The sequence below is a fragment of the Podarcis muralis genome, chromosome 4, assembly GCF_964188315.1.
Source record: "Podarcis muralis chromosome 4, rPodMur119.hap1.1, whole genome shotgun sequence".
NCBI lineage: Eukaryota > Metazoa > Chordata > Lepidosauria > Squamata > Lacertidae > Podarcis > Podarcis muralis.
This window is the reverse complement of record NC_135658.1, coordinates 34,462,002-34,584,696: the sequence shown is the minus strand read 5'-3', so window position 1 is coordinate 34,584,696 and position 122,695 is coordinate 34,462,002. Positions and strand designations below refer to the sequence as shown.

Sequence of the window (122,695 nt, the reverse complement as noted above, 5' to 3'; positions counted from 1 at the left end):
AATAGTGCTTCAGGTTAAGAACTTTGCTTCAGGATGAGAACAGAAATCGTGCTCTGGCGGTGCGGCGGCAGCAGGAGGCCTCATTAGCTAAAGTGGTACCTCAGGTTAAGAACAGTTTCAGGTTAAGAACAGAACTCCGGAACAAATTAAGTACTTAACCTGAGGTACGACTGTATCATTTATTTTAAAGGAAGAATCTCAATGCAGAAAAATACATACTGTATATAACACATGTTCAAAAACTACAGTACACAAGAACTTCCAAAGAGGTTGGAGGAAGAAATGATTGCATGACTTTCACAGTCAATGCTTTTTGCTACGCCACAGTACAAAATGCCATGAATGAAGTAGTCCTGACTTGTCATGTCCCATTGTTGATAATACATGTTTCACACCTACATGTGTTAGTCCAATCACATATTGGAACAACCCCACGATGGCAACGAAGTCCTGAGCTTCGCTAGTCAAGGCTTGCTTATTAATCACAGTTATAATCCACCCTTCACTGCATGATGCCGAAGTGGGGAACATAAGTAAAATGCATTAACAGGATAAAACATAAAAATAGCGGAAACCACAGAACAGACCAGTTACCGGTAAACATTCTGCAGGAGGTAGCTACCTTTTATTTTATTTGTTCCGATCTCCTGTGAAGGCCTGGGCAAAGATGTGTGTCTTTACTTGCCCATATATATATATATGTGTGTGTGTGTGTGTGTGTGTGTGTGTGTGTGTGTATACACACACACACACACGCAGTGGTACCTCGGGTTACATACGCTTCAGGTTACAGACTCCACTAACCCAGAAATATTACCTCAGGTTAAGAACTTTGCTTCAGGATGAGAACAGAAATCATGCTCCGGCAGCGGCGCAGCAGCGGGAGGCCCCATTAGCTAGAGTGGTGCTTCAGGTTAAGAACAGTTTCAGGTTAAGAACAAACCTCCAGAACGAATTAAGTTCTTAACCTGAGGTACCACTGTATGGCATTCCACAGTCTAGGGGTCCCCCAGAGAAAGCTCCCTCACATGCTACCACCCCCCAAAAATTCACTAGGTGGGAAGTAGGGTATTGCAAGTAGGGCCTTCCCTGCCAATTTAAATACCTTGACAGGTTGGCAAGAGAGAAGGCGCATCTTCAGATAATTGGGGTATCTTAAACTCCACAGGGATCACCATTCTCAGGGTTTTCAATGTCTGATACTAGCTGAGGCAGGGAAGCTGGAAGGCAGCAGAGTGTGGTGTCTGATCTCTTGGGGGTTGTTAATGCTAATGCTAATTCACATAATGCAAAACCATCATTTAGCACTGTGCCCAAATGCAGCCATTCTGTTTGCAGAACTGTGGGCTATTTCCTCCAACAGGTTATAATTAACTTACCTGACTCACTGCCACATAATGTGGTGATGACCATCAATTTTGAAGGTGATAAGGTGGCCTTAGAGAAGAATATGGAGATAAGCCTGTCGGTGGGTATTAACTTTCTGGTTCCAAGGTAGTGTTGTTCTTTGCTAGCTGAAAAGCAGGGGATGGCTCTTGCTATTTTCATCTGCTTGTGGGCTTTCTGGAAGCACTTGGTTAACCCCTGTGAAAAACAGGATGGTGGAGCAGATGGACCTTTGCTTCTTTTTATGAGGGATAGTCATGGTTGTCTGCCATAAACCAAGTGTTTATGTAAGTCCATGTGTTTATAGTGTTACATGTACATGCAGATAAGAGAGTGATAAAGATAAATGTCTGTCTTGTACCTATTTAGCTTGTAAACTTTAAGGTTACACCTTGAGGGCCTTCTCTGTAGTGGCGCTCTCCCTGTGTAGCACCCTCCCTTAAAGAAGTCAAGGAAATAAAAAACTATCTGACTTTTAGAAGACATCTGAAGGCAGCTCTGTATCAGGAAGTTTGTAAATGTATGATGTTTCAGTATGTTCTGATATATGCTGTGAGCCGCCCAGAGTGGCTGGGGAAACTCAGCCAGATGGGCAGGGTATAAATAAAAAATTTTGTGAATCACAATCATACTCTGCCCCTTGCTTATGTGTTTGGGTTCATATTCTGTGACCATCAAACACTGTATTCTGAAATGTCAGGGGACTCCCCCAAAGCTGGACACACTGTGATTCTTAAACCCGTGTTAATCATTATGTCTCCTTTCAAATGAGTTGATGCATTGTTTAATTTCCCCGAGCCTCGTTTTTCCCGTTCAGCTACAACACAAATATTACGTTATTAATTGGTTGTAGCTATGATGGTTATAATCCACCTCCAGAATCCAAGGCCTCATGCATGTGAGGATCTGTTGCTGGGGAACAGCAAGAGAGAGCTATTGTTCTCCAGCTTTGCATATGGGGTTCCCATAGATAACTGGCTGGTTACTATGTGAATACAGGGCACTGGATTAGTTGGACCTTTGGACTGACCCTGGGAGGGGTCTTCTTACCATCATGAATTCACATATTATTTGTGGGAAAATTGACCTACACATTAAGAACCATGAAGAAACGAGAACACTTGACACCACCTCAAACACAAGAAATCTTTGGAAAAGTGACTTTCGATAACAAAAGTCTATCCCCATGACTGATGACATATATATCTCTGGAGAATAATAATATCCAATATTTCAACATTCCTACATTCTGAAAGGCATAAGTGTTATTGTGCTACTGTTCTGTTCTGTTTAGTTGTTCACCTGTAAGATAGATAGAAGATAGATAAGTGTTTTAAAAAGGTTTTCATGGATTATTTCATTTATTCCTGCTACTGCTACATATTATTTGTTCTCTGACTGAAAGATCTGGACTTCTTTATACTTGATGTGGTTAATGTTTGCAGTGCTGGAGGGTTAGACTTTAAGCCATCACAGCAGGTTTGCAAGAACTATAGTGTCCCTACTCCTTTTTTCTGTGTAGTCTCTGGACTGGAGTGTTTTATATCCAGTTCCCTGCTTTTGTGAGAATATAGCTGTAGGCCATACAGCAAACAGTAATAGTAAAGCATATTAAAGTAGAAGTTGGCAGGTACAAGATATCCAGAGCACATTCTGTTGCTGCAACGGCACTGACAATCTTATCGTTGATTTCTTGCAACATTATTTCAGGTGAGAAAGAGAAACTTAGCCATATACTGCTCCTGTCATTCTCCCCCCTCCCCCATTTGTCACCAGCCATACCCCACACTACTAGACGCCATCAGCTCTGTTAATGGAAATTATATTTGCATGCACTATGTTTAGTGTGCATGCTAACTGAACTCACTCTTCAAAGCTACTATTAAAATGTTTATTTAATATATTGCTAAGGGGCGGGGGCAGGCCGCAAAAGGGGATACCAGTGTACATAAAATTTTCATATTGGAACTTTGCATTAGATTCCCTGTTTTATATGTATAGATGCAAACTTAAGGTAAAAAGGTAAAGGTACCCCTGCCTGTACGGGCCAGTCTTGACAGACTCTAGGGTTGTGCACTCATCTCACTCTAGAGGCCGGGAGCCAGCACTGTCCGCAGACACTTCCGGGTAACGTGGCCAGCGTGACGAAGCTGCTCTGGCGAGCCAGCACCAGCGCAGCACACGGAAACGCCGTTTACCTTCCCGCTATAAAGCGGTACCTATTTATCTACTTGCAGTCGGGGGTGCTTTCGAACTGCTAGGTTGGCAGGCGCTGGGACCGAACGACAGGAGCGCACCCCGCCGTGGGGATTCGAACCGCCAACTATGTGATCGGCAAGTCCTAGGCACTGAGGTTTTACCCACAGCGCCACCCGCATCCCAGATGCAAACTTAGATAAGTGCTATTATTTAAATAGACATACATTGCCAGAGTGAGGAAGACTATAACCAGGTGATCCATTTGTCTGCTATGCAGGTGTTATCTGTTGATGGGCAGCAGCAAAGCCCCCTCCTGCTCTCCCTCCTGATGCTTCTTTATCCACAAACTGGACTTGAACCAGACAGCACTTCAAAAAGGACACTGTCATCTAGAAAGCAGGGCACACAATCACCCTGTGTTGATCCTGTTCTTATTCTGAGTACATTTAGGGAACATCTGTATGGTACTCCCCCATCCTCCAATAATTTATTTTTCATTTTTGTATCCTCCTAAGCTGTTGTTGTTGTTGTTTAGTCGTTTAGTCGTGTCCGACTCTTCGTGACCCCATGGACCAGAGCACGCCAGGCACCTCTGTCCTCCACTACCTCCCGCAGTTTGGTCAAACTCATGTTGGTAACCTCAAAAACACTATCCAACCATCTCGTCCTCTGTCGCCCCCTTCTCCTTGTGCCCTCCATCTTTCCCAGCATCAGTGTCTTCTCCAGGGAGTCTTCTCTTCTCATGAGGTGGCCAAAGTACTGGAGCCTCAGCTTCACGATCTGTCCTTCCAGTGAGCACTCAGGGCTGATTTCCTTAAGAATGGATGCATTTGATCTTCTTGCAGTCCTAAGCTACTTCCTCCAAAAGCTACTTCCCCCAAAATGCTTCAGGTGGTATATGCAGTTTGTTTGTTTGTTTGCTTCGTAAAATGTATACACCGCTTGATTGTAAAAAAACATCTCAACGTGGTTTACAAAGAGAATAGAGTTCTCAACAGAGTTCTCAGTAAAAGCTATAAAACAACTCTTGAAACATTCAATCAGCAGTAAGCTAAAAACAGATTAAAACATCTCCATTCAACCAAAAAGTTTTTTTAACAGAAAAATTCGGTTTTTACAAATATCTTTTCCTTTCGAAAAAAACAATCAATTTTATACATATAAGGATTCCCTGAATCCTCAGATCTCCCCCCGCCCCCTCCTGGTTCCCATTATAAATCTTTTTATACTGCATCTTATAACATTTATCTGTGTTTTGTATGTGTCCAAATTTTAACCTTCAAATTCTTCCATTACAAGTGTTAAGTCAATCCTGCTAACGAGTTTAAATGTTTACAGTGTTCTTCAAGATAGTCTATGTATTTTTTCCATTCCTTATTAAATTTCTTATCTTCTTGATTTCTGATTTCCCTGGTCATTTGTGCCATTTTAGCATATTCCATCATTTTAATTGTCCGGTCCTCCCTGGTTGGAACACTGTCTTCCTTCTGTCTCTGGGCGTAGAGAAGCATTCCATCTCTGGGAGTAGAGAAGCATTCTCGCAGCTGCCGTTGCATACATAAAAAGTCTTTTCTGCTCCTTTGGTATTTCTTCACCTATAATTCCTAGTAAGAAAGATTCTGGTTAAAACAAAAAATGTTTTTAGCCTCTTGCCAATAAGACAGGGAGCTTCAGAGTGTAGATGCTGCCACACTAAAAGATTGATTTCTTACAAATGCAGAAGGGGTATTCTGCAGGGCCAGTTGCACAGATCAAAGGGGTCTAGTGGGCATATATGGAATAAGGCAACCTTGCAGGTAATCTGGTCCCAAGTTGCTAAGGTCTTGACATATGAATAGTAACACTTTGAACTTGCCTCCCTAGAAAATTGGCAACCAGTGCAGATATCTGAGCACAGGTAATTCTATTCCATTTGAATTACCTCTCTGGTGTCTCACCGTCTGACAGCCAAAAACTGTGCCCATATGAAAGTGGCAGATAAGATGCTGGAAGGACCACGAGTGAGACTTGGCTCAAGTTGAAAGGGAGAAGAGACAGAAGAGTCACACACAAGGACAGCAAAACATTCCACGCTATCATTGCAAACATTCTGTCTTTTGATCAAGGCGGGGCCAGTCTTGGCCACCTTCATAGTACCAGAGCACTGTTCCTTTGACTTCCTGCACAAACAGGAAGTTCAATAATATACACTGACACATTGAGGAAGTTTTCCAACTCCCACGGCTCCAAAGAAATAGAACAAGTATGAAAGGAATTTAATGAATGAGATGAAAGCCAAACCCTCCTCCTTCCCAAGAAACTACGCATAATTTGATATTTCGACTACAACTTCCTGAATCTTTTTATATGATTCGGCATTCTTTTATGAAATATACAGTGGAACCATCATTTTCAAGATAACCCTCATCGCTAGCCTGGCAAATCTGGAACTAGATCTGATAACATGAATAGTCTTTACTTGGACTTTGTTATTTTAACCCATGCACAACTGCACTCATTCCGCATGCCTGTTTTATCGTTTTGTTTTTCATCTGTTGTTATAGTTGTTCTCCATTTTACATATATTATAAAGTGAAATAGAAAATCTTTACAAGCAAGAAAAGAAAAATCAGTTAACTAGTCGACACTACAATTCTGGAAGGCACCATATACCAGAAAAGATTATGAGTAGCAACACTCTTTGGTTTTGCTTCAGAGATTTCAGAATGTTTGCAAAAGAATGGGACTTTGTTTATGCTGCGTCAGATCTATGGTTTTCTCAGCCCAATGCATGGCTGAACAGTAAACAGGCCAGCAATCTACCCAACCTTGCCATTCCTCCGGAGCCATTCCCACTCCCCTGAGGTGGCAACAGCAAACCTTAACAACTTATGGGTTGTCTTGTACATTTCACCTTTCTCCCAATGCATCACAGACAGCGCCTTTGGGAAAGGCCCCAGACTGAGCAAGGAGTCAAAGAAGCAGCCAGATCAAGCGATGGGACTCCAGGGTGCATCATGCCTGCCCATGCCCATGCTGGCATTGCAGCATTTGTCTCAGTGGGTGGTGAGCAGCAGGTAAGAAAACCCGTGAGCAAGTGGGAGAAAGGTATTGGAGGAGAGAGCTGCATCTGGTCCATGGGCTACTGCGGTGTCACCCCCAAGCTAGCCTGCTTCCCCCAGTTGCAGTGAAGCATGCTGTCCAATTGCAGGGTTGAAGGAAGATCCAGCGACTAGCTGTATCTGGAATTAGAAAACAAAATAGAAAGGGAAGGAAAAGAGTATCAACCTACTCAAGTCCCTAGCAGGTCACAGAAGGCATCCCGGAGGGAGATTATAGTTATGTGTGCATATGTGGAAGTTACAAAGTAAAAAAACGTCCCCAACCACACGATAAAATTAGCTTTCCAAAAAAGGATTTCAACAAGCCTTTTAGGCAGACATCTTGCCCAGTCTGTCTCTGTATCGGAATTGTTTTTAGATGTTTTCATTGTTTTATCGCTTCTGTATTTGCTGCCCTGGGCTCCTTTGGGAGGAAGAGCATGATATCAAGTTAATAAATGATAATGATGATGATACAGTACAGGGATGTTTTGGGAAAAAAGAAACTGAAATGGGCTTTCCCCCTTCACACTCTCCAACACACACGCACACCTATCAATACCTAAATATTATATATACATATATTTGTTTTATTTATTCATTGCATTTATAACCAACCTGTTTTCCCAAGGAGCTCAAGGTAGCTTAACATGGTACTCCCTCTCCTCAATCACCCCCCCCCAAAAAAAACCCCACAACCCTGTGAGGTAGGTTAGGCTGAGCAGCCCAAGGTCTCCCAGAGAGCTTCATGGTCAAGTGGGCATTTGAACCCTGGTCTCCCAGGCACTCTGACCACTGTCACACACTGGCTTTCAATCTATCTATGTCAATTTGGGGCTGACTGAGCCACTAGGTCTATATAGAACAGCAGGGGAGATGTGGAAAGTGTCCTCTTTAGGAACTGGCTGGGGAAACCCAGCCAGATGGGCGGGGTATAAATAATAAATTATTACTTTTATCTTTACACTTCTTCCAGCTCATCCTCTCCAGGGCCCTGAACATGAAAATTCTATTCCCAGCTGTCTGGGGCCTTGGCCAAGGGGACTTATTGTACTGGATGATGTGATATACTGTAACATTTTCTTCCAGATCCACTTATTTATGTATCTTTTGCAGTAACTACCCCATGTGAACTTGCTCTGTGTAGATCTTCCAAACAAAGACGTCTGGGGCTGCCTCCATCTTTAGAAGTAAGGCCACCCATGGTAGCGTCTTTTCAGTCAAGTTTTTATTCCATTACCCCTTTAATTAGGGAAGGAGATGCAAAAAATAATACAACAGCTGGGGCTTTTTTTGGTTAACTTATGTGAGCAACACTTGAACAAATACATTGGTGTGTTACTTAATTTTCCACCTTTCTTTCCATGAGACCTGCTCCAGTTTATGATTCAAGCTCAATACACACTTTATTCCTAAGGATTATGACTGTGATTATATATATATACACACACACACACACACACACACACACACACACACACACTTAAATGTGATGTGCCAAGCCGTGACATACATTTGCAAACTTTTGAAAAAATTGAGGCCATTGTATTTATGGACTATTAACGTAAGACTATGTGAAAAGCTTTCCCCTATGGTGGATTTCAGGGCAAAGTATTAGAAAAGGCTATGTTGCCTTCTGAAAGTTTAATTGAAAAATATATCTTGAATGCCTAAATGTAGCTGAGAGAACAAAAAGGAAGCATAGGCCCTGAAGCTTATCATGATGTTCATGTAGGTCATAAATTGCAACATCTAGACACAACTGCAATGTGCTAACAACAAACCGTATTCATGGAAAACCCTATCTCCTTTAGGCAGCTGTTCAAACAACCCCATCTGTCTTGGAGTGACATTGTACTATTTGTGACAGCGTTTTTTTTCTAAATCTACATAATACCATCACTTTCTATTTAAAAGCCACATTCTGTGGTGTCGAACAGACTGTTATTAAAACTGAAGAGAGTGTAGATATCATGCCCAACCCCCTTTGCCCACTGGAAAATTCCTTCTCCAGAAACTAGTGACTTCCAGGAGCAGCCCATACCAATGATCTAGCTTGGGCTCAAGGGAGAGACTACCAGAATTGCCACCTGATAGCTCCATCTTGGAGTAACAGGTGCCCAGAAATAGTTCTCTGCCTCAAGAGGCAACCCAGGCCCCTCATACTCAGGTGGAGCGCCTATTTATTAATTTTCATTAGTAAAGGGCTGTATCTGAGTATGGCCTTTCTCCTGAGGAGGACTTCTTCTGGGAGCCTCTGAGGAACTACAGCCAAGCCCTGAGTGGGGTTCTGGCAGTTCCTGCTTAAAAGCCCCACGCTGAGAGACCTGTAGGTTTAACAGCATTATTGTTGCTTTTATTTACAGACTTCATCCTGCACATTCTCTTGTAGTATCTCTGATACCTTTCCACAGGGGAAAAAGTCACAATCTGCTTACATTCCATCATATATGGATGAAAGTTCTTTTTCCTTTCTGGTATTTCCAGAAAAGTTTTACCTGGATTGAGCTTCAGTTTGTTGGCTCTCATTACTGAGGTGAGACATCGGTCCAGAACATCCAATTTTCTAAATTCTTCAGAGCCAGATCTCTCATCTCATATTTTCTTGAATATAGCATTACATTATATAGCCATGCATGCCAAATATATAATTTAGCTAAATGATGACATCTGGCCTAGTCTGCATTGGACTATAATCCTTAGCAGCAAATTTAAGCCATGGGTGGAAAGTTTTGCTATGCAAAAGAATGAGCAGAGATTCTATCCAAAGCAATTTACATAAAGTTACGTTGCCCATTATAACGTGACAGAAGCTTCCAGAAATTTGGTTCATTTAATATTTGTATAAGAGAGTTGATGGATGGCTACAAAAACATAGCAACTGAATGAATGACAGTCTTCCAAAGCAATATAGGGACTCCAAACTCTTGTGTTCGGAGCTGGGCTCTTTGCCAACTGCCCTCCGTAACAGCCTGTTTCAGCCTGAGCACAAGTGTCACTGGGAGGAGGAGGAGTTTGGAGGAGTTTGGATTTGATATCCCGCTTTATCGCTACCCGAAGGAGTCTCAAAGCGGCTAGCATTCTCCTTTCTCTTCCTCCCCCACAACAAACACTCTGTGAGGTGAGTGAGGCTGAGAGACTTCAGAGAAGTGTGACTGGCCCAAGGTCACCCAGCAGCTGCAGGTGGAGGAGCGGGGAAGCGAACCTGGTTCACCAGATTACAAGTCCACTGCTCTTAACCACTACACCACACTGGAGCACAGGGGGCAACTCTGGACAAGAAAGGAGAAGAAGGCAGCAATCTAAAACCCTGCTGGGAAGCACTGGGACTTACTGGATGGGCAGGGTTGCAGATGCCACTCGCCTTGGCCCTGCCACTTGCACCAGCCAGGATGTGCCGTGCCAGCCTGGAGGTGGTGCAGCGATCAGGCCCAATGCCATCATGTCACAGCGATGAGACTAGCTTGGGATCCACTGGATTCTTGGCTGGCTCAACTGCTCCCTGCACCTGGAACACCCTGGTTCAGCATGTTCTGTAAGCTACTACCAACAGGGATCCTGCTAGTGGCACCTCAGCCTGCCTGAACATTTGATGGGTATAGAAGGAAACCAACAAAGGTTCGTATAGTTAAAGCCATGATTTCCACAGTAGTGATGTATGGAAGTGAGAGCAGGACCATAAAGAAGGCTGATTGCCGAAGAATTGATGCTTTTGAATTGTGGTGCTGGAGGAGACTCTTGAGAGTCCCATGGACTGCAAGAAGATCAAACCTATCCATTCTGAAGGAAATCAGCCCTGAGTGCTCACTGGAAGGACAGATCCTGAAGCTGAGGCTCCAATACTTTGGCCACCTCATGAGAAGAGAAGACTCCCTGGAAAAGACCCTGATGTTGGGAAAGATGGAGGGCACAAGGAGAAGGGGGCGACAGAGGACGAGATGGTTGGACAGTGTTCTCGAAGCTACCAGCATGAGTCTGACCAAACTGCGGGAGGCAGTGGAAGACGGGAGTGCCTGGCGTGCTCTTGTCCACGGGGTCACGAAGAGTCAGACACGACTAAACGACTAAACAACAACAACAACAGAAGGAGACCTGGTGGTCTTGTTGCCACTAGATCTAAGAGTTGAACTACAGTTGTGCTTAATCCTGAAGGAGAGATTTGCTAACCTTATAGGGAAAATCCTAGGCTGCAATTCCTGTTGGTTGAAACCGCCAATAAGTGGGGTCATCCTTCTGGAATCCCTACTAGGGCTATAAGTATATGAGCCATTCTAGGAGCTGGGATTATGCTTCCCTTGGGATTGGCTGATGCTTCAGAAATAGTCTAGACATAGACATGTAGACGCTCCTGAAACTGGTTTCAAGGGAAGAGCAGATTATGTCTATGTCTTCCCTTGCAATATAATGGAATCTGACCTTTTCAAATTTTTTGTCACAGAAATGTTTTTGGAGTAGAAAGAAAGAAAGAAAGAAAGAAAGAAAGAAAGAAAGAAAGAAAGAAAGAAAGAAAGAGTCTAGACATCGAAAGCAGCTACAGGACCTTCTCTGCTGATACCTGCCGGTTGAAATACAAATTTCCTCCTGCCTTCCAGATGGCAGAAGCATTTGCAGCGTACACCCAAGTTAATTGCTGCCACCTACTGGAGAATTTGACAATGACAAACCTAGACAGCATCTTAAAAGTAGAGACATCACCTTGCCAACAAAGGTCCGTATAGTAAAAGCTATAGTGATGTATGGAAGTGAGAGCTGGACCATAAAGAAGGCTGATTGCCGAAGAATTGATGCTTTTGAATTATGGTGCTGGAGGAGACTCTTGAGAGTCCCATGGACAGCAAGAAGATCAAACGCATCCATTCTTAAGGAAATCAGACCTGAGTGCTCACTGGAAGGACAGATCGTGAAGTTGAGGCTCCAATACTTTGGCCACCTCATGAGAAGAGAAGACTCCCTGGAAAAGACCCTGATGTTGGGAAAGATGGAGGGCACTAGGAGAAGGGGACGACAGAGGATGAGATGGTTGGATAGTGTTCTCGAAGCTACAAACGTGAGCCTGACCAAACTGCGGGAGGCAGTGGAAGACAGGAGTGCCTGGCGTGCTCTGGTCCATGGGGTCACGAAGAGTCGGACACGACTAAACGACTAAACAACAACAAAATGGTTTTCCCAGTAGTGATGTATGGAAGTGAGAGCTGGACCATAAAGAAGGCTGATCGCCGAAGAATTGATGCTTTTGAATTATGGTGCTGGAGGAGACTCTTGAGAGTCCCATGGACTGCAAGAAGATCAAACCTATCCATTCTGAAGGAAATCAGCCCTGAGTGCTCACTGGAAGGACAGATACTGAACCTGAGACTCCAATACTTTGGCCACCTCATGAGAAGAGAAGACTCCCTGGAAAAGACCCTGATGTTGGGAGAGATGGAGGGCACAAGGAGAAGGGGACGACAGAGGATGAGATGGTTGGATGGTGTTCTTGAAGCTTCCAGCATGAGTTTGATCAAACTGCGGGAGGCAGTGGAGGACAGAAGTGCCTGGTGTGCTCTGGTCCATGGGGTCACGAAGAGTCAGACACGACTAAACAACTAAACAACAACAACTGGAGAATTTATGTTGCAGCACTCTCAAGTTTTTGCATTTTTGTAGAGTGCACAAGGCACCCCACCTCACTGACTGCATCCTTGAATTAGCTATGAGTTGCTTCAAAAGACATAGACTTACTCTAGCAAATCTAGACAATGGGAGGAAAAGGGCAGCTGTGGATTTACAGAAACTTCTGATTTTCCAGTCTCTTGTTTGTTTATAAAATGTATACTTTACCCTTTGTCAAGCTTGCAGGTACCCCTGGATATGTCACTGGAGGACTAAGCTTTTTCTGTGACTAGGAAAGCTTATAACCACTCTGTGTGGGGTTGCCCTTGGGGCTGGTTCAGAAGCTCCAGCTGGTGTGGAACACAGAAGCCAGCCTGCTGTTGTCAGAGTACATGTGACAGCATTGTTTAAACATCTGCACTGGCTGCCCATCTACTACTGGGCCAGGTTCAAGGTCCTTGTATTAGTTTACAAAGCCCTAAACAACTTCAGTCCAGCATACCTCAGGGACCACTTGAACCCTCATATGCCACCTCAGTCACTAAGATTAACTGCAGGAGTTTTTATTGGTTGTTCCCCGAGTTAGAGCTCATCCACCCTTAGTTTTTGCACCTTGCTTTCTAGGCACAGGTCTGCACTTTCCCAATCTGTGTCTTTCCCCAGGAAAACCCACTCTTTAACACTGAATCAGAACAAATGACTGTGGTGATCACACAGCGTCTCCGGATGTTTCACCGTCTATTGATCCCTGTGCCACTACTTTATTTCTCGCTGCCACCACCCAGGCCCTACCTGGGACAATACTGAGTCCAGTCAGGGTTAAATTGAAACATAAACTCCTGTTTATTTATTGCAGTTTAACAAGCGTGTGGTTTCATAAACAGTATCGGTCAGTTACATTCATGGGTTGCCTATCCAGACCTATAACTTCCGCTACCTGCTCTCACTCACTAAACCAGTGTTTCCCAACCGGTGTTCCGCGGCACACTAGTGTGCCGCGAGATGTTGCCTGGTGTGCCGCGAGATGTTGCCTGGAGGGAGGCGGGCGAGTCCAAAAAAGGTTGGGAAACACTGACTTAAGTTTCTCTTTCAAAAAGGAAACGTGGGTTAAAGCGGCGACGCCGCCCCCCACTCACTTTCCTGCTCTGGCTTCCCTAACAGTTTTCCGAGTTGCGTCACTGGATCCACCCCCCTTTTCCACAGGTGACACGGGGCTGGAGGGAGGGAAAGAGGGCTTAACGTCGCGCACAAAGGCAGCCTCTTAGAAGCGCTCTGGGCCGGCGCCGTTTCGCCGGAGGACCCCCACTCTCAGCTCCTTCAGAAAGGAAGCCCCGCCCCTCGGCTCCCTACGAGGCCAGCCGCTGCACGCACGCGCCGGCTCGTCATCGGCTCCGTCTGTTTCCAACCCCCCTGCTCACCTTCGCGCGAGCTCAGTCGGGTCCCTCAGCCGAAGAAGCGGAGCCTCTCGGCATGTCCAGGCAGCAGCAGCAACAGCAGCAGCAGCAGCAACTCCCGGCGACGGCTCCTCAAGCCCCGGGCAACCCTACTACCTCACCGGCCTCGGCCGCCCTCCTGCTCCACCCGCCGCCGCCTCCCCCGCCGCCACCGGCCACCTCGGCCCCGCCGCCGCCCCCTCCTCCGCCCGCTATCGCCGCCACCACCACAACAGCCGCCGCTGCCTCAGCTGGGCCCATGCCTGCCGGGAGCGGCGGCGGCAGCAGCAGCAGCAGCGCCCCGGCGCCCTTCCCTCACGGCGGCGACCCGGCCCTGAACGAGCAGGAGAAGGAGCTCAAGCGGCTCTACCCGGCCGTGGACGAGCAGGAGACGCCGCTGCCGCGCTCCTGGAGCCTGAAGGACAAATTCAGCTACATCGGCCTCTCGCAGAACAACCTGCGTGTCCACTACAAAGGTAGAGGGACGGAGGGAGGGCGAGGCCGAGGCCACTGCCATCCCCAGGCCCCCTCCGCCTCTTCCTCCGAAAGGCAGGCTGAGAAACTCCCAGGGAAGCTCTGAACGTCTCCCCCGAAACCGTCGGGAGGCTTCGGTTGTTGCCTTTCTCCGCCGAGGTCGGTGGACCCCGAGCCTAGGCTTCCTTCCCGCACCCCGCTTTCCGAAGACCGCACACCAGTTGGGCCAGTACATATTCCCCTCCCGTGACTGGAGCGGAATAGCCCTTTCTCTTCTTCCCCAACCCTTGTCGTTGGAGGAGTCCCTCAGTCCCTCGCTTTGCTGCCTCCTCCCCCCCCCACCCCCAAAGCTTGGAGGTTCCCCGGCAAGGGGGAGGGGAAAAAATTGAAAGTTACACTTTCGTGCGTCCCTCCCGGCGTGACGCTGCGCGCTGACGTCACGGGGCTGTAATGGTGGTGTGCCTCGAGATTTTTTTCATCAAACAAGTGTGCCTTTGCCCAAAAAAGGTTGGGAAACACTGCACTAAACCATCTCTCAGATATTTACTTGGCTTCCTAGCTCCTAACTGTTCCTGACTCAGCTTATTTTGCTACACTAACTCAACCTACCCACAGACTCTATCCCAATTCACGCCCACTGCAACCAACCACTCAACTCCCAACAAACTCCCCCTTTGCCCCTCCCAGAGCTGGTTTTATATACCCTCTGACTCCACCCCCCTGGGTTCTGATTGGATACCCTGTTTCACCTCCAGCACTCTCATATGTTAACATCACAATGACAAATCAGGTTTCCCACAGAATTGTTTCAAACTTATTTTTCAGAACTGTCTTTGCTGGGGTAGGAATTACTTGGACATGCAGCTTTAAACTGTGGACCTGTGCCTAGAAACAAAGGGAAGTCTGTTTGAGCTTTTAGTGCAGCTCAGCAACAGCAACAAGAAACCAAGTCTTTAGTGTTGTTGGCCTAGTTCTATGAAATCCACTGGCAACAGAGATTCATCAGGTGCCTTCTGCTTCAGTCTTTAAATGGACACACACACCCCTCACAAAAGGACAGATTGCTAATGCTGCTATTGTCTGTTAACTCGAATAAATACTGTGCTTAGCCATATTTCATGAGCTTGGGGATTGTTACCCAGACATCCAAACTAGGGTCCTAGGTTTTCCTGGACAGGGGCTTGAGCCACAATTGAATACAAAAGGTCCCTAGATCAGGGTGGATAAACTTTTTGTCCTGGTGGGCCAGATGGTTATCTTGCCCTACCCTGCAAACCAACTTTGAAGCTGCCCACCTGTCAATCATCTGATGTCATAATGACATCAAGTATCTCTTTGGAGGCCTTGGCGAACTTCTCCTTCAGGTGGATAGCAGCAGCAGAAGGTGGAAATCAATATCTGTGTGATCACAAAAAACTGTGTATTTCAGAAACGCAACATCTGCACGGGAGCAAATAGCTTTCTTCTGTACCATTTTTTTAGTGCAGGATGTTGTAAACAAAAATCTGCCCTTTTTCCCTTATGGGGCATCCAAGAGCCCATATAGAGTCCTTACATAGGTTCCCTATGGTAGGAGAAAATAACAGAGGCCAACCAGAGAATATTGAGAAGCAAAGCAGCTAGTAAGCCTGATCTTTATTGAACTGTTGCAACAGGGTCCTCACTCAGTACACACAGGAGGGAGGAGGAACCCAGAACAATGGCGCGCAAGGCCTTATACAGACTTTTGAAATTGCCACCCTGTAGATCAAGACCACCCCCAGATACATCATACCAACATCACAGAAAAGGCGGTCTAAAACAGAAATTTGAATGTTGTTTTTGTCCTGCCGTTGTTTACCTCCTGTCTGGCAGATTACTTGAATGGATACCCTGCTTACTAGATTGGATTGCCTGAGGAGCCTGGCCAGCCTTTTGTAATGATAAATACTTACCATAGTTCCTGGGACAGGTCACACCCTATTCAAACACAGACATACCCTTAAGACAGGATTTGTGAAGGAAAAGACAACGGGGAGGCTTTTCCATTTTCCTTTAACCTTGCAGAGAAAACATTTGGTCAGTTTGGGAATCAAAAATGGTTCCAGGTCGGTCTTCCTGTGCTGATCTATGTACGTACTTCGTTGATACACTTATGAACATTTAACATATATCTAAGACCTCAAAGGACGCGGGTGGCGCTGTGGGTAAAAGCCTCAGCGCCTAGGGCTTGCCGATCGAAAGGTCAGCGGTTCGAATCCCCGCGGCGGGGTGCGCTCCCGTTGTTCGGTCCCAGCGCCTGCCAACCTAGCAGTTCGAAAGCACTCCCGGGTGCAAGTAGATAAATAGGGACCGCTTACTAGCGGGAAGGTAAACGGTGTTCCGTGTGCAGCTCTGGCTCGCCAGAGCAGCGATGTCACGCTGGCCACGTGACCCGGAAGTGTCTCCAGACAGCACTGGCCCCCGGCCTATAGAGTGAGATGGGCGCACAACCCTAGAGTCTGGCAAGACTGGCCCGTATGGGCAGGGGTACCTTTACCTTTAAGACCTCAAAATTCCTATCACAAGGAAAGTAAGAGAGGCCAGTGAAGGCAACACCACAAAGCACCACCTCTTCTCCAAGACTGAGTTGGCCATTTATAATCAGTTCTGCCACCTACCGCAGCCAGTCCACCCACCAGGTGGGGTGATGAAACACCCGCTTCAGGCAGCGCTAGTGCAAGACGCCCCACTGCCGAGGTGGTGCCAACCTGATAAACACATATACCAGGACTAAGAATTCCTTCGTCTGGGTTTACTCCACGAGTGCTTAGGACTGAGCCTCTTGATGCATCGTGATCCGACGCTCTCACGTTAAGAGAAACGGGACCCAGGGCTGCGGGCGCGTTTTACTATTGTTATGTACTGAACTTCTATGCCGCGCTTCCTCCGACGATCACAGGGCGGCTTAGTTCAGTTTGCTCAGCGCCCGCGTTTACAGCGCACGCCACCGACTCCCTCTCGCGCTACGTGCTGCCCTGCCCGCCGCCTTGCGCAAAGCAGGCGCTTCCCCGCTCGGACGCCCATTCCGGAGCTTGCTTGGGAGTTGTAGTCTGGCTGCCTCCCGGCGGCGACGCACACGACGGAGCGCCGAACTACGTTTCCCAGGAGCCTTTGCTCCGGATTGTTTGCTTGCTTCCCCCGCCCCTTTCCCGAGGCGAGGGGGCGTGTGCGCCGCTTCCTTGTAGTCCGGGCCGTGAGAAGCAGTCGGTGGCCGAGCTCCGCGCGTGCTCGCCATGTCGCTGCTGGTGCGCGGGGTTTGCGCCGCGGGCGCCCGGGGCATGTCGCTGGGCGCCGGGCCGCGCTGGTGCTGCAGGAGGAGCTTCTGGGCAGGAGGCTGCGGGGCGCCGCCGGGAGCTTCCCGCTGGGCTGGGAGACTCGGCTGGGGCGCGGCGGCGACGGCGGCGGTGTTGGCCGGGCTGGGGCTGGCCCGGCGGGCCGAGATGGAGCAGCAGCGGCGGGGGCAGCTGGCCGGTGGCGGCGGCCGGGAGGCGGAGGGCGCCGACGAGCTGGCGCTGCGCTGCGAGCGCTTCATGGCGCCGCCGGTGAGCGGGCTGGGCGAGCTGCGCGACCGCCGCGGGGCCATGCGGAGCCGCATGGAGCTGCTCATCATGGAGACGCAGAGCCAGGTGTGCAGCGCCCTGGCCCAGGTCGACCGCGGCGCCCAGTTCACCGTGGACCGCTGGGAGAGGAAGGAAGGTGACCCAAATTCTGGAGGGGGGTGCCGAGCACACGCACGGAAGTGCACGTCCTACACGTGCACTTCGGGCTCCCGGGATTATTGTTGTCATTGACTCCCCCCCCCCCCGGCAAGGGATCTCAAGGTGGCTTGAACCAAAAAAGCGTAGAACATAATAACAATTATAAAAAATCGATAGAATTTATACGATCTGTTAAAGCAAACGGATCGCTGAAATCGTAGTGTTGGAAGCATAGCTGTCAACTTTCAGATTTGAAAATAAGGGATCAGCAGCCTACGGGATATCTAACAATCCGGGATAGCAGCGGGAAACGGCGCTGGAATAAGGGAATTTCCTGCAAAAAAGGGGGAAGGTTGACAGCTATGGTTGGAAGGGATCCCGATGATCATCCAGTTCAACCCCCTGCCATGCAGGGATCTCAGTGAGATCATCTAGGATAAAAGCATCACAGCAAAGCACCCTCTCCTTAAAGGCAGTCCGTTCTGACCACCTCTAAGCCCTGCTGAATTCAGTGGGAGTTTCTTCCTTAAGTAAGCAGGGTTAGGTTTGCAGCCTCATTGATGCAGAATAGCCGCCGCCACTGTACTCAAGGGACATGGTTCTGCTGTAAGTAAGCTCAACCACAAGGTTATTCGTGGGGAAATAACCACAAGGTTACTTTCTCATAAGTGTGTACAGGATTGCAAGCACTGCTTGAGCAACACCTTTCAAAACAAAGCCAGAATAGCTAGTTTGGATTTGACTCCCTTCTTCACCCAAAGAGCTGGTGACTTGGAATGTGATTGCAATAAACTAGTGCAAGGGTAAAGGATATGTAACCTGTGTTACCTGCACTTGAGTATGGGCCATGTGAGTTTTAGGGGGGCCTGTATAAATGTGTGTAATTGGGGGTGCTGCTACAATGTCACGTTTGGCTGTGTGTTTTGACACAGCTATAGTAAGTGTGAGCTGTAGCAGGAAGTTTTCAAAGTGAGACACACATACTCCTATCACTGTGTTTAACGGTGAATTTGAATCCATTCGTGTTTATAGCTATCAAACTAGTACATAGTAGCTTATTTTGGAGCATAAGAGAGTGTGGTCTTTGTGTACGTACAGTGAAAATGCCTAACATAAGGCAGTTGCAGATTGGAAGGGGCGGGAAGCTTAGAGTATTTTATATTTGGCACTTTTTTAGTCCATCTTTTGTGTATAGGATCTGGGCTGTATGTTCATACAAGTCTCTTTATGAGAGGGACATCCTTTAGGGAAGACAGGTAGACATCTGGGAAGTGTGTGCCTTAGATTGATAATTGGAGTTTTAAAAAATGTAATCTTAGAATTTTTAATATGAGAGTACCTAACCTTTGAACAGTTTCTGTTTGTGACTTTGTGCCCAGGGCTTCAGGGGCTGTTAATAAATGCCTCTCAGTTTTCTCCTGTTAATCATATTTGCTTCTTTTTTTTAATTATATTTATTAAAGTTTAACAATTACAGAAAAAAGAAAAGCAGCCAATAAAAAGTTACAATACTTCAAAAATAAAAGAAAATACAATAAAAAACAACAATACGACAAAACAAGAAAAAAGAAAAACATTTAGAAACAAAAACATTTTTAAAAAAACAACCCATCCAGTATTTTCATATCTTTATCTTTCATTTACTTATTTCCTTGACTTCCTCACACCCCCTGTTTTGTATTCTAATTCAATTAGTTGTTTCAGCAAGTCCTTTCCCTCTATTTCTCAAATTTTGTTCCATAATTTATCTAACGCAATTTAACCTTAAATTTTACACTTAATCATATTTGCTTCTGGAGTGAATTGCTAGATCAGGAACAAAATGTTATCTAACAGAAGCAGAAGAGTTGTAAAAGTCAAAGTTTCAAAGTTAATTGAACTAGACCATTTTTAGAGGCAAAATTCCCTTAAATGATTTGTGTTTAATGGGCAACTGACTTTTGAAGATGAGCGCGACTGATTGCAAGGGAGGGTTTTGTACGACTGAGACCAGTGTGGCGTGCAGGGTGCGTGGAGTGAAGCAGATAAGAAAGGAGGGTCCCACTGAGGTCCTATCTTCTCTTTACAAATATCAGAGAACACTGCATCTTTAAAACCAGGAAAAAAACTATCACATCTACTTTTTGTCCTAACGCACATAGTTTTTGAGAGGAAGCTTTATAAAAATATCACTTTATTTTTATTTTTTTAAACTTAATTGGTTGATTTTCTTTCTGCTTAATAAGGTGGAAGGTAGTTCTGATTATAGTTCTGCTTAGTAACAGATTGTAGTTTTGTTCACACATCACAATAAGCCAAGGTTGCTGGCTTACATTGGGAACCAGCAGCATACTGGAAGCCACTGCCCAATTACTCCTGCTTCACTCTTCCTTTGTGCAAGCCAGGAAGCTGCAATTAAGCTTGACTTCCTGTGGTGCCCAAACCCAGGTTTGTTGCTCTTTAGCAAACCAGACTTAACCCATAGTTTGTTGTTGGCTTTTAAATGCTGGTTTGTTAGGAGGCAGCGGACCAGGATTCTCCTTTTTTAGGGCAGTATAGAAAGCCACCCTTCATGATGACTTCCTGGGTTGTTTTTCCTTCTTTTGCCTGGGGCAGGATGAAAAAGGAATAATCTGACTGGGTACACGCATGCTGCTTATTTCTGAAACCGTAATATGCTGGCTATCTTGCGTATTGTGACCTGCGAACATGGTCGGTGAATGTTCCTTACAAGCTTCAGGTCATTAGTAGCTGTCTCTCCATGAAGTGGTAATGCATCCCAACTTGATTGAAGTTTAATTGAAATAATACTTCTGTGAATTTTTCATGACTCAAGATAATTATTGAAAGTTTTATCATTGCACAGTTTATCCCACTGCTCAAATTATTGAGGGGCATGGATGGAAGGAAGACTTTAACATCAATTTAATTCAACATCCTTCTGAATGCACCAGATTTAGCAAAATCATCAACAAAGTGTAAAAGTGTCAAGTCCCACCTGGCCCCTCCTCTGTAGCTTGAGTGCTGCCTTTTCCTGTTCTGAAGAGCCAAGCTACCAAATTGCCTAGGTTTGGATAACTGTATGAACAGGTGTCTTTACAAATGGCATACACTAATTTCGAACTGGTTGGTAGTGAAATGAACTCCTGCTTCTTGTCTTAACAGGTGGGGGAGGCATCAGCTGCGTACTACAGAATGGAGAAGTCTTTGAGAAGGCCGGAGTTAATGTATCTGTTGTTTTTGGACACCTTTCTGAAGAAGCAGCTCAACAGATGAGAAGCAGAGGGAAAACCCTGAAGGGCAAAAGTGGTAAGGCGTGTTGCTCTGGAAATCTGGATCTGCCCAAGGCCAGGCTCTGAATGGGAGCAAAGCAAGGCAGGCTTCAGGCTGCATACAGGGCAAGCTGAGGCAGGGCTCAGGCACGATGCAAAGCTCAGGCTCTGCTATAGGTGCATAAGAGCTCCAGTGTCACCTCAGCAAAAAACAAACTGAGACTAAAAAGTTGTGGGTCCGTGCACATTGCTTCTGGGATGCACGATGCAGAATTGGAAGCACGGTTAGAAAAAAATGTTTTGTTTTCAGAGCTGGATGGTGTTTTCATTGTTGGCACAGACTTCCTTTATTTTGCCTTATAGGAAAACTGCCTTTTTGTGCTATGGGTGTCAGCTCCGTTATTCATCCAAAGAACCCTCACGTCCCCACCATACACTTCAACTACAGATACTTTGAAATTGAGGAGGCCGATGGTAAGAACAGTAATGAACCAGGAGTGTCGGAATTATATGTGAGCGAAAAAATAATGGAGCCCACCTTTAGAAGGGAGAATTCTTATGCTGCAGTAAGAGATTGAGAATTGCCCTCCTCAACCTCTGCTTGCCATAATAATAATAATAATAATAATAATAATAATAATAATAATAATAAAATTTATTTATATCCCGCCCTCCCCAGCCGAAGCCGGGCTCAGGGCGGCTAACAACAATAAAACAATACAACAGTACAACACAACACTCTAAAATCATTCATTATAAAATTAATAGTTTATTAATTAATAAACAAGATGATCTGTGGCATGTATAACAGATCTCTACAGCCATGACCTATTAGAGAAGTCAGCAGGAGGGAGAAAAGAAGATTGAGAAGATGTAGGTAGCAAATTTATCTCCTTTATTCCCAGTGGGAAGACTTTCTCAAGGAACATGAATTTTACCCATTAACCTAGGCAGTGTGGAATCTGCTTGTCTTAACATCCTAAAAATATCTGAGCATTTTTCTTTACAATGTTCTCTTCAGTTTTCCACAACTATTTTATGAAGCATTTCAGATGCTTTAATCCCTGGTTTTGCAGGATGCATTCTGTGACCAAGGGACAGTAGTGTCAACCTGCCTTTTATATATGAACTTGGTTTTTATTACTTTTTAAAAGAATTTCTCTCATCCATAAGCCTGGGAGAGTGCAGAAGTTAAAATAAGTGCCTTATATGTAATCAGTTTTCTCAACTACCCTTCAAAATTTTCCTCAGATGTATTGGCAAGTATAATGCAGGCAGTTGCCTTAAGTTCACTATATGTGTGTGTGTGTTACAGATGAGTCAGTAAGTAAATGCATATTCATATATTACAAGAGTAAATGTAAAAAAGTGATGAGTTAGAGACTTCTGCTTGCAGAACATTCCTGTCTGCTACAGCCTCCTGTACACCCTCAAAATCAGCTCTAAGGGGTTGCAGGACCCTCCAGAGCAGATTTTGTGGGCATGGCGGTGAGGGGAGGAAGGGGAACTCCCATTGAATAAGTGGAGTTCAGTTCGTGGAGCGTTGGAAACAGCTCAAATATATCTAATAACTTTCTTATGGGTAAAATAATTATGTAGTTGTTGTTGGGGTTTTTTGCCCTTAGGTACGACACAGTGGTGGTTTGGTGGTGGAACAGACCTCACTCCAACTTACTTGGACAAAGATGACGCCGTTCATTTCCACAAAACTCTGAAGGAAGCCTGTGATCGGCATAATCCAGAGCTGTACCCCAAGTTTAAGAAATGGTATGCAGAAAGGCCTAATCAAATTTTACTTGAGGAAGGAAGAGATTATCATAAAACATCTTGGAGCTTTTGCCCTATAGTTTTAAAGATGTCCTCTATCTGATGATGATGATAATAAAATTTATTTATACCTCACCCATCTGGTTGGGCGGCTCCCAACAGAATATTAAAAACACAATTAAACATGAGACATTAAAAACGTCCCTAAACAGAGCTGCTCAGCCAATGCCTGTACTGTTGATGTCATTAAGAACTGAATGGGACCAGAGAGAGTCAACTCTCTTCCCTCCCTCCCCTCCCCCTACTCTTCTGCTAAAGGTGGAGGTTATGCAGCTGTGCCCCCGCCTACAAGGCTGTATATAGTGATGTATTTCAAAATCTGCCAATATAACCATTTTTTGTGTGCCTAACGTTCATGGTTGTAGGTGTGATGATTATTTTTATATCAAGCACCGAGGAGAACGACGAGGGATTGGAGGCATATTTTTTGATGACCTGGACTCACCTTCAAAAGAAGAGGTCTTTCAGTTTGTGCAGAGTTGTGCCAAAGCCATTGTGCCTTGCTATGTTCCCATTGTGAAGAAGCACTGCCATGACACCTTCTCACCAGAGGAAAAATTGTGGCAGCAGATCCGCAGAGGGAGGTGAGCTTTGGAAGGCTTCAAACCACGGGGAAGGGGTGCTGTTTTGCTCGTCGGTTGATCAGCAAGGTGGCTAATCCAAAACCATTTTGCCCCCTTTTCATAAAATGTCAGTTTAATACATTTGAAGTAACCATGAACCTTCTTCATGTCTTTGTCCTACGTCAGTGGTATTCTAATTTCTTCATCATCCGAAGGCTTCTAATTGCCAGCCTGTTGAGTTGTGCCCAGAACTTAATTGGAAGATACTGAATTTGTTTCCCTGTTGGCAAGATAAATATATTCCCACCAACTGAACTATATCAGCATACTTGTATCCACAAACTAATGACAGTTTCTGAACAATCTTGTTGTAGCATTTGAAATTCGAAGTGCTGACTATGTCTGATTATCTTTCGATTCTAAAGACAGCCTTGGAGCATGGTTCTGGTTTTGTGAGATCAGGGCGTTGCTTGAAGGGAAAAAACACAGGGGCTGCTTCGTGTCTTCTGATAAACCATGTAGAGTCTGGGATTAGGGTAGTTGGGTTCCGTTTTTCCTTGCACTAAGATAAGGAGCGACAAGCTAACCATTATAACCCCTCTTTTCCCCATTCATTGTGACTGGTCTTTAAGATAGAGAGTTCTCTGCTGTGCACATTTTGAAATTGCAGTCGACGTGGCTCTGGCTGTATCCTATAACAGAGCCTTCCAAACTGTGTGTCGTGACACATTAGTGTGTCGGCTGCAGTGTGTAGGTGTGTCGTGCAAACACTCCCCACACTCCTGCCGGCACTAGAAAGGGGTTAGTTTAACCTCCGGTTTGCTAGTAAAACTCAATTATTGTGTTGCAAAATGATGTGTCACCAACACAGAGGCTTCAGGTTACAGACTCCGCTAACCCAGAAATAGCACCTCAGGTTAAGAACTTTGCTTCAGGATGAGAACAGAAATCGCACAGCGGCAGCGGGAGGTCCCATTAGCTAAAGTGGTGCTTCAGGTTAAGAACAGTTTCAGGTTAAGATCAGACCTCCAGAACGAATTAAGTTCTTAACCCAAGGTACCACTGTATTTTTGTTTGGCTTTCAACCTCTCTCTCCTTTAATTTGAGACACACCAAAAACTTGTCGTTTCCAACTTTTAAAATGTTACTAAGCATTCATTTTCTGTTCTGCTTCAAAGACAATGGCTTATACTCTAAGGTAGCAACTAGAGAAGGTGGAAGGAGACCTGTGACCAGTTGAGATTGTGGCCCTGGGAGGGGATTAGTGTATTGGATAAGGATGCTGCTATAGACCTGAGAAGGCTTCTGTGGTTGGTTCATGTGTTGGAATGCAAAATTATGCCTAGGACTCGAATGTAATTTTCAGTCTACTGTGACTGGACTTGAAGGTGGATGTTCATTTGACAGTCCATTCAGACAGCTTATTTGGAAGCCCGTCTTCCTCTTTCTTGCAAAAATAAAAGTTTTTCTGTGTTTCCTGTTTTGTTCAGGGAGACAATACTGAGCATTGATTGTTGCACAAGTGCTGAAGTAGGTCTCACACTGATGCTCTTTTGTTTCTGAGCCAAGCAATTGAGCAGTTCTTTTACCAGCAATGTTGCTAACCTATGTGCATGGCTGGATTTATTCCAAGTTTCTCTGCAAGCATCGACTTTCAGAATTCAGCTTAAGATCCTTGGACTCTGGGTTACTTTTTTTTTTTAGCATCTAATGAAGTTCGACCTGAAAATATGTGGAAAGTGCTTAGTAAAATCATGAAGGCTAGGGCTTTTATGCAGGATTTGCCTGGCCAGGTACTGGGGTAGAATTTCCTGCAGAACTTCTTTCCTTTACTTGTAATTAGCAAAGCCAGAATTAGTAACACAGTTTAAGGAAACAGACAAAAGTCTCTCTTTCTCCCCTGTGTTCTCCCACAGGTATGTGGAATTCAATCTTGTTTATGACAGAGGTACTAAGTTTGGACTTGCAACACCAGGATCTAGGATTGAAAGCATCCTTATGTCTTTGCCACTCACTGCCAGGTAAGAGCATAATCTCAACTTCTAAACAGAACTTTTCAGGTGTTGCTTGATAGGAAACTAACAAGTTTTGTTGCTTTTTAATTGCAAACAAGATTTCATTGCCGTGAGTTTAAAGAGAGTCCAGCTCCAAATGTGTGCTATAGCTAGCTTTGTGCAATAAGTAGCAATAACTAGCTTTCTCAGAATCCATATTTCCATGCGCACTAAGCCACTAGGTGAAGAATGTCCTTGCCACTGTGAGAAGAACACTTCCCTCTGGAGAGACCCGAGAGAGGTGGGGATAGATTGATATTTGCTGCTGCTGGGTGCTTAGTGAATGGGCAACTGTGAGGGAGTGCCATCAGCTGGGTCTTTTTCCATGTTGTGAACCTGAACTCAGTAGTTCCTCATAATTTTGGAGGACTCAGCTGGCTGGCTGGGGATATTGCTACCAATAAGAAACAACTTGCCTTTCCATCGGAAAGTATCCAGCTACTGTTTTGTTCTGCTCCTCTGGATTTGATGCTTAAATGAAGAACACGCCGAGTGTCTGGCCAGTACAAGAAGCTCTGCTTCCCCTAGACTACCTCAGGGTCTGATGAGTGCTCACCTGGGTTTGTGGCCAACAGCCCCCCCCCCAAGTCCCTCCATCTGCATATTTTCCTGTTTTGGAGAGAGATGCTGCTACCAACTACATGGGGGGGGGGCGTTGTTTGGATGCTTATCTAGTATGAGGAAGAGATGAAGGATATTCAAAAGTCCTGCTTTACATACAGGTAGACCTTTTCTCAGGGAGTTCTTAACTGCTTTACTTACGTGTCTTCCTGGCTATTCTAGAGGGTTCCCCAACTCTTGGGAGCTGAATTGGGGGTGGGCTGGAGTGCCACAGGCTGCAGGGAGAGGGGGAAATTGGTGGACACCCCCCTCCCCTCCTCTCTAGTGAATCAAAATCACATAGACATTTATTGGGTCCCACTCTTGAGATATCAAAAGAAGTATGAAACTGTACTGTCTAGAGAGCATGCATCCTGCTCTCCAGGTGAAAGTAATTCTATGTTTGTAATTTTAAAATTGTCTGCAGGTGGGAATACATGCATTCTCCTCCAGAGAATTCCAGGGAAGCTGAAATCCTAGAAGTTTTGCGCCATCCAAAAGACTGGGTGCCCTGACAAGCTGTGTCGGCTGCCCTCAGCCGGCCATGAAGAAAGGACACAAACTCCTGCCTGCTTGCTCATCAAACTGCCCTTGTGCGGCAGTTAGTTTTTTATCTACTTATTCTCTTTATCATGTGCCTTAGAAATAGTGTTTCAATTTTGTTATGTGTAAATATCCATTTTAAAAGCCACAAGCTGCTCCATTAGCAGTTTCTTGGCGGGAGGATCACTTGACCATTTGTACCGGTATGATGCACTGCTGAAAATGCAACAGGCTTGGTGCAGAGGCAGCCCAACAAGGTGAAATGCGCTCAAAATGTGGTCGGCACACACTGCCCTAAAACTCTGCACCAGCTCCTAAGGTTTAGAACCAATGCAGTTTTTCCAGGAACCTCCTTTGATTTACTCTCCTGATTGGCATGATTCTTTTATAGGCTATCTTAGCCCATTTCAGCAGATAAGAGTTGCTTTCTCTTTAAATCCACTTTGTGTCCTATGGGGTCATGTATTTTAAAGCTTGTCCTTTTTGATCTGCAATAATTTCTCAAATGAGTAATATGATGGGGAATATTTTGCAATGAGAACAACGTAAAAGAAATTTGGACAGTGGTTTCCTGTCCCTAGGTCACCAGTTGAGGTTCCTGTAATATGTGTTCACAAACAGTACTGCATAAATTACCTTATATAAAGTACAGTGCATTATGTTTGGGAAAGGGCCGTAGCTCACTAGTGAAGCGGATCCTTTGCATCCAGAAGTTCAATCCCTGGTTTCTCATGTAGGGAAGAGGGAATCCTTTTGTGTGTGAAACTCTGGAGACTAGCCTCTGTCAGTCATTGTCATACAATACTGAGTTAGATCGACCAAGGGTCTGATACTGTATTGGGCAGCTTCCGATGTTCCTACATATTTGAACATGTGCAAGTTTTTTGAACATTTGCCCAGCAGATGCACAGAGTAAGTAACATTTCTCACTTGCTGGATGAAATTTTTTTTCAGCCCTCAAGAAGCCTTAACCTAGTCCAAGGGAGGAGTTTCTACAGGCCCAGAAACATGGCTAAGAGCATCCGAATAGGGTTGGGCAGTGACAGCTTGGACCAATTTTAGAAGTTGTGCCCTCTTTGTATTCCCCACATTTGTAAATAAATTGAAAAAGCTGCATGGAATAGAATGCATACCTTTCGATTTTCAGTTCTGTCTCGTATTAACATTTGCAAGTGATTCATTCCAAACCTAAAAGTGAGCCTAGTGACACTTGGAAAACGACCGTAAACATGTAGACCGTAGAAAGCTTATTTTTATACCCCTTCTCAGCCCAAAAGACCCCCAAAGCCTCAATTAATTCAAATTGATCCTGTCTGGGTTGGCAGAGTGTACTGTAGGGATGTGTGGTGATAAAAGAATGTCAGCTCAGAATGTCTTCAAAAGAGCAAAAGATACTTCTGTCACATCAGATTTATGAAGAAAGGATTCTCCCATCTCAGGTTTACTGCACCTGCACCTTGTCATGAAAGGCTTTTCTTAAACACCAAGGCTTAGATTTTACATGTGGAAATGGCTCTATGCCTATGGTATGATTTTCTTCTACTTGTAGCGAAGGTCACAATACGTTTTTAATAACTGAGCCGGAGTGTGCTTCCTTAGAATTTTAAGTGGTTGGTTTGTTTTTGGCAACACCTTCAGTTGTCTCCCTTACTAGAAACCTAGCAGCAGGGGTGTAACATTCATGATCTGTTAGCCATGCTGGCTAGGGCTGATGAGAGTTGGTGTCCAACAACATACAGAAAGCCACAAATAAACTCCCCTCTGGATTTAAAATTTTCAGTAGTGTATTCTGCACTACACTATGCACTAGTATATTATACCATGCACACACTTGGGAGTAAACCCGCTAGAACTCATTAGGGCACTTCTGAGTAAACATACATGGGATATTTGCCTTGAGCTTTATGGGTTTCAGAAAATGGATCAGCTCTTTTGTGCAAAAGTTAGTTTTGTGTTTCTGTGTGAATGTGTGTCTTCAATTGTTCCTCAGTTTTTCACCCAGCGCAGAAAATGGAGGAATCTGCGGCAACGGAGAAGCTGGAAGAGTCAGAGAAATTCCAAAGGCTGCCATGTTTTGTAGATTTGACCAAATCCTTGATGATATTCTGCCTCCAACAACATTTGAAAGTTCCCAGTATCATGTGCTAAGCGTGTTGCTTAATAAGTGCTCCAATGCAGTAGCAATGCTATGATTGTTTACATTGCTACCTTTTGAATCTTGAATCAGAAAAAAATGCACTAGTGTTCGTTGGCTGTAACTATTTGAAAATATTGCTCAAGTTTTGCACAACAGTGTTTCCAATTTCTTCCAAGATTTCTCCCCACCCCAATCATTTAAAACCCCTGGTTTAAAAGGGGAATTTCCCCCCTTGAATTTTTCCATGTCTTCCATTCTCCCTCCTGCACAGCCTTCAAATCTACAAAACCTAATAACTTATTTCGTGCTCTTACAAAATGCTGTTGACTTTAATGTTCTGTTTGCCAGCAGAACTTCACATCCTTTACTGTGAAACTGAATAAAGCGGCTGAGGCTACAAACCTGTCTGCTGGTCATTTTTCTTTCAGGCTTTAGGGAGCTATGTTTTCTAGTAATCATCACAGGTGAGGAAAAGTCATGAGTAGGTAGTTAGTAATTTAAGTGGTTTATTCTATAGAAAATACAAAGGCAATGTGAACATGGGACCATTCCCAGGATTGGATTCCTCATCGGTGGTCTTGCATGCACATTGATGTGATGGTCTTGGGCCCCTGATGTGGCTCGTGCCAGCCTGGTGGGTTCCTCCCTGGGCTTGTGAGCAGGTAATTCATCCCAACCCTCATCCTGATCCAACCAGCTCCTCTAGGACATCTCAGAACTCAAGACACTTAAGAACCACCTCATGCATCCTTCATGGGACACCTTTTCTATATAACTTTGTTGTTTATATAAATTCGTGTATATATCATTTTTTATATTTTTTGAAAGTTCTCAATCAGGCTGCCCACTATTGTACCTCGTATTCAAAAGCAAAATTTAAATTTCACTCTTCTAACAGTTCAGTTTTTGTGGCATTTTGAACCAGACCAGTGTTTTGAAAACACACTGCTTTAAGTTTTGACTCTTGCTTCTGGCACATGGATGACCCTAAGCAATATTCAAAATTATGCATTTAATATATTCATATCCTGCCTTTCTCCCAAGTTGGGATTTGACTACCTTCTCAAACAGCAGCGGTAACTTCAATAGGCATTTATTGCTGAAGGCGCAGACACACCAAAACAAATAGTGCTTTTATTTGCCATAAGATCTCTGATCTGTGAGGGTGGGTGCAGATGTACCCACTCATCCAAAATGCATCATAAGTGGTGGTTCTATATTAACTTTTAGGTTCTGTGAAAGTTGGAAAAATCACTGCCGTACACAGCTATAGGTAATCTGAGAACAACTTTTAAGAAAGCAAGCTGAGTGTGTTTTGCAGCATTTTGGAGTATGCTCCCTAAGGGGAATTCTGCTTTTCTTCATATCCGTTGCTTTCAATGAATGATGTAAAAAAAAAAAATGTGTTCAATGGCCTTAAATGTTATGCCCTACATTAAGTTGTTAATATTTAAGATTCTTTTTTTGCTTCCCTGATTTTACTCAGTTTCCTGAGTGTCACCAAAAAGATTCTACTTACAGAAAGCCCCCAGCAAAGATGCCTTCTATTTTAAGATACCTGTTAAATTTTCTATATAAACTAGACTAGGTCCATTGAAAAGTGTTTTTAAATAAGAAAAAGCAAAAGTTTCAATAAATACCATGCAACTAGGTGTTGTATTACGGTAGTTATGGATTAAGAAAGCTACCCTGTGACACCAGGGGCTTAATTCAACTGCAGGAAGGATGGAGAGGAAACTAAAATATTCCCCACCATTAACATGCAACATATTTATTAAATCTTACGATCTAGTTTCTTTCTTTACGTTTTCTGAATAAGGAAGAGGCAGGAGAGATGTCAGAGCAATGGGTGGTCTTCTATCTAGGCTAAAAAGGCAACATATGTGTGAGAAACCATCCGATACCTTTATACTTCTACAGAAGTACAACTAGATAGGCTGTCATCAGAAGAAAAATATTTCCAAATACTATAAATGCATGCAGAACACAAAGGTTAACAGGACCAAGACCAAAAAAAAAACCACAGAAGGAATGCGGGTAGTTAATGAATCAGAAGGAGGCTTTTGCTTTGCTTAATGAACAGTATTAAACAATTTAATTACAACCTCCAGCGAAATGTTAAAGACTTGCATCTCTCGCTGCTAATCGTTTTCAAGTACGCTTTTTCATGAGAAATTTTCCAGCTCAGCGGTGGCGCGCCGTGATCGTATAGTGGTTAGTACTCTGCGTTGTGGCCGCAGCAACCTCGGTTCGAATCCGAGTCACGGCAAAAGTTTTCACCTTGTTTTCTGGGCAAAGTGGAATAGAAACCTGATACAGTAACCACCTTTTGTTTCCAGTTGTTGCTTATTTTTTCCCCTTTTAGAAATGTTTCCCGTTTTTCTAGAGGAAAAGGATGCAAAGGAGTCCTCTTTTCTCCAGCCTCTCTAACGCAATTTATCAGGGGCGCACAAAGCAAACCATTAAAAAAGAAACCATTTTAGTGCATTGGAGACATGATGCAGAAGAAAGAGATTTTATTTATACATACTGTATAGAAGCCAACTGCAGGGCAGACACCGTCCTGGAGAACAAAGTAAAGTCTATGGGGAAATTTCCATGAATAAATATAAAAATAAAGCAACTGTATCTGTAAAACTTACGTTTGCCCGTAGGGGAGAAAAGTAGCAAAGAAAAATTAGCTGGCCCGTACGGGGATCGAACCCGCGACCTTGGCGTTATTAGCACCACGCTCTAACCAACTGAGCTAACCGGCCATAGCTGAAATAAGCGCTTAGATTTTGCCCCTTCCAGAAATTCAATGCTAGTGTGAAGTTTCGTTTTTTTTCGAGATTAGACTACTTCGCTGTATATGCAGCACTTTGAATTTCCCCTGATGCCCGCACTCTGAAAACACGCATATTTTCCCCATTGCCAAGGGAAATTGGGGCGGTTGCCTGCCCGATCTCATGCACAGGCAGCGGCGGAGAAAAGCAGAAACCCGGGGGAATGATCGGTGCTTGTTTTTCTGCAAAGAATGAATGGTGAGCTCACTGCCGCTTCTTGCAAGCGAGAGGACCTTCAGCTGGAAGGATCCGAGGTGACAAGCAGAATGCACACGAAGAGGGATACAATTTTATCGTATCCTCTTAGGTACATTATTCCTTCTGCAAGACCTGAAGCAAACAAAATTAGGAGCTTATTCGGAAGGATCCCGGGTTGGATTCTGGGGTGCATTTTCCTTGAAATCTTCTAAATCTCATATCGTGGAAGGAGAAAATTGGGTTGCAATTCATCGAGCCTTACCTGCACTGACTCCTATTATGTTCCCCACAAAGGGGAGGGTGGGTCTAGTATATATCATGCTCATAGCTGTCAACTTTTCCCTTTTCTTGCGAGGAATCCTATTCGGAATAAGGGGGGAAAGTTGACAGCTATGAATTCATGATATGATGTTGTTGTTATTGATTTGGCTTGTTGTGGGGTATTTGTAAAATAAAAATAAAACAAAAAACCACATTTATGAAGCACATTTTGTTTTTTTTACTAAGGTCTGCTAAGTGACAAGATAAGGCAGTCTCTGCCCACACACGCATAATCTAATAGTCATACAAAATGAAAGGGAAGGGAAGAGGAACATCAGAATATAAGAAGAGCTTTGCTGGATCGGTTCAGCGACCACCCAGTATCCCCATAGTGGCCAAACAGGTGCCTTTTGGAAACCAGCAAACAGGACTTGAGCACAACAGCACTTCCCCATCCTGGCATTTAAGACATTCCTACATTGTGAAATGCAGTAGTTGAATTATTCTTTAGGGGAGGCCTCAATAAAGGTATGATGTAACAATAGGCGCCGTGGCTTAGCTGGTTAAAGCGCCTGTCTAGTAAACAGGAGATCCTGGGTTCGAATCCCAGCGGTGCCTTGAGAGTTCCTTTCATTCTTCTAGTTTGAGCTTTTCCCCCACCTAAAGAGGTACAGGGGCTGCATCATCATATGATTATTCTAACTATGGTTTTTGCTCTGTGGCATCTCAGCTTGAGCAAAGCGTTCCTGTCCCAAGAAAAGGAAGCGCTCAAAGTGAAAGCACAAAGCTCAAGCCGGCCGTTGATGTGCAACAGAGAAATCAATCAATCAATCAAACAAACAAGCGGGCTGCCCCGTCCAGCCTAAGTCGGTTCGTCCTTTCAGGGGTCGTTCCCAGCCCAGGTGCAGAAAGTGATGGTGCAGCCCATCAACCTCATCTTCAGACAGCTACAGAATAGGTCCAGAATTCAGGTGTGGCTGTATGAGCAGGTGAACATGAGGATAGAAGGCTGTATTATTGGATTTGATGAATATATGAACTTGGTTCTGGATGATGCTGAGGAGATTCACTCCAAGACAAAATCAAGTAAACAGCTGGGTCGAATCATGTTAAAAGGAGACAATATTACTCTTCTACAGAGTGTTTCTAATTAGAAATAGCTATTGAGTCTGTTTTGCTTATTATTTTAATTTTTAAACCTATAGAAGAAAACATGCAGTGGTTTAATGGTATCACTCCCAATTCTACCATTGGTGTCTGAAGAGTGAAGAATGAAGCCAGTTACTTAATTTGAGCTTGCATAATTTTCAATAACTTTTCTACATTGGTGTTGAATGGTAGTTCTTTATAAATAAAACTTTTTATTAGTAAACAAACAAACAAACAAACAAGCTACTCCTCTCAACTGCCTCACTGAATGCTCGCTTACTCACACCTAAGTGGCAGGGCTCAACACCAAGGGGGCGCTGCGAAGATTGTGCATCTGAGCATGTGCAAAGTGCCTGCATTTCTCCGGGGCCATCAAACATGCCTCCACCTCGTCCTCATTTCAAACATGAGAGGGCATGGAAGCCTTGGTTTCCATGCAATGGGGGATGATCTGAAAGGGCTCGTGTTCCTTTAAGAAGAATCCCAGGCTCGTTTCGACTGCAGACCGTCTCTCCAGATCGCTTTCCTTCTCGCCTCTGCAGCAATTAGGCATTGCTCCCGCAATGTCTTACTGAAATGGGGTGGGGGCACCTCTTTGGTCCCCGCTCTGTGCTTCTGACCCTCTGCCCGCCGCCTTGGCAATATATCGTTCAGAAAAGTTTAATAAAAATATTTCTTTCCTCCAGCCTCTGAACACTACCTTAAATGGCAATAATAATACAGGAGGGAAATATTGTTTCGAATACGTAATATTTCTTTATTCGCAAAACACATCGCAGATTTAAAAAGAAACCACGTCGGAAACTACTGGCTGTTTTAGCACTGAAACAAAGAAAATGTGTTTGTCAGAAGTGGGATTCGAACCCACGCCTCCAGGGGAGACTGCGACCTGAACGCAGCGCCTTAGACCGCTCGGCCATCCTGACAGCTACAAGATGCAGCTCTCAAACAGGTCCTAGTAATCCAATATTATAGCGAGAACATTTTTCTATCCACAAATTTTAAATATGTATGGCATATAAAACAAAGGATTTGCTAACACTCAGTTTACTCTTTGACAAGCTATTCACGTGTCCTGGGTTTTCTTCTTACACATCTTCTTAGAATACACCCATCAGTCTGGAGAGAATCTCTATGCAGAGGTTCCAAGATCATTGCAGGCTACAAAACTTGCTCTATATACACAAGGTTACTGAATAGTCTTTTTGCAGTATAAAGCAAGTCCTATTTTCAATTATTGCAAGCTTGCAATTTATGTAGTGCAAGCTTAAAGGTCTGATCACCATATGAAACAAAAATTGCCCCAAGACAGCACTCTTTTGAGGATCAAATTAATAATTCTTTCATAGCTAATATACTTCCTTTTCCAGAGGAAGCATGGTTTAGTGAAATACATTTACAGAGACACAACCTGAAGGAAGCTTTGGTATGTAATTATGAAACAGATTGAGATAACAAAATGCAGCAGCAAATTTAGGAATTCATTCTAATCTGAGGCTCCAGTATCCCTTTTGGAACCATTTAACATGAAAGCTGCTGGCCAGAGGTTTAAAGACTGTCTCAAGGCAAATTTTTAAAAATGTAGCATAAACACCAACAATTGGGAAACACTGGCCTGCGAGCGCTCCAGCTGGAGAACAGCCTTTACCAAAGGTGTCATGGGTTTTGAAGACACTCGAACTCAGAACGCGAGCGCTCCAGCTGGAGAACAGCCTTTACCAAAGGTGTCATGGGTTTTGAAGACACTCGAACTCAGAACGCAAGGGAGAAACGTGCTAGGAGGAAGGCACACTTGGCAAATCCACACCGTGATCAGCTCCTGCCCGGAAACCAATGTCCCCACTGTGGAAGGACATGTGTATCCAGAACTGGCCTCCACAGTCACTTACGGACTCATTGTTAAAACCATGTTTATGGAAGACAATCTTACTCAGCTACGAGTGATCGCCAAAGAAAGAAGCAGCAGCTCTGCCTCCAGTCAGAGACAGTGTCTTCCTGAATACCAGTTGGCAGAAACCATAGGAGTGGGGTGGTGGAAGAGTGCTTTTGTGCTTGAATCCTGCTCACTGCTTTCCCACAGATATCTGGCTGGCCACTGTGAGAACAGGATGCTGGACTAGAAGGATTTAGCTATCCCTGGGGATTTCCAGTTAGTGCTCCCAGTTGTACCATCCAACTCCTAACATGCTTGCCCATCCTTCTGCAGTATATGGAATGATCTGAACCGATCCAAACTGCAGTATTTGCTTGTTGTTTTAGATCTTGTTGGCACAACACACCTAAGTTGCGACCTTCAATCTTTCAGCTGCTGTTTGAACCACTTTGTCTCTAAAGTTCTTGCAGATGAGCAGGGATGGCTTTGCACACCAGGTTTCTAAGTAGCCTCAGTTGGTGTTCACTGGGACAGCAATTCAAAGGAAAGGATCCATTTCTGGCCATGTGATATGGAGAGAAGTATTTATCTTGCAATGGAGCATACTAGGTCAGTGGAAAAACACAAGACAATAGTCTGGCTAGCTAGCAATGATTCAATATCAAACATAGGCGGATCATTCTTCCCAAATTTCAAAGAATCACAAGTAGGGTACGTCCTCCTATAGAAAGGTTTAATTATGAAGAATGGGATAAGGCAACACTTAACCACTTTTATTCATTAATATAGTGAATTTCAAAAGGCGTGCACACACGTGGCAACCACATATTTAAAACAGAAACAGAAACAGTGTTTAAATGCCAAAAAGGAGCTTGAGATCTGCCAGGGTGAGCTTTGTCGAAGAATCTACTCTTCCTGACAACACTTTCTGGGCCAGCTCTTTTTTCTTGCTTTGTAGCTCCGAGATCTTTTCTTCTACTGTCCCTTCACAGACAAACCTAAAATCAAGCACATAGCATTATGAATACAGGTTTTGTGCATCCTCATTGGTCAAGCTTTCAAAATACATAAAGCACAGTGCAAGGAACTGAATCAGGACAGAGGGTTGGATCCTTACATCCTCCACCTTGTTGGCCAACTTTGACAGGCGATGGGACAGTTACAATCACTGTGTGTCAATATGATGTAAGGCGGTGATTTCAAAGGGACTCCCTGCAGCACCCATCAGCTGATCGGTGCTGAAAGCAGCCTCTTCAAAGGAGCAGGCTGTTGATGCCAATCAGATGATAAATTACTTTCTGAGCAGATTTTCTCAGCACCAATAATCTGTGGAGCACTGAACATGAGCCCCTTTGAAGAAGCACCATCAACTGATTGGCATCGAGAGGAGCTCCTTTGATGACAGTGAAGCTTCAACAAGGAATGTCAGGTGTTGGCCAAGTGGGTGTGGTTTGGGGAAATGGGCTTCAAGGCCCTAATCAAGCTTGTAAGCTACAGGCTCCCCACCGATGCTTTAGAAGAACTGAGCTGTGATCACTTAAAAACCTCATGAAAAGAGGTCAGGAGGGCGGATCAGAATACCCCCCCAACTTCCATATAGCACCTGAAGAAATCTCACGACCTCTAGAAATTATGCAAACAGAGATGGTGCAAAAAGCAAAGCCGGACCTGTGGATCGTGACATCGTTTTGCTGTCCTACACGGTAAATGCGGTCACAGGCTTGGTCCTCCAGTGCTGGATTCCTGAAATTTAAGAAACTGTTCTGTCATTTTCCTCTTTATAACTATAGGTTAATCTAGCTGAAAGATATTGTAGCTCATACAATTACATCTAGTACACAAGATTGCCAAAATGCAAGTCAGAGATATCCCCTAACACTTTAAATCTATCTCAGCCTTGGAAGAAGTAGTGACAACATCTCCCTCAATTTCCTCCCAGCTTCTTGTCGTCCTCCTCCCCCTGTTCTGTGGCACACCTGGACTCCTGTTCCTTGAACTGAAGGTGCTTGTGGATACAATGAGTCCCTGCTTCCTCATCTTCTCAAAGACCAACTAAGAACTAATCTAGAAGGCGATTCGCTAACACAAGGTGATTTACTGACAACAGATGTAACAGTGAATATTTCTTATTTATTTAACAAAATTTATATGCCGCTTCATTTTAGCAAAACCTCTTAGTAGTTCACAAGAAAACAAAACCCTCTTATGCAGATTATAGAAATATGTGCTATATTTTCCAGTTGCAACGATTTGTAAGAACCAAATACATAATTTGGAGTCCTTCATGAATGATTCTATCCTTTTGGTCAACTCAGATCTGATTCTTGCAGCTGCAAACACACACACAGAAGAAACACCACGAGAAGGTTTCTGTTAAGTGGCAAAAGCTGCCGCATCTTTACCAATGCATGTCAAGGAGAAAGAGATGGTTTCCTCCAACCAGATTGAGGCCAACACCTCCAGCCAGGAGAGAGATCATCATCACCTGTAACAAGAGAAAGCACAACACATTTATACACCGTTTCTCCTCGGCACAACCTGCATACATTTTGCCAGTTACACTGCTTCTTGGTTTGTTTCCAGAATCAATTAGAGTGCTGGTTTTAGCCTATAAAACCCTAGACAGCTTGGACCCAGGTTATCTGAAATATCACCTCCTCCCACAGACCCCTACCTAGACCTTTGCTGTTTTGGTATAGTTTCAAAATAAACCTTACACTCTTTCTCTTGCAGCGCAATCCTAACCATGCCTACTTATAAGTAAGTCCTACTGAATTCACTGGGGCTTGTTCCCAGGGAAGTGCGGCTAGGGTTGTAGTCAAGAGTGTGGTTTTACAAGTGTTATTTTGTCTCTACTAGGAAAAGGTTTATGTTGTTGTTTTTACTGACTTTTTGTTTCAATTGTATTTTTTATATATATATATATATATATATATATATATATATATATATATAATCTGATCTATCTACTATATTACTATATCTATCTATCTATCATCTATCTATCTATCTATCTATCTATCTATCTATCTATCTATCTATCTATCTATTATCTTTCTTTCTTTCTTTCTTTCTTTCTTTCTTTCTTTCTTTCTTTCTTTCTTATATATATAAAATTTGTAAGCTACCTAGAAAATGTTATGGGCCGGTGACTATATAATTATCAACAACATGAGCTAGAAGCCTAGACTGGTGTTTTATAAAGCAGAAATTCTTAAATGCAGAATTGTGTGCCCCGCAATGCTTGTTTTTACAGTATATGGTATGTTAAACCTAGAATGTTTACTCAGAAGTAAATCCCACTGAGTGCAATAGGGCTTACTCCTAGGCAAGTGGGTATAGGACTGTCAGATCTTTGGCTAAAATGGCTACTGGTTAACCCTGCCTAGCAATTAAGGATCAGGCCTTGCACCGCTAGTCACAGTGACAACAAGCTAAAAAACTCAGCAGCTTCTCTGATCTTTTCCCCTACCTCAGGTCCTTCAGGATTATTGTTGAATTCCTCAACCACATCCATCCTCTGCTTAGGATTCACAGAGCCATCCACTGTAGCATATTTCATGCTCAGCTTCTCAAGGTGTACTGCCACAATCTTCAGCATACTAGTCCACTGAGAAACAATGACACTAGGAGGAGGGGAGAGAAACAAATCAATCAATCAATCAATCAATCAATCAATCAAGTCCCTGGTGCAAAACTCACATTAACTACAAACCCGCTAAAATTGGCTTTAGACAAGTTATAGCTTCTCAGCCTTCACCTCACCCCTACTTTCTGTTATATGCAGGTTTATGGAGAAATGTTAAACATTTTTTTATGATCTTATGCCACGCTGGGAAAGCTTTGTGTTTTGAAAAGGAGGCCTTGAAACTGTAAAAATACAATTAAACACCAGCCCGTCTTTTCTGGCTGGTGTAAAGTGTACTGAGATATATGTATACGAAGTACTTCAAAACATTTGAGGTGGTACTATATAAAGTGATAAGTATTAATATTCTAAAATGGCTGGAATGCGATACATAAGCATACAAACACCAAGCAAGTATCATTGTGAATGTTAAAATTACTGGAAACTATTCTTCTTGAACTGGATCTTGTACCTTTTAATCTCTTTCCACCATTCATTTAATCAATCAATCTACCAAGTCATTAGCGATGGCTTTCTTTTTGTGGTTAAATATTGAAAACAGAAAGGCAAGCTACAAGCTTTATTCCATGAATGAAGACATGAAGCCCTCCAGATGTTGTTGGACGACAACTCCCATTACCCTGATTAGTAACTGGGCTGGTTGAGGCTGGTGTGAATCGGGAGCCCCACGACGTGTCAACAGCAGAGTCCTCCCCATTCCTGCTTTACCAGTTCACATGGGGATCTACATTTCTCTTTCGCCCTCTTTGAATATTCCCAGATTTCAATGCATTTGGAATCCTGAGGTTGGCACTGCAAGAGCGTTCAGAAACTGCACCGTGAAATGGAAGCCCCTTCTTAATTGTTCTATTTGCGTGCAGTGGACCCTCCGGATACAAACTTAATTCATTCCGGGGGTCTGTTCGCACACCAAAAATTACGTAAATAGAGGTGCTCTTCTGCACTTCCTGGTTTGCCATGACCGTAACCCGAAGATCCAGAGGGATATGTAAGTAGAGGTACGACTGTATTGTTCTTCCTCTAAGGTATTTACACTGTTATACATCGTATGAACTAAGATTTATGGAATAAACCTATTGAAACCAGCAGGCCTAACTTCACCATGTTCTTTACTTCCAGTTGGTTTACTCTGAGTAAAACTTAGCTGAATAAAACCCCGTGTTTCTGAGTGATCACCTATCCAGATACACAACTCTACCTGCCTTTGCTTCTGGAGAGGCGATTGCAGGTCCTTCTCACCATTCCCTGCACACCTACATTAAATAGCATCCAAACCCACCCTTTGATGTTCCTCGAGAGACATATGAGGATGCCCGTACTTACGCTTTCTGGGAACGCCCTTTGATAGCCTTCAGCTCTTCCAAGAGATGCGACAGCTAGAAGGAGGGGGAGGGAAATGCACTTAGAGCCCTAAGCAGGTTTACTCAGAAGTCCCACTGGGGTTGACTTTCAAGTAACTCTGCTTGAGATTGCAGCCTCATTTATTTAAATCATTTTTATTCCACTCCAGCTGAAAAGGCTCTCAGAGTTGTTTGCACAAGAGATCAATAACAAGGGAGTCATGCCTTTGGGCTTGCAATCTAAAATAGTGGTGGGCAAATACAAGGCTTGCTCTTCACTCGAACTCTAAGAGCTGCCAGCCAGAGCCAGGTGCAAAGGGCACAAAGCCAGAGTTAAAGAATTAGAAGCCTATGAGCTCATTCTAAGCCTAGGATTTTGTTTTCAGTACTAGAAATGACCTAAGCCCACGTTCCTTTCACACGAAAGTCCACACTTGGGTAGCTTTCTTTATTCCAGCCATCTAATTTAGATGGAAAATACATTTTGTTGTTATCATTGTTCAACAATGGGAATCAGAAACCCTTGCTGATCTACTGCAAATAACCCTGAGATCTGTCAACTGACCCTGATCAAACTACTAGTAAGCCCTGATAAGACACAACACAAAAGGAAAAGTGGATGGGGAGGGAAGAGGGAAAAATAACCAACTCAGATGCCACTTCTTAAAGCTACAGAACTGATCTCAGTTGAGGAGGGGCCAAATGGAGATGATCCCCATTTCTCTCTACACAACATGATAGGTTGACTCCAGATGTACTAATGGTAACGTTAGCTGTACAAATTTTAGGAACCCATATCTAAGATGGGATTTCCCATCTTGCTATATGAAATCACTACAATGTTGAAACAGGTGGGCAGCCCACTTGGTATTGTGTAGGTACACAAATAAATCCCACAACAGAAGACTTGGTTCTTTGTCACTGTGTGTTTCGACTGCACACTGTTAAGAAGGAAATACATTTTGTACTGAGTTATAGCTTTTGTTTGTTAAAATGGTTACTTAGGCTGCGATCCTACCCCTTACCTGGGAGTAAGCTCCACTGAATTCAACAGGACTTTCTTTAGAGTAGACATAGTTAGGACTGCATTGTTAAATCAGGGATGGGAAATGTATGCCCTTCCAAAAGTTGTTCATGCCGGACTACTGACCATGCTGGTTGAGGAGAGTCGTCCTGGATGGTCTAAGTTTCCCCATTCCTGAGCTAAATAAATTAACTGAATTGGGGTTCTTAAAAAAATAAAAGTGGTGGGAAGGAAAACCCTGATCCTTAGAGCTTACTAGAAAAGATTGTCATAGCTCTGTTACCTTAAAGAGTGCCACACCTAATAGACATCAGATGCCATTTTAAATGTGTTGTGGAATGGGGGATTATTGGGTTGTTTCTGTTTCTGTTTTTATTAAGTACAGTGGTGCCTCGCAAGACGAAATTAATTCGTTCCGCAAGTTTTTTCTTCTTGCGAGTTTTTCGTCTTGCGAAGCACGGTTTTCCATAGGAATGCATTGAAAATCAATTAATGCGTTCCTATGGAAACCGCCTTCAGACCAGGTCCGGGGACAGTCTGTCCCCCAACCTCTTCTGAAGGCTGGGGGGGGGGGGGACAAGGGCTTTTCTTCCCACCCCCAGCATTTTAAAAAACCCCGGGACAGCGGAGGACTTCTCCGCTGTCCGGGGCGATCTTAAAATGCTGGCGGGCATTTTAAAATCGCCCCGGGACAGCGGAGGACGATTTAAAAGCCCCTGGGAAGGCAGGCAGGGGGGACAAAGACTTTTGCCCCCCGCCAGCCTTCAGAAGAGGTCCTGGACCTCTTCTGAAGGCGGGCGGGGGGCGAAAGTCTTTGCTCCCCCCCCGCCTGCCTTCAAAAGCCGTCCGCGCTGCGTTTCTCCGCTCTCCCGGGAAGGGAGGCAGGGGGGAGCAAAGACTTTTGCCCCCCGCCGGCCTTCAGAAGAGGTCCAGGACCTCTTCTGAAGGCGGGCGGGGGGCAAAAGTCTTTGTCCCCCCCCCCCCCGCCTGCCTTCAAAAGCTGTCCGGGACAGGCTTCGCGGACCTCTCCGCAAGCAGCGGGAGTGCTCCCGTTGCTTGCGGGGAGTTGCCAGCATGCCGAAGCCTGCGCGCGCTGAGATCAGGGGGGAGCAAAGACTTTTGCCCCCCCGCCGGCCTTCAGAAGAGGTCCAGGACCTCTTCTGAAGGCCGGCGGGGGGGCAAAAGTCTTTGCTCCCCCCCGCCTGCCTTCAAAAGCCGTCCGGGATAGCGGGAAGCGCTTCCCTGCTATCCCGGACTGCTTCTAAAATGCTGGCGGTGGGGAGCAAAGCCTTTCGGCCCCCGCTGGCCTTCCTGGACCTCTTCTGAAGGCCGGAGGGGGGGGGGAAAGGCTTTGCTCCCCACCGCTAGCATTTAAAAGAGCAAGCCCATAGGGAAAATCGTCTTGCGAAGCAACTCGCAAACGGAAAACCCTTTCGTCTTGCGGGGCACCACTGTATTTTGTGTTTGGGTTGTATTTTGTGTTTGGGTTTTTTATGTACCACCCTGGGATCTACGGGTATATAGGGCAGTATACAAATTCAAATAAATAATAATAAAATAATAGATGGGCTCACCAAAATTGTCAGGAGCTGAGCTTTTTGGTGGTGCTTCACGCCCTAGAAATTAGTTCTCGCTATACTCAGAAGAGAAAATTCAGCACAGTAGCCTCAGTGTTACAGAAAACCCTCCCAGGGGAGACGCAGATGTCAACACTGTACAGATTGGGACATGCAGTGAAGACATATTTATTTCAGCAAGCACTTTAGGAATGTTAATGTTGTTCTTTGTGTTCTGTTTTATCTACAGATGTTTGATTTCTGCTTTTCTTTCTGATGCAGATCTGTCACGAGATGTAGGATTCTAGGTGATTCATATGCATGCTAAATAAGTAATAATAACGATACCTTGGTGCTCTGTTTGGTTGCTTCGAAGAGATCCACACTAAAAGCTGTACCAAAGAGGTACACCATAGGGTCACTGGTATCTTTGGGTTCAGACAAGGTCAAAGCACTGAGCTGCTCCTCCAAGGAGAGGGAGATGCCTTCACTATTCAGGTTAGTCGGGTCCAGAGCCTTCAATGTAAAGAATACATATGGGGCATGGCAACTTTCTTATTGCAATTACATTTATATCCCACCTTTCCTCCAAGCATCTCAAGGTGGCCCACACGGTTCCTCCCCCTCTCCATTTTACCCTCACAACAGCCTGGTGAGGTAGGCTAGGCTGAGAGATTGTGACTGGCCACCCAGGGAGCTTCAGGGCCAAATGGGGATTTGAACCCTGGTCTCCCAAACTCCAAACACTCTCTAACCACTACACACCACAGTTCTGAACCGGGTGCCTCCAAGCCTGTTCACATAGTTACCACTTTCAGCAAGGACAAGTGGCAGCAGCACTGGCGGAGCCTCAACAGAAGGGACAAGATGTGAATGGTGGTGGAGACGGGAGGAGCATCCTGGCTCTGCTTTTCCAGGGTGCCTTGTGGGTGGCATCTAAACTGCTGCGCTCCTGTCAGAAGATGAAATGGCACAGGTGTCAGAGCAACGGATTCCTGGAGCTACCATTCAGTTTCTTTAAGAAGAATCTGAAAACCAACCAGTGAATATTTTGAACAATTATTATTTTTTGTATATAACTGACAGATAGAAATGGGAAGTCCTTTTTATCTAGTTTTCTTTTTTTCTCTTCTGTTCCTCTCCTTCCTTCCTTCCTCTTTTGTTTTCCTTGGTGTCCTCTGCTGTTGGGTCTTTACTGGGATTATTCACACAAGGAGGTCAGGAAGGACCCTGACTGAGAGGCAGGGAAGGGAAGGTTTCCCAAGGTGAGAGGATAGGAGCAGAAAGGACATCTCCCAGGTGAGAGCTGGGACAACCCGCCACTTCGTACGAGTCGAGGTTTAAGAGCTACCTTTGAGACAGGACTCTGCATTTTCTTTTCTTTTCCTGTTTTTATTGAGATTAGTTTGTTTTCAATCATATTGTATTATGAAAAAAACCTTAATATTATTATTCTTTTGGGGGGAGCAAACCAACCAGGAAATGTAGGGAATGCAGATCTTTTGCAAATTTTTCAAGATGAAGTATAGCAGGTAGCACTAAAACAGGGATGGGGAACCGTTTTCAGACTGAGGGCCACACCCCAATCTGGGCAATCTTCCAGGGACCACAGGCTGGTAGTGGATAGGGCAACAAATGCAATTTTTCCTCATAGTGGGCTCGATTTTTACACACACACACACACACACACACACACACACACATCTCGACCCTCCATCTAGGAAAACAAGAGGCATTATCAGAGTTCAAGGATACCTTTTAGTCAGACAAAAACACTTGAGGAGGGTGCCAAGAAGAGCTTGCGAGGGGCCCAGCTGGAAGAGGGGGATTTGTAGCTGTGGAGGAAGCGCAGCTTGGAAAAAGCCTTGAGGGCCAGATCGAGGGGGCTGGAGGGCCTCATCTGGCCCCTGGAGTTCCCCACCCCTGCACTGTATTCTGGAGACTGCTGAAATACAGACTATAGAATAGCTACAGAACAGGGCAAAATTAGCTGTGAGGGTGAGGCCACCCTCATCACATCCCTCTCAACACTTTTTCTGCAGTTGCTAGGGTTAGGGGCAAAGAGTTTAAATTCCAACCTTTGTCAAATGGGTTCTCCCCAGGGTGCTGTCCTGTACACTGCATCTCCTGCCGTTTGATGTAGGACTGCAGGGTTGACCTGGTTGAAGAAACCACAGTTAAATTTAAGCAGCTTTGCAACCCCATTTCCACGGTATAAGCACAATAGATGGATGTGGACAACGTTGAACATAAAAGGAGAGAAAACCTGGGGGGAAAGAGGCAGCATATTTGACTCCTGCCCCCCAAATAACAGTTCTGCTCTCTTTTCAAAAACGACTCTCTGCTGAGACAGAACACATTCTGTTCCTAGTATCATCTTGCTAACAACATGATAATGGCAGCGGCATCAACACGCCAGAAAATAAAGTCCTCATTTAAACTATCAGGAGACTAACAAGAATCTAGGTCAATGAGGAACAAAATGCTTAGCATGTGAAAGCACTAAAGGGGGCGGCGGAGTACTATTCTCCCTTATTTGGCAGGAGGTGAGGACACTGAAATACTTTGCAGAGATATTATTATTACTAGGACTGCTTCTAAATTAATTAAGATACCACACTAGTGATATTACTTTCATTAATAAATTCATTTATTGTGCTCTGCCTTTTTATAAACCACTTTGAAGTTTCTTCTAACATCAAAGTGGTATATAAAATGAATAACTAGTATGCCACCCTACTACTAAATGAATTAATACACCGCGCTACCACCACTAATGAACTAATCAATGTACCACTTCAAGTCCAGATTGGCTTCTAAGTGGTATGTGACCAAGATGGTGATTCCTATTGCATAGAGCACTGAATTATCAGGACATCTAGGAAAGGGATGTGAGCAGAGAAGGTTTGCATCAGGAGGGCTACAGAAAGTGAGGTCATTGTGTGCACTGTCCTTTACAGGCTGAAATGAACTCATTCTTAATGCCTTCACAGGTCTCTACCATACCTTGATCTTCTGAAAAGCACATCATACACCGATTGCTCATCTTCAGAGAGCTTTAGTCTGTGCAGTCGAGTGCAACGTTGAGGCAGCAATACCTAGAGAGAGAGAGAGAGGAAAGAAACAGGCTGAAAAGTGTGTCAGTATAATTTGCACTAATGTGGCTTTTCAAGGAGACATTTCTCCTATGAAAGGTCCAGATGGCACATTTTGCTTTCTGCCCACCAGCAGGTCTAAGGATTCTATGCAGATTGAGCACTGGCTCCTTTTACACTTCTGTATTTTAATGAAATGAACTTCTGTGATAATACCTAAACTAATCATAAAATGAGCTTTTCAGGCAGCCAAAATACAGCCTCAGTAAGTCCAAAGAGGCAAATTTTGACAGATGCTTAAAATCCCACTGCTTAGAGTCCCTTTGTTATGAAAAAATTAAGCAATGTACAGAACAGGAGTGGGTGAGTGGAAAACCAGTAGCTCACCAAGCCATTTTCAGTGGCTTGCCAGCCCCTGACCCAATTTACTGATGGCATCAGGACTGAATGAAGTGCCTGTCATCTAGCAGCTGCCGATGATAGCAAATCAAGAGCCAGAAAGGGGAAGGAGCTCTCTAGTCCAATGTTTCCAGAGTGCTGATGATGGTGATGAGCTCAGGAAACAACGGAGTAGATCAGGGCACTCCTTCCTGTTTCTGGTGTGCTCTGACCCCTTTTCAGCATCAAGAGCCAGAACACTTCATTTGCTGGTAAATGAAACCTGCAGATGGAAGGAAAATGGCACATTTGGCTGCATGTGAGGAACAGCCCTAACTGGCCATCAGTGAAGACAACACAAATCCAAGAGACAGACAAAAGGCCATCAATTACCAAAGGCTTGCCGGATGAGTCCAGCTGGTCCTTAGTCCTTCGCAATAAGAGGCTCCTGGTTAAGAGCGTCAACCTCTCTCCTCCTTTTCTTGTATTGTTATCCACCTGATTCTTCCACACCTTGAATTCATCGAAGGGAGAGCAGCGAAGGAATCTAGGAGGGCAAACAGCAGCAAGAGGAAGACAAGAGTGACAGGGGAAGTACAACCACGAGGTTCCATGGAATTGGGGTGGGCAGGAAATATTTTCCATCTAAAGGTGTTGGGACAAAAGTTAACCCCCCCCTTTTAAGGTGTGCACTTTTCCTAAGGTGTTTAAGTGTGCACGTATTTTCTGAAGGTGTGCGTCTTAGGAAAACAGGAATTTGCTTTCTTTGCAGGCATGTGTGGCAGACAGTGAGAGAAAAACTTGCAAGTTGAAAGCCGATTAAAGAAGAGACTTGCAAATCAGAGTTAATCTACAAGGCATAATCATGGGTGTGTTCAACTCACCTCAGCAGGGAGTACATGTCCAAGAGGTTGTTCTGAATGGGGGTCCCAGTGACGGCCCACCTGGCAGTAGCTCGCAATTTACAGGCTGCTATTGAGGCCTGGACTTTGGGGTTTTTGATGTTATGGGCCTCATCCAGTATAATTCGAGTCCAGTGTATCCAGAGCAGGGGAGAGAAGGGAACGGACTTATCCTAGAGCAGAAAGTAGACCTGGTTTTAAAATGCAAGACTTGGAAGGAAAGGGGGCAGAGGTTAGCTGAAAAATAGTTAAATTTGGTCAGGGTCCGAGTCTATGACATTAGATTACAATTACCGTAATTTTCGCTCCAAAACACGCACTTTTTTGCTCCTAGAAAGTAAGGTAAAATGCCTGTGCGTGTTAAGGAGCGAATGCACTCGACTGGATCCATGGCTGCCGTCAGTCAAGCAAAGCAAGCTTTGCTTGCTTTACAGCCAGGAGGAGGGGGAGGAGCCGAGGAGGGAGGGAGGGAAGGAGAGCCATGGCAGCAAAGCGGGCAGCAGCCGCTTACACGCGAGGAGGGACAGACGGGAGCCATAGGGAGCCAGAAAAGCGCCGCGTAGCCAGCAACAGCTGCTGCAGCCTCAGCTAGCAACGCTCTCTAAACGGAGCAATGAGGCTGCAGAGGGACGGCAGGGCACAGGAGGGCTCTGAGCCACGAGCGCAGTGAAAACCAGTAAAAAAGTTTTTAAAAAGGCTGCTGGGGACAGGAGGGCACGGGATGAGGGAGAGAGGGAAATTACAATTCTCCCAGCGTCTCAGCTGATCCGCTGAGCAGGACTTGGGTTGCAGGGGATTCGCCATTAGCTGCGTAAAGCAGCAAAGAGGGAGAGAAGGAGCAAAGTGGGAGAGGAAAGGAGCTGCTTACACTGCTGTAAGTGGCTGCTGTCTGGTTGGCTCCTTTAAAGCAACAGTGCTCTTTCCCTCCCCCCTCCCCTCTCAGCTCGCCGAAAAGCTCCTTTTCCACCCACCCCACTCGAGCTCCTTCTCCCCTTAAATCCCTCTCCTGCATCATTAGCCACATCCTTCTCCACCCACCCCACGCGTGTTCCTTCTCCCCTTTAACCGCTCGCCTGCATCATTAGCCACATCCTTCTCTACACACCCCACGCGTGTTCCTTCTCCCCTTAAATCCCTCTCCTGCATCATTAGCCACATCCTTCTCTACACACCCCACGCATGCTCCTTGTCCCTTGAATGCTTTTCCTTCCCTCCCTACTTAAAACGTGGTTACAAAGCACGGATCCACATGGATCCTCAGGATTTTTGCACTGGGTCACCCCAGGTTCACCATCAGATCACATAAAATGTCCATGGCTACAGCCTGCACCAAAAAAATCATGCACCCACTGTTTCATGGGGCTGCAATGGCGCAAAAACGTGGTTACAAAGCATGGATCCACATGGATCCACAGGATTTTTGCATTGGGCTACCCCAAACTCACCGTCAGATCACGTTTGTGGCCACAGCATGAACCACAAAAATCATACATCCACTGTTTTGTTTAGAATATTTTTTTCTTGCTTTCCTCCTCTAAAAACTACGTGCGTGTTATGGTCAGGTGCGTGTTATAGAGCGAAAAATACGGTACTCCTTCTGTAATAAGGATTTAATATTTCAAACAAATAAAATTTGAAAAAACATATTTCAACTTGAGACTTAATTATTATTATTTTTGGCTAAATTCTCCTCTTCTCTGCAATTACACAACTCAGATGCGATGCATGATATCCTTATTACTAACTTGGCACAAACCAATCTGATGGCAAGGCTACCCACCATACGCATTTTAAGACTAAAATGAAGCTTTTATCTCAGCACCTCCTAAAAGCAAGTCTGGCACGTTTTCAGTCACCTGCACAACGTGGTCGTCAGCAACAACTTCTGCTTCTTCCTTCTGTGTAGGGATTTCCTTGGCAAGAATACTGTAAGTAGTGACAACAATGTCATATTCAGAAAGCCTGTGAAGAAGAGGAGAGGGAGAGCTGGTAAGCAATACGACCACTTTAGGATTTTAATCTTGATGCAGAATCAGTGTAGCTGCTTCCAAAAGCTCACAAGCACCAATCATACGTGTGCTTGTTCAGAAATAAAGTCCATTGTGTCCAATGGGCTTACTCTCCAATAAGGGTGCTTGGAGCCACAGCCTGTGAATAACTCAGCACAGAGTCTTCTTAAAAACAGAAAAGAAGGAACCAATGGCAAACTTGTCACCCGAGGTCTTTCTCTATGTCCCCACCCATTCCCCAAGAGGTTTGGAGGGTGGCAACTCAAGAGCGGGGTCTTTTCTGTGGTGGCTCCCTGTCTATGGAATGCTCTCCCCAGAGAGGCTTGCCTGGCACCATTATTACAAGACATTCCTCTTTACCCAGGCTTTTGGCCATTAAGTGTTCTATGGCCTGTTAATACTGGGGGGCGGGCTCTTATTACTAGTTTATTATTATGCTGCCTCTTATTATGCTTTTATTATAGTGCTCTGTAAAATGTGTTCTTAACGTTGTACACTGCCCAGGGATCTTTTGAAAAAGGGAGGTATATAAATTGAATATTGTAATAATAAACTTGACTTCTATCAACTGTGTGTATATTTTCTTGGCAGAGATGGGGAAAGGAAGAGACAAAGTAGAACATGTGGTGCCACAGAACTTGTATGTCGACACCAGATGAGACAACACGCCCAATAACTGATGAAGTACTTCCCATTCGCTTTGTAAGGACGTGTAGCAATGGCCTCCAGCAACAAGATACACAAAGCAGGACACAGCTGCAGTATGTCCATTGCCCACATCTTATGCGCATTTAGCTTGCAGTTTCAAGTATACACATGGAAGGTGGGGGTGCTCTTGCGAGATCTCACAGGTCAGATTGTCCCGCGAGGTCTCACGAGAGAATATCTACCTGTTCCAGAGCTAGCAAGGCTGAGAGCTTAAAAGCAGTCTTTGCGCCAGGGTCGCTTTTTCCATAAGTGTCAGAAAGATGGGAGGGATGGTTCTTGCTGAACTTCTACTGGTAGGGAGTTCCAAAGGGCAGTACCTGCCACACTAAAGTCTCAGTGTCTACTGAAGGCCAGCTGAAGTGTGGGAAACCATCAAAAGTGTCCCAAGAGAGGATCTCAGAGGTGGAGCATAAGGAATCGTATGGTCCTTAAGGCACTTTGGGAGCAAATTGGCTCAAACAACAAAAAAATGGTGTTCTTTAGCTTAACTCAAGTGACTATGTTGCATCAGCTCTCTATGCCTGTGCTTCTGCAATTCAGTATACCTAAGCTTTGGACCAGGCTAAGGCTCTTTAACTTCCAATGAGCTGGAAGCTGTGCACTTACACAGTCGTGTTCTTAATTCGGTTGGATCCATGGTACAGGCAGACTCTCAGCCTGCCACTTCTGACGTGTCTTTCTACCTCTTTTTTCCAGTGATGGATCAAAGATGCGGGGCAGACAATCAGCGTGCCGTGGGAAGCGATTACAGAGGTATCTTGAAATGCAAACATTAACAGGTAAAGATGTTTCACGGTAACGTCTCAGTGACGCAGAAAAGATCATAATACTGCAGGCAGTCTTTGCCACATTTGCTTTCCAACCAGTAAGAGAATCTCATTTTATTAAATGGTGAAAAACAAGTGCAGACGGTGCTGCTAAAATTGGCGGTATCTTGTTATTTCTGTACCTTGCCTTGACACTGAAAGCTCCAGTTTCTTCTCTTTCCCTTTGTCTTTCTGTAAACACTTCTGAACCAGAACAAGAGCAATCATGGTCAGAGTCTTCCCTAAGCCCATATCATCCGCTGGGAAGAAAAAGCAGCATAGAACAAAACAGAAATCAGGGAGTGATAGGCATGTTTGGTGCTGGATATCTTAACTTGCTGACTCAACTGCCTGGCAGGTAAAACTATTTGCTAAGTGTCCCGCTGTGGTGCCCCATCCTTCAGGGAACAGAAGGAATTGGATCTGACATGTAGAAAATGTTCCTTCATCCAAGCATGGGCAACTTGTGGTCATCCAAATGTTCTTGGACACCACCTCCCATCAAGTCTAAGGCAGCATGACCAATTGCCAGGGATTATGGGAGTTGTAGTCCAACAATATCTGGAGGTCCACAAGCTAGTCAACAGGTTTATCCAAGAGAAGCTCTAGTTGAACATTAAGATGAAGTAACCTGCATTGTAAGGACCTGTCCATTCTCACTAACAGCCTTCCATCATCCAAGACGGGATGTTTGTAAATCCTTCAAGGGCCAGTGGACAGATCTGTGATAAGCCTAAGGCCCTTTCCCAGAGCTCAGATTAATATTTTAGGGTGGAAGGGCCACACAACCTTCCTATTCACCCCTTGTTCAACACAAAACCTAAAAGCAAAGCTACTTTCATTACCATCTATCTGAAAGCAAACACCAGAATCACATCATGTCTAATAGTTCCTTACCCAAAATTCCTCCACATGGTTTCTGACTCTCCCTCCAGAGAAGCCAAGCAAGTGCCTGCTTCTGATGCAGGAGCAAGGAGACCTGAGAAAGCCAGCCAAAAGGTGCAGAATTAATGGCTTTTTCATGTATTTATGGTATAGATCAATTGCGCAGAGTTTAGAGCTAGGATGGGGAACCTGAAGCCTTCTAGATGTTGCAAGACTCGAACTTCCATCATCCCGAACCATTGGTCATGCTGGCTGGCACTGACGGGTACCACAGGCTCCCTATCCCTGATTTCCAAGGTAACCAGAATGGTATACATGTCAGGTAATGAATTGCTTTTTGGAGAAAGGTACACTCAGACCTCTGTCTCAATAAAGTATAAAGTTTAGCTTAAAACAAGACACATCATTTATTTATAGAAATAATTTTATCCCATGCTTCCTCGAGCAGCTTACGTGGGATTCTTCATAGTCAGCCAGCTACCATCCAGATCCACAACCACTTTGTTTTAGCAATAATACAGCACTGGGCACTCCCAGGCCATTAAAACTGGGGTTATGCAATCAGCCTACAACTCTATGATTCCACAAACTAAGATGGTTGGGTGGGACTAGTCTGCCATTTATTAATCTTTGTCACATTCTTCTTAAGCAGATGAGCAACACGGCACCTGTACAATTTAGTAAGATTCATTGCTCCCTATTGCTAGGCGGCAGCAAACATTTGTAGCTATTTGTTTCAAATGGAAGATGAGCCTCAAAGGGTTTTACTGAAAGCAGAAGATCACAGATGAAACTATTTCAACCCCTTCCCATGCTCTTTTTCTTGCCTGCACAAAAATCGCTCAACATTTGTAGGTGCACTGCTAACGCACTTCTTAACTTGGCGACATATTGGGGAGAAAAGATTAGAGGAAAAGCAAACTGCGCAACGCTTTTAATTTGTCCCAGCTCACCTTTAACCCAGGTGGATCCTCAGCCACTGTCTCCTCCTTCGGGCAGGACTTAAGGGAACTGTGAAGCTGGTTGATTGCATCACTGGTGGCATCATACACGGCTCGGAGGCGGTCTTCAGTCATTCGGCCTCCATAAAGGGCCTGCATATGGGAATCCTCTAAAATACAGTAGCAGGAAAATTAGAACAATGAGGAATCACAGTGCTGATTCTGAAGGAGGTGTGATGTAGCGGTTAAGGCAGAACTTAGTTAAGCGGTTATGTGTCATCAAGCAAGATAGGTTAAGCATTTGCATGGGGAAGTGTCTTCACTTAACAGCACAACTAAATATGCATTTATTTATTATTATTTATTATTATTATTATTATTACTATTATTATTATTATTATTATTATTTGAATTTATATACCGCCCTACACCCAGGGGTCTCAGGGCAGTTCACAGAATAAAATCAAGATATAAAACCACAAAATACATAATCAAAATAAAACTACATTTTAAAAGGGCACAGGATGTAAATTGGATCAACCAAAGGCCTGGTTAAAAAGAAACGTTTTTGCCTGGCGCCTAAAGGTGTATAATGAAGGCGCCAGGTGAACTTCCCTGGAGAGAGTATTCCACAGATGTGGAGTCACTGCTGAGAAGGCCCGTTTATGGAAGGCCCGTTTATGGAATCCTTCCCACTCGTAAATGAATGTGCTGGGGGCGGGGGGAGCCCAATCTTCATATGATACAGTGGTACCTCGGGTTAAGAACTTAATTCGTTCTGAAGGTCTGTTCTTAACCTGAAACTGTTCTTAACCTGAGGTACCACTTTAGCTAATGGAGCCTCCCGCTGCCGCCGCACGATTTCTGTTCTCATCCTGAAGCAAAGTTCTTAACCTGAGATACTATTTCTGGGTTAGCAGAGTCTGTAAGCTGAAGCATCTGTAATCCGAGGTACCACTGTACTTGTAACAAAACCATGTTGGATTTCATCATGGCTGCCCCCTCTCCCACTTACCTCTATAAGTGCTACTGGAACACTGACTAGATCCCAAAGGAGGGTGGAGCTCTAAGGAGCTGGCTACCTGAGGCTCCTGGAATGGCTTTGGTCCTCGCCCTGTATTTGGCTGTTCTACGGTGGTCTTGGAGAACGGATTGTGCAGTTTCTCTTCACGCTTACTGCTGTTCGCGTCTACTGCTGTGTAAAAACCGATTGAAATATGCAGAAAATTGTAAGTGGTACAGTCTTTCCTGGACAGTACCAATTCAGGCTGCAAACGCTCCTTCACATTTCATTTTGATAAACCAGGGGTGGAGAACCTGCGGCCTTCCACTGACGGGAGAGGTCTTGGCGCTGACCTGCTCTAGGACACAGGCAGCTTATCTGACTTCCCTGCCTGTCAGGGCTGACTTCAGGTTTTGGAGGACACTTCTGGACCTCCTCTGTGAATCTATCTCCTTGCCACCATTCATCATCAGCTGCTCCTTTGTCCTTGCCACTTCTTGCTTGCCAGACAGAGAGCCAATGAGCAAGCAGGCAGTGGCATCTACTGCCCCTCCTCTTCCTCACCACCATTGTCTGGGCCAGAGAGAGACAAGAGAGGGAAATGAGTAGGTTGCAATGGTGAAAAGGAGGAGCAAGTTGGGATGGGGGGGGGTTATTATCAGTGAGCCCTTTGCTGGGGCTCTTGGCAGAGGCATGATGATACCAGTACTGCTGCTTCTGGAAGATAAAGAATGCAACTATGTACTCAATGATAAAGGAAAATGTTTCTTCCTTAGGCATATGAAACGTGATGTTCATAATTCTGAATGAATAAGCTTACCTTCCTTTACACTTTCTTCTGCCTCCAGGTTCAGAGAACTCAGTGCTGCTTCCAGGTCTTGCACCTGCTTTAGTAACCGCTCGCCTTTATCGGGTAGAACCTGAACATTCACGGTTTTCAAAGTTTTCTAGAGAGAAGAGGGGAGAAAACAAGGGAGAGAAATGTGTTACTGACTACCTGAATGCTCAACTTCCCCACCTTTACCTTACGTTTTCTCCACAACAGCTTTGAAATATTTAAGAGTTACATAGAAATCAACCAGCAAGCAGGAATTTGGATGACTCTCATATAATAAATGCTGCATGTACTCCATTGCATGCACAAGTCTACATATCCCCACTGACTTCCCTTTGCTATGAACAGGTCAGTCACTGAGAGAACAGTGCTTGGTCCAACCAAGCAGACTACTTATGTTCTTATCAGTGGAACACCAGATTAGGGAATTGTTTCCTGTGAACTTCCAAGAAGGAGGAGTGCCACATGGCAACGAACATGAAGGAAGCACACAAACTGGAACCAGCAAATAACTGAGTATTGGGGAAGTTGAAGAGGAGCTACTGCTCTGTTCCACTTTGCTGCTGCCCCTATTCATCCTTCCTTTCTCTTTGACCCACCTGGTGCAATATTGCTGCCATCAGTCAGCCCCAGATATTTGGGTGCCTAAAGCAGAAGAGCAAATGATGCCCCAAATACACTTAAATCAAGGTGTTTAGTACACAGGGTGGCCATGTTATTGTGGCAGCTCAGGCAGAGAAGCCCGTAAGCTCCTCTCCCACACTGGCAGTAAAAGCATGATAAATCAAATAGCTAACAATTTGCTGCCCGTTAACATCACTCAAGCTTCACTGTGTCTAATGGGAGGGTTGGCTTCAGGTGGCATTTTATTTTATAGTCTTCAGAATAGTTTAAAGGGTTAAAATTGTCCAAAAAGTAAATTTACCATAGTAACATTTTCACACAGGGATCTGTGATGTGGGGTAGAAAATTTTCAAGTGCTTTAGGTTTCCCTTTTCCATTTAATAAGTGCATTAGTAACAATGAATGGATGCCAATTGCAGATACAGTATTAGGCAAGATTTTTTATCTTTGATAAATATGAGTAAAATAATTGATAAAGTACATCACTGTAGCATCAGAAAATTTTCCAATGCAACTGACAATTTCTGGATGCAAATTAACCTAATTAGCAATTCAAAAAATTCCAGAACACCCACATCACTGATTTGGATATATGTCTTTAAATGCTTTATTGTTAACTGCTTCTTTCAAATATTTCCCGGGGGGGAGGGATGACGACTATGTGTTGGCTAAACTGCATATTCATTACAAGCTTGTGGGCTTCAGACAAAATGTGTGCAACACACTTCGTGTGACACTGGCCTAAGGCAAAGTCTGAGCGCCTTCATCTACGGCTGCAATACCTTAATGGTTTATAATTTTAGTAGAACTAGCCCAGTTTTACCAAGGCTCAGGGACTTGCTATTTTGACATGGGAAGCCTTTGGTGATCAGGTACAGAAAGAATAAACAAGGAAGTATATGATCGAAAGAGAGACCTTTTTCTGCTTCAGCTGAGCTGAAAGTTGGCTATGAAGAGCTTTGGAATCCAGACTTTCTGCCATTTGCAAAGAGGCCTTTTCGTGTGATGTGGAAGACAAATTATTTTGACTGCGATCCTTCTGCTGCTGGGAATCCAATTCCTGCCCAACAGGCAATTTGGAAGATACAAATCTGTCACGTTCATCACTGCTGGCATTTTTACCAGAACTGCTTTTATCTTCTGGAGCAGTTTTCAATTGTAATAGTTTCTCTGGGTTTTCTTTAGGGGGCACCGTTGGCAAGCCTGTTGATTCCTGAACAGTCACAACTTGCCTGGGCATCAGGGTTGTCTCTTCAGTTCCCCAGTTGTTACTTGTCTTCATTTTTACTGCTTTGTCCCTGCAGGTTTCTGATCCTCTCCTTCCAAGTTGCGCCTCATTAATAGGCTTTACACCTAATATTTGGCCACTGAACCTGGGCCATGACTGCTTTGGACCTTCCTCTTTTTGCAATCCATATTCAGCAGATCTCAGAGCTGAATCCTGCCTTGTGTGTCCAGAAGTTGTCTCAAACTTTTTGCTTGAACTACATTTGTGTGTATCCAAAAATACTGGCTTTTTAATTTCAGTTGTGGACTCGCTTGCTTTTGTTTCTGTTTCTATTCCTTCCTTGGGTGATCCTTCACATTTTTCTCCCAACTTTTTGTTCTTGATCTTCTCTGGTGCTGGATGTTCTTTCTTAACAGATTCAGATGGCAACTTCAGCTGATCCTTTTTATCCAGAAGCTGTATTTTCTCCTCATTTCTTGATAAGTTTTTGTCCTCACTGTAGTTTGTTTGTTTGAAAGATTCGTGATTCTTGCTTGATACTTTGAATGGATTTCTTTTATCTTTATGATTATAGAGCATTTCTGAGACATGCTGAGATTGTGGCTTATTTGGCAATATGGTGGCTTTAGAATCCTATAAAACACACAGGTGGAATGTTAAGTTAACCATATAAATCAGACATCTGGAAAGCTAGAGCTAAGTGCTCTCTATGCTTCTGCAGAATAGTTGCACAGAAACTCATACATAGGATAAAAAAATGACATTCAGGGGATCTTTATTTTCATGTCTTTTTAAAAGTTATGATAATATTTTTTTTGAAGATTCAGAAACTACACAGGTATTGAGTTTAAAACTCTGCCTGTACAGTTCCCCATTCTTCATAACAAATGGTATGACTGTTAATGTTCATTACATCCAAACCCAATACACTTCCTCCAATCTCTGTTCTTTCTACCTGCCATGGGATACTTCCACACCATCTCTTCCCTTCCAGTTTAGCTTTACTGCAGCGATAGAACAGCCTGGTAAAGGAAACAAAACATGGAGAATGAAACTAGTTTTCAATACTAATACCCCATATCCCTGCCATTAGAAATATCAAGGGTTCTTCAGAAAATATACCTGTATGAGTCTGTCTCCTGTTGCTGCATCAAAAATTGGAGGTCCACCACATGTTTCTCATGCACCAAGCAGTGAGAAGGGCAAAGCCTGTGGAAAGGAACAAGGGATATTCATATAAGCAGGAAAATTTAAGGAATCATAAAACATCTTCAGCACAGGAGAATCTTCTGTTAAATTTTGCCCAAGATGACCATCCAATCTAACACTCTAGCCACACGCCAGGGCCACATTCCCACCACCTCAACAGGCATATACAGTGGTACCTCGGGTTAAGTACTTAATTCGTTCCATAGGTCCGTTCTTAACCTGAAACTGTTCTTAACCTGAAGCACCACTTTAGCTAATGGGGCCTCCCGCTGCCTCCCGCATGATTTCTGTTCTCATCCTGAAGCAAAGTTCTTAACCCGAGGTACTATTTCTGGGTTAGCGGAGTCTGTAACCTGAAGTGTATGTAACCTGAAGCGTATGCAACCTGAGGTACCACTGTACACAATTAGCACCATAGCAGGTAAATTTAATAATAATAATATCTTTATTGTCATTAATAATAATAATAATAATTTGCATCACATAATGGGGCCACACTCAGTACTGATGCAATAAATAAGCCAAGCCATTTACTACAAAGGCAAGCAATCCCTTCCAAGGCTCCTCACTCGCCAATCAATACATTATCACCTGATCCCAAATTTGAAACCTATTCTAATCCCCCAAGTATATTACTACAGCACAAATCTATTTTCCAATGACACCAAACTGCTCTCCTTTAAAGAGTAACTTGGACTAAATGTAAACCATCTTCCATGGTTTGTTTTGTGTGGTTTTTTTAAAAAAAATCCTGTGCAATTAAAAGTGGCAGAAACAGGAAGGTATTTAACCTACTTTGTGAGCAGCACAAATTCACATGGCTGCTGGCCTTGGACACCACACACATAAAAGCTTCTGCCTTTGTTTGGGCCATCCCGGATACCAGTCTTCAAAAGGCAGGGATGACCTAGACAGGAACAAAGTGAAAGATAAATATGAAGAAAATAGAAGCATGACAGAGGCTCTGTGTCATCAGTCAAAATTTCATCTCACTTCAAGAAGCTGTATGTCTTTATTACATTTTCATCTCACTCTTTGCCTGCCCTCCCCAAGAAGCTTACAAGGTTCTTTATCTCTCTCAGCCATATTTTATCCTCAAAACAGGCCTGTGAGGTAGGTTAGGTTGAGACATATTGACTTGCTAAAGACTAGCCTTCCTAGTGCTGTAGTTAGCCACTTCTGTACCCTGTACAGACATTCACACCTGTGATTCCCTCACTCACGCTGCATTTGGGTTCTACTGCTTAAGAAAAAGTTAAAATCCATATTTCAACCAGTAAGAATTCCTTTTGTCAGTATTGCAAACAATCTCATCAGGATTAGCTACTGAGCCTCTAGTCATTCCAAGAGGTCTGCAGCCTTGTGAGGAAAGGGACAGAGTGTGCAACACTAGCCTATATATGTGTACTCAAATGACCCACTGAGCTCAAGTGTGTATAGTCAACCCATGCCATTATTATATGAATCCAGTTCTTCCCCGGTCCTGCGTTTTAGCATAGGCCCATCAGTCAGAGCAACTGCCCGTTTTGGGTGGTAGGCAAAGGAAGCAAATTGTTTATGTATTATTGCTGCTGCTGTATTTTTACTGCCACGGAGGGAGAGAGAAGCTTATGGCCCTTTTTTGCTTAAAGCCATAACTACTGAACTGGCTATGTACCTCGGCAGTAGCAGCCGACAGTCTACCCTGCAGAAGTTGCAGGATTCCAACTCCCACCAGCCAGTATGGCTAATGGTTAGAGATGGGAACTGTAGTCTCGCAGCAGCTGAAGGGCCAGAGACTGCTGTTCAGCCTCAGGCAGCAGAAGCTGTCGATCTGGCCCTGATTTGCAGCCAGGCACAGAAACCTGACATGCACCTGAGCGCAAAGCACTGCCAGGCTCTTTGCCAAAGTAAAGGTAAAGGGACCCCTGACCATTATGTCCAGTCGTGGCCGACTCTGGAGTTGCGGTGCTCATCTAGCTTTATTGGCCGAGGGAGCCAGCATACAGCTTCCAGGTCATGTGGCCAGCACGACTAAGCTGCTTCTGGCGAACCAGAGCAGCACACGGAAACGCCGTTTACCTTCCCACCAGAGTGGTACCTATTTATCTACTTGCACTTTGACATGCTTTCAAACTGCTAGGTTGGCAGGAGCAGGGACTGAGCAACGGGAGCTCACCCCGCCGCGGGGATCCGAACTGCCGACCTTCTGATCGGCAAGCCCTAGGCTCTGTGGTTTAACCCACAGTGCCATCCGCATCCCTACTTTGCCAAAGTAGTTCTGGTTATTTTGCTGGTGTTGCTATTTCCCCTTCCTTAGCAAAGCAAAGGAGGCAGCCTGGTGCCTAGCAAGTAAAGAGATGCCCGATCGCCCCAGCAAACTTCATTTTTTTACTATTTTTTACTACTTTTTAGTGTTGAGAAATTACAATCAAAACAAAAAAGGAGACGAAAACGCCAAAGATGATGATGATGATGATGATGATGATAATAATGATAATAATAATAATAATAATAATAATAATAATAATAATAAAAGCATCGACTGGTAACAAGGAATCCATTTGCCAATAATAAAGAGAGGTGCAAAAGTGAAAGCATGCTCGAGCGGCGAGCTCGGCCCGTATTGAAAGTTGCACAAAACCTCAAAAAGAGCCAGACATCTCCTCACCGTGCCCGCTGCACAGCACTTTCTCCATAGCCCAGCCGCTAAGCAGACGCCTCGCCTTCCTGTCGCCTCAACCCGGCAAAATTCCGTACAGGGTGGGCGGGAGCGGAGAGAAAAGACCTGAGGTAACGCCCTCCCGCCCCCGTCAATCCCCCAAACTGCCAATCGCGTCGTCCTCCTTCGCCGGCGGAGCCAATCACGACGAAAAGTAGGCGGGCCGGAGGGAAATACGGAGCCTCCACAGAGCGCAGACGGCGTTTCCTCTGCCCGTACGGCTGCCCAATCACAGCAAGCGGAGGGAAAAGAAAGGGGCGCTGGTTGGTGGGGGAAGCAGCCAATGGATTCATACTTCGGAATTCCCCGGGTTGTTGCCAGCTGGGCGACTGGTTTCATGCTCTTTGCAGACACACAGCGCCCTGTGATGAACTGCAGTTGGACGAGCTCGCGCTCGCTTTCCCCCGTGTCATTTGCACCCCCCGAGATCCCGCCCTCTCCCAGTCCCTTTGGAGAACCACTGGTCTAAATTCTGGCTTCTGTAAGACGCTTTGAGAGCCATTTCCCGACTAAAGGGGCCAGCTAGAGGTGTGCCAAGTATACATACTTCAACACCGCTCAACATATTATTGAAATATTAACCAGTGTGGAAATGCTTTGAAACAGTGGCGTAGCGTGGGGGGTGCAGGGGGGGCCGGCCACACCGGGCGCAACATCTGGGGTTAGGGCAAATCCACAGGTTAGGGGGCGCAAATCCACGGGTTAGGGGGGGCAAATTACTTGCCTTGCCCCGGGTGCCACTGCTTTGAAATAAACACAGAGAGGTAAATAGGTGATCACTTGGGAAAGGAAAGGCCCATTGGTGCTTGACCCGTGGCCTTTGGCTTGATGATAAGCACTAGCTGGACACCTACAAAGAAAAAGGAGCCAAATGAAGATTACAATACCTATCTGATGGCCACTAGTCCACCCCAGCTTCTTCAATCAACAAATATTCTTATATTTAAAGTGCCACAGGGTGTTTTTGTTATGTACTGAAGTTCTCACCCTGAGCCAGCAGGGGGATACTGTAGATAGTTTTCACTCAGGTCCACATATGCAAATAAGGGATTGAAAGTGACATTCAGTGATTGGATAGAGAAAGTTGCTACTGTTGCGTTGTAGTGGAGCTCTATATAAGCAGGCTGGCTGTGTTGCTGAAACCCGACCCTGGACTTGGTCCCCATCACCGGGTTTTGAACCCTGATTCTGGACCTGATCCCCATCACCGGGTTCAGCAACAGCCTCCCTTCTCCCTTGACTGGGAACCTTAGCACAGGCTGAACCCTTCAGTTCAGTTCAGGTCTGTGAATAAACAAGAGCTGTTTCAAGAATTGCTGTGTCGTCTGATATGTTCACCCACAACTTAACAGTTTTGCTGCAAGAGATTAACACTAGCATACACCTACTTCTCTGGAAATTGTTTTAGGCAGAAAACAGGTTGTGTGGTTGAAAACAGGTATATATTGAGGTTAATGTCACAAACGTAAGTAAAGTTATGGAACCTTAAGACTTGGTATACTTCTAGACAACAGTGCAATACTTTGCATGTCAACTCAGAAGTGAGACCCTGTGAATGCAATGGCTCTTACTCCCATGTTTAGCATTGCAACTTTAACTATATCTATAGGCACTGCTTAATATTCTGTTTTGATTAAAGAACTGTGTGGTGTAATGGTTATGATGCCAGACTAGGACTAAGGAAGCCTAGGTTCAAATCATTGCTCAGCCATGTTCAGTTGGTGACCTTTGGCCAGTCAGTTTCTTAGCCTAACATGCATCACAGGGTTGTGAGGATAAAGTGAGGAGAAGGAACCACGTACACGACCCTTGAGCTACTGTGAGGAAAGATGGGATATGCATGTAATTAATAATAGTAATAATAATAATAATAATAATAATCCAGAGAAAATATGTGCTGATAGGCTAAAGATAAAATTACCAGTTAATTGTGTTGTATAAGGCATAAAGGTTCTATAACATACAGGCATTACATAATCCTACTTATAACTTCTGTTATAATATTTTGAAACAAAAGCTTTGTAGAAAATTGTTAAATTTACTGTGGGTTTTTTTGTGCCACCTAATCAGACCTTGTTGAAAGAGTTGATCCTTGCAAATGTCTAATAAATCCCTTATTTTCCTGACAGTTTTCCTTGGGATAGAAAATCACTATCTTCATACATTTTTTTTAATTTTTCAAAGCATTCATATAGAAAACCATATATCTTTTTTAACAATTGGGGGAGGGAATACAAAATGAGAATGCAACAATGACAAAAATCTGCATGACAATATTATTTCATTAACTTACTTTTCTTCTCAGTAAGAGTACCATAAGGAAATAGAGAGACCTGCTGTACCAAAGCAAAGGCCCATCTAATCCGGCATCCTGTTCTCACAGTGACCAACCAGATAGAGGCCTACAGGAAGCTCACAAGTAGGACATAAGTGCAACAACACTCTCCCTGTCGTGAACCCCAGCAACAGGCACCAAGAGGCATGCTACCTCTGATGTGAGAAATAACATAGGCATCATGGATTAGTAAACATTTATAGTCTTATCCTCCATAAATTTATCTATTCACCCTTTCAAAGTTCTTTGCAATGAAACAGCAAATACTGACCATAGCTATCTGACTCCTCCATCTGTTCCTCCACTACGGAAACAAGGCTGGTTTAATAGGCCCAATTACTTCCAATAGGTTTTTTCTTTGAAATACAGGCAAGAGAAACCATATCAGTCTCTTGAAAATACTTTTGGCTTCTTGATTTGGGGCACAAGCTTCCATTGCCACTATGTGACTTGAGAATTACCTGGGGTCTGAAGGAGCTGGTACCAGTGTCCTGAAGGCACATCAGATGTGACAATGACCTGAAGAAATTGCAAGATGCCAGGGCTGGCCCAAGATATGCTACTGCCTGAGGTGAAAGGCAGGATGGTTCCCTGCTCCAGCTCCACCCCAGTTCAAATACAGAGGCTGACTAGACCACCCAATCTCCAGGCAGCTTAGAGGGCACAGATTGGTTTGTATGAAGCAGAGTCCCTACAACATCTTTGCTCTCCCTTATCCCAGCATCTGCCACCTTGCTTAAAATTAGGGCCAGCCCTGCAAGATGCCAGTTCTTCAGAAGGGAAAGTTAGGATAATCTCCCCCCCCAAAAAAAAATTCACATTGTGTTTATGTTGTTATTGCAGTATATCTACTTAGAAGTAAAGACTCTTAAGTTCAATGAGACTCCCAGGTGTTTAGGACTGCAGCCTTAGATGTTAGCCACAGTAGCCTCCACCTGGGATTCATCTGAGGGAATTCCTTAATATTTGAACTATATAATTATTTTCCATTTGCATTTAAGGAAGGGGAAAAGCAAGTATAAAAATGCCGCTGTTCTGTAGAAAGGTTATTAGCAGCAGGAGTGCTTGAACACATTTACCAAAGTTGTTAAGAGCTGCTCAGTATTGCAGGACAGGTGTTACAAACAGAATATTAAAACATTTCAAAGCTCTTGGCACAGTTGTAACTGCTGTAAACATCATTTGGGTAGATGGTTTGAGAAAAGGTCTGTGCAAAATCTTGGACTCCTACCATCAAAATAATTGTTACTCTAAAGATTCATTTGTTTAACCAAAGATTGGCAAGTGCTTTTTGTCACACAGTGATTTACATTACTGAGCGGAGTAATACAAATGGAAACATATCCTTATGAAATTTAAAAGCGCATCCAGAGGTTTTACAAGCCTCACCTTATGGCATCCTCCACACCCCCTGTAAAGGAAAGGGAGTATTTCAGGGCAGCATTTTGCTGTGGTGCTAGGAGGAATACTTAGGGGAAATTCAGCAACTCTTCCATGCACATAAAAGCATTGTTAGCATATTCACTAGGCTATTAGCAGGGATGGGGAACCAGTGGCCCTCCAGATATTGTTGGACTCCAGCACTTATCAGCCCCAGCCCGCATGGCTGTGATCCCAACCATATTTACTTGGAAGCTGTTCCCACAGATTTAAGCAGAACTGAAGAGGAAATTAAAAGTGGTCTTCAGAAGACAGCACCACCACTAAAGAGAGTCTCATTTCTCCCTCCTAACCTTAAAGAATTAGTAGCTATGGACATACTGTATGTCTGGAGGTTTATTCATGGCACTTGAAATATGTTTTGACCACTGTATGATAATTATTTAAGTAACCCTATATGGCACAAGTAGGTAAATAGCACCTACTATTTCTGTATGTTATAGATGGGATAAAAGGAGAATTTAAAGGCAAGGTGCCTCGCAGCATGCGGTGTTGAATTCAAAGCTGCCACTGCAAACCCAGAATTCTGAGCTAACCATTTGCTCATTTTGGTCAAAGCCTGATTAGTGATAACTATGCTCTGGCATAGCAAAACTCCCAATTGTTTCAGCAGACTCAAGATTCCAGCCTTTCTGTGAAACCCAAAAAAGAAGTACTGGGGGGGGGGAGAAGAAAAGAGGGACAGAGGCTCTTCAAGCAGGTGTCTGAAAAGGTTTCTGTTTGACTGAGTTTGAGTTGCACTGTGTTGTGGATGACTTGATGAATTCCAGTTTTCAAACACTCACTTTATGCTGGTTTCACATCAGGAAAACCTGATTCACAGCTTACACCACCAATGGGATGTAAACTGGTGTGCATTAATTAAAACCACATACATGGCACTTCTCAAGTCATTAAAGTAAGACTAGACATACATTTCTGCATGTGTCCAACCATAAAACACCTCCTGCATTACAGTGCCGTCCTAACTTATGTCTACTCAGAAGTACTGAATTCAGTGGGGCTCATTCCCAGACAAATGGAGTTAGGATTGCAGCCTATTCATCTCCTTTCCAATCTGGTAAGGAACCAATCCTTGATGCCTGAAAGTTTTCCTTTTCAGTTTCCTTGTCTTCCCACATCTTGCCATCTCTCAGCCATTGCCGAACACTAGACACGACAAACTCCACTTGACCTATTAAGGCAACTGTTGTGTTTCTTTGTACTGTTCTCCAGGAGCATGTGAAGGAAACTGTAGCATTTATGATAGCATAGGGTGGGTGGAGGAAAGGAGCTGTCTCAAATGGATAGTGTCAGTGGGTGGAATTAAAGAAAAAACAAGTAGGAAGAGGATCCTGTAAGGAATCCTGTATCACTTCAAGAAGCAGAGCTTATAATTCATGTTGTGAGTAGCCTCCCTTGTCTACTTCTAATTTCCTTTTCGTTTTGACCTGTTTCCTAACTGAGCAGTGAGACAGGCACAAGGTGGCCTTAACCCTACCCTGAAGGGCAAAACACATATATTTGACATATGCACACAAATTCTAATACTGTTAAGACAAGACTTCAGGTTTTTTCTTTTTAGATGTCCTTGGACTAAAACGCTGAAGGCCATTTTGCTTTCTTTTCAAAAGGCCCTGTATCGTCCCTAGTGGTTCCGTCTGTCCCTTGTTGGGAGAAATTTCAAGTGTTCCCTTCCTCAATGCTCTGTAGCTGCAGTCTTTGGCCAACGTGGGTCCTGCCCCCACGCCGGGCACCAGCGTTGCCGCCTGTCACAGTTCGCACTGGAAACAGAGAGCCAGGTAAAGCGTCTCCACCAAACAAGGTGATCCTCACGTCTGCCTCAATAGCTTTGGCCAGGCTGGATGCGTAACTGTCCAGAGACTTATGAACGTCAGCTTTTACCTGGAGAACAGAGTTCTTTGCCGCTTCTGAACAGAGAAAACAGACAGTTTAGAAGAATGTATGGAAGCCTTGCCCACAAGGAACTATTTGTAGACTTCATACACAAAGTAGTTTTTCAGTGGATCTATTAATATAGATAATTTCAGGATTCTACCATGGAATCACATAATAATTCTAAAGCTAACCAAATGGGGAGTCAAAGCAAAGCAAATGCCTGATATTTTAATAAAGACATCTATCCGTAAACTTAAACTACAGTGTATTGGCAGCAGATATTGAGGCTGCTCGCAAGAGTCATCTAAATGGAGAAAAAAATGGTTCTGAATTAAACACTGACTTCAGTAATAATAACAACAGGACGAATACTTGTATCATTGTTTTTTGCACCAAGCTCCATGAGCTAACAAAACACCTGCCCATGCCTGGTCTTACCGGTAGCACAGAAATTACAGGTTATTATTTTATTCAATACCTGCAGCACCAGTTCTGTAAGTTGCCCTTGAACAATTTCCTTAACTCAGGTCCCACTTTATTTTATTGTCTTCTGTGTCTTATCCACTTACAATCTATAGCTCCCCTATATGGGTCCCTTGTTTTTAAAGTAGTTTTCATTCTCCTTTCCTGTATGTTTCACCCCTTGGCCTTTTGCATGTTATTCCTTAGCTTCCATTAGTGAAGAACAGCTGCCATGCTAAAGTATAGCTTAGCAAGATGTGAACAGTTTAGTGAAACCTGATCAAGCTTCGTTACCTCCACATTCCTTGCCAGCCTCCCCTGCTCCTTCACTACCTGGAGGAATTTGGAAGCTTCCACCTTGAATTAACCTCAGTTTGTCATGTCATCTAGATCTGGAACAATGGCCAATATTAAATATGGTTAGTTTTAAACCAACTGGTTTCAGTAACTAGAGTTTTGTTGCCATGTTTGAAATTAGCCATAGTTAGTGCTAACCATAGTTCATTGGTCCGGATGACACACCACACCACAGGTGAACCAAAACCTTCCAAGTCGAATATAGTCAAGTACTGTACACAATGCTTTTCTTCTAGAAAAAAGGTGCCAGTACTGTATACCGTTGATTACCCCCAGAAAAAAAACACTGACTGTACACCTTATGTATTGGCTGAAAGGTAAAAAGGTAAGGTAAAGGGACCCCTGACCATTAGGTCCAGTCATGGCCGACTCTCGGGTTGCGGCATTCATCTCGCTTTATTGGCTGAGGGAGCCGGCATACAGCTTCCGGGTCAGGTGGCCAGCATGACTAAGCTGCTTCTGGCGAACCAGAGCAGTGCACGGAAATGCTGTTTACCTTCCCGCAGTGCTTTCAAACTGCTAGGTTGGCAGGAGCAGGGACCAAGCAACGGGAGCTCATCCCGTCATGGGGAGTCGAACCGCCGACCTTCTGATTGGCAAGCCCTAGGCTCTGTGGTTTAACCCAAAGCACCACCCCCGTCCCTGCTGAAAGGTAAAAGTAGTAAATAAATCGTGTTTCATCCAACATCTCTTTTCTTCCACTTTATGTCTCATTGCTGTAAGCTATTTTGACAGTGATCTGTCTGGTTTTTAACACTTGAATAGTACACAGTAATATTTTAAGTGTTTTCTGTCTGCTTTGGACTAAAATACCCAGCCTCAGCACACCTTTAGTTTGTTCCACTTCATCTTCAAAAGTCACAGAACTCCTCCGTCGATGGGGATAAAGGCAATGTGGGTGATGAACTCCATCAGAACTATAGTCTTCAAGCAGCATGACATCTGTTCCTAAAAAAAAGACCATGGCTTGTACAGTTAATTTATGGAAGAATTACTATGATGAGTACGTGCAAAAATAAATGGGAGGAGGCATTCTGTTGAGTACAGATGTCCCAAGCCATGGAGGGCTATATAGATCAAGACCAGCACCTTGAATTGCTAAACACTGTTACCAGCAAGTGCCACTTTTAATCCAGTTTCTTATAATAATAGTTTCTCACAACTTGGGAAATGCAAGTGAAATTTTAAAAAAGGAAGGCTTACCTGAATCCTGAGAGCAGCTGAAACCTGTATCGCCGGTGCTGCTGCTGTGTCCTAAAGTCCTCTCACCTGCCATGAGAGCTGTGAGATGTGGAGAGAGTCCCAAATCTGCAAAAAAAGACCTTCAGCATTAGCAAACTACATCCTGGAGAAGTGCTGGGAGATTTAACAAAAGCATGTTCCAAAGCTCCCACGACTTGTTATCTAGCTGTTTGATTTAGCCAACAGCTAAAGTGCAGCATCTGTACTGAGAGTTAATGAAAACGCTGCTACAAGTATGTTTACATAATCCACAGTTAAACACCAAATGACAGAAATACCATCCCCAAAGGAGAAATCAAAGACGGGGGATTTATTCCTCTCCCTTTCAGTGGTAGTGGAATCTGAATGTTTCCCTGTCGACATGAGCAACCGATGTTTAAGTAACCTTAACTAAAACATTTGAGAGACTACTAATATTTCTTCAACATCACCTGGCAAGCATAAAAATAATAAAAAGGCCTTTGGGTGAGAAAGTGGTATTTAGAGAAATCATACCATAAGCCATACCACCATGCTTTATTACCTGTGATCCTATTAGAAATACTAAATAATCTGGATGTCCTTTGCCGTTGAACAAATGATTCTCTGTAGTACCGGTCTCCAAAGCACATTCCCAGCAACTCCTTGCGTACCGTTTTATTCCAGAGTCCATAAATCAAAGGGTGGCAAATAGCACTCGTAAAAGACAACCAAGTTGCCAGCGTCTCCAAAGCAGGGGAAATGCTGTCTTTCCCCCAAAGTGCCTCGGATGTAATAACCACCATATAAGGCCCCCATGTGATTACGAAAGCACCAATCACAACCAAGATAGTTATCAAAGCTTTGCACTGATTGGCAGAATAAACGACTCCTTGGAAAGCGTTCCTTCGGCTGCCTGACGAGGACGTCGAAGTGCTGGAGTTTTTCCTCCCATTCCTTTGGGTGTCTTCCTCCGCGATGACCACGCTCCCGCAGTGAATCTTCCGCGCTTTAATCCTGGCCACGCGGAATATGAATCCGTAGCAAATCATCATGACTAAGAAGGGCAGCAGCGCGCACCAGATCTGCCAAAAGGCAGTGTAGCCTGCTTCTTTATGCCACGCGGCCACACACATCCATTTGAACTGGTCAAACTCTAACGAGGACCAGCCAAAGAGCGGAGGAAGGCACCCGATGAGGGAATGCAGCCAGACGTACAGAAGGGCAACAACAGCTCTGTTACCTGTAATCTTCATTGGGTAAACCATCGGGTACAGGACAGCGTAGTACCTGGGGAAAAATAAAAGGAGGATTCAGCAACCTTACAAAGCATGCAGTAAGAAGGGGAAATGAGTCTTTTCTTTGAAAACCTTGCTCTCGGTTATTTGAAACTCGCCCCAGTAATCAACCAAATGAGCAACTTCTACAGATACAGCTATTGCATGGTTTGGAGCTCAAAGGACACACAAAGTGATGATGCTAAAATATAAATTGTACAAATCTGTCATTGTGGTGCAGTTTTTAATTAGGTATGTTGGAGCACCAGCTGACATTTAGGATGTTACATGAATGTGCACACTAAATTTAGTGCACACAAAATTGATTTTTGAATTCTGAATTTATTGTTATTCACGTTTTATCCTGTATTTTATGCTTTTTGTTGTTGCATCAATTAAGTGTTTTAAATTTGTTGTTAGCCACACTGAGCCCGGTTTTCTGAACCGGGAAGCGTGCGGTATAAATAAAAATTTATTATTATTCTTTATTATTAGGTACAGGGGAGGTTGCTGTCCAACTCAGACGCTGCTTGCAGGCTTCCCATTGTAATCTGGCTGGCTGCTGTGAGAACAAGATGCTGGATTAGATGAGCCATTGGTCAACCCAACTGGATTCTTATGTTCTTATCCTGTTTCCTAGAGTGGCCAGCCAGATGTCTTCTGGGAGGCCCCATAGAGGAATGGTTCTGTCTGATCACTCTTTGATGCTTGTAAAGGTAAAGGAACCCCTGACCATTAGGTCCAGTCGTGGCCGACTCTGGCGTTGCAGCGCTCATCTCGCTTTATTGGCCGAGGGAGCTGGCATAGAGCTTCCGGGTCATGTGGCCAGCATGACTAAGCCCCTTCTGGAGAACCAGAGCAGCGCACGGAAACGCCATTTACCTTCTCACCAGAGTGGTACCTATTTATCTACTTGCACTTAGATGTGCTTTCGAACTGCTAGGTTGGCAGGAGCAGGGACCGAGCAACGGGAGCTCACCCCATCACAGGGATTCGAACCGCCGACCTTCTGATCGGCAAGTCCTAGGCTCTGTGGTTTAACCCACAGTGCCACCCAGAGAGCGCTTGTAAACTCCCCCAAAAGTATTTTCTGTCAGGACAATCTTGTCCTGTATTACTTTAAGCCAGGTCTCCTTCTCTGCACAGGTGTATTCTGGCTTGTCTTTACTGTTCACCCACATCCCATCTGTAATGAAAGCAGCTGGATAGCTCAGTTGGTTACAGCCTGGTGCTGATAACACCAAGGTTGCAGGTTTGATCCCCATAAGGGACAGCTGCATATTCCTGCATTGCAGGGGTTGGGCTCAGATGATCCTCAGGGTCCCTTCCGACTCTGTGATGCTATGATTCTATGACAGCATACCGGTCGATTGCAATGAGTCCGAGAGTGAGCATACTGGCCGAGCTGATCAGCATGTAGAGCAGGGCAGAGAAGTTGCACCAAACGACTCCGAAGATCCATTCCCGCCGGATGGAGCTGGTCACGACGAAAGGAAGCACCAGCACGGAGAGGAGGAAATTGGACAGGGTCAGGCTGAAAACAAACTTGTTGCTCAGCGTGAGGAGGTACGACTTCTTGTAAAGAGTGAGGACGATCACCAGGTTTCCTAAACAAATGAAAATGGTGATGACAATAATAGCAATGGACTCTGTAACTCGGCCAGCTCCGTCTTCCAGCACCGTAAGGTTCCCTGAGGCGTTCTCGTTGCTGAGAGGCGAGTTGATGCTCATTGTCGGAGCGTCCTGTGTTGCAGCAGCCAGGACATGCTGGACACCTGAAAAAGAAGAGATACTATAGATAAATATTCTCTGCTAATGCAGGTGGAGACTGACAGATTTTTCACACTCAGTGTCTGTCCTATTCTCTTGAGGAATGCTGCATATATACCATATTGGCCCAAAGATAAGTCACACTTTCCCCCCAAAATTCCGACTGTGAAAAGTTAAAGTGTGGCTGATATTTGTGACCTTACGATATCGCTGCTGAAACAGCTGCCCACGTCAGGGGTGCGGGACAAGGGTGCCTGTCCCAACCGTGGCTCCCAAGCCTTGCCCGAACCACCAGAAAGAAGGGGGAAGGGGGGGGAGGCCACCAGCAAAGCGGCGTGGCTCCGCCACCAGGAAGCAGCCCAAGAGCGCAAGGGAATGGTGCACAGCCCACCTGCCACTCCCAAGCCTCCCCTGAGCTGCTGTAAGGAAGGGGGAAGGCCGCCAGCAAAGCAGTTACTGTATTAGGCAGTGGATGACTGAATGGGTTTCGGTGGTAAGAGTGTGCTTGTTTGGGATGGGTGCTTTTTGACCCCCCCTTTTGATTCCCCCCCCACCCTCCCTGGGCAAGCCTCGTGCGTGTTCCTCGTTGTGTGATTGTGCTTCAATGGGTGGGTGCCTTTTGGAATCCCCTCCCCCTCCAATTTTAAGGGTGCGGCTTATATTCGGGTATTGTCTTTTTTCCTCCCCCCCCCATCAATTTTAAAGATGTGGCTTATATTTGAGTGCGGCTTATATTCGGGCCAATACAGTAGGTAGTGGGGGATGTCTCAATTGGGAGGCACAACTCAGTGTAAACAAACAGCCACCTTGCCCTGAGGTGAAGGAAAAGAAGCAGAAACAGCTTGATGAGCTGCCACCACCCAGTTCCAAGGGGTGTAACTGCCCTCCTGCAATTGAAAAAAGCTTCTTCAAGATTAGCCTCTTCTGTTTTATTATAAAGTTTTATTGATCATTATTGTTTTAATAATCTACTGAAAAGTGGCACCCATCACCATTTGGATCCAGAGTAAATTTGTTGAGCACACTTCACATTGAAATTTATGGGACTTCAATTCTAACCCTACTTACCTGGGAGTAAACTCCATTGAATGCAATGGGACTTACTTCCGAGTAGACATGGTTAGGTTTGCACTGTTAGCCTCCAATGTTTTTTCAGTATTTCCCTGACATTTCAAGAATTTCAACCAGCTATAGTAGCAGTAGCAAAGTTGAGGCGGCAATGAGTTAAGAGTTCATTGAATGGGTAATAGATCTGTCTCACAGTGGCTATTGTGTATCTAATTGCTTGGTACACAGATAATTCTCTATTTCCCTTTACACCAATTAAATCTGTCCTTTGGGTGATAACAATAATCAACAACAGGGTTAAGTACATAACATTTATGGCATTCCACACAAGCAGATAGCTAGTGATAGGACTATCTCCCTGTTCCAGCTTTTAAATGGAAGCAGGGATTTCTGCCCACAATCTGCAGTACCTTTCTCTGTTGAATGAGCAGTAGTGTGCTCAAGAATTCCGAAAGGTTTTACAAATGTAGGGCAGTAGCAATTCTTACTCATCAGGAGACTCAAAGCATTTTCATACATTTAGAAAGGACCAGCCAAGCTGCAAAGAGTTTTGCAGCCTCCTCCCTCCATTGGTTACCACTGGTACCCTGAGCAAGCTGCCCAAAGGTCCGTCAATCAGAGGTATGATTCACCGCAAGCACTTTCTAAGCTCTGGTGACATGAACTGGGGAAAATTAATCACTTGCTTAATTCTCACATTGAAATCAATGGGATCTTAAGTGCTCAACATTAGTTTTGCATGTACATCACAGCACAGTTTTTCATGCAGTGACACAAATGCAACCTTTACCCTTTTGATCTGGATCTATTAATTAATGCAGAGCATGTAATACCGCCGTTCAAAAAGGGTCCTACTAATACAGATCAGAAATCCTACGCTGTATATCAGCTCTTTTCATGCACAAAAAAACAGAACAATTAGTTCCCTCTTTCTTGTGGTACAGTCCTGTTCGTGTGCAGAAATGTAATACAGCACAATAAAACAGGTAACTAGCTGATGTGGTGTTGTAGCCGATGGTAAGGGATGATGGGAGTTGTAGTCCTGAACAGCTGGAGGGCACCACATTGGCTGCCCTTGCTATGAACCATATGGGCAAGACCAATCATGTGAGCCTTATCTTCAAATATGTAAAAGGCTGTCACATGGAAGATGGAACAAGCTTGCTTTCTCCTGCTCTGGAGGGCAGGACCTGAACCAATGGATTCAAGTTACAAGAAAAGATTTCTGACCAAACATCAGGAAGAACTTTCTGAAAGTAAGAGCTGTTCCGCAGAGGAACAGACTCCCATGGGACGTGGTGAACTCTCCTTCTTTGGAGGTTTTAAAGCAGAGGTTGGGTGGCCATCTGCCATGGATGCTTTATTCCTGCATTACAAGAGGTTGATGCTCCTCAGAGTCCCTCCCAACTCTACCAGTCTATGAGTCTACGATTCTTGCCCCAAGTGCATTGCTTCATTCACACATTTGCTAGCGACACGGGGTTCCACCACGAGGCAGCAACTCGCTTCCCGCACAATTGTGTGAATCAATGGAAGCCGTCTGTGATCTTAAGCAGGCCTAGAGTTGCATGCATCAAACGACGGATTCGGGCAACGAAGCCTCCCCATCTCATTCGCTTTTGGGTGTGAGATCTAGGGATCCCCGTCTGCCCAAGATCTCGTCACCCGTCGAAAGCAACCGAAACGCAGAGAAGGCCGTCGGTTCAGAGTCCCCCAATCCCTGGATGCTCTCGACACGCCACCCGGAGAAGTGGACGAAGCCCTCCGCTCCCCCCCCCCCCCCGCCACAGTCCCCGGGGCTGCCCGCACCCAGCCGGGCTTTTTCCTTTCCCTCCGTGCAAGCGTCTTTGGAGCCCAGCCCTTTGCCTCTGGAGCTGCCACCCGTGGAGGCGTGGAAGGGGCCGTGGCAGCGGCGGGGCTCTCCGCGCGCCTCCCTCGTCCGCCTTGCCAGCCGCGGGGAGAGACAAAGCCGGTTCTGTTCCGCAGCCGCGGAGGCCCCGCCAGTTCGGGGGCCGCCCAGAGCCCGCCCGGGGGCCGGAGGGTCCCCCTCCGAAGAGGGGGCCAGCCGGGACCTCCTCTCGTACACAATGGCCCCTCCATTGCGCGCGCGCTCTCGCCCTTGCGCGCACCTTCCCTTCATCCCGGGCTGGGGCGCGGGGAAGAGAGACCCACTCACCGTCAGACCCGGCCGATCTCCTCCTGCTGGACCGTCCAGGGCCAGCGGAGTCAGGTTACCGCGCCCAGGACCCCCCACAACCGCCGCCGCCGCCGCCAGACTCCCAGAAAATGCGCCCGACCCCCTTTCCTCCCCGTCCATCCTCCCAGCTACTCTTTCCCATCCCGCCAGTCCCCGTTTCGCTCCTCCCATTCCCCCACCCGCTCCTCCCCTCCTTTGTCCTTCCCCAGTTTGCTGCCCCTCTTTTCGTATCGCCTCTTGATCTTTCGCGCTCGCGAGGGGAAAGAGAGCCGCGGCTCCGCGCTTGCCTGCGAGTCGTGCAACGTGAGGAAACGACGCCGAGGCTCGCCCTGGGCAAAAAGGGCTGCCTTCCCTTTTAGAGACCAGTCGGTTTACTCGAAAACCAGCAGCTGGGAGATGTTCCTAAGCAGTACTTTGGTTCACCGCCAGTATTAAACAGTTTATGTTATATAGCTGTTCTCCCCTCCACCCTCAGGATTCCTGTCTTTCACACTCCATAAACTTTCTCTCTCTCCCCTCCATTTTGCTGTGCACCAGACTCAAAACTCAACACGGAGAGAGATAGGAAGAGAAAGGAGTATTTGTGGGAAAGGGATGGAATCCACAGTATTTTAGGGCAAGATCAGAACAGCACTAACTTTGCAAAAAGGGCTTTCCTTCAATGACACAAAGCACCTTCAATTAAGTTACAGAATTCAGCAGGTTTTCCAACAGTTTGCATCCTATTCCATCAAACTAAAGCAGAGTTAAGGAACCTGCGGCCCTCTGCTTAATTTCATGCAGCCCTTGGAGTAATTTCAGAATGTTGGTGGCAAAGAGAGGAAAGGAGAAGCCGGTGGAAGAAAAGAAGTTGTTCCACCCAGTTTTGGTTCCAGGCCTGCCCACCTCTGGAATGCAGCCCTGGAAGATGACTCCTGAGGGATTCAAGGTGCCCACGCCTGGGCTAAATTCTTCTGACTGATCCAAAATGAATTAAGCTGAGAGCCAGTGTGGAGTAGTGGCAACACTGACTTCCTCCAAAGAATCCTGGGAACTGTAATTCCCAATTCCCAGTGCCATTAACAAACTACAGTTCCCAGGATACTTTACGGGAAGCCATGACAGCGGTGTAAATATGCTTTAAATGTCTGGTATGGATGTGTCTGGCTAGGATTGGGAAGATCTGGAAGCAAAGCTCAGCTCGGGCATGAAGCTCACTGGGCAAGATCTCTTCCTTTACCTATTTCACAAAGCTTTTTAGAGAGAGAAACTTGATTAATTTTTAAAATAAAGACAAAATAAAAACAACATCAAAGTTCTATATCAGCAAGGGGAGAATAAGGAAAACTGCAATGGATAAGAGAAAGGTAAAACAATTCCCTACATTAATCCATGCGATGCATCTTTTATAATCACAATACAAGGGATTGAGAAATCACTTAATCCTATTCTTCTAGAACATAGTCTCTCTACAAACTTAATTGGACCATTATCTATGTTCCATCTCTGTTGTATTGATGTATATATATAAAAAATTGACCAAATAGCATAAAAATGATCTGATTTAGATTCTCCCCTAGTTACCGTATTTTTTGCGCCATAACACTCACTTTTTTCCTCCTAGAAAGTAAGGGGAAATGTCTGTGCGTGTTATGGAGGGAATGCCCACGGGTGGCATGCCTACGGATTTTCCTCCTCTAAAAACTATGTGCATGTTATGGTCGGGTGCGTGTTATAGAGCGAAAAATATGGTACTTTTCTTTGATATGTAAGATGCTCAGAGAGAGCTATATCCCGGACTATACCAAACCAATAATCAATGGAGAGAGATGAACAAGTTTTCCATTTGCTGGCCATTGACATTCTTGCCACCACTAGTAATAGATAGATGAGTGTCTCCTGTTGCACAAAGTTTTAAGGATGAAAAGGCAGTAAGAACTGTGTATATCACCCTGAACTCCTTTGGAGGAAGATTTTATAGTTGTCGTACAGTTGAGTTACAAATTCTACACACTTCTTTGGGGTTGTGTATAGCATGGATTAGCAGCTAGGCTTGTGAGCTGTTGGAAGACAACTGGATCTGGCAGCTTCTGAGTACATATGGGTTACTTTTGTATAGCTGAGTAACAGCAACATGTAAAAATGAGTTTCAGCTATTCTCCAATAAGAAGAACCATATTATTTGTGAGATTAAACATTCTTAAATTGTTTGAAAAAAGAAAACTTATGATGTACAGTAAATGGAGAAGAGTCCTGTGTAATATCTATAAATATGTATCTGGACTCAGCCAGTCCTGGCTGTAAGAATAAGGCTACTGCGAACACTCAAGAGCTGGCCTAATTTCATCTCTGAAATGTGGAAGAGTAAGATAAACATGCGTTCTAGCCAAAAGAAAAATCCTTTTGCTCACTGGGTGAGCTTGCTATATCACTGGGTGTTGGAACAGAAAACTCTGTGGGTGGGTGTTTCCTAAATGCACTTAAGCTGCTGGCAAGTGTTCGAAGACACAGAAAAGTTAAAAGCAAGCATTTCGTGTATGTAACATTTGATTGGTTTTGTTAATAAATGAAGAATTATGATGAAGTAAGCGTTTTGTTTATTCGGTGTCTTTCCTTGCTCTTCTCTACCCACATAGCTCTATCCAACTGGCAGAATTTAAAGCACCACTTTATTCCCTATTTAGATTAAATGATTTAGAGAGTAAATAGAAACTGTTAATTGGGCAGTTGAAGGAACAAAGGTAAAGTATGTGCTTGGCCAGAAAATGAGAAGATAACAGATTTTTGATGAATGTTTGACACAGAACTCTTATGGAACAGAGGGGTATGGAATATGAGGGTGGAGTCCACTGAAGGATTTTGCCACACCCTGGGCAGGCCACCTTCAACTGGCCATCCCTTAGCCTGGACAACAGTTGCTGCTCCTTGTTCTCAGGGGAAGGGAAGTCCAGTGTGCTGAAGTGAAAATGGAAGAAGGAAGAGAAGAAGCTGCTGCCTCCCCCCATCCCCAGAGGAACATAAGAAATTGCCATATACCAAGTCATTAAACACTGATTTATAAGTCGTCCACAACTCACTTCCATAAAGCAGCATGGTTAACAAGGCAAGCCTGGTTGACCTTGATCTTGGTTGTTAGCATCACATTCTCCCACAGCCTTTTGGAGAGGCGAACCAATGCCATAGTTGCCTTGCCAATAAGCTTGTCCTCTCAGTGACGTCTATGCTGGCTTGGTCACATCCGCAGAATGGAAGATGGCAGGATCCCCAAGGACGTGCTCCACAGGGAGCTGGCTTCAGGCACTAGGCCGGTTAGCAGATCAACTCTGTTACGTCTGCAAATGTGACATGAAGGGTGGCAACATTAACCATGCCCTGTGTGAATCCCCTGCAGACAACCACAGTGCCTAGAGAAAGACAGGTTGTGTATCTACAGCAGTGGCAGCGGTTCTCAACTTGTGGGTCCCCAGATGTTGTTGGACTACAACTCCCAGCATCCCTGAGCTCTGGCTTTGCTAGCTAGGGGTTGTATGGGATGGGAGTTGTAGTCCAACAACATCTGGGGGCCCACAGGTTGAGAAAGGCTGAACTAGAGGGAGAGTAACTACTGGGAGGAGCACAAAGAGAAGCAACACAATGGTGCGCCTATAGTAGCATAACCAGAAGCCTTCATCTACCCCACTTGCAACAAAACATATCTCTCCTGTATCAGTCTCTACAGCCACAGGAGGCACTGTGACTCTGCAACTGTTTTGACTTTACCAGCTAAGGTGCACTCTTCCACTGTCTCCTGAGACCGACAGATGCCAACAACAACATGATTTATACAACGTAAAAATAAGGACCTAGTGCATTCATTGGCCAGACTACTAAATAGTGAGAGCAAATTTAGTTCTTAGTGCTCAGTTGGGTATCATTCTGACTGCGTTTATATCTTGCAAGAGCTAGAGGTTTGTTGTTAAATGAAAACTAAAAATTCAGACAAGGTGCGTTTGAATTTCCTCCAGGGAGTCAGGTCCTCCTGTGGCTACAGGGCTGCATAAAAAGCAGATATTCAACAGATGCAACCCCCATGTCTCCATAAGGGGAAGACTGCACCAATTGAAGTTGTGCCTGCAACACAGCCTTTAAAGGCATGGGAGCCTGTCTACCACTTTTTTTAAAAAACAAAACAAAACCCTGTGCATCTTTTGGGTAGACACAACGATTCTGTCGAAAACATTGCACCTGTGGGTTACATACACTCCCGGGATATTTCAAAACTACACAGCAGGTAGAAAATGAACGGTCATCACTTTAAGCATGTCACTTTCTGTTTAATTTCTGCTTTCTCTGAGGCTTTGGAGAGGGCAGAAACTCCGCACCCACCAACCCGGTGTAACCCCTGCGAAGAAAACAAACGAGCCTCTCATCCTTGTTTAGTCTCTTTTGCCCTTTGCATGGGATTTGGGGGAAAGGGGGCGCAACTATTTCAAGCGCCTCGTCGACAAAGGGCCTCCTTACTTGAGTTTCCCCACGGATTCACATGCATTTGCCCCGCACATGGGAGACGGCACCGACTTCAACCAAGAACCGGAAATGTTACTAGCGAAAGACTGCAGCCTCTTTGCAAAGCACATGTGATGAACCCGGAAGCGGAAACAGGGTTCTTTCTGTTTCCGGTGGCGGCTGTTTGGGGGAGGGGAGAAAAAAAGCAACAATAGACCCCGCTACTAATTCCTCCGACGGCTCCTTTTCGGGGCTTTCCTCCTGGAAGGGTGTCCGGAAGTCGCTCCCTCTCCCGCTTCGCCCTCTCTATGCTACTTCCATCGCCGCCAACATGATGCCCGTATTCAAGAGCAGCCGGAGAGACTTCACTTTCGGGCCGTGGAAGCTGACGGCCGCTCGGACCCACATCATCAAGTCGTCGGAGGCCGAGAGGTGCGAGGCGGGGGGCGGGGATGCTAGGGAACACTGTCGCCAGAGCCTTCGCTTCTGGGTCGGCCGAGCCCTTCAGGTTGCAGCGGGCCAATTCGGATGGCCGGCGGCTTTTATTGATGGGATTTCAATGAAAACAAGCCCGGAAATCTCCCTGGGCGACTGAAACGTAAAGTGACCCCCCCCCCCCGACCGACAGCCTTTTCCATTTTCCTAAAAATCCCACCTGAGCCCAAGTGTGCAGAAAGCAAATGCTTTGCAGGAGGGCGGGGATGCTTTTAAGGTTTCTGAACCGGCATGCTGTTTTAAGTGATCAAGTTACAAGTGGTACCTCGGGTTACATACGCTTCAGGTTACAGACTCCGCTAACCCAGAAATAGTGCTTCAGGTTAAGAACTTTGCTTCAGGATGAGAACAGAAATCATGCTCCGGCGGTGCAGCAGCAGCAGGAGGCCCCATTAGCTAAAGTGGTGCTTCAGGTTAAGAACAGTTTCAGGTTAAGAACGGACCTCCGGAATGAATTAAGTACTTAACCCGAGGTACCACTGTGTAAGGTTTCTGCCAGACGACTAAGTCCTCTGATCAATCAGATCATATACACCTCACCAGTTATTTGTAAGTGATATGTTTGTAGTTTACTTTCTTGCTTTCTATGGGCTGCTTCACGTGCTGCTACGTTTGTGGCAAATCCTCTTGTTAAATGCTAACGTTGTTCTGACAAGTGTATTTGTGGTGCCCATGTGCTGTGAAGGTATTGTGGTAAATTGCGACCTCCAGTGAATTAACCTCTTGCGGTCTAGCTGGGGACTTATGAGACAGACCAAAAATGAAAGGAACATACATGTTTGGGGAAGCTTAGACTCTCCAGAGCTAATTTCATCTTAAATAAGCACAGCTGATTCAGTGTTACTATATTTGGAATTAGATGTGGCATATTGTAATATTCTTCAGAACAAATTATGTCTCTGTTTTAAATTATGTGGTTAGTGTGAAATAATTCCAAAGTGACATACCTTTTTTGTTTCCATGCAGATTAGCTGAAGAACTACACATTCCTTGTGTTCCAGAAATGATGTTTGGAGACAATGTCTTAAGAATTCAACATGAATCTCTCTTTGGAATAGAGTTCAATGCAACTGATGCCTTAAGATGTGTAAATAGCACTCAAGGCATGGTTAAAGTTGCCTGTGCAGAGGAGTGGCAAGAAAGCAGGTAATAAGATATAAGATTAATCTAATCTAATATGACAAATTAATACGTTCAGCTACTTTGGAGCAATATCTTAGATTTTTACTTTTTATGTCACCCACTTGAGATGTAACCTGGATAAATGCTTAATGCTTGTCACTTTCTCCCTTAACATAAATAACATATTATTGTACATTTTCTCTTTCCCTCGACTCACGGTTTTTGAGATCGTGATGTAAGGGAACCACCCACTAACAGTGTCTCATATGCTTATTACTTCTTGTGTCCACAACTTTAGTTATGATGAAATAGTTTTCTGACATTTCTGCTTGCTAATACAGATGTGCTAGCCAACAACTTTGAGCAAAAACTTGAGCAAAAAAATTTATATGATTTCTGATCTAGAATAAACAAAACTGATATTGTACAGCTAATAATTTTATGTCAATCTTCAGCATCTCTAGGAATTTGCAAATATACAGGCGACATTTCCATAGCCTCTATAAAAAACTGGGTCTATCTGTAAAGATCCTTTGGTTCTGAATCTGACATTCTACATAGTTGTGTATCTTTTTCCTTAAGGTCTGAGCCTGAGCACACAAAAGAAGTTGTTAAACCATATGACTGGACCTATACAACAGATTACAAAGGAACTCTTCTAGGTGATACATTAAGGTTAAAGGTACGTTCTTAAATCTGCTCTTAACGGCTGCAAACTTTGTAGTACTAAGCAGTTAAACAATGTCTGACGAGCATTTTTTAAAAAACCCATAACTTTTAAATTATTTTGCCTCTTCCAGGTTTCTCCCACAACAGAACATATAGATACAGAGAAACTAAAAGCCAGGGAACAGATTATGTTCTTTGAGGAAATACTTCTGTTTGAAGATGAACTTCATGATCATGGAGTTTCAAGCCTGAGTGTAAAAATAGTGAGTTCGGTCACTTTGTACATGTTATATCTTACAGTAGGAAATGTCTTTAGAGTTTGACTGAAGGAAAAAACGAAAAGGTGTAGTGCCCAAACTTACATTTCTTTCTCTGTGTTATATTGTAAATTGCTTAAAAGCTTATTTTGACATTAAGCAATATAATAAAAAATAACCAGTAATGATAGGCTGGATGCAGTTTCCACCCCAACTTTTGCTTTGCTTAAGACTTTGAGACAGGAAGGATCTGGCTTATGAGGTTCCATTAAAAGGACAAGATAATTATCTTGTAAAGGCTATTCAGATTCAATTGAAGTTCTGTACTGATATTAACTTGATACTAACTTGTAGTTGGCACTTTATTATTTTTGTGCAATCTGAGATGCTGTCTGAAGATTTAAATCTGAGTTTCTGATAATAATTACTTTGTAACAATGTATATTTTGTAACACTAAAGTTGTGATTGGTATGCATGTTGTTGTTTTTTTGTAAGACTTTGTTTAAAACTGAGTACAGGTCAGACATTTTAGTTAAGCTTTACTCTTGCATAATATTTACCATTTTAGAGGATAAATATCCACAAGAAAGTATTTTAGTTGAACGGTGGAAAAAGAGCTACACAATGAAGTTTTTATTAGGACAAACGCCGGCTCTCTCGACCTTTAGAGCGAGATGAGTGCCGCAACCCCAGAGTCGTCTGCGACTGGACCTAACGGTCAGGGGTACCTTTACCTTTTAAGAGCAAAATATTGTAGATGTGTGCAAGTGCAAATTATTTTTCCTGTTTTTCACAGAGGGTAATGCCTTCAAGCTTCTTTGTGCTCTTGAGGTTTTTCCTGCGAGTTGATGGTGTGCTTATCAGAATGAATGATACAAGGCTTTATCATGAGGTAAGGAAATCCTAATATGCTTATTTTGTTCTGAAGACCATAAAATGGTTAATATTTAGAAATGAAACGCCATATGCTGTGATTTGTATGTTTGTTATTATTATTTATATTGTCTAGCCAAAGCCATTACAAAAGATATATAAATATATATAGAGAGAGAGAGCGCTCTTTAGCGATATCATGATAGGTGCAGGAAGATGGCTTCCTGTTTCTTAGGAATTGTCAATCTAGTTTGAGTAGGTTCCTGGAGTCTTAAGAAGACTAAGTACAGACTTCTCTGCACATGATTTTTGTCCCCTTAGAACTGTGCACCCTTAGTAGATTTATGCAAGGGCATTGGGGGGGGGGCAGTTGCCCTGGAGTAAACATAATCTCTGGTTTCCTAGCTTTCTTTTTTTAAAAAGAGTAAGTTCCTAGCATTTGTAAATCTTGTGATATGAAGCAAAATGTACAGTCCCGTTTTTTTTGGGGGGGGGGGAACTAGCTTGCTCTCTCCGCCTTCAGTGTTCTCCCTCCCCCCCCTAAAAATCCTGCAGGTGCCTATGGATTCATAGTCATAAGTACTGATATGGACTCTTGTAGAAGAAATGCCTTTAAACTAAACTATTCAGGTTCATTTTTAACACATACTGCTTTCCATACCCATCCTAAGGCAGTTGACAACCTTAAAAGACGATTCAGTAAACAAAAATTCAAAATGAATAAACAAAAATACACATTGCAATAAATGCAAATTAATATACAAATTAACATTTGTCAAGTCTAGATGTCAAGTTCAACTGTCAAGTTTCATTCATGCAATGGAACAGTATCTGTTAAGCTAGACAAAATAATTCTGTCACTCACAAATGATATGGAAAGATTGCTTAGGTATAATTTCAAATTAGTCTTGCTAAGATTCCACACAACCTGGGTAATATTCATTATTTCAAGGATATTGTTGGTGAAAAACACAATTGGTACATTCCTTGTTCAGGTTTGTAGATTGGATGATGTCAGAAACTCATCTTCATTGAAAACAATAGCAATTTAAGGTCTGATGCAACAGATTTCTATTTTAGTTTAGTCTAAATGGTAATGGGAAAAGCATGTTCTCACATCCAAGCCATCTGCATTGTCAACTTACATTTAATTTCTGTGTATTCACATGTATTGAAAGTAAATCTGGGAATCTGATGTGAGATGTGGTAGTGCCCCCAGTTCCAGTCACCACACAGAGGCAACTTAAGCTCCAAAATAGTTTACTGCTATGGAAGATAAAGCTTCAGTAATACAGTTTTGGACGTTGATATATACATACAGCTTGTAGGCTTTGCAGATACAGATCTATACAAATACAAAATATTTCTGTTGTTCCAGCAATACAAGATGCAATACAGACTCTGAGTCAAGTACAGACTCACTGACTGACAAATGAACTGATATACCTTGAGCACCTATATAGTTGGCACTGGGCAGTTGCCATAGCAACTGGTTTGGCTGACACTGCACCTGTTGGCTTATCTCATACAAGGAGTGATTTGTGCCCATGACGGGAATTAACCTCTTCCCCATGACCAGTCCTTCCAACATGTCTGTCTGTAGAATCTTACATTATTTTATGCAGTTACATTTCAGCTGTTTTCTTTCTTACTAGGCTGATAAACACTACATGTTACGGGAATACACCTCGAGGGAAAGCAAAATATCAAGCTTAAAGGTATTAACATTTTAAGCATGAGCGTCTTTCTCTTGTCAGTGTTGGTAACTTCTTGATGCAAATTGCTTTTTGATAGGGCACTGGCATATGCTACCTTTCATGAGCATCTACAAGGTTTTATTACCAGGGAAATTAAATTTAAAAATTATTTTGTGTAGTAAGACCTTTTTCATTAATAGTTGTTTTTTACTGAGCTTTAGTCTCCAGGGTAATGCACTTTTTCACTACCTGGACATTTTTCTCAAGCTGCCCATTTATGGGGGAGAGACTCGCTTTGAAGCAGAAATTTGTTAGTGTTAACATGTGTAAAGGTTATATAAACAGTATGAATAACTAATTCTAATTTAAGTTCAACAGTGCCCCTTTTAAGTCTCTATAGATAGGTTTTCTCTTTGGCTGGGCTCTGCATAATTCTTTCTCTTTTGGTTTTAAGCATGTTCCTCCACCCCTTTTCACGGATCCTAATGAAGTTGCTCAGTATTTACCTGTCAAGGAGAACATATGTGAGAAGCTGGAGTTCCCCGAGAATTTGCATCCTGAATCTGAAGCAGCACCAGAAGGCATTTAAGCGGGATCTCCGTAATTTTGTGGACTTGAAACAGACCTTGTTCTGGAGACCATGTAATGCCTCGGTCGTTGTCACTGAAGATTTATCTACTTGCTAGATACAGATCTATTTGGATGTCTGACTAAAATTTCTGTAGCTGTGGATGGGCAGGAGCAGGGAGCTAATTTCAAACTTTTGCTAATGTTTTCGTTGTGTCTATTTCAAATGTGCCCTGAAACTGGTTCTGGACTGTTACCTGACATTGGAGAATAAACCCGCAAATCACCAGTAATTCTTTTGAAGCATACAGCATTTCAAGAAAGTTTAGTGGGTTTAGGAAAAAAATCAAGACTCATTCATAAGCTCGAACAGCTACGAAGAACTTTGTTTTAACATAGTCTTTGTTATACAAGGGCCTTGTTTCATAACATTCATAGGACTAAGCACATTGGTAAGTTTTTGGATCTCAGTGGATGGTATTACTCTTTTAATCAGTTGCATGGTGTCTGTCTTTAAATAAGAAATACACGAGAAACACTATTTGGCCTTGTTCACATGCAACATTAAACCGTAGTTTAAAATAAACTGGTTTTGCATAAATGAGTTCTCCCTGGCTTCTGTCTGTGGCACACAGAGGAGGAAACAAGCCTTGGTTGGACATGCTGGAACATGTGACCCTCTGCTTGTTATTTGATTCTTGCCAAACCATGAGTGGTAAACGAAGAAGAAACCTTGGCTTCCACTTATGGTTGGTGTAGCTTAGTCAGAAGTGGTGGGTGATTTCATGGGTGAAATAACGACGTGTAAAGTATGGTTTAATTTGGTATGCGAACTAGGCTGATGCCTTCTAAGTGAAACTAAGGGCAGCACTGAGTGTTGTATACTGCTCATGGAGCAAGATTTTACTTTCCTACCCAAGTATACCTCCAAAATCTCACCCTCTGGAGCAAACTGAGGATGCTAGAGGGGCTACAACGAGGAGAAGGGGAATGTGAAGTCCTGTTGTGTGAGCAAAAGTCTGTTCCACTCTCACAGACATCATTAAGTGCAACACAATGACCGTTTCATAGATCTTGGAAAAGCAATTTAACAAAAGTTTGGAGGCAAAGTGGAACTCGGTTTGCAAATTGGGGCTTTCTTTGCTCCTTGCCCTACATTCCGCCAAAAGCAACTCCTGAGGACTGAGGGTCCCTCAAAATGCAGTGGAACAGAGGAATTGGAAAAAAATGGACAGGGCTTCTAATGTGCATGCAGAAGTCCCATTTCCATTTGTGCAAGATACCTTTGTATCCAAGCCAAAGAGTTGCATAATCAGTTTGGTCCAGTAGTGTTTCAAGGTAGGTTGCTTTCTAACAGTTTTGATGGAGTTGGTTCTTAAGCAAGCTAGGCATTTTTAATAGGGAGTAATCGTTGAAATGGATTGCACAGTACCATATTCTTGGTGAATGTTACCTCCCATTAAAAAATAATAATCCTGGGAGTTAATATTGATTACATTGCCAGAATATGTAAATTCATGAGATTCCTTTATATGGTGTCAGTAATTTACTTCACAGTAGTCTACTTCAAATATGTTTAACTTGTAATTTTAAGTTATCACTATTTTAACTTAAAACAATTACAAAGATATTCATATTTGTGTTCTGAGAGTACTCTGCTACCAAGCCCTTTTCCTGCCTTTCTAATGAGCTATATATTTTGGATGAAAACCTGTGTTTCATGTGTTTTGTTCTGGTCCTGTTGTTTTTTTCTAATAAGAGAAGAGATTATTTGTACTGCTTGCAGGAGATGAGGGAAGTGTGTTGTGTGTTTTCCCACCCCTCCAAAGGAAAACTTAAGTTGGGATTCCCACCCCTCCAATGGCAGTGGAAGTTTAGAGATATCCTGCTAATAGCATATGCATGTCTGCTGCCATTGACAGTATTTCTTCGGTTTCACATGACGGTGAAGAGTCTGAGCAACTGTTTCAGGCTTGCTTGTTTTTCTGTGCCACCAATTCATTTTTCAGTGGTGAGCAAGAATTTCTTTTTCTATTCTACATTTCCCCACTTCTAAAACCTATCTGCTTTGGAGTTTCAAAGCAGTCAAATGCTATGCATGTTTAATAGGAGTTCCCTTGAACATTGTAGGACTTATTTCTGAGTAAACACGCATAGGATCGGAATGCTGAGTTTTAAAGGTGGATCCCAAAGGATCAATGGTAAAAAGGTCACCACTGAACATACATGCATATGGAAGACCTTGACTTCATGCAAATCACTCAGTGATGCAGTTTGCACTGCAAAGCGATTCTTCTAAAGAATTGAGTATGTATAACCTGTAAATAGCATGCATGTGTCGACACCACAATTTATGCAGATGGTCAGCTGATTCTGTAATTCTTAGGAATCTCTTAGTTGCTCATACTAACTGTTAATTTTGTTGTGGCTACCTTTCTCTTCTTTCATTATTACCAGTCATATAATAAACAGAACAAAGATGATGATTGCTTGACCTGGGGAAGGAACCCAGGTGAAAATAGATACAGAAAGTTGAAGGACAAAGGAAGGACAAGCAAGTCTCTTGTGCTAAAGATACTCTCAGTATCTTTAGCACAAGTCTATTGAAATGGAGGGAAATTGCCCTTTCATTTCAGTGGGATTTGTTCAGAAGCAGTTTTAAGATTTTCACACACAAAGGCCTCTCATATTGTCCTTTAGTCAGCCAAATAAGTGATGGTTTGTACTATAATCAGCTGTTGCTAAATAAAAATGTACGCCACCTTTTAATCTCTCAACTTTCAGTTGTCTTTACTGTGAGAAAGAAATATTTTCCTTAAGTAGCCTGGAAATAACATTAGATTGATCTAAAGCTCTGTTGTAGGAAGGGGGAACTGGTTCAGCTGTTCAATTGGACTCCAGTTCCCATCAGCCCTAGCCAGTGTGGCCAAGGATCAGGGCTGGTGGGAGTCCTGATAGCAACATCTTTAGGGTCACAGGTTCACTACCACCTCCCTTATAGTGTCCATAAATTCTACAAGTGGGATTGTATTCTGTTAACTACCTCGATGGCCAGTGTGGACGCTATTACAAGATCACATGTGGAAGGGAATGTATTGACAGTTTATATGCCTGAGTTAAAACTGAGATACTACTTAAACACCCTGTTTCTTCCCCCCATGTGTTATTTTGCATACTATACCCTAGTGCTGTACATCTAGAAGACAGAAGATGGCACTGTCAACCTTCAGTGAAAGGAGCAGCTGAGCAGCTGTGGATCTTTACATATAGTCACATCTTGTTTAGCATTAGGAAATGCATATTGGCATCTAACATGAACATTTTAAAATGAATAATTGCAGAATTAGGTTTGCAGCCAGTGTTGCCATTTCACCCTTCAGTCCCATGCTGTGGTCCAGACAAAAATCATGAGAATTGCTATTTATGTATGTTAAGAAAGCTTTCAGTGGGGCAACAGTTAAAACATGTTAATGATGGGTAGTGTGTATATGCTACAACCACATTTACACACTGGCCCAAACTATTGACACTTTTTGGTAATTGGGTTTTAAGTAACAAAAATCTGTCTGGGGAAAATACTCTGAAAAAGATCTTCTATCCCATAGATTTAAATTTCATTTTTTAAAAAGCAATGCTAGGACTGCACCTGATCACCATGAGTTGTGAATCTGGGTTCCATCTCCCCCTCAGCCTGCTTAGCCCAGCTTAAGCTGCTATTTCCCAGTCAGTATGCAAAACAGGAATACGTACTAATCAATGTGCCCTGCCAGTTATTTATGAAGACACAACATCTTCAAACCAGGAGAGGTCTGGAGGGTGGCAACACAAGAACTGGCCTTTTCTGCTGTGGCTCTCGTTTTATGGGATGCTATCCTCAGGAAGGTGCCTTCATTACATATCTTTATGCCCAGTCAAAAGCATTTCGACATATCTTTGGCTGATTAACATTCTAAGGCCTTTTAAATGTGTTTGTGGAAAGGGAGGTCACTGGTTTTTGTTTCATGTATTTCGTGTTGTGAACCGCCCTGAGATCTTCGCGTGAGGGGCGGTATACAAATTTAGCAAATAACAGCCATCACCATAGAGAAGAAGGAAAGGGGGGCGGGGGAAAGCTCTGGGGAAAAAACACCGGCGCAACCCGCCTATTACTGGACATAAACTCGGATGCCACAAAGAGGATCGGAGGCGTAGTCGAAAGAGCTCTGCAGCGCGCAGGTGCGAGGAAGCACCCCCCCGACTACATATCCCAGGATGCACTGCTCCAGGCGTTGAGGGAAAGCTAGGCGAGCCTCGGCCTTCCTCGATTGCTGGGAGTTGTAGTCTCCGAAGAGCTTGGGCGGCGAAGTGGAGGCAGCCGCGTCGGGAAGTGGAGCTCGCGAGGGGCGACAAGTGTCATGGACAAGCTGAAGCGGGTTCTCAACGGGAAGGACGCCGAGGAGCCGGGGCCACTGGCGGAGGTAAACCCCGGGGGGGGGGGAGTGTGGGGTGAAGGAGGCTCTTTCCTTGGCTTTGTCGCCCGGTCCGCCTCAGCAATTCCTGCCCCAGTTCCTTCTCCGCACCCCTAAGGCGCTTAGCCCCCCCTCACCAATTTCAGGGGAGCAGCTGAGGCCGTCGTTGTTGCTTGGCCTTTTTTGGCCCCTTCCATTCCTCTCCTCCCCGCACCTTTCCTCAACTACCTGCTATTTCTCCCCCCCCCCCATGAAGGAAGGTCGCCTATAACCTTCCCCCGTCCCAGGGGGGCTTTCTGAGCTTTCAACTGCGCCGTGAGAGACCCTTCCTAGCGCCCAGCTCTCTCCCCCCTCTCTTGGCCAAAGGTGCGTGTTGATGCTTCTCGTTTAATTGCTGCCTTCCTGCCCGCCCAGGTGTTTGGGATCTGACGTCACAAGCTCCAGGAAAAAAACCCCAGGATCCAAGCTCTCATCCTGTGCACAGTGTACACGCTCAGTACTGCTCAAAGCTCTCTTCGCCCCACCAAGGGAAAAAAATGCTGCCTCCCCTTTTGGTACTTAACTGTTGCTGAACTGGACTCGAACCCACACCTTGCTTGTAATTCAGCAGGTGCTGAATAGGTGCACAGAGTTCACCCAGGTTAGGGCGGTTCTAGAGAAATTAATTTGGGGTTTATGCATCCGACCAAAGAGTCGTAAATTGGTTTCGCCGGTTTGTCTTTCAACAGATCACTTGGCGTATTACAAAAAGCTTAAATGCATTTCTTTTGATATAATGAAGGAAGAGTGAAAAATACAGGACAGACTGAATGGCTGTTTATCATGACAGCTATATATTTACTCTAGTATCACACCCAGCATGCCTCTGAATACCAGTTGCCGGAGAGCATGAGCTGAAGAGTGCTAGTGTGTTAATATTGCACAGCTGGTTGGTCACTGTGAGAACATGATCCTAGGCTACGGAAGGGCATTTCTTGTACTGTATTCTTTTGTGCTCAAGGGACGAAGGCCAAAGGGAAGCTGTGTCATAATTGTTTACATACTAACGGCACCCTGGGTAGAACTTGCAAAACGTAAGGAGATGGAAAGCAAAACACCACTGTCTCATGGTGTATCTTTGTGATTGCTTGGTATGTTCTAAAACCTAGCTTGCAAGCTTTAGTTGACCAATTAATGCAGATTAAATCAATACTGATAGGTGAAGTCCATAAGTAAAACCTGTTTTGGTTTTGCTGTGTAACTGTGATAGGGGGCTAGAAAGAAAACACTATGGACAGCATTTTCTTCCAACAAAGGTGCTGTTTCTTGCATAAATGGAAGGGCATTCTGCTAGTACAAAGTCAGCTCTGAATGCAACCCTTGGCACCAGCTGGTTCCCCAAAGTAATTCAACACAATAAATGTAGGTTTAATTGGGGGGGGGGGGGCTTTTAGAATGGTGGGATGAGTGGTGAAAAATTATTGGATCCTCTGTGGTTCTTATCCTTGCCGCTACTTGTGCTGTTTACTCTAGCTTGGCAGATGTAGCATGATATTCTATTCCCAGTTTAACAGGACTAATCTTGCTGTAGGGAGATAGGCCTGCTCCTTCTGTGCTCTGTTTGTTTGGTAAACAGCTTGATGAATACTTAATTACCAATTTTTTTTTTTGGCCGGTGTTAGAGCATATCAAGAGAAAGGGAATCTTTTAAAATCCAAAGTGACTTTAAATGTAATGTAAATGGTTAGAAAGGTGGGATAGTTGTACTGCATTTCATTTTATTTTTAAAGGGCATTGCATAAGTGCTTCAGGAGATCAGTAATACAAAGTTCACAATATGAGGCTTATCATGTTTGTTTGTGGAGAGAGTTGTCATTATCACTAGTGATATACCTATGACACTTGCACAACCACAGTATTGTGCTGTAGTTTCAGCAGCAAGGAATTCACCTCTGAAAGGGGATTCTGAATGCCATTGTTAATAAACACATTTGGGCTGGGAAAACACAACATCCCTGAGGGAAACCAGCAAACTTGAAGTTTGCATCTGGAAGTATCTAAGTTAACATTGATGTAGTCTGGCTGCTAAGAGACTTTGCTCCATATCAGGTAGTCCTGGGTTTTCATCTCTGCTCTGCCATGAACTCACCAAGTGGCCTTAGGCAAGCCGGTTGCTCAGCCTCAGCCCTCATTTCCGTTTGCAATCTGATGGATAATAACACTCATGTAACTTACAGGGTTTTTGTAAGGATTGCAACTAGATAATTGAAGCTCTTTGAACACTTGAAAATGCTCTAGACATGTTGGGTATGATAATCTTGATTTATGTCCCAGGATGATCTTTGTTTAAATTTAGTTTGCTTTTTCCATCAATTTATTATCAAAATACAAGAATTTTGAACAAAACAATTTGTTGCAAAATATATGAATAAATTCAAATACAACAAAATATTTTGGAAACATAGGATCAGTTCCATTCTACTTTTTTTTGTTTCCATGTTTTAGCTGCTTGGATTTCAGACAACTGCATATTAATTGACTGGTGTTATATAGATTAAAAAAACTAAATTGTTTTGCTATTCTTGGATTTTATAACAATGACTAAAATGATCCAAATCTGGTTTTATTACAGGAATGCCCTTGCTTACAAAATATATATACTCCGATAGCTGATAGAAACTTAATAGTATTTTCAAAACTATATTATGTCATAAGAAGGAATTAGTAGAGTAGAATCAGACATAATACAACTATATGAATACATTTGTTATAAAAGTTGGATTCTTTTCTAGTATTTTTTTAAACGGAATCCTCTTTGGATAAACTTGGCACGAAACATTGACTATGCGAAACAGTTGAAATGGAATCAATACACTCTTTGTTTTTAATATTAGAATAGGAATAATGCTAATGGCCAGGGAAATGTATCTGCTTTCTGTGAACATGTGAAAGGAATACGCTCAAAGTTGCCTTGAGTGATGATTAATAGAAGCTGTTGTCGAAGAAGAAGAAAATTGAATATTGCCTTATATTAACATTGAGGAAGTGATATCTGTTCATAGAACAGATAGGACGAGGCACTTTTCACAAAGATGTTAGAAGCATGTTTGTGAAGTTTCCTCGTGTAGTGAAGCTGCTGGAAGGAAATGAAAGCAACTGGCTGTATATTGCCTTTTTAAAACCTTGACACTACAATTTTAATAAGACTCTCTTTTTAAAAAATATATTTCCAGGTGATTGATGCATCTTCCTTAAGCTGGAGTACAAGACTGAAAGGCTTTATAGCTTGTTTTGCTATTGGCGTTCTGTGTTCCATTCTGGTAAGAGCTTTCCTTCCCCACCTCATCAGCTTTTGTTGGATAAAGTTTGGATTTCTTGAATAATATCTCCCACAGTGCAAGGCAAACCCCCGCCCCCCCCAGCTGCTCAGTATTGCACTCAGCTCCATCATTGCTGAAGGAATATAAAAGTTTTGACTCCATGAAGAGTAATCACGGTGACTGATCTATCCCCTTATATTTTCACATCAGTTGAGATAGTGCAATCTTTTACATGCTTGCTGTGGAAAAAGCCCTACTGTAGATTAGGGTTTACTCCAATGTAAATGTTCACGGGTGACACCAATTTTGTGCAGGCGTACTTCCTCTTCTTTCTCCTGCAGCCCCTATGAGTTGTCCAAATTTTCTCTGGAGGGTTGAAGGACCTTCTGAGGAGGATTTTAGGGATGCAAAAGAGGAAGAAATGCAAAGGGAAGTCCTACAAGTTGTACAAGCAGAAATCCATTCTGCATGATTAGATGCCACCTTGTAAATTTTGCAACCTAAATGTAATTTGATCAAACTGCGGGAGGCAGTGGAGGACAGAAGTGCCTGGCGTGCTCTGGCGTGCTCTGGTCCATGGGGTCACGAAGAGTCGGACACGACTAAACGACTAAACAACAAATGTAATTTGTTTTGGAATATTGGTTGCAAGTTTTCTGCAGTGTCATGAGAAGCCTGTTGCTCAGAGAGAAAATACAACCCAAACCATCATAAATTCTAAGACTGGAAAGACTAATAACAATAATCTCTCTAATATCCTTTGCGTAAATTTGACTGGTGTTTGATGCTTTAGGGATACTTTCAAGCAACCAACAATAAGCCAGTGATTTGTTCTTTTTCATTCATAGTTGGGATATCAAATCCTTCTTGATGGGCAAGTCATAAACTTGGATTCAGTCATTGCCCTGGCTAACACACCTAACCTTCATGATAGTGGGTACATGCAACCTGCAGTTCTTGTTTTCCCAGTGTGGTGAGCCTGGCTTACTTACGTGTTCAGAATGCCAAGGAAAAGACTGATTGAATGCTGATTCAGTTGATTGTCTTGCTCCCCACTATTGCAGGATACTAAAAACATACACAAAACAGTTATACACACACACACACACACACACACACACACAGAGAGAGAGAGAGAGAGAGAGAGAGAGAGAGATATAGATGTGCATATATAAGCGTGTATGCGCAGTTTAAAACAACAGCACATACATCTGATCAATACAAAGCCACTACAGAAACCAACTTGGGATCACGTTGCATGACTCCCAGCTGGATGAAATCTAAATTTGAAATATTATTGCTTTTAGATGAAATATTAAGAGGATTTTTCATGAAAGTAAAATAATAGTAACATATGCTATTTTTAAAATAGGCTTTGACAAAAGAAAACTTAAGGCAACACATTTTATGTGATAATGAATGAGAACAACCAAAATACTTATTTTCTCCACAGATAATTGTTTTTACAGACTTCTTTTCCTTACAGTGACGGTGTATGTTCCTTCTTTTGTCTGTCTTTCCAGGGTACTTGTCTGCTATGGGTTCCCAGGAAAGGGCTAATCTTGTTTGCAGTATTTTACACACTGGGGAATATCGCGTCTCTTGGAAGGTAATCTTAGTAGGTTTGTTCAGAATATCAAATAGGTGAATGAACTAAGCAGCTCATTCTTGAAATATATAATCTTTCTCCTTTTTCCATTTTACCATCAAAATATTTTACAAACAAAATATTTTGATTGTATCCCTCTCAACTCTTATTCCCAGTCTCATGTTTATGTTTGGGGATCAGAGAAACAATTTAACTCTGTTGGCATGGCTTCCGTATTGTTTTTATTACTATATGATTTTACTACTTGTTTTCCAATAGAGTGTTCCCTAATTTTCTCTAATGAGTTATACTATGTGATTATAGTACCTTTGAGGCTAAAGTATGGTCTGTTTATGATTCCTACAATACAGTAATGGTAGCAGTTTAAGCTTGTATAATGTGCATTTGCGTGTTTTGCTCTTAGCAGATGGGTTAAATAATTTTTTCTTATAGCACTGTCTTTCTTATGGGACCGATGAATCAGTTGAAAAGAATGTTTGAACCCACTCGTTTGATAGCTACAGCTGTTATGCTTGTAAGTAACAAAACTTTTCTGTTTTAACTTGCATTTGAATTGAGAGGGCTATCGGTGTTAATCCTCTTTTTAAGGGAATTTGCTTAATTTTAAAATACTAGCAAATGTAGCAAATAAAAGTACCTTGTGGTAAAATATCAGTAGTTGGTATTTCCTAAATAGTCAGAAAACAAGTGATGCAAAACAAAGGGGCAGTATTTCTGGCATGTGTTTATTGTAAAATAATAATAAAAAAATTGTAAGTACAAGTCTCATAAACCGAAGGAGCAGTTAAGGGAGGTGTGGGGAGCCTCAGGCCCTCTCTATCTGGCCCTCACAAGCCTTCCTAGGCTACCCTCCCCCCAAATTGCATTCCAGATGTTTCCATCTTGAACTCTGGTAATGCCTCATTACCTGGCTAGATGATAGTGTGTGACTGTGTGTCGAAACTAGTCTATTGTAGAAAGCTAACATTTACATTCAATGTTCCATTCATTTTGCCTCTGGCCTCACACACCACAGCCAGGTGGCCCTCAAAATGTTTCCCAAATTGGAATGCGGCCCTTCGATTGAAGAAGGTTCCCTATGGTTTGTTAACTGTGCTAGGATTGTTCTGTTGGTACTTCTTAATATAGCTTACGTTGTAATGGGCATGTGGGCTTTTTGTAGCCCTTAATTATGTGCATTTATAGGAAGGGTAATAAACAAATAAATGATTTGTATTCCCGTATGTCCCCAGCATCTTGTACCTGGAGGGCTATTGTGTCTGTGCATATAATGATCCCATTTAGCTGTCATGGCAAATGTGTATCTCTAGACTGCTTCTTCGAAATTTGACTGATGTTTCTTAGTTACAACTGCTACTATGTTTGAGATAGGGGCTTTGTCTTTTTTTTATTTGTGCTGGGATAAGATGCTGGAAATAGTTTGACAAATATATTGGACATATTCTTAGGGCTTTTATTGATCTCTGATTCATTGCAACTATATAGTGTGGGGGTGTGCTTATCAGTACATAACCTGCTAATTAAGTGGAGTATGAGTATTTAATTAGGAAGTTCTGTACCAATTAGGACACCCCAACTTGATACACTTGGGGTGTCCTTATTGGTAAAAGCCAGGTCCTTTTGTCATGAGGTAGGGGCAAAAGTGTTGCCATAATTCCCTGGAAAATCCAAAATACATAGGTCACTCATCTATTGCTGATCCTTGGGTTACTTTAAATTAGCTATAGTGTACTTCAGTACTATTGGGTCAGATGTTCAGACTGACAATGCAATCCTATTGATGTCTGCTCAAAAGTAAGTTTCACTTCAGTTCAGTGGGACTTACTGTTGCTAATAATTAACTCAGTATAAGGCCTTCCAATATTTGTGTTCTCCAGGTGACTGATAAACATAAAAAGATAAAATACAGTATGATAAAATAACAATAGCATAAAACATGCAGTCTGACAATTTCTAGCACAGAGATGAATTAAACCAGACGATTAAAAAGAAGAAAAATATTCCCACTTAAGTATGCTTAGGATTGCAGCCTGGCACTGTAGTCCAGTGCTAAAAAAACAAAAAAAACCCTGTTCATCTTCAGTTACAGTTTTAATGTTTTGCTTATTTTAAGATTGTGTCTCCTCTCTTTTAGTTATGCCTCATATTAACTCTTTGCGCAGCTTTTTGGGTAAGTACTTGAATCTCCAATGTAACTATGCATATAAATTTAATGACATTTTCTTTGCTTGATTTATGATGATTTCTTCCTCTTTCAGTGGCACAATAAGGGACTTGCCCTCATCTTCTGCGTTTTGCAGTTCTTCGCCTTAGCATGGTAAGTAATGACCCCCCCCCCCCCTTTATGTCTTTTGGATTGTGAGCCTACAGGCAGGGACTGTCTTCATTTAATATGTGTGTGTGTGTGTATGTGTGTGTGTGTATATAAAATATTTTAAAATTATACTGGTCTATCACCCCAACATTGTGAAGGCAGCCTGAGCTGTTGGGGAGCACACTAACTGAATGGAGATTTCAGAGCTGGCCCTTGCAGGAATCCACCTCAGAGCCTGGATGGGTCACCTGAGTGGGAGGAGGGTAACAGCAGAGGAAGGCTCCACCTTCCTGCTGGGGGGTGGTGGCTTCTTCTCCCTCCTTGTCTTTCTCCCTGGCACTGTGGTAGGCTTCTTTGGCAGGTCTAATGAAACAGAGGCATGGTGAGGTTGTCCTGAGCAGAAATTGAGGCAGGCAGGGGGAAATGTGGTCCTGGGGAGGGGAAAACTGGAATAAAGAGGGGTGGGGGATGCTGAGCACACTGAGTAGAACTGGCTATCCCCTAGTTTTAATATTATGTACAGTGCTTTGAAAATTTTAGGTGCTTTAGGGATCGATATTATTATTATTATTATTATTATATATTAATAGCAATAGGTTATATTATGTTATATATGTATAACAGGAGAGGTTTCTTTCCTCACCCTCTCTGTCACATATCTTTATAAAAAGACTGCAATAATGGAGCCCAATGTCCATAAATACACCGCCTCCTAAAATTTTCTCAACCAATTGCCGTTGGGGATTCCATTTGGACAGGAAGTTTCTTATGAAAGTCTAGCTACCTTAAAGTAAGAGTCACCAAGGCCCGGCTGAACTATTGTCAACTTCTGTTGATCTTCCACATTTGGCCACTTTCCTCTTTCACAAGTGGTCTACATGTGAGCAGATGTTGCAAACAATGACAAAATGAGCTCATGTTCCACCTTTCTCCTGGAAGGAGACTCTGCTTCATGTGGAAAGGGTGGGAGAGGTGATGGAAACTGATCCTGACATGGATAGTTGGAAAACTAAACTGGAAAGCAAATGCTAGTTTTAATTTGTCAGTCACTTACCAAGCCACAATATGTGGTAGACTACCCTTGGCTTGGGCCATGTGTTATGCAGACTTGCCATTGACACACTGTGGGAGTGAGTGTGTGTGTGTGTGTGTGTGTGTGTGTGTGTGTGTGTGTATACTCCTGTTCTTTCTAATACACGTGTTTGTCTTCTCTCTCTTCTAGGTACAGCATTTCCTACATACCATATGCAAGGTAATCTTGACCTCCATTTGCTTCAGGAGCTACCTAGGTCATAAAACATAAAAGGGGAATTTCTTCTGTGATATGGATGGCTGGAAAAATCGATCTCCCTTTAATGCATTCTTCTCTGTATTCTCGAGATTACTTGCTATGTGGAATGATTGAATAGAGGAGGTGAAATATTTCACTTGTAGGGTTGATAATAGCGCTGCGTGATTGAAAATATAGAAAGCTCAGCACTCTTGTGAAATGTGTTTTATGATTAATAAATCCCAAACAAATATTTATCACTTAGATTGTTTATATAGTGCCATTACTGTACTTGAGAAAGTACAAGAGGGTAGGCTCCTGCCCTGAGGGCTTAAAATATATAAATTGATAAAAAGAGACAACAGAGGAAATGGAGGCAGGAGCAAATAAGGAAAGAATGTGAGGTTATTTCAGATACATACTTCACTTTGGTTACAGTAAAGCCTAGAGCAAAGTTTTCATGGAAAATGTTGGTCTTGTGGGAACAGAGAGTGGCAGCATTATATATTTTTGTTTGTGGCAAAACTACCCATAGATCTATGTTGAAAGTCTTTGTAACAATTTGCAGACAGGTAGCTATGTTAGTTTATTGCAATAAAAAACAAAGTCTGGTGGTGCTTTAAGATTTAAGGTTTTTTATTATGGCATATGCTTCATCAGATGAAATGTGATCCTCACTTGTACATAGGCTTGGATGCCACAGAATTGTTGCTGAGTCCCTGCAGGCCACCCCAAAACCTGTATACAGTGGTACCTTGGTTCTCAAACTTAATCCATTCTGGGAGTCCGTTCGACTCCTAAAACTGTTCGAAAACCAAGGTGCGGCTTCCGATTGGCTGCAGGACCTTCCTGCAGCCAATTGGAAGCTGCATCGGACATTCAGCTTCCGAAAAACGTTTGCAAACTGGAACACTTGCTTCCAGGTTTGCGGCGTTCGGGAGCTGATTTGTTTGACAACTAAGCCGTTTGGGAACCAAGGTACCACTGTATTGGCAGATAGCGCCATATACAGTTACTGGGTTAACCACCACTGCTGAAAAGGGAAAAGATTAATGTAGAAGGTAGGGTTAAATGGCAGTGGAATGTAAAAGGTAAAAATGCATTATGCGACAGTTGAATTAGAGTTGTGTATGCAAATTGACCCTTCAAAGCAGCAGTGATTGGTGATAACAAAAAACACCTTAGCATTGTTGAGTGAAGTAGCCATATAATTAGAGCAGAACATTTGCAAAATGAGCATGGTGACCTTTCATACCTATAGTGGGACAGAAAACCATTGTCTCTATTGAGACTCAGATTAATAGAATTGAACTGCTTGAGAAGTTGCAGTTCGGTAGAGAGGATGGCTTCTGTCCCACTACAGGTCTTTCTTAATTTACCCAGCAGTGCTAAGATGATTCTGTTTGTCAAAAATCACTGCTGCTGTGAAGGGTCATTGCTTATACATTTTAAATATTTGTGCGGCTTATTCAAATACTTAAGGGGACAGTGTATTTGTTTTTATTTTTGCAGGGATGCTGTGAAGAAGTGTGTCACTGTGTGTATCACATAACAGAGACTCAAACGACTTGGTAAGTATTGGCGGGAAATATTGTGGTAAAATAGTTATATCCCCAGCTCCTTCTTTTTAATGCAGTAATCTCTGACTATACACTTAAGTAGCATACCTAAACATTGCTAGCTTTTTATTTTATTTGAAAATGTGTATTTAAATCTAGATTTTCAAGATAGCTTACAAAAGAGAACCATAAAACAAATATAAACTGTCCTGTACACTGAGGACTCAACTACATTTGTAAAGCGTTTTATATGCATTATAACACTGTGACACCAGATGGCGCTGTGGAAGCCCATTTTTCACCAGCAGGATTTCCCTGTATGAAATTTACAACACATTTAACTGAATCTCTTCTTTGATATGTCTAGATTCAGCCTGTTAGTACTTGAGCTCCAGTCTTAAACAGTCTAACTCATTTGAGCTTGTTTCTGGATAAAGTGAGGCAGCTTAATGATTACCTATATTTGCTGAGATGTCCCAAATTTTTGCTCTTTGCTGATGTCACACTGTAGAAAGAGAAATTAATTGTGAGATGGTCTTTTAGGTGCCCATATTGGGTTGTAGCCTATGCTGCTGTTCCACTTGTACAACTTGAGCAATGGAACTTCCCCCTTCTCTCTTCTGCAGCCCACTGTACACCTTCAAAATCTGCTCCAGAAGTTGGTGGAGTGGGGTGTGTGTGTCTTATTACCCATTGCTATGAGTAGGCATATATTTTGTCAATTTTAAAAGGCTTTTCTACATATTCGCTCCAGTCTGCAGATGTGCATAAACAGAACTCACAGTTTTGCTGGGACTGCAGATAAAGACCGGTCTGTCATGAGGAGGCATAAGCACTTCTCTCTGTGTGCAGAAGCCTCTGTATACCTATAAAGCAGGGGTCAGCAAACCTTTTCAGCAGGGAGCCGGTCCACTGTCCCTCAGACCTTGTGGGGGGGGCAGACTATATTTTGGGGGAAAATGAACAAATTCCTATGCCCCACAAATAACCCAGAGATGCGTTTTAAATAAAAGCACACTTTTTGCTCATGTAACAACACCAGGCAGGCCCCACAAATAACCCAGAGATACATTTTAAATAAAAAGACATATTCTACTCATATAAAAGCACGCTCATTCCCGGACCATCCGCAGGCTGTATTTAGAAGGCAATTGGGCTTGATCCGGCCCCCAGGCCTTAGTTTGCCTACCCATGCTATAAAGTGTCTTACTGTAATTTAACTTGTGCTTTGGGAAAGGAAAACAATATACAACCTGACTGATGTAAAGTTGTAAATGTTGTAAAGGCTTTTGACTGAGAGCTGTCATCTTTATTTCAAAATATAATTCATTGCTTTTGTGCAGGCCAGCAAGATAAGCACCATTTCCTTACACTGAAATGTGACTTTGAGGACTAGAAGGTTTGCACAGTCATCTGGCATTTGCATCTGAACACACCTTCCTAGGGGCAAGGCTATTAATTTTGCTAAGTGAACCTGTGAATCACTGGACAAAGCTACAAAGTATTCTCCCAAGGGTAATGAGTTTTGTGATAAGAAGCCCAAAGAGCAACAAAACATTCCTTTCACTCGCTTAGCTAAGCTGTTGTGTCCGTTTGGTGCAATATTGTCAACTTCAGATTTTGTTGTTTTGCTGGTGAAAATGATATTATGGTAATTGCAAAGTAGGTGGGATTTAAATTTACTAGTCACACATTCTTAATTTACAGGGTCCAAAGAACAGCTTACACACTGGCTACTGTGGCCTTATAGCAAAGAGATTGATTTTCAGAGTTCATTTCTTGGGTCCCAAAGTACTTTTTGTCTCCTGCAATCGTATAAGGGAACTTAAGAGGAGCTGCCTTCTAATTGAACAGCAAGCATGATTCCTTATTGTAATATAACCGAGACATTGATTCATTGTCCAACCAGCAACAGAAGCAGCATGAGCGAATATACTAGTGGGAATCATGAAAGCAAGCAAGTGCCCTTCCACTTCTGCAAGCAGTTTACTGCCTACTTTTTATGGTCTCTGAAGTAACGTCAAGACCTCTGCCTTAGTGCTAACATTGCCTCATGAATTATTTGCCACTCTTGCTGCTTTGGTTTTGCTAGATTCCCATCCACATCCGTCTAAAATATGACTTTGTACAGCTCTCCCAACTGTGGAGAGGAGGAACATCTCATGTTTTTCAAATTCCCTTTCCCCTATTTAATCTTGCTGTTTTGATTTCTGTTTACATTGTCTGCCTAGCTGATGATTGCTTTCAGTTGGAGGGACTTGTGTTCATGACATTCTGGCTTCCTAATAAGACATTATCATGTAATGATTGGAGCAAACACCTAGACATTGGGAATCTTTGTTGCATTCCACTTCTTGAACTGGTGCAATTAGATTTTTTTGTCTCCATTTAAGAAGGAATGAAGGGTATTCTCCCCTCCAAAGAAATACTTGTACAGTTATTCGAGGGTAATTTGTCCTTTTTTAATGCTATCCTAAAGCTTGTGTCTTAGAGCATTTTGGGAAACCTTGAAGCTGCAGGTGTTGTTTGCAAAAGAAAAGAGCCATTGAACAAATTCTTTGCTGTAGTGGCTTTTGGGACTGACCGTCTTAATCTAGTAAACCTCCTATTCTGCTTTCTCCCATCATTGGGCAGAGACTAGCACTTGTGTATCTGAGCACAGAAATTTCCTTGAACAACTCTGGAGTACCAGAATTCACCCTAATCTTGTCTAAAACTTTCTCTATAGCTTTTTCATAGGATATTATTGACTATTTATAACCTGGGTTTTTAGGAAGCTTAGTTGTACTGTGCAGCTTTGCCAAGCAAGCACATTTAGAGATTTGCAAAATTAGGTATTTATGAGGATTTTATATATTTTTTTAGATTCTAGAACTGCAGCTCTGATGTTAGTAAGCTATAAAAATGAAAGTCTGTGAAATTTCTTGGTTTGAGTAGTCCACCAATTTACAGTGCGCAAGTGGAAAATTGCAGCCTTGATTTATTAGTCATATAGGCATAGGGCGAAAAGGCACAGGGTTGCCAGTCATACCCTAAAGACAGCTATTGTTGCACAGAAGGCAGAATTTCATCTGGTGTGGCTTTTCTCATCACACCACTGCAGTAAGCTAAGGAGCCAGGTAGAATTTTCTTAAAAGTGACAGGGATCCTTCAGCATCTGGGCTTGGTAGCTCGGTACTGGAGAAATATGTGCACAGGGAAGTCATTGCTGAGAAGTGGCAGGGGACAACTCTGCCCTTCATTTCTCAGAGTTTGGAGGGTCTGGTTTTTCTGTACAGGGGAGTCATAAATCCTATTGGGTCTTTTTAAAATACCAGCTCTGATCTTCTTACCAGCTAGCTTTTTTAGGCTGGAGACAGACAGTAGGTCTGTTCCCCCTGCTCCCCAAAGTGTAGAAGGCAATGTGCACATCACAAGCTGGAACCTTTGTTTCACATTTTCCCCTGGTAAAATGGTGCTTTTGCATTCTTTAAAATTCTCAAAACTTCCTTGATTTAGAGGGTCTTCACCCCCAATTGCAGATGTTGCACAATGATAATGTAGGGTTTTTTCCGGATGTTAAATGCCATGCTAGTGTACCACTGGAACTTGCAAATATTTAAAAGAGCAGTTGAGCAGTTTTGTCAAGCTTTCCTTGCTGTAGTAATAGGCTTACTTTATGGGGAGAAAGTTCCTTTTTTCAGAAATCCATTTATTAAATTTGGATTATTAGTGCACTTGGTTTCAGTATGGAAAGGGGTAGGATCAGTAGTTGTATATTTAGCAGAATGAGACACATAAGCCCTCAGTGCTGCGTCTCTTCTAAAGCAGCTCCTCTTAAAATATTGCAATATTTAATTATGGAATGCATTTCAGATATTCGTACCAATACTTTCTAGTTGTAATTTTTCTATTTAAAATCTGTCTTTGAGTACCTTTCTAATATTGACACTGCTGCTGCATTTATATTAAAGATTTGGGTTTTTATTCAAATGTTAAAATCAATGTTATGATTTGAATATTTGTCATGATTTGAATATATATTTTTAACTAATTCAGTCCGATTTTAAGTCACTTGATAACATTGGACGTAGTTAAAAATATTCAAATCATGACATTGATTTTTATTTACTGGGATCTTTGCTAAATGTGGATTATGGTGGTAAGACATAGCTGTCACTATCTTTGTAAATTTTTATTTCCCGGGACTTTAAAATCATCTGTATACTGAATTTTAAATTTCTGCTATAGTTACCCTTTGTGTTCTGGCATAAAGCATTTTTTCACATTATGGAAATGATTTAGTTCCTTATTCTTCTTGTCCTAGATGTATATGGTCACTTTCTCAAATTAATCAGTAGCTTGTTCACACTTGTTACAACACTATTTTAGATGAACCCAGTCTTGGCCTTAACTACAAATATGTCAGTGTCATAGCTTAAGGCCTTTCAGCTACTAAATATAAGGTGGCTTCTTTATGATGTACTTTTTTGGAAAACAAAAAAGTGCCTACTTGCACCATGCAATATGACTGCATTAATGGAGACTTTTGTAATAAGGTTTTGATTTTTTAAAAAGCTTGAATGGATGTTCCATTTTGTACACTTTTCTTGTTGGCTTTTGTATTGTACCTTTTGTATATGCTGGTCTTTTTTTCTGCCTTAAGAAAAAAACTACTACTTTATACTACTCTTACTGCACTATCTCTTCTGTAATAAAGCTGGTTTCTCAACACGTGTGTACATCATTTTTCTATAAAGTTAGCACTGCAAAACATTTCAAGAAAGCTGAAATTTGATACTGAAGCTATGGAGTAGTCTTTGAACAATGGATTAGATTTTAATAGTGTTGGCCATATACCATAATGGGAACAGGAAATTGTTTACAGTCTTACCTTGTAGTCAGTTCACTTTAAGCTTGCAGCCCCAGATAAGGGATGAATGAATCTCTGGGGCATGGGTGACCAGCAAGAGTGCCCTATCAGAAGATATCAGAGATTGAGCTGGTGAATACTACTACTACTAATATAAATCAATAATTTTTATTATTAATTATACCTTGCCCATCTGGTTGGGTTTCCCCAGCCACTCTGGGTGGCTTTCAGCATATCTAAAAACATAATAAAAACATCAAGTGGTAAAAACCTCCCGATACAGGGCAACCTTCAGATGTCTTCTAAAAGTTGTGTCATTCTTTATCTCCTTGACATCTGAAAGGAGGGTGCCACTACCGAGAAGGCCCTCTGCCAGATTAGGAGGTCCTTCAGGTATTTGGGCCCAAGTTGTCCACCCCTGAATTAACATAACACATGGGCAACCACCACAGCTCTCTCAGCAAAAAAGTAACATGTTGCTGGTAACGTTTGAGCAGTCTGGCCACTGTGTTCTTCACTAATTGTGGCTCCACACCAGATACAGTACAAGGACAGCCTTGCATGTGAAAGGTTCTTAATGAACATGGAATGGAAGATAATGTTTGCTTGCTTTCTTATTATTATTTCATGAAGCTTTTACCGTTTGATGTTTGTTTGGTTGTGGGTGGTGTGTTTTTTTTTGGGGGGGGTTAATTTTTGTTGGAAGCTTCCCAGTGTGGCTGAGGCAGCCCAGGCAGTTGATCGGGGTATAATAAATGAATTATTACTAGTTGAAATGGCAGAAAGGTAAGAGAGTCCTGGCTGAAACCTTAGAGACTCACTTCCAGTCAGTGAAGTAGAGGCATGCCGATCTTGATGGACCAGTGGTCTGACTTGGTAAAAAAAACCCAGCATATTTTGGGTTATCACATGGTAAATGAGTGAATTTGTGTAATGTCAGAATAGTGCACCTTTGGCATAAACATGCAGAAGTGGGACATCTTATCATCTGACATGCATAGAATGAAACCATAAATGTTGCACAGCAAGTCAGATTGCCATAGTGCAACACCAATAATTTGCGCCCCTGTCGTTGCAATGCATTTGCCATTAATACTGTAAATCCAAAGCATGGTGACATTTGATTTTAAAGAATATTACAAACAGGTACAGGCAATGGTCATCACTAATGAATGCTGTATACATTAACATTGCTTGTGCAGGTTTACCAGTGTGCACGTTTGCCTAGACGTTGCTTGAGATTATTTCTTGACTTACTGATTTGCTGATTAAGCTCAGTCTAAAACCCCCCTTTAGCTAATACCTGCTCACATCATACAAGGTTGGGGGGAAGATGGAAAGGTCTTTCCCCCTCCTTGTCTGATATTTGATAGCTGTTTTTTCCTACAGACCTTTATACTGCATGCAAAAAAAGAGGAGACATTCTTGATCAAATGAAATCTGCAAGAAACAAGCTCATTCTTTCCATCTCCCAGACGTCCTGTTTGAATGCCGTCCCTTCCCTGTACGTTCAGTTCCAGAAGCCTGGGGAAACCAAATACCCACCCAGCCATGACATACAATGCCAAGTCATAATTAGGAAGGACAAAAAGACAGCTGCTTTGCTGGTGTTTTTAATCAGGGTTTGACACCATCGGAGATTATTGGACTTTTACGTGATTTAGGAAAGATTAGTCTTTTCATTGCTTTTTGCAGGGATCAGTTCAGATAAAGGGCCAATTAACCGTGTTTCTAGTGGCTGAGAGAGGCAGACTGCAGGACTGGTACACATCAGCGCCTAATAGCTAAGGTGATAGTTGCTAATGGCAGAAGAAGAGGTCTCAATTTTCATAGAGTTCAGGGAAGCCAAGAGAAGTATGGTTGAGCAGTCAAACCACACGCTACTTTTCCAAAGCATGGAAGGTTTCAGTCTTTGGCCAAATGATTGCTTTTCACCCACCCAGTACAGTCAAAACTCGGTTGTCAAACGTAATCCGTTCCAGAAGCCCGTTTGGCTTCCAAAATGTTTGACAACCTAGGCACGGCTTCCAATTGGTTGAAAGAGTTTCCTGCACTCAAGTGGAAGCCACGTCAGACATTCAGCTTCCGATAAACATTCAAAAACCGGAGCATTTACTTCTGGGTTTTCAGCATTCGGGAGCCAAAACATTCCAAATGGAGTTGTTTGGGAACCAAGGTTTGACTGATCTATTGTACAATGGAAATCAGGTGTGGCAAGGCTAAATTATCTCCCTCAAGTACCATATTCAGATCTATAATTACAATAATTTATAGCTTATCATAAAATTGCCAAGAATTACCTATGCTAATTTAAATGAATCCGGCAATATTGATGTTGAATTTATCTTCCCTTATGAAGGTGAACTAAGCATCTTGAAAACTATGTTTTCTCCCATTTCTCAGCAGAGTATACTGAGTATACAGGAGAATATTCTGCAATTTCCACCCTGTTCCATTATGTTTTATTTAGCCAATAGTTTACTGAAGCGCTAACTGCTTCACTAATCACTGGCACCATGTGTTTTAACCAATGTTAATATGAGAGAGTGCAGCTCTCATAAGGAGCAATGATGTTGTGATGTGCATTGCAGGCTGTGTGGACTCGATCAGGGATGTCCAACCAGTAGATTGCGATCTACCACTAGATCTCTGTGCAATCCTCCCTCAAAAAAGAGCTCAACAACTCTGGGCAATCCACCCACCGCACGCATGCTCCTCCTCTCTCCAATGACAATGGGTAGATCATTGCCAGGACTAGATGATCCTTGGACTAGATGATCCTTGGGTTCCCCTCCACCTCTATATGATTCTATGACCTGCCAGAGTGCTTTTTGTTGTAAGCCTAGGAGATAGGTCTAGCCTGCACATCATCCTTTTGTTATGTAGGCTATGCTTGACTCAGAGGGTGACTGGTCCAAGATTACTCAGTGAATTTAGTAACTGATCAGATACAAAGCCCAAGTCTCTCCAGCTCAATTTATATTTTTTAAAAAACTGAATTCAGTTAGAAATCAGCATTTGACACCCTCTCCAAAATCAAGGAATACAACATGATGGTGTGCAATGTTTACCTATAAAGCAAACACGCACTTCCCCAAACACACTTTCTCAAGAATGAACACTTACAATAATATTTTTACACTGGCCAGTAGATCCTTCAAAGTCTAGGATGGTATTCAACTAGAATTCAACTAGACCCACAGAAATCAATTAACATGACTAAGGTTCATTAATTTTAATAAGGACTGTTCTGAGTACAACTACCCTTAGTTAATGGACTATTCCACTTGTAAAGCAATCTACGTCAGTATTATGACGTATTATGAGAGCATTATGAGAGGAGAAAATGTTTTCCCTATCCCTTTTCTCCATACTGCTGACTACATGCAGTTTTATATGCTCCCATCATGTCCCTTCTTATCAACCTTTTTTCTCAACTAAAGTGCCCTAGATATTTAAGCTGTTATTCAGGGGATTCAGACGATTTATTGCCAAACTGAGTTTTGTAAGCATGATGAATTTATAAGACCATCCCTTTGCAGTCTCCCAAGTGCAATCTGGGCAAGAAAAGCACTCTGAAATGGAACAAGTGGTTGCAGGGGTACCAACTTGAATAAAATATTGTGGGGGCCCAGGTAAGGCTGCCCCTCACATAATTGATCGTATGACGCAGTGCACACACACCATTTGAATGGGAATGCCCATCAACTTAGCAGGGGCCCAGCCCCCTCAAATATCTTATTGTGGGGGCTGAAGCCCCCACGGCCCCTAGGAGTGGGCTCCTATGAATGGTTGTGTAAACTGGTTCTCGGTTTTGAGTGCTGGGCGTGAACAGAAGGTATTAGCATTCTTTTGAGAAAACTTAATCACACCGCTTCTCCTCACCCACCTTCATTTCATTCCCCAGAATTAGCTCCTTAATCTCAAATACAGGAAACCTGCACAAGTTATTTTCCAGTTTCAAAGAAGTATGGTCTGATGTTGAGCAGAAGATTTGCTGTTGAGAAATATATAACAGGTAAATGGCCAGATTTGTATATCCGTCAAGTAATATCCCCACAGATTGCTGTTGAATGCTGTTACTTCTCCCATTTCTAGCAGGAATTTGCATCTGCACAGACCCACTTTCCATTCACTGTTTCAGTTGAGGCATTAAACCATTTTCATTAATGGAAATATAGTTCTTGAGCAGAATAATTAGACCCTCCTCAGAAAAGATAAAAGCTTGGTGATTTGAATGGAAGATTCTTCTTCGGAGGCAGCCAATTGCCTAATCAGGCTGTCTCCCACCTGACAGTCAGTAATTAGAAAATGGTTGTGTGTGCATGTTAAAACCTTAACACACAGGTGTCATCCTCCTGTTGGGACATAGTGGGGGGAAGAGCAAGTCTGTGGCAAAAGGCTGAGGTGAGCACATTTGTTCCACTGTGGCTAATTAATTGGTTTAGGTTCAGATCTGTGGGGTTGTTGTTGCTGCTTTTTTTTTTTAAGTCATCTGAGAAGTTTCTGACATTAAAGTCACCATGACTGATTTGGGCTGCAAGAAACATAGTGACTGCACTGTCTCCAGGCTGCTCAATGTGGTGGAGAACGAGCTCCAAGCTGGCAGAGACAAAGGAGACCCCACCGAAAAACAGCTCCAGGTTGTCTTAGAGGATGCTGCACTATGGCAGAGATTCAGAGAAGTTACTAATGAGATGATTGTCACGAAGAATGGCAGGTGAGTCTTATCTTCTGCTTAGAGGAAGCGAGGGATGAAGAGAACTGTTTATGGGACAGCAGCTTAATTGTGCACTTAGTTTGCTCAGCAACTCATGGGGGGATTCTCCTGTGCAAGACACATTGAATGGGACTGAACGAGAGCAGGGAGTAGTAGCACTAATGCAGAGCTTCCAGTTGTTTGAGTGGTGCTTGGGCAGGATACTTTGCCAGTGGATTGCACCCAAATACTGTACTTCTTTGAACAATGCTGATCTTTCTTGATATATGAACAAACTTGCCCATTTACCCTTTTCCAGAATTCAGAGGTTGTTGAGAGCTGCTATTTCTGTAGATTTGGAGATGGAATATCTGAGTGATGTGTACGTAGCTGATGGATGTTAATGAATAAGCAGAAAGTCGAAAGAACTAAAACATTCATCATCTTCCGGAATAGTATTTTCGTTAGGAGTACACAGTCTTATTGATTGAGTGGTTGCATTTATATCCCATCTTTTCTCCAGGGAGCTCAAGATGGTGTTCTCCTTCTCCTCATTTAATCCCCACAAGAATCCTGTGAGGTAGATTAGGCTGAGAAGCATGACTGGTCCAAGATTACCCAGTGAGCTTCATAGCTGAGAGGGGATCTGAACCCTGGGCAACTAGGTCCTAGTCTGACACTCTAACCCCCACCCTCAGAGATACAGAACTTTCTTGCAGAAAGATTGTAACTTATAAGGGCTCCATTGGATGTGATTTTCCTTCACAGATATCTATCTATATAACCTATGTGTTTTACAACAAGTATGGCAAATGTACGCAAATTACTTTATTTTAATTTGTACCCTGCTTTTCAGTTTACAACAGAACCCCCCAAAATAGACTTAACATCAAAATGCAAAGCCAGCTAAAAACACATTAATGAAATAAACATTAAAACAAAAAGTGGCTACCCATTCAACATATGTGCATATTATGCTATTAGCAATGGGTTTTCATGACATCTAAATGGTTATGTGTGTTTTTCTCATATATGATGGGGCACACACAGATCTGATGCCATGGCAGGAAGAGCACATGAAGACCCAATCTGATTTTTGCCAAAATCCACCCAGAACTTTGTCAAAATATTGTTTTACATTGTTTGTTGACAAAAGGAACATGGTTAGAATCAGGGGGTTACACTGAATCTGTTCTAAACCCCCAAACTGACAGTGCATTCCTAAGCATACTTGTTCAGAATTTTGGGCTCAAAAGAGCATCACTCCATAGAATATTATAGGATTGCTACCTCAAATATATGTTTTCTAGTGAACCAGAACTGAAGCTGAAACTTGAAATCTCTCAGGGTCAACACAAAATATTGAGAAGCCCTAGACATTTTGCTGCTGAGGTAAAGGACAGTATGGGACACACATATTGGCTGCCTCTGCTTCACATGCAGGCTGCCTGAGGAGGCTACCTCATTCTACCTAATGTTAGGGCCAGCCTTGTTTGTTCCTTGAGGGTATATTGCCTCTGAACACTTCGTTTTCATTTAACTATGATGGTTAATGTTCATGGATGATAGGTCTATCAAAGTTACAGATAGGTAGCCGTGTTGGTCTGCCATAGTCAAAACAAAAAAAATTCCTTCCAGTAGCACCTTAAAGACCAACTAAGTTAGTTCTTGGTATGAGCTTTCGTGTGTATCTGAAGAAGTGTGCATGCACACGAAAGCTCATACCAAGAACTAACTTAGTTGGTCTTTAAGGTGCTACTTGAAGGAATTTTTTTGTTAGGTCTATCAAAGGTTTTGTCTAACTGTCTTAGTTGCCAGTATGGGCCTAAAGGGTGAATGGACAGCAATGATAATGGCAAGGAGGGGCAGTTGGGTATCTGAGAACATCGTGCCCAAGTGCCTCTCGGAACCTGGAACCAGCATTAAATAAATGCATCAGATGAACCATTTTGGTACTGAAATGTGCTTAAATGCAGTTGTTGTTGTTTGTAAGAGAGAGGGAAAGGGAGCTTGGCAAGCAAATTACCTTACCTCTCAGTTGTATTGATGATGTAGTGACATTTCTCTGATGAAAATAGGGAGGTCCTATTCCATCCCCTCCAACATTTCTCTGGCAAAAATAGGAACGTCTCAAGGGAAAGCGGAACCTTCTGGGATCAAATAAAAAAATGGGGCAGCTTCTGTAAATCCAGGTCTGTCCCTGGAAAATCGGGACACTTGGAGGGTCTGGATGACTACTTGGGCTGTGCACACACCATACATTCAAAGCATATGACACCCCCCAAGAATCTTGAGGACTACGTAGCTACAATTTCCAGCATCCTTAGCAGGGGGAGGCCATGTGTTTTAAATGTGCTTTAAATAAAATTGTGTCTATGCAGTTTTGAATGGGTTTAAAAGGGGATTGGGCAAATTCATGGAGAATAAAGTTATCAGTGTCTACCAGTCATGATGGTGGAGTATGGCCTTCAGCATCAGGCAAGGCATGTTTCTGAGTACTGGTTTCTGGGGGACTCACATCCTGTTTGCAGACTTCCTGTAGGCATCCGATTGGTGCTATGAGAATAGGATCCTGGACAAAGGAGATCCAGAAGTAGGGTTCTTAACTCTTTATTAGAAACAGAAAACGTTGCCCTGCATGCTAGCTTATGCAATCATGGCTGGCTGTTTTGGTGAAAGCACATTGTGATGTTAAAGCGTGTTCTCCTTCATGGAGAGCACATGTTGCGGTGGGGGCCGCCAGTACACTCCAAAGTTGGGGGCGGGCTAATTGATCGTTGGCCACTGATGCGATTGGGGCTTCCCTTGTTGTTGGGAAGAAGTTAATGTTGCCATTTGTTGATTGACAGCCAGAAATGTTAAAACTCACCCCCCCCCCCTAGAATTAGGGTTATTCGCTTTGACCTTGCTATGCCTGTCATGGGGTTGTCTGCTTTTGGGGCAGGGGCCCAGTAGGAATTTTGTCCATCTGGCTGATTGGCTGGGGCCATTTGGTTTTTGCCTACTGCGTAGCAAATTGTCACAACTTGTAAGGTTGCGGTTAGGCATTGGTTTATGGTTTGGTTAGTTGAGGGGCATGGATTGGCTGTGCCTGCCCCTCTAATGCTGCTGCTGCAAGGGATTCCGTTAAAGGAATTGGGGGCTAACTATTGCTTGTCCACCCTGTCAAGGGGGCTCGGGCCACTGCAAGAGCTCCTGGCTCATTTGGGGAGGGCTGAGGGCAGCTTCCCTGCTCCGTCGCTACCCCCAAGTGTATTCCCCTTTTCTGACTTTCGCATCGTGCGGAATGTCAGTCTGTCCCCCATGGTGGGGGCAGATAGTCTCAACCAATGCCTAAGCAACCACTCACATTTTTGTATTTTAATAAAGTTGTGGCCAAAATTATGCCAAAAACCTTAAACAAAAATTCTGTGTGATGTGAGAGTTATTTGGGTGGCCCTGGGGACCTCGACACGCAAACAGATCCAGACATAATTTATAAGGAAGTTACTGAGCAAGTAATTGAGAAAGATGATTTCTGAGTTTTAATTCCCCCCCATTCCTCATGTTTCTCTTACAGACGGATGTTCCCTGTCTTAAAGATCAGTGTCTCGGGCTTGGATCCCAATGCCATGTATTCTTTCCTGCTTGATTTTGCTCCGACTGACAGCCACCGCTGGAAGTATGTGAATGGAGAATGGGTCCCAGCCGGAAAGCCAGAGCCGTCGAATCACAGCTGTGTCTATATCCACCCAGACTCTCCCAACTTTGGGGCGCACTGGATGAAGGCTGCGGTATCTTTCAGTAAAGTGAAACTTACCAACAAGTTGAATGGCAATGGGCAGGTATGGCACCCTGTTTCCTCCATGCCTGTTGGCTTTGGTTTCAGGCTTCTACCAATCAAGAAATATCAAGGGTGCATTTACGCAATTAGAAGGGCCCTTAGAGGCCTCTTCACCCACAGATGCCAATTATTCCATGGAGTCCAAATGTAAACAGGAATAAACAGGTCTTAATTGGGGCTTTCAGATTTTAATGGACTCCTTGATGTTAAGAGAGACAGAGTGCGCTGTGGTTTAACCATCAGGGATGCTTCCCCCTATAGTTTTTTCTTGTGTGTTAAGGTTTTTACACAGGACTTCAGAGAAGGGGGAAATGATTGTGGGTATTAAGGTTTTGTTTTCTCCCCCATGCCGTTTGGTGCGTAAGTGGAATGTTGGCAATAGTCAGGTACTCGAATAAAAGGCTTCTCCTAAATGAAATAATTACTGTGCTTGCTTTTGCTTCATGATAATTATCAATATTCCATTGAATCATCTTTGGCCTTGGGAATAATAATAGAAAACATGTACCTGTACCAGAAAATAAGTGGCATTCTCTCCGAGACCCTTAAAAATGCAAAGAGGAAAGTTGGCTCTGTTGGGCTGTTTGTAGCTTTAGATGCATATTAAAAACAATGTTACACATTGCCTTTGACTTGTTTTGTGCAGAACTCTTGTACTGGAACAAAACTGTCAGAAAACCCATTAGCAAGCAATGGGTGAACTTTCAAACTTGTATGCTCTAGTTTGTTGGTAGTCACAGGCAGTCAGGATCTTAATGAATCTAGCCTTCTGAGAAATATATGAAGTGGGAAATGGCGCTCAGTATCACTTCAGATAAGAAAACAGAGGCATGGAGGACTCCTGGCTTGCCAGTTCAGTCACACAGCGGAATAGTAGCAAACCTGAAAATGGAATCATGGCTTCCCGAATGCTGAGCCTACCATATTTTTCACTCTATAAGACGCACCAGACCACAAGACGCACCTAGTTTTTGGAGGAGGAAAACAAGAAAAAAAAATATTCTGAATCTCAGAAGCCAGAACAGCAAGAGGGATCGCTGTGCAGTGAAAGCAGCAATCCCTCTTGCTGTTCTGGCTTCTGGGATAGCTGCTCAGCTGCATTTGCTCCATAAGATGCACACACATTTCCCCTTACTTTTTAGGAAGGAAAAAGTGAGTCTCATAGAACAAAAAATACGGTATATCCTAAGTACAAGATTGTTCAGTCATGGAAAGGAATAAAGAGAACCTAAGTAGCTCCTATTCTAAATAATTAGTGATAGATAGTAGCTGCATATAAATTGCAATACAGATGTCTTAGCTGTTGTGGTGGTGCCTAAACACTCACACAGTGCTGTAGCCCCATGTTTTTGTTGCTATGGTGGTGCAGCTAGATAATTATATTTCTTGAACTTAGTGGTCTTAATGGGCGGGGGGGGGGGGCGATTTAATTTTTTCCAAAACTTGTTTTTATTATTTTCATTAAATATTACAAACAACAAACATAACCACACAAAATTATTTCAGTTACAAGTTTGTACATAGCAAAGCACAGTACAGAAACAAGGAAAGTATCCACCAGTGCGATTTTGTGAGCACTCTGCTCTCATGCATTTAGGGATTCTTGTTATCACAAGGATACTGTGCCTTGTGCGTGATGCCCCCACTTTCAATGAGCCCCCACGTGGCCTCTCCACATACAAGCCTGAGAGACCAGTGGATGCCCACATATCAGGACTGAATCATTCACAGCTAATTTACATTCTTTTTCTCCTATAGTATGACAATGCATTGGGACGGCCCTCTTGGTTTGCCTAGTTTTTCAGGCAGTTGAGGTGATCGGGGCCACAGATGTTATTTTCAAAAAGAATTCCACACATCTGAGTGATTCCAAGAGAGATACGTTGTGCTGCACGATTCCTTCAGCTAGCTCTCCAACCTCTCTCTCTCTCTCTCTTGCCTCAGAAGTGCTTCCTTTTCACACATGTGTGCATAGAGCCATGTAGGCCAGGGGGAGGCCAACATGGTGCCCTCAAGATGTTTCAAACTACAACTTTCAGCATCCTTGGATATTGGCCATGCTAACTGGGAAATGATGGTAGATGTTGTCTACAACATCTGGAGGGCACCATGTTGGCTACCTTTGATGCAGGCTCATGATCTGGCATTGAATAAGACATTAGACCTGATCCAGGGCTAATTCAGACTTTGCCTAAGCCCCACTGAAGCCAAAGGAACCAACAAGTCTCAGTTCATTTCAGTTTCATTGCTTTCAATGAGACTTGATCACTATTAGTTTTTTTTGTTGAATCAGGGCCATTATTTCTGGTCAATCTCTGCCTCACTTTTTCTTGCCACAGATTATGTTGAATTCTCTGCACAAATATGAGCCGCAAGTTCATATTGTTCGAGTTGGAGGCCCACACAGGATGGTAATGAATTGTTCCTTTCCTGAAACTCAGTTCATAGCTGTGACTGCCTACCAAAATGAAGAGGTAGGTGGGTATAAAACATCAAAACAGCTGGGAATTGTTTAATAAAACCCTATCACTGTGTACGCTAAAACCAGTGATATGCTTCCCTACTTAAATGCTAAAATTAGGATGAAAGGGGTGGGTTTTTTTGGTTAAAACTGTATTTTAATCTTGATTGTAAGCCACCCTGAATATCCTATAGAAAGGCAGGATATGAATGATGATAAACAATTTAAAATAGAACAACAGTAGTCAGCCTTGATCAAAATGTGACACTTCCACTTATTTATTGTTCTGTCCACTTTCATAGCTGGATGGTCAATTTTATGTTAAGATCTCATCTTTTTAATGTAGAATTTGTTAGACCTATTCTGTGCCTAGTTCGTTCTCTCTCTCTCTCTCTCTCTCTCTCTCTCTCTCTCTCTCTCTCTCTCTTTACTGCAGGTAGCCTATGGGAAAAAGTATTGAGCCCTATTTTGGCCTTTGAAGTAAACGTATATGGGATCAATGTTCCTGTGTATATTCCCTACATATCTTCCCAAGTCCAATATGAAGGTCTGAAAGTAGATTTTGAGTGTGATTGGGTGAATGTGCTTAGAATCCTCCTTGCAAACAGAAACCTTGTGTTACCCAGGGGCCCAATCATGGGTAGGTTTCTAAGCATGTTCACCCAACCACAAGACCTGTATGCTGAACATGGAAGGTCAGAAGTGGCATTAATGTACATAGGGAGAATGGAAGGAGGTTGTCTGTGTGTGCATGCCCGCCCACTCTGCCCAATTTTAGTCACATGTGTTTCCCCTAAACACCAGAAAAGGGCTTTAGTTCTTGCTTATTTTAATGATACATAGGAATGGAGAAAGAAACAAATTCTATCCATGTTGTTGTGGCATTTTAACCATCTTTTTGGCTTCTCTAAGGACACTGTGGATGTTGGCACTGTGATGCTGCCCAACAGCATATGGAAGAGAAATTCGGGGCCTATAATTCATTTTCTTCCAGCAGCAAACTAAATGCCACTGCTTCATAAGAGGGCAGTCCTTCAGTATAGTGAACCCACTGACTTATAACTACATGATTAAATAGAATGCAAGTTTCCGCGAGAGTGATTGCCTCTGGCAAAACTTACTCTGGAAAATGGCAGGCTTCAGATGATCAATTGTCAAACGTCAAATTTTCTTGCTAACGCAACTCTTCTTCTTTTTCTAAACTCAAGATAACAGCTCTCAAGATCAAGTACAACCCCTTTGCCAAAGCTTTTCTGGATGCAAAAGAAAGGTGAATTTATTTCCTAATAAGCCTCATTATACCTGCTGCCCTTTTGTCCTGGAATGACCTCAGATAATCGTCCCCAGGCTTGCTACTTGCTCTGCTGACAGAATAAACATGTAAGGTGCACTGTGATGATGGGGCATTAAAACAATAACAACATTTGTACCCCAAACTCCCCACAAGAAACCTTCTGGACTTTCCCTCTTGTTTTCCCCTCACAAAAAGTAAGTCAGGTTGAAAAATAATGATCAGACCAAGGGTACTCAATTAACTCCATAATTAAATGGAGAGGCATCTGTGTGGACGTAGTTTTGCTACAACTGAAATAACCTTAATAATACTATCTTTCAGAAACCACCCCAAGGATGCTTCAGATATTGTCTCTGAAAGTCAGCACATCACATATTCTCACTGTAAGTTTTGCCTTTTGATTTCTTTGTCCTATTTGGGAATGCCAATGACCAATTGGCTCCAGCAACCTGATCTGTCAGTGGTTAGTACAGTGGTACCTCAGGATGCGAATGGGATCCGTTCCGGAGCCCCGTTCACATCCTGAAGCCAACGCAACCTGCGACTGCGTGGGTTGCGATTCGCAGCTTCCGCGCATGCACGTGACGCCATTTTGACCGTCTGCGCATGCGCGAGTGGCGAAACCCGGAAGTAACACGTTCCGTTACTTCCAGGTCGCTGCGGAGCACAATCCGAAAGCGCTTAACCTGAAGCTTATTTAACCCGAGGTATGACTGTACCAGAAAGGCTTCTGGTGGGATAACTAACCTTCTAACATCAGGAACATTACTACTATTTTCAACAGCTACCATTTGACTTGTACTTCCCCTCCTGCTCCCAGCTCTACCTCCTTTGATTGGCATCGTATGCTGGATATCATCTGGTTGTTGATGGGATGACATATAACCAGAAGGTTTCTTCTACCCACAACAGTTTGTTTGCTGCTTATTTATTTATTTTGTCCCCAACATTTCTGTTGTGTGCTGCTTGCATGCTAAGCCATTTGTACTTCCTTCATTACCAGCATGCTAAGCTGGTTGCAGGGATGCGGGTGGCGCTGTGGGTTAAACCACAGAGCCTAGGACTTGCCAATCAGAAGGTTGGCGGTTCGAACCCCTGTGACGGGGTGAGCTCTCGTTGCTCAGTCCCTGCTCCTGCCAACCTAGCAGTTCGAAAGCATGTCAAAGTGCAAGTAGATAAATAGGTACCGTTCCGGCGGGAAGGTAAACGGCGTTTCCGTGTGCTGCTCTGGTTCGCCAGAAGCGGCTTAGTCATGCTGACCACATGACCCGGAAGCTGTACGCCGGCTCCCTCGGCCAATAAAGCGAGATGAGCGCCGCAACCCCAGAGTTGGCCACGACTGGACCTAATGGTCAGGGGACCCTTTACCCTTTACCTTTTAAGCTGGTTGCACTTCCTTCATTAGCAGATTCTTACGGTTTTCTTAGAATCATAGAACAGACCCCGAGCATCATCTAGTCCAATTCCTTGCAATTCAGGAATCTCAACTAAAGCATCCATCACAGATGGCCATCTAATCTCTGCTTAAAGACTTCCAGTGAAGGCGAATCTATCACCTTCCAAGGGAGTCCATTGCACTGTGAAACAGCTCTTACCATCAGAAAGTTCTTCCTGATGTTGAGTCATAATTTCTTGTAACTTGAATCTGTTGGTTTGGGTCCTACCTTCCAGAGTAGGAGACAACAAGCTTGCTCCATCCTTCATGTGACAACCCTTTGGATTTTTGAAAATGGCTGTCATATCTCCTCTCAGTCACCTCTTATCCAGCACCTCTTATCCAGGCTAAAAACATACCCAACTCCCTCAAGAGTTCCTCATAAGTTTGGATACAAAAATCTATGGAATATGCAGAAATGGTGAAACTTATTGGAAGAATAAGAAATCAAGGCAACAAATCTTTTACAAAAGAATGGAAATGGTGTATTGAATATTTACAGATAAATTATAAACAGATAAAAACATTGGCAGGATTATTGTAATAACCTGCAGTTTTATAAGAGTATATATTTAAAGAAGATGAATAAATGCGTAAATTATGTTAATTTGGATATGCAGAAGGTATTACAAATAAATTTAAGGAACCGCAGAAAGGGGGAAGTCAAGTTTTGAAATGTCAAAATGATTGTAAAATTAGTGAAATGTATAAAATAAGTGAAATGTATAAACTTGAAAAGTGTAAATACGGTAAATAAAAGAGAAACTTAAAAAAGAGAGAGAGAGTTCCTCATAAGGCTTGGCTTTATGTTGACAGTGAAACTAAGGCTGTTTGGGTATCTTAAACTAAAAGAATTCCCCCCTCTCTTTGAGCCTGAAACATTTTTGGTTGATTGTGTGTGTGTGCGCGCGCGCACACACACACACACACACACACAAGCAAAGAAAGGGGTTTTGAGATTGTCATTTGCTGTTATTTTCCTTGATCAATGCTCTTTTCTTAATGTCTCTCTAGTGGGTGGCTGGTTGATTTCTAACCCAGATGCCATGTGCACAGCAGGAAGTTCAAGCTATCAGTATGGTGGGACTTTTCCTCTGCCTGCTGCCCATTCTCACCACGGCTGTGAGCACTATTCAGCCCTTCGAGGACATAGGGCTGTTCCATACCCTTCTTCATACATGCAAAGAAATCACTCTCCAACAGGTAAGTTCTTGGCCTGACATTTCAAAAAACTATTTATGGGGAAAGAGCAACGACCTAAAAAACAACAACAATAAGGAAGCACACAATTTACAATTCAAATGTTAACAAGTACAAATCAACAGGCAAAGAAACCGAGAGAGTTGTTGGCAGGATGCTTATAGCAAAAAATTGGAAAGGGAGAAAAATTCCATCAATGAAAGAATGGCAAATTAAATTTTGTGAATATATAAATCTGGCAAGACTCACAGCATTCATAAGGGGGCAATTGGACCCGAAATTATTAAAAGAATGGGGATGTGCTAAAGAGTATATGAAAAAACATTGTTCTGGAGTAAGTATATTGGTTATGTAATGAATGATGCTTTACAGGGTAAAAGAAAAAGAAAAATGGCGTAAAAAAAGTATAAAGATAGAAGTAATCTACATTAGACACAACAATTTAGAAAGAGTAAAATTTTTGAGGTCTTAGAACAAAGGAAGGAAGTCAATATGTGTATATGTATGTAATGACTAGATTAGAATGAAGATATGGTTTTATTTGTAGATGTGTGATTTTTCTTTTGTTTTCTGTTTTCTTTTTTGTGTTCTGTTTTTCTTTCTTGTTTGTATAGTATTATTTTGGATTCAATGTTTGTAATTTTTGCTGTAATTTTGCATTGAAATATATATACACACACACACACACACACACACACACACACACACACACACACTGAGAGAGTTTTCCTAGGAGAACTTATTGATTCCACACATGGATAAATGGTTCCTATTTCTTTTTTAAATTAAGGGCAAAGGTATTTATGATCTCAAAGAATTCCCCTTCCCAAGTTCATGAGTTCATCCCAGGTATCTCTTTTCTGCAATACTCTCCCTCAACTCTTGAGATGTGGGGATGGCAATTAGGTTAGGTGCCTTTAAAAAAGGATTAGACAAATTACAAATATATTGAGCTATTAGCTTTCCATGAATCTAGATTCAGGTAGGTAGCTGTGTTGGTCTGACGCAGTCAAAATAAATAAATAAATAGTCCAGTTGCACCTTCGAGACCAACTAAGTTTGTTCTGGGTATAAGCTTTCGTGTGTGTGCACACTTCTTCAGATACACTGAAACAGAAGTCACCAGACCCTTATATATAGTGGGAGGGTGGGGTGGGGTTTTTCTCAGTAGGGTAGTAGGAGATGGGTGATTGACTCAATGGGTATGGTAAACCTATTGACGACTGCAATTAGTCCTACAGGAAAAAGCATGGGATAGTATGCAGATGACCAAAAATAGCTTTAGCATGTGTAATGAGACAAGAATCCAATATCCCTATTCAGAACAGGTCTCTCCATAGTTTTCAGTTTAGTAAATGCCAGCAGCTTTCTATATTGGACAAACAGGCCAAACCCTCTGCCAAAGGATAAATGGTCATAAATCTGACATCAGGAATCACAAGACAGAGAAGCCAGTAGGAGAATACTTCAATCTTCCAGGACATTCAATGCAGGGTCTCAAAGCAGCTTCAGCAACAAATAAACAAATGCATTCTAATTTGTCATCTTAAAATAATTTTGTTAGAAACATGTCACTGTTGCTAACAACTTCTGCTTCCCTTTCTAAAGTGAATTTGATAGAAAGCAGCAACAATGAACTTCAAGTACCATCGGTCCACGAAGGCTGGGCTGCAGTACCCTCCAGTCACCATGGCAACTTGCTCCCAGTGCCTCACAACAGTGGTACGGCCACCCCGGGTCCGAGGTAAGCACCTCATTGATTTGCAATTGCCCATAGTATCAGCAGCAGCCACCGAGCAACCTTAGCAGCTTTCGGTGTAACAGCTCCCTTGGAGAACCATCACGTATGACAGTGGCCTCTCTGGAGATGAACAAGTCTCTTCTTGCTCAACCTTCTCCACAAAATTGTGGAGGAAATGGGTAAAGGTGTGGTCTACACATGCAGCAGAATGAGATGGTAGAATACTGAGATTGTAGAGTAGATTGTAGCAATTGGAATGGCAAGGAAGGGATTCAGTTTTTCCATGGGGGGAAGTGAAGCACCAGTACAGTAGGGAGAAAGGCTCTACCCCAGCCTTACCTTCTGTCCTAATTTTCACGTGGATGTAGCTGTAGACAGGGGAGTATTCCATTTAGGTCGAAGGATGGCATGCGAGGTGGCAGAATGAGAACGGATTCAAAAATTGCACGAACCCAGGTCCCAGTAGAGACCATGGATTCCAATCTCACTGTAAAACAATGAAGTAACAATGTATAACTTTAAGACAAAAAATCTGCCAATAGTGGGTGGCCTTTACACCTGGTCAAAAAAAGAGGACATGCAATTGCACAATCTTTTCCTATCCTAATTTATATGCATGGAGCATACTTAGAAATAAATTAAATAGAAATGCAATACAACCCACCATAGTGGAGCAGACTGGGTGAAAACTGACTGGGAGTTCTGTGTGTCTGCTCAGTGCGCTGTCTAGGTACAAGTTGTTGACAGGCAGCTTCAAGATCTTTGCTTTTGCTTCTTACAATTATTTAAACTGACTGGACAGTCCTTCAAATGAAAGACTGACCTCTGTACAGTAGGACATAAAGCACCCTATTTAATAAAAGGAGCAATTGCACCTTTTGAAAGATTTCCATTGCTTCTGTTTGGCTGTGATTTTTATCAAAAGGACTTAGGGCTAATGGCTGGCTAGTTTACTGCAAGAAGTGCTTTACACCCAGCATCCCCAGTAAAGGTAATGGGACCCCTGACCATTAGGTCCAGTCATGGCCGACTCTGGGGTTGCGGCGCTCATCTCACTCTATAGGCTGAGGGAGCCGGCATACAGCTTCTGGGTCATGTGACCAGCATGACTAAGTCGCTTCTGGCAAACCAGAGCAGCGCACGGAAACGCTGCTTACCTTCCCACCGGAGCGGTACCTATTTATCTACTTGTACCGTGCCAGAGCGGTACCTATTTATCTACTTGTTGATGTGCTTCCAAACTGCTAGGTTGGCAGAAGCAGGGACCGAGCAACAGGAGCTCACCCCGTCACGGGGATTCGAACTGCCGACCTTCTGATAGGCAAGTCCTAGGCTCTGTGGTTTAACCCACAGCGCCACCCGCATCCCTCAGCATCCCTAGAAACCACTGCAAATTTCAACTGTTGAGTGTTGTTGTTTTTGCTTTGCTTTGCTTCAGCCACTATCCATGCCTATGGACAGTCAGCAACAATGCCCTCAATGTGGCCAACCTTGCGAGTGATGCAAGCAGCAGCCCTCCTGGATCATTCCTGAGAAGCAACATTGCACTGCCTGCCACATCGTCCACTGCTTCAATTCCGTTGCAGGGTACAGTTGCCGGCAGCATGGAAGCACAACTGGAGCCCACTTTCTCTAGGTTAACAGAGTCCACCTGGGCATCTGTAGCCTCCCATTCGTTTTAAAGGACCACTGGGCAGTGCAAGAATGCCTGGTAACACCCTGGACAGAACAGGATTTAAGGCTGCCATTCTTGCAGCAAAGAAAAGAACATGTTTAGTGATGTGCCGGCTTTTCCAAATCTTGAAATCTTGGATGGTGAATTGGGCAAGTATCGTAGGACCAAAAGAAGAACAGGAGACCCCCTCTGCTGTTGCAGTTCCCAGCCTTACAGGCACAGAGTAAAACAAATCCCGATGAGGAACTCTTGCTACCTGTCATGTCAAATAAGAGAGGAGGAAAGACTCCCACTAAGAAGACATAGAACTTATAATTATTTCAATCTATTTTCATATAGGTCAGATGGTTTCTCAGGAACCTATTCATTACTGAAAGACATTACATCACAGTGCTCTCCTTGAACACTGTCTCTTGAAAGGACATTGCCATGACTTCTTCAGAGTTTAAGCTATAAGAGAGACCAAATGAGTAAGGATATATCTCATTGAACTAACCTACTGGTGAAAATATGAACCTATTCTGCTCATCCTCTTCAACCATCCCTGTTTTGAATGTCTATTGCAGTGTTTCCCAACCTTGTGCCTCCAGCTGTTTTTGAACTACATCTCCCATCATCCCTGACTAGCAAGACCAGTGGCAAGGGATGATGGGAATTGTAGTCCAAAAACAGCTGGAGGCACAAGGTTGGGAAACACTGGTCTATTGTAGGTTGTAAGTGCTTTAAGATCGGAACTGTGTCTCTTCGTGTTGTGAGCAACACTTCGCATGCCCACCTGGGAGAGGGGAGATTGTCATTGTATTCCCACCAGCAAGTTCACCCAGCAGATG

The 122,695-nt window shown here is 43.3% G+C and overlaps 6 protein-coding genes, 1 long non-coding RNA gene, 4 other non-coding genes and 1 pseudogene across 15 annotated transcripts; 7 read left to right on the top strand and 5 right to left on the bottom strand.

The window, feature by feature from the left end:
• The first annotated feature begins 17,353 nt into the window (after positions 1-17,353).
• CPOX (coproporphyrinogen oxidase) lies at positions 17,354-29,259 on the top strand. Its single transcript, XM_028726631.2, has 7 exons — positions 17,354-17,881; positions 21,028-21,171; positions 21,498-21,608; positions 22,760-22,901; positions 23,327-23,545; positions 25,441-25,545; positions 26,606-29,259. Exons 1-7 carry the CDS (start codon positions 17,419-17,421, stop codon positions 26,691-26,693), a joined length of 1,272 nt encoding a protein of 423 aa, XP_028582464.2. The 5' UTR covers positions 17,354-17,418; the 3' UTR covers positions 26,694-29,259.
• Positions 29,260-31,055: 1,796 nt separating this feature from the next.
• TRNAH-GUG (transfer RNA histidin (anticodon GUG)) lies at positions 31,056-31,127 on the top strand. Its single transcript has one exon. It is a non-coding gene; the product is annotated as a tRNA-His (tRNA).
• Positions 31,128-31,540: 413 nt separating this feature from the next.
• On the bottom strand, positions 31,541-31,614 carry TRNAI-AAU (transfer RNA isoleucine (anticodon AAU)). Its single transcript has one exon. It is a non-coding gene; the product is annotated as a tRNA-Ile (tRNA).
• A 1,072-nt stretch (positions 31,615-32,686) lies between these two features.
• Positions 32,687-32,760, top strand: TRNAT-AGU (transfer RNA threonine (anticodon AGU)). The gene has a single exon. It is a non-coding gene; the product is annotated as a tRNA-Thr (tRNA).
• Positions 32,761-33,048: 288 nt separating this feature from the next.
• Positions 33,049-33,412, top strand: LOC114595467 (small nuclear ribonucleoprotein E pseudogene; annotated as a pseudogene).
• Positions 33,413-34,134: 722 nt separating this feature from the next.
• TRNAL-CAG (transfer RNA leucine (anticodon CAG)) lies at positions 34,135-34,217 on the bottom strand. Its single transcript has one exon. It is a non-coding gene; the product is annotated as a tRNA-Leu (tRNA).
• A 1,699-nt stretch (positions 34,218-35,916) lies between these two features.
• TTF2 (transcription termination factor 2) lies at positions 35,917-60,117 on the bottom strand. 3 transcript variants are annotated; one of them, XM_028726628.2, is made up of 23 exons: positions 60,007-60,117; positions 58,152-58,263; positions 57,270-57,356; positions 57,103-57,169; positions 55,836-56,780; positions 54,281-54,407; positions 53,473-53,652; positions 52,470-52,627; positions 51,529-51,610; positions 50,775-50,891; positions 50,432-50,582; positions 48,965-49,070; positions 47,091-47,281; positions 46,600-46,753; positions 45,740-45,831; positions 44,812-44,891; positions 43,543-43,685; positions 43,082-43,249; positions 40,137-40,189; positions 38,637-38,790; positions 37,567-37,649; positions 36,833-36,907; positions 35,917-36,162 (listed from the first exon to the last, which is right to left on the bottom strand). In XM_028726628.2, the coding sequence occupies exons 1-23, from the start codon at positions 60,032-60,034 to the stop codon at positions 36,018-36,020; spliced, it is 3,498 nt and encodes a 1,165-aa protein (XP_028582461.2). In that variant the 5' UTR covers positions 60,035-60,117; the 3' UTR covers positions 35,917-36,017. The 3 variants fall into 3 exon arrangements, with proteins under 3 accessions (XP_028582461.2, XP_028582462.2, XP_028582463.2); XM_028726629.2 differs by having other exon boundaries at positions 53,473-53,649; XM_028726630.2 differs by lacking the exon at positions 50,775-50,891.
• A 4,892-nt stretch (positions 60,118-65,009) lies between these two features.
• Positions 65,010-74,174, bottom strand: GPR161 (G protein-coupled receptor 161). Of its 3 annotated transcripts, none has more exons than XM_028726627.2 (6): positions 74,021-74,174; positions 70,370-70,781; positions 68,295-69,019; positions 67,733-67,837; positions 67,358-67,477; positions 65,010-65,742 (listed from the first exon to the last, which is right to left on the bottom strand). In XM_028726627.2, the coding sequence occupies exons 2-6, from the start codon at positions 70,735-70,737 to the stop codon at positions 65,495-65,497; spliced, it is 1,566 nt and encodes a 521-aa protein (XP_028582460.1). In that variant the 5' UTR covers positions 70,738-70,781; positions 74,021-74,174; the 3' UTR covers positions 65,010-65,494. The 3 variants fall into 3 exon arrangements, with proteins under 3 accessions (XP_028582460.1, XP_028582456.1, XP_028582459.1); XM_028726623.2 differs by lacking the exon at positions 74,021-74,174 and adding an exon at positions 73,654-73,951; XM_028726626.2 differs by lacking the exon at positions 74,021-74,174 and adding an exon at positions 73,075-73,603.
• Positions 74,175-77,059: 2,885 nt separating this feature from the next.
• On the bottom strand, positions 77,060-78,610 carry LOC144327489 (uncharacterized). The gene is made up of 2 exons (XR_013392551.1): positions 78,521-78,610; positions 77,060-77,352 (listed from the first exon to the last, which is right to left on the bottom strand). It is a non-coding gene; the product is annotated as an uncharacterized LOC144327489 (long non-coding RNA).
• Positions 78,611-78,686: 76 nt separating this feature from the next.
• Positions 78,687-86,963, top strand: TIPRL (TOR signaling pathway regulator). Its single transcript, XM_028726619.2, has 7 exons — positions 78,687-78,937; positions 79,967-80,146; positions 80,705-80,804; positions 80,923-81,054; positions 81,846-81,941; positions 83,578-83,640; positions 84,074-86,963. Exons 1-7 carry the CDS (start codon positions 78,837-78,839, stop codon positions 84,206-84,208), a joined length of 807 nt encoding a protein of 268 aa, XP_028582452.1. The 5' UTR covers positions 78,687-78,836; the 3' UTR covers positions 84,209-86,963.
• Positions 86,964-88,384: 1,421 nt separating this feature from the next.
• On the top strand, positions 88,385-103,396 carry SFT2D2 (SFT2 domain containing 2). Its single transcript, XM_028726621.2, has 9 exons — positions 88,385-88,643; positions 91,847-91,933; positions 93,457-93,542; positions 93,975-94,056; positions 95,677-95,712; positions 95,801-95,859; positions 97,079-97,108; positions 98,639-98,697; positions 100,029-103,396. The coding sequence occupies exons 1-8, from the start codon at positions 88,581-88,583 to the stop codon at positions 98,676-98,678; spliced, it is 483 nt and encodes a 160-aa protein (XP_028582454.2). The 5' UTR covers positions 88,385-88,580; the 3' UTR covers positions 98,679-98,697; positions 100,029-103,396.
• A 3,951-nt stretch (positions 103,397-107,347) lies between these two features.
• On the top strand, positions 107,348-122,425 carry TBX19 (T-box transcription factor 19). Its single transcript, XM_028726622.2, has 8 exons — positions 107,348-108,257; positions 111,796-112,060; positions 114,399-114,533; positions 115,729-115,790; positions 116,136-116,197; positions 118,264-118,452; positions 120,058-120,193; positions 121,629-122,425. Exons 1-8 carry the CDS (start codon positions 108,061-108,063, stop codon positions 121,870-121,872), a joined length of 1,290 nt encoding a protein of 429 aa, XP_028582455.2. The 5' UTR covers positions 107,348-108,060; the 3' UTR covers positions 121,873-122,425.
• The last annotated feature ends 270 nt before the right edge of the window (positions 122,426-122,695 follow it).

Excerpts from the sequence above, each read along its gene's own strand:
- TTF2 (XM_028726628.2), bottom strand. The coding sequence starts at position 60,034 with ATGGAGAAAGTGCTGTGCAGCGGGCACG. Across the intron at positions 43,250-43,542 it reads ACTTGTCCTTGCTGAAAGTG|GCTCTGGACCCGACTAACCT; the intron begins GTAACTATGTGA and ends TTTACATTGAAG. Across the intron at positions 38,791-40,136 it reads AAAGGGCGTTCCCAGAAAGC|TGTCATTGTTTCTCAGTGGA; the intron begins GTAAGTACGGGC and ends CCCTCCTCCTAG.
- TBX19 (XM_028726622.2), top strand. The coding sequence starts at position 108,061 with ATGACTGATTTGGGCTGCAAGAAACATAGTGACTGCACTGTCTCCAGG. Across the intron at positions 112,061-114,398 it reads AGTTGAATGGCAATGGGCAG|ATTATGTTGAATTCTCTGCA; the intron begins GTATGGCACCCT and ends TTCTTGCCACAG. Across the intron at positions 115,791-116,135 it reads TTTCTGGATGCAAAAGAAAG|AAACCACCCCAAGGATGCTT; the intron begins GTGAATTTATTT and ends ACTATCTTTCAG.
- CPOX (XM_028726631.2), top strand. The coding sequence starts at position 17,419 with ATGTCGCTGCTGGTGCGCGGGGTTTGCGCCGCGGGCGCCCGGGGCATG. Across the intron at positions 22,902-23,326 it reads TACCCCAAGTTTAAGAAATG|GTGTGATGATTATTTTTATA; the intron begins GTATGCAGAAAG and ends TCATGGTTGTAG. Across the intron at positions 25,546-26,605 it reads TCTTTGCCACTCACTGCCAG|GTGGGAATACATGCATTCTC; the intron begins GTAAGAGCATAA and ends AATTGTCTGCAG.
- TIPRL (XM_028726619.2), top strand. The coding sequence starts at position 78,837 with ATGATGCCCGTATTCAAGAGCAGCCGGAGAGACTTCACTTTCGGGCCG. Across the intron at positions 78,938-79,966 it reads AAGTCGTCGGAGGCCGAGAG|ATTAGCTGAAGAACTACACA; the intron begins GTGCGAGGCGGG and ends GTTTCCATGCAG. Across the intron at positions 81,055-81,845 it reads CAAGCCTGAGTGTAAAAATA|AGGGTAATGCCTTCAAGCTT; the intron begins GTGAGTTCGGTC and ends TGTTTTTCACAG.
- SFT2D2 (XM_028726621.2), top strand. The coding sequence starts at position 88,581 with ATGGACAAGCTGAAGCGGGTTCTCAACGGGAAGGACGCCGAGGAGCCG. Across the intron at positions 88,644-91,846 it reads AGCCGGGGCCACTGGCGGAG|GTGATTGATGCATCTTCCTT; the intron begins GTAAACCCCGGG and ends ATATATTTCCAG. Across the intron at positions 93,543-93,974 it reads AATATCGCGTCTCTTGGAAG|CACTGTCTTTCTTATGGGAC; the intron begins GTAATCTTAGTA and ends TTTTTCTTATAG.
- GPR161 (XM_028726626.2), bottom strand. Across the intron at positions 69,020-70,369 it reads GGACTCATTGCAATCGACCG|GTACTACGCTGTCCTGTACC; the intron begins GTATGCTGTCAT and ends ATTTTTCCCCAG. Across the intron at positions 67,838-68,294 it reads TATTTCTAATAGGATCACAG|ATTTGGGACTCTCTCCACAT; the intron begins GTAATAAAGCAT and ends CTTTTTTTGCAG.